Source organism: Lytechinus pictus, chromosome 7 (genome assembly GCF_037042905.1).
Source record: "Lytechinus pictus isolate F3 Inbred chromosome 7, Lp3.0, whole genome shotgun sequence".
Taxonomy (NCBI): Eukaryota; Metazoa; Echinodermata; class Echinoidea; order Temnopleuroida; family Toxopneustidae; genus Lytechinus; species Lytechinus pictus.
The window spans coordinates 11660337-11782232 of NC_087251.1; the positions used below are offsets into that span (position 1 = coordinate 11660337).

At 35.5% G+C, this 121896-nt stretch overlaps 4 protein-coding genes across 5 annotated transcripts; 1 reads left to right on the forward strand and 3 right to left on the reverse strand.

Moving 5' to 3' along the window:
* The first annotated feature begins 34471 nt into the window (after positions 1-34471).
* On the forward strand, positions 34472-81383 carry LOC129264960 (RAC-alpha serine/threonine-protein kinase-like). The gene is made up of 11 exons (XM_054902932.2): positions 34472-36123; positions 39205-39316; positions 48772-48910; positions 51650-51781; positions 59418-59483; positions 61187-61378; positions 70176-70304; positions 71190-71404; positions 73143-73230; positions 73752-73854; positions 74201-81383. Exons 1-11 carry the CDS (start codon positions 35949-35951, stop codon positions 74281-74283), a joined length of 1434 nt encoding a protein of 477 aa, XP_054758907.2. The 5' UTR covers positions 34472-35948; the 3' UTR covers positions 74284-81383.
* Positions 81384-87177: 5794 nt separating this feature from the next.
* Positions 87178-94953, reverse strand: LOC129266013 (placenta-specific gene 8 protein-like). The gene is made up of 5 exons (XM_054903901.2): positions 94803-94953; positions 91675-91788; positions 90704-90770; positions 89412-89554; positions 87178-88236 (listed from the first exon to the last, which is right to left on the reverse strand). The coding sequence occupies exons 2-5, from the start codon at positions 91723-91725 to the stop codon at positions 88129-88131; spliced, it is 369 nt and encodes a 122-aa protein (XP_054759876.2). The 5' UTR covers positions 91726-91788; positions 94803-94953; the 3' UTR covers positions 87178-88128.
* Positions 94954-96478: 1525 nt separating this feature from the next.
* Positions 96479-106064, reverse strand: LOC129266012 (uncharacterized). Its single transcript, XM_054903899.2, has 5 exons — positions 105760-106064; positions 100407-100687; positions 99956-100004; positions 99232-99368; positions 96479-98512 (listed from the first exon to the last, which is right to left on the reverse strand). Exons 1-5 carry the CDS (start codon positions 105770-105772, stop codon positions 98321-98323), a joined length of 672 nt encoding a protein of 223 aa, XP_054759874.2. The 5' UTR covers positions 105773-106064; the 3' UTR covers positions 96479-98320.
* A 2309-nt stretch (positions 106065-108373) lies between these two features.
* Positions 108374-121377, reverse strand: LOC129264959 (uncharacterized). 2 transcript variants are annotated; one of them, XM_054902930.2, is made up of 21 exons: positions 120961-121243; positions 118520-118570; positions 118243-118254; positions 117601-117708; positions 117180-117218; positions 116688-116762; positions 116283-116398; positions 115820-116004; positions 115324-115453; positions 114888-115013; positions 114363-114514; positions 113883-114067; positions 113571-113678; positions 113258-113356; positions 112663-112771; positions 111878-112268; positions 111583-111669; positions 111188-111349; positions 110483-110623; positions 110053-110147; positions 108374-109678 (listed from the first exon to the last, which is right to left on the reverse strand). In XM_054902930.2, the coding sequence occupies exons 1-21, from the start codon at positions 121153-121155 to the stop codon at positions 109617-109619; spliced, it is 2628 nt and encodes an 875-aa protein (XP_054758905.2). In that variant the 5' UTR covers positions 121156-121243; the 3' UTR covers positions 108374-109616. The 2 variants fall into 2 exon arrangements, with proteins under 2 accessions (XP_054758905.2, XP_054758906.2); XM_054902931.2 differs by lacking the exon at positions 118243-118254 and having other exon boundaries at positions 120961-121377.
* Positions 121378-121896: the final 519 nt, after the last annotated feature.

The following is a 121896-nucleotide window of genomic DNA, read 5'->3' on the forward strand; positions in this document are numbered from 1 at the left end:
TTGGAAGTCACATGGTAAGGTCAAAGGTCATTTTCAGGTCAACGTTAAAGTTTATGTGCAAGACTCTCTTGTGACACACATTACTCAGCAGCTGTAAGTCACTTTTCAACCGGACATGGATGGTAGATGAACTTAGGGGACCTGCATGTCATGCTGCAGTCGAAGGTAACATGGTAAGGTCAAAGGTCATTTTCAGGTCAAAGTTTAAGTTTATGTGCATGACTGTCTTAAGACACATAACTGAAACTCCTCAACCGTAAGTCACTTTTCAACCAAAGTTGGATGGTAGATGTTGTTAGGGGACCTGCATGTTATGCTGCAGTCAGAGGTCATATGGTAAGGTCAAAGGTCATTTTCAGGTCAAGGTTAAAGTTTACGTGCAAGACTCTCTCAGACCTGCCAACCAGTACGTTTTAGCCGTATTTACTAAATCGTAATTTATTGAGAAAAATAATATCTATATGTCTCTATTTCATAAAACGTACACAAATATGGTTATTAGATAAATGTAATTTCAGGTAACTTTTTTTTTTTTCAATCATTTTGTTATAACCAGGGTGAAGATATACACATGTTTTAAAGGAGAAATATATTGAAAATCGTAAAAATGGAGAATCATATATCAAATCAAAGGAGAAAATAAGGAGAACACGATGGTGTACATCATTTATCATGGAGACCGATGGAACTCAGTTAATTGATAGTTTAAAGTTCTCTCTCTGAATGCTTCAAACACGCAGAATTACGTCCGCGAAATTGGGGATTTTTTATGACGTCACTTTCTGTACGAGAGGCGTGATTGGCCCTCCCACGTGAAGCTCCACTTGCATGCAAAACCTGATGCGAGGGTACGTTTTCTCCACATTGTCACTGAATACTTCGATCACGAAATGAAAGAAAACCCAGAATTTTATCTAGATTTGGATTTTCAAATTGATGATTTTGAAGATGAAGAGAATGATGATGAAATGAACAACAAATCGAAATAGAGCTGCAAAACAACAACAGGATTACATTCACTTGTTTGTAAGTACAGTTTTATCATTATTTTCCTTCTTCATAGTCACAGAGGTAAGAGACTCTGTCTGGACAGTGTGGTAGTTCATTTTCATGAATTCAATTTGGCCCGCGCGGTGTAGCTAGCACTTAGCAGCTGCATGAGTTAGGTAGCGAATCGGCATGTGATCGTGTTGCAAGTTGAATTGTCCGACTCATCATCATCGGCGTAATTCCCCCAATTTACTTCCAACTACGTCACTTTGTTGTTCATTTCATCATCATTCTCTTCATCTTCAAAATCATCAATTTGAAAATCCAAATCTAGATAAAATTCTGGGTTTTTTTTTCATTTCGTGATCGAAGTATTCAGTGACAGTGTGGAGAAAACGTACCCTGGCAACAGGTTTTGCATGCAAGTGGAGCTTCACATGGGAGAGCCAATCACGCATCTCGTACAGAAAGTGACGTCATCAAATTCAAGTCAATTCAGAGACCGATGCGAGGCATATTTCGGAGAGGCATTTTGAGCGTTTTTTAATCGGCGATTTTCACCTTATGTATTATTTTCGTTATTTTTGAATGACCCACTGATAATCCCCACATCATTACCTTTCCATTGACATATAATAAGACCACATTCATAATCAATATAGTTCTCCTTTAATGTTTTTTTTTTCATCTGCAAGAGCAGTGCGCATTTTAGCTTGCATGCAGCTTGAGCGCCGCAATGAGCGAGTGCGCCAAGCATTTTATTATGAAATACACTTTTTTGGGGAAAAATACAGTTTTTTTAATCACAAAATACAGTTTTTCATTCCCAGAGGTTGGCAGGTCTGCATATTTATCTCACACGGTAAAAATGCTGATTTTTTTGTCAAAATACTGATTTTGGGGGATAAGAATACTGAAAATGCAAAATACAACTTGGCAGCTCTGCTCTCTGATGACACACAACTCTGCAACCGCAAGTCTCTTTTCACCCAAACTTGGGTTGTAAATGTACTTAGGAGACCTGATATCATGGCACAGTCAGAGGTCATGTGGTAAAGGTCAAAGGTCATTTTTAGGTCATTGTTATGACACATCTCCGTAACCAAAAGTCACTTTTTGACCAAACTTGGGTTGTAGGCGTACATACGAGACCTGCATGTTATTGTTTTCAGAGGTCACATAGTAAGGTCAAAAGTCATTTTGACGTCAACAATAAAGTTTACGTGCAAAACTCAAATGACAAATGTTATTCCATCCCAGTTCTTTTACAGTGAACTTTTGATACAATTCTTTTGCTTGCCCTCACTAATCATGATATTTCTGGTTACTTTCACAAGTGGGCGAGACACCACATCGCTTTATATGCTTTGTTTTACAATCATATCCTTGCAAAACATTTGCAATCCCCATGAAAACCAGGATAAGCCAATGAAAGTGAAAGGGATGCTAGAGATGGACAACGCTCATTTAATAATTGATATCTTCTAGATTCCATTGCCCAGTAAATACTCAGGCTGCCTTCATTAAATATGACCCTCTAGCTGATTAATGTCCCTGTCACCGTCTACTCATTTCTATCCTTTATATATCTTTACATTATTTTTGTAATGAGGAGGGATTTCCTCTTATGATGCGTATGTACCAGTAACAGTGCCAGCGATGCATGGCCAAGCAATTTATTTCTTACTTTTATTGCCGTTGTAGCCTTATTAATACATACCCCAGTTATTTATTCCTGTGTAGAGGCATGCCAATGGTGATACCATGATTTTCCTGCATCCTGACCCAGGTTCCAACGTCTTGAAATTCTTGATCATATGATCTTGTATCTGATTATACCTGTATTCTATTAGAATAGAAAATAAATAAATCATTACCTGCAATCGCAAAACACATCAACTAATACACCACATATTTTCATTTCATATCACCCACACTAAAACAGTTTTGGAACTGTTTGCGGCATGATGGGGAGCATCCAATACAATATTTTGAGAAAGGCCTTCCCGCTTGTCTCAAAGGTTGCGGTGAGAACGGAGTGGCATGTCAATTTTTGGAGGGGAGACTTTCTATGAGTTGTATGTTAGTCTTCCACATTAGTCGTGTAAAATGAAGTAGATTTATGAAAATTTTCATAAACTGGTATTACAGATCAATATTTTAAAAGAATCCAAATTGAAAGTATATATTGGAAATTAAAAAAAATTATTTTTGTCTCCCTAAAATAGCGGTATTTCGTTATTTTAATTTTATTATACTGACTATTTGAGACAAGCAGTGGTGGGTAGGGAAAGTGATTCTTCGCGATCACGGAAAACTAACGGAATTCACAGAATCGGCCTTTTGAGACGGAAAGTGGCTTCAACCGGAAAATCACGTAAAACATATTTTTTCTCAAAATGCACAGTATAGAAACTGAAATTTCTCCCAAATCCTCAACGAAATACGAATATCAACTAAGATAAAACGATCTCGCTTCGCTACAACAATCATGACAATTCATACATTGTAACTGCACTCAAGCTCCTCCATCACTCGATCGTATCGAAACTAGTTTACACTCACGTCCGCATAAAGGCAGAAACATGGCCGTGTGTTGCTGCCCTCTGCGTTCAGTCATAATATCAACAAATCCAAATGGCAGATAAGTGATAGTCATCGACTGCTCAAAACGATGTCCAAAAAGTCCCCAAATCAGCAATAAAATCTCATTTAACCATAAAATAGTGCTAACAATATGAAAGGTGAGGATGTATTCATGTTAATTATGTTTCTTAAAAAAAGTTTTTGTACTAAAATCTCTTCGATTAAAATCGATTTTAAAGCATTGTTAGTACAGTGGCAGATACAAAGTTTGACCAGCGCAAGCATTTTGACATCGCTACTCATTGCGTATTGATTTTCTATGTAAACTGAATTATCACTTTTTCATGTACACAAAGTCTATGGGGAAACGGAATTTCCATTTTCAGACATGCTGAAACGGAATTTAAGATTTTCTGAAACAGAAAAGGCAATTTTAAGAAACGGGAAATCACTGTCCTTAGGTGGGGGAGGGGCTTTTCTCAAAAGGTTGCATAATGAACACTCTTCTCCGCACCGTACTGCATCCATTTGGGATAAGCCAGCCATATACTGACCACTTTTGAAGGCAAGGGGGAATGTACAAACTTACACCCCTTTCGTAAACCCAATAAAACATATCCTCCATTAGCCGCCGAAGAGTAATGCGGATAATTCAATAAAAATTGCGTTCACAAACTCCGAAAATTATCCGCATTATTTTTACGAGCGCCCGTCCTGAAAAAGGCGGATAATCGTCGTGACAACTGGACACGCCCCCTCCGATGCGGTTGTGTTGGAAAAGGGTGACCTTGTGACCGCACCATGGCAATTATCCGCATTATTTGGAAATACGTTCATAAACTCAAAATCTTGTCCCGATGCCGCTATTATGCGGATAATAGCAGCATCAGAATAATGCGGATAACTCTTGTCCTCCTCTGATTTTACGACCAAATTATGCTGCTATTAGCCGCATAATTGGGTTTTATTGGGTTTATGAAAGGGGTATTACATGAGAATCTTTGAGTGTAGGTTAAGGACAAGAACACAATTTTTACTTTATCTCTCCTTCTTTTTACACTCGCAGGTCTCTGGTTCATCATGACAACAACGTCGGTCTCGGATGTACCGATCACAATCGTCAAAGAGGGCTGGATCCAAAAACGAGGTGAGATAGCGATTGAAAGTGACTTTGACTGGAAAGCACTCGTGCAAATTGTGAATTAAGAAACAAAAACATAAGAATTATAATACATTTACACCAGCTGACATATATAACATGTAGGCCTACATACATAGGCACCATGTTTTTCTCTGCATCCATCATTCATGTGGGAGCTAGAGAAAAACAAGTTGGGAGGGGGGGAGGAGGTTCACCAACTTCACCTACATGTATGATAGACAAAAATGTCTGGGAATGGGGAGCATTCAAGCAAATTTTGAAGAATGACAAATCTTAAATCATGTGTGCATTTTGCAGTACCTATATCCATTCTGCCATATAGGTACTGTGTTGTACCATACCATACCATAATAATGAATTATACGGCATAATATTTGTGGTACTGCATCACAATTTTATTTTAGCACTGTAGGTTCTAGACCTCCAAAAAAATTCTTTGGTAAAGCAAATTTTTATGTAGTAATGGGTAGAAGTTTGTTCTAATCTATTCCCCAGTGATCAAAACTGCTATAGATTTGAAAGACATTTAATCAAAATGACATGCTGGATTTGAGTTTTCAAACAGTACTCGCCTGTTTGCTTGGTCTCAGAGACTTGGAAGTATGCATTTCAGAGATCACTTTTCATGATGTACTGAGCCCATTATGCAAATACCTATATGCAGGCCTATTGTGTGCACTGCACTGCTCACTATACATTTATTTTAAACCTTAAAAGGACAAGTCCACCCCAAAAATTGATTTGAATAAAAAGAGAAAAGTCCAACATGCATAACACTGTAAATTTCATCAAAATCGGATGTAAAATAAGAAAGTTATGACCTTTTAAAGTTTCGCTTAATTTCACAAAACAGTTATATGCACATCCTTGTTGGTATGCAAATGAGGAGACTGATGACGTCATCCACCCTCTATTTTGTATTTTATTACACGAAATATGAAATATTCTTATTTTCTCCTCATTGTCCAGTGAAACAATGATTAATTCCTCCATGAACATGTGGAATTAGCATTGTTTAAAACTATATGATTCAGTCAAGTCGGTCCCTATGGTCAAATCTGTAAAAAATGAAATATTGTATAATTCAAACAATAAAAAACAAAAGAAATAGTGATGGGCATCATCGACTGACTCATTCGCATATCACTGAGTTGTGCATATCACTGTTTTGTTAAAAATAAGCAAAACGTTAAAATGCCATAACTTTCTTATTTTACTTGCCATAGCTTTCTTATTTTACATCCGATTTTGATAAAATTTTCAGTGTTATGCTAGTTTGATTTTTCTATTTCTTTTCAAATCAACATTTTGGGGTGGACTTGACCTTTAATCAAACTATCAAAGTGCAAGTCATCATTGTACCTTGCATGCATTTAGATGATGAATATGTCAAATTTTAGAATGGAATCACTCATATGATTTATGGCAATTGATCCTGGACTACGTTCTTTCTTTTCTTTCCTTATCTGTGATTGTGAACCTTGAAATGACAGTGTCAATATTTTGAACTGTACATGTAGGTAGACACTAGATATAGAACAAACATACTTGTGAATGGGAGAGAGGGCATATATCAATTGATTTGGATATTCACCACCATATTTTATAGATTATGGGCCTGTATCATAGTTGTATTGTCCTTTTTTTTATTATTATATTTTTTTTAAAGATTTTTACATGGTAAATTTTTTTTTCTGGCCTATATGGAATAATTTGAAAGTCTTGCTCTCTGTCTTTAGAAAACAACATAAAAATTGAAATGATTTGAAATGAATTGATTATCATTTATTAGATACCTGTTGCTGTGATTGTTCAAAGCTTGTTAATTCTTGAATGAGCTATATCATGCATTTACAACCAACCTTGCAGCTCTTTGTGCCACATTACTCTCTTTAATTTTCATTGTGGTAATGGTATTGCATAGCAGCCTATTGTTATGATAACACCACCTCCAAAGTCCTACTTTACGTACACACAACTGCCTTTCCGAATACACACAAACACGCTCTACAGAGCAATGCATCAATGTTCGTATGCACATAAACAACATCTTTTCCTGTGTCCCAGAAATAGCACGCCATGTAAATAGATGCCCCTGGATTTTCTCCTCCACCCCTTTCTCCTGCTCTTCCATCTTTGTTTTCTTTCTTTCTCTCTCTCTCTCTCTCTCTCTCTTAAGTCTCTTTATATATCTACATGTACATGTATCTCTCTCTCTGTCTGTCTGTCTCTTATCTCTTTTTCTCTCTCTGTCCATCTCTCTTCTCTAACCTTCTTTCTGACTTTCTCTTTTTCTATCTCTCTCTCCCTTGCCCACTCCCTCTCTTTCTATTGCAATCCCAGTAAAGCAGCTCCATCATAATAAGTATTTATGCCAGCAGACATTACATGGCTATACCTCTGGCGACTCCTTGCTTCTCTCCACTTCCATCAGTCATGTGAGAGCAAGAGGAAAAACAAACTGGGGGAGTGGTTTTCCACCTTGGATCGTTTAGAGTGACTGACTGGAAAGCACTCATGCAAATTTTGAATTAAGAAACAAAAACATAAGAATTATAATACATTTACACCAGCTGACATATATAACATGTAGGCCTACAGTCAGTCGGCAAGCCCTGAAAAAGTAGCTTCTTTTATCCAAGTGATATTCATGACTAGAGGGTTTTTGCATAGTTAATGAGCTTGGTGCGAACCAAAACACCTCTTTTTATTCGGCCATTGCTGCTCTAAATATTGACCAAATTTCATGTTTTTGGTATCTTTGTAAAGAAGAAGAATCATTCTTTTAGGTCATGTGTTTGGATTTTTAAAAGGATGTTATAATATAGGGAAAACTTTTGATCTAAAACATCAAACAAAATAATTTTTTCATGCAAAAAAAGTTGTAGTTTCACACTTAATTTCTGGTTGAGCACAAATGATGTTTAGATCATGATAAAGCTGAATATCTAAGCTTTGATATGATATAATTTTTATAAGAAGATGTATTTTAGATGGGTCAGGAGCCAGCTTTTCATAGGCCAAGTACATTTAGCAGCTCAAAAACAAGAATACTGCGCTCTGATTGGTCATAGAGACCACACACCCACGCAAATTCCAATGTTCCCCTCACTGGGCCTCTCCAAGGTCACACTCACCATTTGGTAATCTCTTCAAATTACCCGCGCCTGTTGTGTTGAAAACATTATTCAGCCAATCAGAACTCTGGATTTTATGTTACTCAGAAATTTCAGAAATCTTGTCTTGCATCTTGATGGAAAAAGCTGGCTGCTGACCCATCTAAAAGATGCCACATATCAAGAGTGACATTGTAAGAAAGTATAGAGTTTGAGCTTTCTGATGACATAAATAATGTTGGTGCCTAAAACACAAAATGTTGCACAATTTGCAAGTGAAAACAGAGGAAGAAAATTCTGTTTAATGCATCTTTTCAGGTAAAAAATTCACTTATTTATCAAAATATTTCATTCAAAAGAAATGACCAATATGAAAGAGTAACATTTACTCTTGCCCATGGTACAAAAATAATCAATAAGGAGAAAGTGGTTAAATTCTTTGAGAAAGAAAGTCTCACAATTCACGAGATTTTGCAGGGACATGAATTCAGCCATGAGAGGACTTGGATAAATCTTGCTCATTTGCTCATTAACACAGGGGCTTGCCGACTGCCTACATACATAGGCACCATGTTTTTATCTGCATCGATCATTCATGTGGGAGCTAGAGAAAAACAAGTTGGGGAGGGGGGGAGGAGGTTCACCAACTTCACCTACATGTATGATAGACAAAAATGTCTGGGAATGGGGAACATTCAAGCAAATTTTGAAGAATGACAAATCTTAAATCATGTGTGCATTTTGCAGTGGTAGTTTCTGAAAAATTATATTTTAAATCAACATGTTCCTTGCAAAGTCTTGAATCTAGCTTTGGTATGACACCACTGGTCAACTAGCATTTGAAAGCCTGTTAATAATAGTGTCTTCATTATAAATGTGTTTGAGAATTTATTCTGATAGTCATGTTCCAAAAATATCCTTTCCAGCATTTGATGTCTACTGTCCAAAAATAAGGTATTTATTTTCAATTCAATCAATTCCATTCAATTTGTGTAACAATCTCTTCAACAAAATATAAGGGGGGGGGGGTAGCAGCTTGAATGCATCCCCCCCGACCTGGCCAGCTTGCAATCATTTGTATATAGTGTTGTCATATCAAAATTACCTGTACTGCATGCAGTAATCAGTAAAAAAAAAATGTATTTGTTTTTATTCTATTTCATGCTTTCCTAGGATAAGGGTGTTGTTTGTAGCATTTTGAAGTGGCTGTAAGCTGGAAAAACAACTCGAGTATATTGCATGGATGAGATGTCAAGAGACCTGGATATTTCTTGCTATTGAAATAAAATGATAATGAACTTCGTTTTGTGTGTGTGCTCTCTCTCTCTCTCTTTCTCTTCTCTCTTGCTATTGCAGTACACATGAGACCAGAGGCTTTCAAAACCCTCCTGGATATAATTAGTGTTTATTTATCAAAATGATACCCTTTTCACATATTTTCAATTTCTAGCTATTTGTATCTTAATACACCCTTAATAGCTCGTGTAAACCCTATCAAACTAGAAAAAGTTAAGAATTACAGAATATTTATAAATTTGTCAAAATGTGGATGTTGCTTTGTTGAAATTCTAAACACTCTTGACAGGCATCCTTATTATCTGAGTAGATAACAGACAACAAACTCCACTATTAGTCCATGTACATAGTATCACATGCACATCCATGCTCACAACCACGGCATGCTACAGATAAGTGGTATCATGAATACATCAGACATGTTTTTCAAGTCTATGACCTACATGTCTGTCTAACCCCAAAGAATGTAAACATCGAGTCTGTTTTCTTCTCGGTTGGGACAGCTGCCATCGACCTGTACAAGGCAGAAGGCGAGTGGCATACTGGGCTCTACCTGATGGCGAATGGGGAGGGGTTACCCCTTCCATTGCTACTGCTGACTTGTTTCCTTACTTGCCAATAGACCCTTTGCAAATGGTTGAATATGGAGGATGAGGCCCGTTGCAGAAAGAGTTGCGATCAAACGCAACTCAAAATATCTTACGCAACTCAAAAAATCTTGTGCAACTTGTTTTTTTGCCCACTGAAGCACCCATATTCGTGACTTGCGCTTGATATTTTGACTTGCGTTTAAACGCAACTCTTTCTGCAATAGGCCCCTTGTCAGCATGTCAGGTACACATTTCTAGTCGTCAAATGAAAAGTGCTTCAAATAGACACTTAACATATATTTTTATCATGCACAATTTGCTTTGATCAGTGTTAATTTTTTTTATGAGAATAAATCAGAATTTTTTTCTTTTCAATACTATTTTAAGTCTGAATGAAATTGTGTTAAAGCAATAGGCTATATAAGATCATCTGTGGAAACAATATATCCCTGTTGTTGGTATTTCCTGCAAATATCTTCAGTTTCATATTTCTATTTCTTGTTTTAATCACATAAGATAGGTGTCTGATGTTGATTGTTCTGTTTTCTTGGAATATTCAATGTTGACAATATTTTCTGTGTACTATTCTTTCATTGTTTACTGAACATCCTTCCTGAGTTTCAGGTCACATGACCAAGGTCAAAGGTCATTTAGGGTCAATGAACTTAGACCATGTTGGGGAAATCAACATCAAAATCTTAACCTAAGGTTAAGTTTTTGAAATGTCATCATAACTTAGAAAATATATGGACCTAGTTCATGAAACTTAGACATAAGGTTTAATCAAGTATCACTGAATATCCTATGCGCATTTCAGGTCACATGACCAAGGTCAAAGGTCAATGAACTTTGGCCATAATGGGGGTATCTGTTGAATTACCATCATAACTTCGAAATTTTATGGATCTGATTCATAAAACTTAGACATAAGAGTAATCAAGTATCACTGAACATCCTGTGCGAGTTTCAGGTCACATGATCAAGGTCATGTAAGGTCAATGAACTTTGGCCAAGTTGGGGGTATTTGTTGAATTACCATCATAACTTTGAAAGTTTCTTGGTCTAGTTCATAAAACTTGGACATAAGAGTAATCAAGTATCACTGAACATCCTGTGCGAGTTTCAGGTCACATGACGAAAGTCAAAGGTCATTTAAGGTCATTGAGCGTTGGCCATTTTAGATGTAATTATTAGATTGCTGTCATAACTTTCAAAGTTTATAGATATAGTGTATAAAATGTGGATATAGGGGTAATCAAGTATCACTGACAAGTTTTAGGTCACATTTTCAAGGTCAAATATCAATGAACGTAGTATTGTATCATTATATGAATGGTGTTTTTTGTGAATAATTATTTTATTTTAGTTTTCAAAGTCAGCACTGCTGCTATATTGAATCGCGTGATGCAGGTGAGACCGCCAGAGGTATTCCACTTGTTTATTAATGAATATAGTAGGACTATACTGATTATTGTACATGTAATAACAAACAATAAAATGACTTACAATATAATTCATAAAGTATAGGCCTACATGTGCTTGTAATGTCTGAAGTTATAGAGATTTTTTTTTTTTTTTTGGGGGGGGGGGTTACATGTAGGTTGAATTATGAGCTTTAGCAGAGATGATCAGATTTAATACATGATGAAGATTTCAAGCCTGATGGTGTGTTGATTCAACCAATATCTCTCTCCATCTTCCTGGGGCAAGTCTTCTTCACGATCATCACAATCTCTGGTGCCAGTGAACTCCTTTAGTCAGAAAACACATCAAAACAAATTGTTGGGACTATTGCACATTGAATTAGAATTCCCTGTATGCATATGCCATTATGTTGTTGAGGGGGATAGAGGAAAATATGAGGGGACAGCGATATGCTCGCCCGTGGAAGCCACGAAGTGCGTTGATCAATTAAGCAGCCCCGTGTTATGCCTTGTATAAAATGAGCTGAAAACCCACAACAAATTAGAGCGATAATCTGGTTAGTTAATTGTTAGAATGGTATTACCAGAGAAGATGTTTGTTTGCTATCCCAGTTAATGATGTCTGATGTTGCATTGATGAGGCATGACCAAAGCCTCACATGATTGAAGTCTGTGCAGGGTAGGAAATAATTTTCTTTTGAGGGGCTATCTCTTTTTCCACATTGGGTTGATTGCAGAATTTTGGGGGCTATTTCTCTCACTTTAATGGCTACTTTTTAGGAGGTAACAAACAAAAACCCATGTAACAGTACCTGTTTTTTTTTTTTTTTTTTTTTTTTTTTTTTCATGCTCAGTGTCCGTCTGTCCGTTAACTTTTCCTTGTAAACGCGATAACTTCAGTTTGACTTAACCTAGGCTCATATAATTTGGTGTGTATGACACTAGCATGGATCCCAGGAAGCCTATTGATTTTGAGGTCCAAAGGTCAAGGTCACACTGACATGTTTTCATGTTACCCTTCTGCAGTCCTTGTAAACTCGATAACTTCAGTTTAACTTAACGTAGGCTCATATAATGTAGTATGTATGATACTAGCATGGATCCCAGGAAGCCTATTGATTCTGAGGTCAAAAGGTCAAAGGTCAAGGTCACAGTGACATATTTTCATCTTACCCTTCTGCAGTCCTTGTAAACTCGATAACTTCAGTTTAACTTAAAGGAGAATGAAACTCTTGGAGCAAGTTAGCTTTTGTGAAAGCAGAAAAATCAAAGAATAAGATCAACAAAAGTTTGAGTAAAATAGGACTAGCAATAGAAGAGTTATGAGCATTTGAATGTCGAGATCACTAATGCTATGGAGATCCTCCTATTGGCAATGCGACCAAGATCTATGATGTCACAGATGAACAACTCTCCCCTTTTTGACACTGAAAATATACCCCAAAACATCTCTTTTTGCTTATTCTAATCATATGACAAACGATTCATCAATGATATAATGTTGTGAAACCTCTGTACTTGTCCTCTCATAAAGAGAACACCTCACCTTGTGATAGATTCTATAAAAGTGAGAATATAAGTGAAATAAGTACTAAAGTAATGAGGGAGTTGTACGTGTGTGACATCACAGATCTTGGTCGCATTGCCAATGGGAGGATCTACATGGCATTAGTGATCTCAATATTCAAATGCTCATAACTTTCTTATTACTCATTCAATCTTCCTCAAACTTTCAACAATATGTTTCTTTGATTTTTCTCTTTAATATGGATTCAGCTGGTTTCAAGGGTTTCATTCTCCTTTAACGTAGGCTCATATAATGTAGTATGTATGATACTAGCATGGATCCCAGGAAGCCTATTGATTTTGAGGTCAAAAGGTCAAAAGTCAAGGTTACAGTTACATATTTTCATCTTACCCTTCTGCAGACCTTGTAAACGCGATAACTTCAGTTTAACCTAACCTAGGCTCATATAATTTGATATGTATGATACTAGCATGGATCCCAGGAAGCAAATTGATTTTTGAGGTCAAATGGTCAAAGGTCAAGGCCACAGTGACATATTTTCATCTTACCCTTCTGCAGTCCTTGTTAACGCAATAACTTCAGTTTAACCTAACCTAGGCTCATATAATTTGGTGTGTATGATACTAGCATGGATCCCAGGAACTAAGCCTATTGATTTTGAGGTCAAAGGTCAAGGTCACACTGACATGTTTTCATCTTACCCTTTTGAAGTCCTTGTAAACGCGTTAACTTTAGTTTAACTTAACCTTGGCTCATATAATTTGGTGTGTATGATACTAGCAATTCTATTAATTTTGAGGTCAGAAGGTCAAAGGTGAAGTCGCCACCTTCCACTTTTCTTGCTTGACCAATAACTCAATTTTCCGTGTTACGGACGGGCGTATTATGTTCTAGCCTCAGCCACACTCTTGTTCAATAATTGAGTTCAACTTTCAAGTTAATTTGAATCTAATTTTGACCCAAAGTAGTCCTTGCAGAGACTGAATTATTTTCTTTAGCTTGGTATGTAATAGGATACTGCTCAAAATGCATGGAAATATGATGCTTGAAATATCAATGATAATGATGATAATGATGATCATACATGTATATTAAATGATTTTTAGCTCATCTGGCCCGAAGGGCCAGATGAGCTTATGCCGTGGCATGTCATCTGTCGTCCATCCACAATTTCAAAATGCTTCTTCTTCATCATTTCAAGTCCGATTTCAATTCCATTTGCTTTATATGATAGCAATATGTGGGGGATTCAAAATTTGTACACAGAATTTTGAAACTCATTAAATATGCTAATTTATGCATATTTTTCAAAACTCACAAAAAATGCGTATTTATTTGTTCACTTATTTTGATTTTGATTTTTTTTTGTTCCATTGGAGAGCATCATGAGTTTCACAAATTCTAATTCTGTTTCCTCAATTTATGTCACCAAAATGATTCACTACAGTGTCAACTGGGCTGAAATTAAAACTTGTGTTATATTTTGTTGCAAGATGCCCGCTGAGCTCCACATCATTGATGTGCCAGTCTAGAAAATGCAAGAAAAATGTAAGACTTTCAAATATATGTAAAAAGTGAACATCTTTTCTTTGATAAGAAGATAAAATAATTTCATCACTTGCTCTGTTATAAAAAAACAAGGCAAACTCATATGCAACAGTAAGTCACTTTTTAACCAAACTTAGGTTGTTGATGTACTGAGGGGACCTGCATGTAATGCTGCAGTCGGAGGCCACATGGTAAGGTCAAAGGTCATTTTCAGGTCAATGTTAAAGTTTACATGCAAGACTCTTATGACTAATAAGTCTGCAACCGTAAGTCACTTTTCAACCAAACTTAGATGGTAGATGCACTTAGGGAAAGGTCATTTTCAGGTAAACGTTAAAGTTTACATGCAAGATTCTTATGACACATAACTCTGCAACCGTAAGTCAATTTTAAATCAAACTTGGTTTGTAGCTGTACTTAAGAGATCTGCATTGTGTTCGGAGGTCACATGGTAAGGTCAAATGTCATTTTGAGGTCAATATTAAAGTTTACATGCAAGACTCTTACGACAAATGTTATTCCATCCCAGTTATTTCACAATGAACTTTTGATATAATTCTGTTGCGTGCCCTTGCAAATTGCGATATTTCTGGTCATTTTCACAAGTGGGTGAGACACATCGCTTATGCCTTGTTTGTTTGTTTTTGTTTTCTATGTCAATGGATGTTGACTTAACATGTCTATAATTCAATTTAATGACTTTGATAATTATTTGTCTCATTCACCTTTGTAACAGAAACAAAAAAGGGAAACTGCCTGTCATGAAATGAGCTAATGTCCATATTTTTTCCTTCTTACTCTATAAATTCAAATTATATTTTGAAAATGACATTAATCTAGACATGTTAATTACAATATACATGATCATCCTATTAGAGGTATAGAGCATTTTGCATTGCATGCAATCTCTGAGGAGCAGGGCACACAAATAGACGCAAACAAGCACCTCAGCGTAATATGCATGCATGCATGTATCCATGCGTGCATACATAGATGTACTACCCCTGTCAATCCAGGCATCCAGTTGGGCATGATTCAGCCCCTCCATACCAGGCAAAGGATCTTCCTGTTTACAACAGTCTGCCAAAGTAGAGGCTATTTTAAGAACCCAGATGCTGAGTAATTGTACTATTTGAACAGTTAAGCACATCCTACCCTGGTTTGTCCTCCACATGCTTTAAACCTCTTTCTCCTTGTGAGCGTGATTTTGTCTTTCCTTCTGTTCAACTCTATTATATTTTCCACAATATTGTATTTGCCTTATGATAATCTTTCCTACAATGAGTACATAAATGGGCATGACTTTTTCTTTTACTTCTCCACAAATATTTTACCCCTAATTCCGTCTCTTGCCTTTCTGACATGATTTTGGTCGTACTACCCAGCAGCTCAAGTATTGTGAGCAATATTTTGGCTTTGCTTCTGGGTAGCTTAATTTTATTTACTTTAATATTGTCTCATCTTTACTGTTGAAATAGAAAAAAAATAATCACATTCTCCTCTGTCTCTTCCTCCACTGCGTTGTCCTTTGTTCTTTCATCCTCCTTACAGACATAATTTTAGCCTTTCTTTCAGCTATTAAACTCGAGTATGAATTGGAACGAAATTTCGGATTTGCTGGGAGGTCTATTGTTTTCTCTTCCATATTGTTTTTTCTTTACTTTATTATGAAAACAGAAATGATAATATTCTCCTTTGTCTTCTGCTCCACTCCATTATCCCTTGTTTTCTCATTCTCCTTGCAGATATTCTTGCAAATATAATTTTGACCTTGCTTCCAGGCAAATCAAGTATTCTCTTCATTTGTTTCAATTGTATTTATCTAATCAATTCATAGATCTATATGTCCTCATCACACTTTATCCCTTACATGTATGTCTCCTTTTTGTCCTGCCCACCAGAGGTGAAGGCGAGACTTAGGGATCCAAATGTCGTCCGTCCGTCACAAATCTAATGACACATAACTCCACAACCGTAAGTCGCTTTTTGACCAAACGTGGATGGGAGATGGACTTGGGGGACCTGTATGTGATGCTGCAGTCGTAGGTCACATGGTAAGGTCAAAGGTCATTTTCAGGTCAACGTTAAAGTTTACATGCAAGACTCTCTTATGACACCTAACTCCGCAACCGTAAGTCACTTTTCAACCAAACTTGGATGGTAGATGGACTTGGGGGACCTGCATGTTAGGCTGCAGTCGGAGGTCACATGGTAAGGTCATTTTCAGGTCAACGTTAAAGTTTACATGCAAGACTCTCTTATGACACCTAACTCCGCAACCGTAAGTCACTTTTCAACCAAACTTGGATGGTAGATGGACTTGGGGGACCTGCATGTTAGGCTGCAGTCGGAGGTCACATGGTAAGGTCATTTTCAGGTCAACGTTAAAGTTTACATGCAAGACTCTCTTATGACACCTAACTCCGCAACCGTATGTCACTTTTCAACCAAACTTGGATGGTAGATAGACTTGGGGGAACTGCATGTAATGCTGCAGTCGGAGGTGACATGGTAAGGTCAAAGGTCATTTTCAGGTCAACGTTAAAGTTTGCATGCAAGACTCTCTTATGACACCTAACTCCGCAACCGTAAGTCACTTTTCAACCAAACTTGGATTGTAGATGGACTTGGGGGTCCTGCATGTTATGCTGCAGTCGGAGGTCACATGGTAAGGTCAAAGGTCATTTTCAGGTCAATGTTAAAGTTTACATGCAAGACTCTTATGACACCTAACTCTGCAACCGTAAGTCACTTTTCAACAAAACTTGGATGGTAGATGTACTTAAGGCGACCTGCATGTTATGCTGCAGTCAGAGGTCACATGGTAAGGTCAAAGGTCATTTTCAGGTCAACATTAAAGATTACGTGCAAGGCTCTTATGACAAGTGTTATTCCATCCCAGTCATTTCACAATGAAGTTTGCGATACAATTATGTTGCGTGCCCTCGCAAATCACAATATTTCTGGTTATTTTCATTAGTTGGCGAGACACAAAATCGCTTTTGCCTTGTTATTAATAATGAGCATGTGTCACCTAAATCGAGCCTGACAATTGTAAGGACCTCCCTCATCACTGATGTAAAAAAACCTGGCCAAGAAACTATATTCTTTCTTTTTTTAATAGTAAAATAGCAAATAGTAAGGACCTCCCTCATCACTGCTCTAAAAAAAACCGGACGATCAACTACTTTCTTTTTTTACTTGGTCTAATTATGATTGAATCAGCTGCTGAAGCAGTGAGTTTGATTTTCAATTTTTAACAAATTAAGATGCTAGATTGATGCCATACTAAAGGACACTTTGGTATTCAAGCAATACAAAAAAAATGCTTGATGTCTTTTTAAAAAACTGGATTTGGAGACTGCTTTGGAGAGATAAAAGAAACCTAATCTAAAGAAAGCCCTTATAGCTCAACCCATTTTATACTGGCACAGGCTGCAAATCCCAGATGATGGCATTCCCTGTACATGTATATCTTATGATGATGTGAATGTACTGCATAATGTAAGGGACTAGACTGCATGGATTGGCCTCAAAATGGATTTCTTTGTGCTAATGCACATACAAATACTGGAACTGATTGCCTTGCCAACAATGGTTTTCATGTAAAACTTTCACTTTCACATCAAGTTAAACATTATCCTCTAATACTAACCCTCTTCCATATCATCCTACATGTAGTAGGACTCACCAAACCCTGAAACAAACTTAAAATGATTCATACACTTTGTTCTGATTTAAAAATTCTCACATTGGTTCTTGAAAATGGGCTAATAACATAAGGGTTATATGTAAAAATACCAGTCCATAAGTTTCAAAGTATCACATCTAGGCCTACATGAAATATTATTAAAACTTTGGAGCTGTAGACCCAAATGAATGAGGGTTGGTTTCAATGACCTCTGGATGAACCCAGCATGACCTAAGTAGGAGTTACACACAACAGAAGGCAGTCACCACAGCCAACAGACTTTTTGAATTTGAGAAAACTGGGCACAGCTATGCGTCTCAGAGACGCTTATCAAATTCAGGCTGATAAATTGCTATTTGTGTCTAAATTATAGTTTTTCATCCAATATTGTGGTGTGTTTTAGAAGTTTTGAGGACAAATGCAAGCACTCATAAACATGTTCCATCTTAGTTTGATAAATTTTTTTAATCAGCTGCTCACAAAATTAAACGATCCCTTTAACCTGAAAAGTGAAAAATTATCATAAATATACCCATGATGTGGACTATGTAATATTTGGTCCTTCAGACAGAGCAACCATTGGGCCAGATTGTCAACCTTTTGTCCCTTCTTTTCATTCATTCTTTTATTATGAACAGAGAATCCCATGCATATGCTCCCAGTGATGCCCAACTCTTTTGACACCAGTTAATTAGCTAATCTTTATAATCTGAACAGGGTATTATTGCTCATCTTTGGAGGAGAGGGAGGGGGACTAACCAGTGAATCAGCTCCTAGAGATGAGGGACAAGACCTTCCTGTTTACTACATTCTGTCTGCCTGCAGTCTGACATTTCCCCCTCCTCAATCTCTGTCCCCATTTCTATCCAAAGTTCCCTTGACCTGGCCTTCTTGGTACCAAGTTACATGCTGGTAAAGGCAATTGCTGATGAATGTAAAGATGTTCCTTGGATTTGAATAGACTCTTTAGAGAGTGTTGTAATGTAATACACTAGGTGCTAGTATTGATCAAAGCAACAGACTAATACTAAGTATACTTCACTTTCCAAATGGTTTCATGATGAGAAGTGGCATTATAGTATAGCTCCTCCATACAGTGAGTGTCTTACCCTCAGGAAAATTGTTCACAGTAATAGACAATAGAATAATTTCTTTCAAGAATCTAAGATTTAAAATACCCAGTCTTGGGTTCGGTGGTTTAAAATTACAATTTTTCTTTCTTTTTTTAAAATCTAAAGACTTTCTTGTCCATCACTTTTAATGATATCAAGGCATTGTTTCTTGAGAGATTTCAAAAGCAAGTCAAAAATGTCAATCATCATCAGAGTACATGTCTAGTCAAAGCATTGCAATTAACCTTTTATCATGACATCTTCTATTAAAGTCATTCCCTTGCATTAAAACCTTATGTAATTATTCTACCTGTCAGAGTTTCTCAAATTGCCACTGGGACATGAAGTCCATTAGATCCATTCTTTGAACTTCACATGACGGCACTCAACTCTTCAAAAATGGCTGATTTTCATCTGAACTGTTGTATCAGTCAGTCTGCGTACAAAGTATACCTTTAGTCTCTTCCTGAAAATGCTAAGAGTAATTCTGATTTTTAATCTGGGGGAAAGTCTTGTTTATTTCTTTTCAATATCAGAAATGTAATATTTTCATTACAAGGATGCAGTAAAATAAGCTTTGTATTTCTACACATTGACTTTGCCAAAAAAGAAAAATAATATGTTTCAGATGTCCATGAACTTCTAATATGCAGTAAACATGTAGGTCTATATTTAAAGTTTTATCAGCAGTATTGTATCATTAATCGTGGCATTTTGTACAGAATAAACAGGGAAAATGATGTTGCAATTTCTCCCTTTATTTATATTTTCAAGTGAAGAATAAAGACACAGCTTTTAAGAAATGAATCGTAAACTTCCTTGACAGGAATGAATATCTTGGTGAGTTTGGCAAATAGTGGCAAGATTTAGGCTCATTTTTATTGATATTACAATACATTTTGCACTGATGTATGATACTATGTATCACAATATGAAGGTTCAGATGACCCACACTGATATAAATTTGGGCATTGTCTTACTCTTGAGTCTCTTACAGTCTTACAATGTATGTACATGATTTTTCATTGTATCTTCATTGTTTTAAAATATGAACATATTACTTTAAGAGCTTTGGTTTTCAGAAAACAACAGAAATACCTTTTTCAGATATATACAGTATGGGGTATGAAAATTATGTGATACATCCAAAGTCTTGATTGTTGCTGATAGATTTGCAATTTTTTTCTTTGAGGGGGGGGAGACATGTGGCTGTAAGAAAAATTATTATGCTTTCGCTGTTACCACTTTGATATTGATGAAGGAGATAGAGCTCGAGGGAAGTTATCTGTGAAGAGCATTGCTCCCACCTGTCAGACATTTTCTACATTACTCATCCCCACTGTGGATCTCTGCCAATGTGACAAGTCATGAATATATCATCTTCTTTTAATCTCTATTTATGCGCATGATGCAGCATATTTTCTTGGTACGGTCTTGAACTTGTTTTTCCCCATCTCATGTGTGTATTGAAATATGTTTGTAAATGTTTTAGTGGAGGTGATGGATGAAGGGATGCAGGGAATCTTCCTAAGGTGGATTGGAATATGAATATAAATCGGTTGAAGAAAAACAAATTATGCATCTGCTACATGTAGCATACATGTAGTCACACATGGCATAATTCTGTTTTTGTTTTTGAAGGAAAGCGTATGTTTCACAAGATATAGCAACAACACAAAGCAAAGACATTGATTTTTCTCCCTTTTTTAACATGTGCAATGTGCTATATGATGGGACTTCTTAAAAAATATTTTTCACATGAAATGAAAATGCATTGGCCTTTATAAAAAAAAAATTATTTATCCTTAAGAAGGATTGTGCAGGAAATTCATTGAATATTACTCATTTCTGTTATCAATTTTAACAATTACTCTCATCATAATTTTTTTTTTAGTTATATGCACTTTGGTCCAGGTATTTTTTCTATTTGGCTTATTTATTTTTAAATCCAATATCCAACATTAATTACAATTCTGTTTGATCATGTTAAATTTACTGAACTTTTTCATTATCTATGCTTATCAGTAATGTTATTTCCTTATATGATCAGTTCCAACCTATTGATGCAATCGATGTTGATTACTTCCAATGTATTGATTATATTGGTTGTACGTGTGTAAATTTTTATATACATGCAAGCCCTGTTGAATTTATATTTCAACGATTTATTAATTTCATTTATTTATTTCATTTTTTCATTGTGTTAAATTTTGATTTGCTCATGCAGAAGCAATCAAGAAACTATTTTGTCTACAAGAAGAAAAAAACAAAGAAAAGGAGGAAGGGAAATTAATTAATGATACTATAATATACAATATACAGCTACATATTCTCTGCAGAGTCACTCTGAGAAGCTCTGTACATGCACATGCTTGTGCATAACAGATATTTCACTATTAATATACTATTGACACTTGGATAACAAAAAAAAATTGGATGGCAGAAAGCTTGTTTTCAAATACCGGAATATTGAAACAAAAAATTATAATTGTCATTAAATAGATTTCTCTCATGCATTGCTGACCTCAATATATAGCAAACAAGAACCCCTCTTGTTATCCCCACAGGGCATTGACCGAAGTAATCTGTGCTACATGTATGAATTATCATCGGTTACAAAACAGCAGAGTTGTTTACAAAGATGAAACCTAAAGTATTGCATATCAATTCATTATGTCAACTGCACGACGACGCAGCGAGCTGTGTGTCTGGTTTTACCCTAGAGGGTTGCCCCTGTTTTAGCACGCACTTTATTTGTCTTGTCATACGGGGTGTTTTCATTGATGTTTAAACATAGGTAGTTGCGAGCTTGCATAAGCGCTTATTTTTTTTACAATGTGTTACGATACAGTGTTATTTTTGTTTGGTAGGAGGTGCATTTCTTTTCAACCATCACAGAAAATTCAGGATTGTACTTAAAGCAAATCTTATGTCAGTTTTGTATTGCTGCCCAATTTTAGTGATCAACATTATTTGATTTACTTCATTTATTATTATTACTTCTTATTATATTATTTGAATTACAAATTTGACCTAATATCCTTCCAGGTTATGAATATCATATTATTTCTTTTCAAAAGCTGTCATTTAATTTTGGGAGGCTGTTATTTTTTGCTGTAGGGGTTTCTTTTAATTTTTGTTTCTTGAGGCATTATTCATTTCATCTGAGAAAGAATTTAGAATTTGCCAAGTCCCTAAGCTGTGGTTCCAAATGTCGTGTGGAACATGTGACTCCACTGAAAGCATTCCCATAGCAACAAGACCACTATACAGTTCAGGAGATGGTGTTGAGGATGCCAGCGAATCGATCTTCTAAACTGGTTTCTAAAACTGGTTTAAGGGTAACCAGTTCAAGGAAGTATACTGAGAGAATGGGTTCATTTATTAGATAGACTCTAATTGGACTATATGCAGTGCGTATAAAAAAAAACGGAACAGATTTGAAAAGTCTATAAAATTTTTGTTTCAAATTATGATCTCTATATTTTGGTGTCAATAGGTGCTCTGGAGTCTTATCCTTCAAATGCCATTAAAATAATTTAGTTTCGTTCATGCTTGAGCGAACACGGAATGTTTTTGTCTGGGGTTAAAAGGGAGGCTTGCGCCAAAATGGCATAAAATGATAAATATGATGGTCGGACTTCTTGCTAATCAGCAGACTTCCTCTTAACCTTTTCATTATCTTTGCCATAACTTTCGAATTATGCGGTCAAAATTCATTTCCAAATCTACTTATTTGCTTGAATAGTTCTGTTGTTGTTCCTTTTTAATATGTTGTCTTTTAGCTGTGAATATTCCTGCTTTAGGAACAATGAATTTTTAAACCAAAGTATGGGAGAGCATGTTTTTTTTCAAATCCTTTCATTGTGTGCTACAAAGGTTATGGTGCCTTTGAACAGTGGCATACTAATGGGTGAGGGTTCGGGGTACTCCTCCCCCCCCCCCCCCAATAAAAAATCATGACCAAGGACAAAAAAAGTGGAAAGGAAAATAACAAAAAACATAGAAAGTGAAACATGATATAATTTTTGTCTCGCCCACCAGAGGTGAAGGCGAGACTTAGGGATCCAAATGTCGTCCGTCCGTCACAAACCTAATGACACATAACTCCACAACCGTAAGTCGCTTTTCAACCTAACTTGGATGGTAGATGGACTTGGGGGACCTGCATGTTATGCTGCAGTCGGAGGTCACATGGTAAGGTCAAAGGTCATTTTCAGGTCAACGTTAAAGTTTACATGCAGGTAAACGTTAAAGTTTACATGCAAGACTCTTATGACACATAACTCCGCAACCGTAAGTCACTTTTCAACCAAACTTGGATGGTAGATCGACTTGAGGGACCTGCATGTTATGCTGCAGTCGGAGGTCACATGGTAAGGTCAAAGGTCATTTTCAGGTCAACGTTAAAGTTTACATGCAAGACTCTCTTATGACACCTAACTCCGCAACCGTAAGTCACTTTTCAACCAAACTTGGATGGGAGATGGACTTGGGGGACCTGCATGTTATGTTGCAGTCGGAGGTCACATGATAAGGTCAAAGGTCATTTTCAGGTCAACATTAAAGTTTACATGCAAGACTCATATGACACGTAAGTCACTTTTCAACCAAACTTGGGTGGTAGATGGACTTGGGGGACCTGCATGTTATACTGCAGTCGGAGGTCACATGATAAGGTCAAAGGTCATTTTTAGGTCAACATTAAAGTTTACATGCAAGACTCTTATGACACCTAACTCCGCAACTGTAAGTCACTTTCCAAAAAAACTTGGATGGTAGATGGACTTGGGGGACCTGCATGTGATGCTGCAGTCTGAGGTCACATGGTTAGGTCAAAGGTCATTTTCAGGTCAATGTTAAAGTTTACATGCATGACTCTCTTATGACACCTAACTCCGCAACCGTAAGTCACTTTTCAACAAAACTTGGATGGTAGATGTACTTAGGCGACCTGCATGTTACGCTGCAGTCGGAGGTCACATGGTAAGGTCAAAGGTCATTTTCAGCTCAACATTAAAGTTTACGTGCAAGGCTCTTATGACAAGTGTTATTCCATCCCAGTCATTTCACAATGAAGTTTCGATACAATTCTGTTGCGTGCCCTCGCAAATCACGATATTTCTGGTTATTTTCATAAGTGGGCGAGACACAAAATCGCTTTTGCCTTGTCTGAATATTATGTCAAAATCTCAAAATTTGATATTTCAATAAAAAAGAGAGGAAATTTTTGCTTGCTCACTTCACAACTTTTTAATACATTTTACCAGATCTGCCATATCTTGCTCCATTAACTCAATACACCATTGCCATTGTAAAACATGAATCCTTTCCTGTTTGTCCTGTCAAGCACATAATTAAACTTGGTGAAGGATTCAATATCCCCTTGAAAATAGGATTCATGTCTTTTATAGGTACCATAACATAATTTGTTTCACATAATAAAACGATTTGAATAATTACAAATTCTCCCAATTAATAATGCAAATCTTCTCACTTGGGTTGACAAAAAGTCTTCTTTTCTTACTTATGAAGGAAAATTTAAAGGTAAAAGAATTTTAAATGAAAAGCAATACAATTCAGGTAAATAAATAAATTTGTAAAAGAAATTTGACAGCATTATTCGAAAATTATGGCAAAGATAATGAAAAGATTAAGAGGAATTCTGTTGATTAGCCAAAAATCTAATCATCAAATTTTTCATTTCTGCCGTTTTGGCGCAAGCCTCTTTTTGAACCCCCGACAAAAAAAGTCCCGCGTTCGCTCAAGCATGAACAAAATTTATTTTTTTAAATGGCATTTCAAAGATAAGATCTCAGAGCATCTATTTACATCAAAATATAGATATAATAATTTCAAACAAATTTTTTATAAACTTTTCAAAACTGTCCCAGTTTTTTTTATACGCACTGTATAGACTATAATTAATTAAAATTGATAATTGGTATCAGTGCTACTTGTGAAAAGTTACTTCATTATTTTAATGAAACACATTTACAATAAAAATTACCATCATTATTTACAACAAAAAAAGCTTTTGCAATAAAGTAATGTAGATCATCATGTGCATTCGTAGGTTTAGGCTGCATTTAAAAGACTTTTACCTGTGTAAAATCAGTTTCAGGAAAATGTTAATTTCAAACCACGGTTGTGTTTAAAGGGGGTACTCTAGGCTGAAAATAATATGATTTGAACAGATAAAGAAAAATCAGACAAACACAACACTGGAAATTTCATCAAAATCGGACAAGGAATAACAAAGTTATGACATTTTAAAGATTTGCATTATTTGGGTGAAAAAGTTCTATGCATTTCTTCATGAATATTTAATGAGCAAACTGATAATGTCATATCCCCACTTGATCTTTTGTATTTTATCATATGAAATCATATTTATTCAAATTTTAATCCCCAAAAACTAAAAAATGGATTAACAACTGATTTTGAGCATTAAATATAAACTGTTTAACACTTATAAGGGAGACATATCATAAACAAAGGAACAGGGATGTGACATCATTCCCTCACCTAATGAATGTTCATGGCAGTGTGCATACAATTGTTTTCACAAAATGTTGCTAAACTTTGGGATTCAATAACTTTGTTATTTGTTGTCGGATTTTGATGAAATTTGTCAGCATTTTTTCAAGGGAAATTTTACTCCATATTATTAGATAAAATTATTTTCAGCTTGGAGTACCCCTTTAATAACTTTTCATTCGTTGAAATAATGTACACAAATGCTAAAAAAGATGCAGTTTGAAAGATGATTCAGCAGAACGAAAGACAAAACGCTTTCTCTATCATGATTTAACAATTGGCCTTCTGGTTTGGACCCATACTTCCTAGTTCAAACCTACTGATCTATACTCTTTCACAGTTATAATATTTTGTCTCACCTGAATAGGCGCCGCTTTTCCGATGGCAGCGTCGTCGTCAACATCAAATCATAACCGAAGGTTAAGTTTATTGTCTCACCTGCATAGCAGAGAGACTATGGGCGCCGATTTTCCGACGGCGGCGGCATCAACATCAAATCTTAACAGAAGGTTAAGTTTTGAAATGACAGCATAACTTAAAAAGTATATGGACCTAGTTCATGAAACTTGGAACTAAGATTAATCAAGTATTACTAAACATCATACCTGAGTTTCAAGTCACATGACCAAGGTCAAAGGTCATTTAGGGTCAATGAACTTAGACAATGTTGTGGGAGTCAATATTATAGTCTTGACCTAAGGTCAAGGTTTTGAAATGTCATCATAACTTAGAAAGTATATGGACCTAGTTCATGAAACTTGGCCATAAGGGTAATCAAATATTACTGAACATCCTGCCTGAGTTTCAAGTCACATGACCAAGGTCAAAGGTCATTTAAAGTCAATGAACTTTGACCATTTGGGGGTATTTGTTGAATTAACATCATAACTCTGAAATTGTATTGGTCTTGTTCATAAAACTTGGACATAAGAGTAATCAAGTATCACTGAACATCCTGTGCGAGTTTCGGATTACATGACCAAGGTCAAAGGTCAATGAACTTTGGCCATGTTGGAGGTAATTATTAAATTGCTGTCATAACTTTCAAAGTTTATGGATATACTTGTGGACATATATCACTGAGAAGTCTTAAATCACATGATCAAGGTCAAATGTCATTTAGGGTCAATGAACGGAGTATTGTGTCATTATATGAATGGTGTTTTTTTTGTGAATAATTATTTTATAGTAGTTTTCAAAGTCAGCACTGCTGCTATATTGAATTTCGTAATGCAGGTGAGACTGCCAGAGGCGCTATACTTGTTGTGCATAAGCGCAGCTTCCGACGGCGGCGGCATCGTCAACATGAAATCTTAACCCAAGGTTAAGTTTTTGAAATGTCGTCATAACTTTAGTAGAAAGTATATGGACCTAGTTCATGAAACTTGGACATTAGTGTAATAAAGTATTACTGAACATCCTGTTTGAGTTTCAGGTCACATGACTAAGGTCAAAGGTCATTTAGGATCAATGGATTTAGACCATGTTGGGGAAATCAACATCAAAATCTTAAGTTGAGTGCAGCACAATGTTGGTATACTTATTGTTGAAGGAAAACATGCCATGGCTAGGATTCGAACCCGTGTCCCTCTGATCGAGAGACAAGAGTCGTAACCACTAGACCACAACTTCCGCATCATCCTTCCAGGTTTCAGTACCAGCCCATATCCACGGTCACATGTCTATGCTTGTGCAGTTGTGTTGGGTGTATTGACCAGCCTAAATCTTTTTGACAAGAAGCTAACAGCCACCTCAATCTTGGTATTCAGAAAAAAAACTTGCTTTCTACTTTTATGGACCTGAATGCATAGGTCCATGCTTTCCATCATGTTCTAGTAGGATCCATGATCCTATCAATATAAAGATTTTTTGCTGTCATGTCATGTCTGTAGGTCTTGTCATGGAGCCATGTGCTTGCTAAAAAGTGTTGGAATCAAATGGAACATGATTTTTATCCAATCTGAAAGGCACATTTGGATTTTCATTTAAAAACAACTCTTTATAAACAAGAGGCCAAAGATTAAGATTTCAATTGGCTAACATGTTGATCTTGATGGGGTATAGTGAAAGCATTTATTAACCTTTTCGGTGTTTCCCAATACAAAGCTGTGGCTCTCTGTCAATGTACAGGTCAGTTTCAGAAGGCAAAGTAGTGTCATTGCTACCTGTGAAGCCCCAGATGTTTACGGAACCCTAGTTTTTTGTGGGTTTTTTTTTATAAAGGGGAAGTGAACTTGTCCTCACAATGACCTATGCACCTGACATTGCAGAGTTCAACAGGGAGACAGTGTGTAAGCAATGACATCATTGGCATGCAGGTCCCGCAAGAAAGAGAGAGAAGGGAGTGATATAGTAGAAGAGAGTGAAAGGAGAACGAGAGTGGGGGAGAAAGAAAGACAATGAGAAAGAGCAAGATAGAGGGAGAGAAAGGGAGAGAGTAGGAGGGATGAAGGAAGAAGGATTGAAATTTGGGCACAACTGAGTGCAAAATAAATAAAAAATAACCCGGAGGAATGTTGAAGAAGGTGAACTATACTGATGTACACAGATGTGATATGAGAAAATATGTTTTTGAACTATTTGTGCTGTATTGCAATACTGCTCAAGATCATGATAGAATCGATGCACAAATCTCTTCAAAGGTTTACGTCCATTTTAGGGCCAGGAGCTATAAAGAGTTATTATTTTTTAAAGCATTTTCCCAATTTGTTTTGATATAGTTCTCTTCTTATGACAGCATGCGTATATAGGCTAGCTCATTTGATTTGGACTTAGCTGCTATTTAGGTTATTTGTTAGGATAAAATTAAGCTATCGCTTCTAATGGAAATTAAGTTTCTTTTTTCCTTGTGCACACAAACTGTTCATATTAAAATGAAGGCTGGCTGTTTTTAGTTATTGATTAAACCAATTTACTCTTTATGCTTTGGAATATCAAACTCATTTAGAAAATTATATTAATTCTTTAAAGTAAGCTGGCAAAATAAATTCCCTTTCCAATCATGCCATTCATAAAATGTAGTGATTTGTTGATAAAAGTATAAAGCAACAGCTATCTGCACACAATCTGCATGTTTATTGGATTTTAGAAATATCGTAAGATTGCCAGTCAATACGAAACCATAAATTTAGTATTGGCGGGCAGGGGGGTGGCAAACAATGAAATTATGTTATTCTTTCAGGGTTTTTAGAGCATGTTATGCAACCATTTCCATTATTTAACTTGCTTTTTTCATATGATATCTTTGTTAGAAAAGTGTTTGTAAACATGTACGTCATAATGACATGTTTGCTGGATAATCAGATATCAGATCTGTAAGAACAGCATGATGAGACAGATGTTATCATTGATTGTTGTGTTGTTTTATTCAACATCCGATGAAAGCAAATTATCTTGACCATGTGAAGTCAAACAATTTAAATTGATTGAAAGATCATTATTTGCAGTTGTACAAACCAAGTGTTTAATCAATTTTTAATATAGTTCTATGTGAAATTCATGTTAAGGCTGGGTAATTTTGCTCTATGATTGACTTAAGACACTGTTTAACCACATTAATTTCTTCTATTTTTATTATTGATTTTTCCAGTACCATACTTGCTATTCCAGGCTGCTAAATGTCTGTGAATTTTCATTTGATTTGAATAATGTGCACTGTGTCATGTGACCAATGTTTTCTCTCTTTCTATATAATTGGTTTGTTTGTGGTTATGATACTCGTCAATCAAAGTAATTAACTTTCCTGTTATCATACCATCAGCAAAGCTTGTTTTTACACTTCTGAAATGACGTGCACAAATATTTTCGCTACCGTACCTAGAACTAGTTCAAGGCTTGGAGGAAATAGGGTGGGGTCTTTTTTTCCAAATGCATGAAAGTTATGAATTAAAGAAGAGGTTATAGTTTTAATCCCAAACTCAAGTTTAGCTTTTGATTTTCAATTTTTTTATTGGATATTTTTCAGGAACTTGTAAAATAATTGGTGCTCTTCATGATATTAAGCACCAGGGGCTCATTTGGATGGGTATGATATGCGAAACTAATTAAAAGCTATTTTAAAACCTGAACAACCACTCATTAATTCATAGGTATTCTGAAAACATCCTCTGTAATGATGATAATAATAATACTTGCTTATATAGCAATTATTACTTTATGTGAGATCTCTTAGTGCCCTACAATAATGTAGCATAATTACCCGGCTTTAGCAGTTCATTGTTGAAGAATATTATAATGATAAATTAATGATGTGAACAAAGCAGGGACTCAGATATCTTTCCAAATAAACTCATTGAAATAACTGATCTCATTGTGAAACCTTGCCTGGATTAATAATCAATCTCAATGTTACAAGGAAATAACATGCATACATGTAGAATAAATTCCTATGATGGGAAGTTCGGAACCCAGAACGATAGATTACTCTTCCTTGTTTATTTGGGATTTTTTCCACATTATTTATCAGGATGAGTCTATTAACCTGCACTATATAGGCTTTTATTTCCGGGAATGAGGTTGTTTGCATTTTTGAAAAATGCAGTAGGATTTATCTTGAAACTAAAAGTCATTAGACATCTGTTGCATGTTCCCATGGTATAAGTAATTAAAAGAAAGGGGGAAATTTATATTGATCTTGTAAATTTGTTTAAAATAAAAATGAACAAGTATCCTGACAGCTCATGTTCATTTATTTAATTCACATACCGGGGTAAGCACTAACATCTACAGTTTTTGGAACACGTATTCTGACACAACCATTTTTGAAAATCACATTGCTAGCATACCCATCTGGGGCCCGTTTCATAAAGAGTTGCAACTGTTGTAACTTTGCCATTATGGCAACTACCATGGCAACAGGGCTTGGCAGCCAATCAAAATCAAGGTTACCATGGTAATTGCCATAATGGCAAAATTACAACAGTTTCAACTCTTTATAAAATGGGGCCCCTGATCACCCTATCTGATCACTTCATGTAAAGCAGTCTTGTTGCTACGGTGACGCTCTCAGTGGGGTGACATGTTTCGCGCGAAAAAAATTCTACGCACAGTGTGTTGAGTAGCATGCTCAAAATGTGTGAAGATCGCTTTCAGAAGAAAGGATGTGTCCTCACTTACATGAAAACCAGTTTAACAAGGCTAAGCCATCATGAAAACTACATCGAGGTTGCTTTCAGGTCGGTTGGAAAATTGCTTCCAAGACCGCTTTGACCTTTCTCATTTAACTCGTTAAACTAGTTTCCAGTAAACTAGTTTTAGGACGGTAATATGAACAGGGTCTAACACAGGTTTCAGTATTGGGGGGGGGGGGGGCACTGCCGTTACAGGGTGGATGCCAAGCTCATCCATGGACTTTAAAAAAGGATGATTAACAGGTACTTTGTCCTTTTTTCTCCACCTTAGATTATGTCTCAAGTTTTACATTTTCATGATAGGGTGAAGTATGTACCCTTTCCACACACGATGCACACTAGTTTGTTGAAAAATTAACCCCTTTTTCTTGATTTTGGCCATTTGTTACCCTTTTTACTGTATGTGCATACATCAACTAATCGTGAAAAGCAGCATTTTTTAATTGCTTTTGTGGTCATTTTCAGGTCAACGTTAAAGCTAAATGATAGTAGTTGCAGTAAAACACTAATTTCGTGAGAAAGTCTGTAAAACCAAGGTTAAGAAAGACTATATCATCGTGGATCTAGATCTGGTACAGTTACATAAACTGAACTTTGTGAAATCATAAAATCTAAGCTGAAATACGATCACACTGAAAATCGCCAACACAGATAGGCACACGTGGGACAGTGTATTATTATTGCTGGAATAAAGACCCGACGGAAGTGACCAAATCCGTGCTTATTTTGCTTATTTCTCAGCAATTACACAATTTCTTCTAGAATCCTTTGGCACATATTTTTTATGCATACAAACAGACACTTGGGTGGTCATTATATTAGATTCTGTAAAAAGTCATTTTGAGATCGTTACCAGAACTGGAATTTATCTTTAAAGTTTACATGCAAGACTCTCTTATGACACTAACTCCGCAACAGCGAGTCACTTTTCTGCCAAATAAATTGTAGATGTAGTTAGGAGACCTGCATGTCATGCTGCAATCGCCGGTCACATGGTAAGGTCAAAGGTCATTTTCAGGTCAACATTAAAGTTTACGTGCAAGGCTCTCTTATGACACATAGCTCTGCAACCGCAAGTCACTTTTCACCCAAATTTGGATTGTAGATGTAGTTAGGAGACCTGCATGTCATGCTTCAGTTGGAGGTCACATGGTAAGGTCAAAGGCTATTTTCAGTTCAACGTTAAAATTTACGTCCAAGACTCTCTTATGATACATAACTCTGCAACCGTAAGTCACTTTTCAACCAAACTTGGATGGTAGATGTACTTAGGGGACCTGCATGTTATGCTACAGTTGGAGGTCACATGGTAAGGTCATAGGTCATTTTCAGGTCAACGTTTAAGTTTACGTGCGAGACTATCTTATGACACATAAATCCGCAACCATGTGTAGGGACAGTGATTTTCCGTTTAAAAAAATTGCCTTTTCCGTTTCAGAAAATCTCAAATTCCGTTTCAGCATGTCAGAAAACGGAAATTCCGTTTCCCCATAGACTTTGTACACACGGAAAAGTGACAATTCCGTTTACACATTTACATGCACACTCGCACTGGTCAAAATTTGTATCTGCTACTGTACCAACAACACAATAAAATCCGTTCTAATCGGATCTATGCGGGTGAATAAAATATTTTAACACACCCATTTTGCATGCATACATCCTCACCTTTCATATTATTAGCATTATTTCACGGTGAAATGATATTTCATCGATAATTTTGGGGGTTTTTGGACATCGTTATCATCAGTCATCGTCTTTTCCCAATCCGCCATCTTGGATTTTAAGACCACGATATCGTGCTGTTACATCTTCAAACGTAGAGGGCAGCAACACACAACTGTGTACATGTAGTTGAACGATACATGTGTGCATGTGAAGCCCAACCCGGCCGGCCGGGTACGGGTACGGTGCGGGGTACAATCGAGTGTGCTGATGTCGAGTGCAGTCACGATGTGTGAATTGTCATGATAGTAGCGAAGTGAGATCGTGTTTTCTGGGGTTTTTTGGCCATTTAATATTCTCATTTTGCTGTGATTTTGGAGTAATTTCTGTTGCTATTCTGTGTATTTTGAGGGAAAATACGTTTTCCGTGATTTTCCGTTTGAAATGCCATTTTCCGTTTCAAAAGGCCCTTTCCGTGAATTCCGTCCGTTTTCCGCGATCGCGGAAAATCACTGTCCCTACATGTGTCACCAAACTTTAATGGTAGATGTACTAAAGGGACATGCATGTTATTCTGCAGTCGGAGGTCACATGGTAAGGTCAAAGGTCATTTTGAGGTCAATGATGTGACACAGCTCTGCAACTGTAAATCACTTTTATATCAAACTTGGGTAGTAGGTGTACTTATGAGACATGCATGTTATTGTAGAGTCACAAAATCGCTTATGGGCATTTTCAACACAGATGGACACAGAGGCAAAAAAAATCCAATTGATATTCATGTCAAATGCTTTATGTTTTTTAATCATACAAAACCTGAAGTTTCTGGGACAATTTTTTTTTCCAACTTTGGCAGCCATTTTTTATTTCAAAATGGCCGCCAAAGTATGGATACAAATTAGTGTTGAAAATGGTATATTGATTCATATTTTGTTTTGACAGATTTTTAAAGACCAGCTTTAATCATGATGTTTCCCCTGTGATTTAGCTTGCTATTATAACACTTTATCAATTCCCATAGAAAGAAACACCAGTAATTCATTTATCTGATAAAAAAATATTGATGAAGTATGTGATACGGTATGTAATGTCAGTTACCAAAAACAAACTTTTTGTTCTCATTTCCCAGAAAAGAGGATATATTATATGAAACTTGGTAGATTTCCTCAGGTAACACCCCTCCCTTCTACACCAAAATTAAAGATAATTAATTAACAATCAAGCCATAGGGTACCATTGAATATGTGTAACGTCAGTTACCAAGTGGAAAAATGTAATGTCAGTTACCATGATAAAACGTTGGTTACCAATAGTGAAATGTGAATGTGGTCAATTTTATGGTGAAGAAATATTGTATACTTGTTATTTAAGTCTTTCACTTAGTTAAATCACACCAGAAGGAGCTTGCTATTGAGTTTTAAAAGGTATAGTTCACAAGGAATACATATAAAATTATGAAGGAAGTTGCATTCCCATCGTGCAAAAAAAAATTAATGTGAAATTGTTTTGCATATAAGTACATGTACTTACCAAGTACCTAATTGTTTGTATCAGACAAATTTTTTTTTCCGCTTTTTGGGGGGAGGGGGTACTTTTCCCAACCTATTGCCTAAATCTGCAACATTTGATAAGCTTAACCTTGCAATGAATGGGGGTTTCCAGGGCCCCTTTTTTAGTTTCTAGGATTCTTTTGAGCATTGCCGGGCTAAAAGTAAATTCCAGGTTTTATACCTGTTAGTAGTGTAGATGTGTGATACAATTTTTGTTTTTGGTTTACAAGTATAGATGAAATTTGACAGTTCTGATCAAAATTGCATGGATCTACTAAAACTGTCTTTCTAATTTACAAATAGTTCAGTTTCAGTTCAGAAGCTGGAGTTTATTTTTGTTGACAGCTTAAAAAAGAAATTAGCAAAAAGAATGATTAAAACAATTATGAAGAAAATTGAAATCCGACAGATACGAACAAGCATTGCTTGCACTGACCAGAATATAAATCAATAAAACTGCATGGGTGCATGAGATTCGGGGGAGGGGTAGCCTAGGGGAGGAGACCCTTATTCATTTTGCTTTTTTTGAGGGGAGGTTGGAAAAGCAAAATATTAAAAAAGCCAATATAAAACTGATGAATATAATTATGTAAATGGTGAAAAGTCAGAAAAATCCATGTGTACAGTCAATGCAATATTAAATTACTATAGGAATACATGTAGCTGGTATGACACCCCCCTTGTAAGTAAAACATACATTTCTTATCTTTTGATAATTTAAAATGTAAAGTATTATGAAACTTTTATGATTTTAAAAAGCCTGACATATAAGTACCAAGAAAATTATGCCTTTGAAAGTCATATAGCACTGGTATATGTTAATATGTAAGGTCAGTTACCGACAAGTAATAATAAAATGTTCAAATCAAAAGAAAAGGAATTAAGAAAAAGAAAAATTTTTTTCATTGAAATGTTCCTAGAAACTCAGGTATACTTCCACATCAAGCTCAGTTTCATGTGAAGCCCTGCACAGAAGATACAATGCAATGATTCCACACATTTGACTTACATGTGTTATCTCTATGGCAAATTAAGTGTAACGTCAGTTACCAGCATGGTCGTGGATAAATTATCATAGCCCCCAAAAGACAAAAACAAATTATTTAATATTTTAACACATCTTAACCTAGTAACGAAGGTATATTTACATATTCGAATTATTACTCTATCTACTCAGGGACATAAGATATTTCAATTTTACTGAACACCCTGAAATTGCATGTCATTTTACGTACATCAGTTACAAACACATTTTTGCTTGCTGACGTGTAACCAAATGTGGTTACATTGAAAAACTTAGTATCAGACTATACAGCAAGGTGCACTTTATTAACTCTATCAAAAGCAAACTCCCAACATTTGTTGTTTTAGATATATACACAATGAAAGGTTTGTAAAATTGTGCCGTGTAACGTCAGTTACCGTGAAAATGCCCTTATGCGCTGTATTCGGAATCGATTAGCAGCAATTGAAGAAAACAGTCACCCCCATAAATTAGTTGTGAGGGATTTTCAAGGGCAATTTGAACAAATTTCACATCTTACATAGACCCCATTCTCATTACCATCGTAAAACTAATTTAGTGGAAACTAGTTTAATGCGTAATGAGAATGGTCGAAGCGGTCTTGGAAGTGATCTACCAAACCAGTTCGGAAACCACCTCGCGATGTAGTTTTCAAGATCGCTTTGGCTCGTTAAACTGGTTTTGGGTAAGTGAGGCTACAACTGTTCTTCGGGAAGAGTGATGTTAGCACATTTTGAGCGCGGTACTCCACACACTGTGTGTAGAATGTCTTCCCAGGTTTCGATTTTCACGCAATACATGTCACCCCCACTGAGATTGTTCCCATAGAAACAATGCCACTTTATTTTCTGGTGATCAAATGGGAACGCTAGCAAAGCAACCTTCCTCACTGGTTTCCTGAACCGGTTTCCAGAAAACTAGTTTTTAGGATTGCAATGAGAACAGTGTCTTCGTTTATTTCTGATGACGCTGACTGTACTACAAATGTATCTATCATATGTGGTCTTTTAGTCACATGTTTCACGATATGTTTTTGTTGTTTTCAGGTGAGTACATCAAGAATTGGAGGCCGAGGTACTTCCAGCTGAAATCCAATGGAGAATTTGTTGGGTACAAGGAAAAACCAAAAGGGAAAGGAGAGCAAGAGGCCCTCAATAACTTCACTGTAATAAGTAAGTCAGTTTCATGTAATGTGTGATTTTGCAGTTGAGCAAGTCCTAGACAATATAAGATTACAGTGCATTGGTCAGAATCAATCTATTAATTTGGTAGATTCTTAGCAGTATTGTGTGAACTTGCACTTGTGGGACTTAAATTGACTTTGGACAGTTTTTTAATTAATTTTGGGCACTTTTCTGTGATATTGTGGGATATAAGTGAAACAAATAAGATGGTTCATGTATACACAACAAAAAAAGTAAGTCCCCCCTTGAACAAACATCAATAATTTCCGAACCAATACGAGTTTTGGTATATTTTTACATGAGCGTGTAGGTAATTTTATAAGCTACCCTCTGAGTAAATGTTATGGATGTATTTTACGTCATGCTTCAGTGAGCACCGTCAGAAAATCATGACTTTGATTCCATTTTATTGGAACTGATTCCACATTCTCATCATGAAAAATAGTCAGAAGGCTTGTAAAAGGTACTTTCTAAAAGACGATACATTTTTTGGGCTAAATTTCACGGTTGAATAAACACAAGTCCAAATTTGCTATAATTGGATTTTTTACACATTTTCATCAATAAAAATGATAGAATATGATGACAGTTATTTTGGGGAAGAGTATCTTCAACAATATTCATCGTTTCACGGTTCAATGAACATTTATTGAAAACAAAAAATACGGTTTTCAAATATCAGAGGCAAGTATTGTTTCATTTTAGTAACTGAAACTGATCTTTTATCAATTTTTTGGATATGTTCATGACTAGTTAACACGCTTCAATGATTCAAAGGCGTTCAATTAAGCATTCATGCTTGAATGAACATGTGGAATGTGATTAGCTCTTTTTTTACGTTATTGGAAAAAATGCAATTTGTAACTATGGATATCTGTCACAAACCTCCTTGCATGGTTCATTTGATTTGATTTTTATGAAAATCCCGATGTTTAATGCATCAGTGAGCACACAATATTCGAAAATTATGCAAATGAGAAGAAAGTTCAAGGCGTTGGCACCACTCTGTGCCGTATCAAATTGTTATTTTGGTGTGCGCACCTTTTGGATAGTGTTACTCTGAAGCCATGTGCGAAGTTTCATGAAATAACTGTTGGCAGAAGTAACAAAAACCGTTAGAAACAAACCCCTTATTTCATATTTGTTAAAAGTTTGACTTCCTCTCTCATAGACTTGTGTACATTATGGGTGCATATGTTTAAGAATAAGTAACCCCTTATTCAATATGGTGGAACTTTTTTTTTCAAGGCTGTCTTTAGCAATGTCACTTGGCAGTAATGTTTATCAACCTATGGGCAGAATTCTGTGCAAAAATGAAATCGATTTGTTTATTTACGGATGAGTGAGCACGCATCAAATTCGGAAAATGGGTATTTTCAATGTCACAGACTCATTTTAAAGGGTAATAAGGTGAATATTGGGGGCAAATTCGGTTTCAAATTTGACTTTAATTGCTGTTGTTTTTATCATCCATCATTTCTATCACCACACACTTTCCGAACTTTTCACATTTTCATGGTTGAGCGAGCACATTCGAAAATTTAGGAATTAATACTCTTTATAGTGCATGAATATATTCTTTTTCTAACAATTTCTCATGATTAGTTTAATTTATGGACAAATCAGTGGTGGATCCAGAATTTAAAATGGGGGAGGGGCTTATAATCGGGGGAGCCACCAATATTTTCAAATTTTAATATGACCTAACAAGTTGTAGAGGATACTACCTAAAACCCCTATGATGATACGTCACAATACAGGGGCCGCCGAACGGTTTTCAAAGTGTGGGGGAGGGGCTGAGCCAAAAGTGGGGGGGGGGGGACTGACCATGCAAAAAATTACAATCGTATGGTAATTTTTACACTTTTGTACATGCTTTTGGAAAAAAGTGGGCCCCCACCCCGTTTCCGCGGCCCCTGCGATATTGTGCTCACTCAACCATGAACATACGATATCAAAATTGTGTGTGGAGTGGCTAAATGATGGATAGTAAAACAGCATAACACCATAAAATTCACCTAAAAACAACTTTTGCCCAACTTTGTATTTGCACAATCTAAAAAAAAACGACTCTTGTGACTTTCAAAAATGGTCATTTTTAATTCAATCTTCAATTACTCATGCATGACTCAACTGATCAATCTCATTTTTCCTCGGGAGTTGCTTAATGAGTGTAGAAAACCACCTACGAAATATCATATCTCAAAATAACTCGGTTCAAAAGTTACAGCAATTTGATTAAGGGGGGACTTACTTTTTTTGTTGTGTATATAAGCAACAATATCCCATGTTAATCTAAGTTTGCTCAAGAGATCAACTTAGGTTGTTCTTATAGAATCATATACTCCATTGTGTAATAAGTTTTTAATCAAATATGTAAATTTGTGTTTATATACTATGTCTGAAAAAAAAGCAAGTTTAAGGTCATCCTTTCCCCTTAGAACCTCTCGAGTCAGCCGAGGCTTAATACAATGGGGTGTCCTGGGGAACGTTTCATGAGAGGATTTGTCCGACGATTTATCCGGCAAGTCTTGTTTTATCCGACATTTACCATAGTAACAGTGCTTTTCAGTTTTCAGCAAATCAAAATCAGAGAAAGTTGTCAGATGAAAATGTTGATGAAATGCTTACCAGGAATCTACAAATATAATTTCTGGTTGATTTATATTTTACCTTTTTCCAGAAACAGGGGGGGAGACACTCGGCTACATGTATATCATTTTACACACATGCAGCCCCAGATTTTTCAACCATCCACAGTGCAAATTTTTTATTTGTAAAAATAATATTCACATATTTTCATGTTCTTACCATACATTTACTCTCTTAACCCTATGAAACATGCCCATACTGAAGGAATATTCAATTTGCAGGTAAATACAGACTGACTTAGCATAAAAATAAGGAGCATAACCCTTTTCTCTTATTTATGAGAAAATTGCCCCTTTCCCCGATTTTTTGCATGGTGCCCTGACATATCACTGACACACATATTTATAAATTTAGGGGAACAGATGATTATTATGTTATTTAACATTTATTTTAAATTCTCTTGCTTATTTCATGCAGAGTGTCAAATCTTGAAGACAGAGAAGCCTGCCCCAAACACATTCAAAGTTCGCTGTTTCCAGTGGACTACCCTCATTGAGAGAACATTTTCTGTATCTTCAAGTGAAGAAAGGTATTGATGAAAATATTTCAATTAATACCCCTTTCATGAAATGGTGGATGCGGACTGGGTGAAATCATGAAGTGGGTAGAAATAACAATTTTACCTGTTACTGAATTCTGTGCTTTCCATAGGCTTTGTACATGAAATACCGAACTGCAGAAGGCAACAAGTTATATATTTTTTTTGTTAGTGTATTCATTTGTAAATATATCGTGACCAGTTTCTCATCTTTCTTGAGGCTTGAGCAATAGTGATATCTTGTGGTGCATTGCAATGTCTGACATTTCATTGACATAAAAACCTCTTGACAAATCAATGTCAAATCTGCTATTTGCTTTGCATACTGGAGGAAATGATCTAAGGCACAAGAGATTAAATCCCTCTTACGTGCGAACGGGCTCTGAACGGGGATTAAAAGAGTAGACAATAGACCCCGTTTGTTCAAGTTCATTCACGTTCAGAATCCTACTGAAGGAGTGAGCCGAGAAGAGTACTGATTTTCATTGTCTTCTTGCACAAATGGGGGTGTCACTGAACAGCAAAGAAATAAAGGATGACCACGGGAAGAAAAATGTCAAGGATAAACTAGCGGACAACTTCCGCGCCAGGCCCTGATCTGATGTCGGAGAGATAGCGTTTCCAACGTTAAGTTTTTTGACGTCAGAACCTATTCAACGATCATGTAAACGATGTCAGGGTATGAAATAAAGGATGACCACGGGAAGAAAAATGTTAAGGATAAACTAGCAGACAACCTCCGAGCCTGATCTGATGTCGGAGAGATAGCGTTGACATCGTTAAGTTGTCTGACGTCAGAACCTATTTTATGATCATGTAAATGATGTTAGGGTATGAAATAAAGGATGACCACGGGAAGAAAAATGTCAATGATAAACTAGCGGACGACCTCCGCGCCTGATGCGATGTTTGAGAGAAAGCGCCGACATCGTTAAGTTGTCTGACGTCAGAACTTATTTATGATCATGTAAACGATGTCAGGGTATGAAATAAAGGATGAACAAGGTAAGAAAAATGTTAAGGACAAACAAGCGTACGACTTCCGCGCCTAATCTGATGTCGTAGAGAAATAGCGGACATTGTTAAGTTTTCTGATGATTAATTTTTAATTAAATGAAATACGTTCGTCAAAATTAAAAAGTGCAAAGTTTGAACATCCCTTCTGACTCGAGAATGTCTTAAAATTATTGCTAGACGCTTTGTAATGAATATCTAATTTATTGACTTTCAATATAAATGAAAAAAAAAATATCGTCCGTCAAAATTAAAAAGCGCAAAGTCCATTCATACACTGGAAATTTCTTATCATGAGCGCAAAACATCTGTAATAAGTAATTGATCACCTTTTAATAAAAATGAAGAAATACGTCCGTCAAAATTAAAATGCGGGAATAAAATGCGGGAAGTTTTGACTCGAGATATTTCTTTAAATGATCGCCAAACGATCTGCAATGAATCTCAAATCCATACATCGGCAAACTGCTTTTTTTCCGTCACATTAGGTGGTTTCAAACCGCCTCGATCACAAGAATCCCTGTGAAATTACGAGAACATTTTTAGGCTAAAAAATACCCATTAATTATTCCTGCATTCGCACCGCCCCGAAACATACTCTTCGGGATAAATTCCTGAAGTTAGGAGCATGCGCAGTATGGTCTAATAAGCAGGAAAGGCGCGAGATTCAAAACCACTAGCCCAGCAGCCACCCACGGCGCCCTTGCCCAACGACACGCTGTGCTAAAAGTTCCCGTAAATTGCTTTCACATTGCCAAAATACCTGCAACCTTGGAAAAATCCCCGCGAAAGGTTCTCGTAATTTCGCCTAGTACCTACTATTTAGCGGGTATTTTCTTTCGGAAAAATTATGCGTAGTTTGCTTTCACATTACCAAAATACCTGGTATTTTCTGATCAGAGAATACCTGGAACTGACGAACTTCGAGGCGGTCTGAAACCACCTATTGATCACTTGGGGAAAAATCCCCCTGGACCCGGCTGTTGCTGTTTCTAGCTGAGCAGAACCATTCTCCGTTCTGAACGGAGTACTTAAAGGTATTGTTTAACTTTGTTAGCAGCCGATTTAAAAAATTCTCAAACCAAGATGAAACATGTGTAAAAGTGCATGTATTAGAACTAATAAACCATGAAAACACCATTATTGAGAATGAAAAGCTAAAACTACAAGGCAAACCCCGATTTTGTAAATAGGCGTCTTATAGACGCCTAAATATTACACATAAGTGTATGGGATGAAATTAAGATGGTGTTTTCGGTCACTTTATATTTCAATTTTTGAAGCACTAAATAATTATTTTCGAATTAGTTTCGGTTACACTTCGTAATTCCGAAGGTTCATAATTCCGAAGGTTCTTTATTCCGACGGTTCGTAATTCCGAAACACGTAAATTGCCTATACCTCGGTGTTCGTTAATCCGAAAACGTAAAAGGGTTCGTTAATCTGAACATTTGTGGCGTTATTCCGAAGGTTCGATAATCCGAAAACGAAATAAGGTTTGATGTTCCGAAGGTTCGTCAATCCGAAAACGACATAAGGTTCGTTAGTCCGAAAACGAAATAAGGTTCGTTAATCATTAGTTTTCGGACTAACGAACCTTCGGAATTACGAACCTCATTTCGTTTTCGGATTAACGAACCTTCGGAATTATGAACCTCATTTCGTTTTCGGACTAACGAACCTTCGGAATTACAAACCTCATTTCGTTTTCGGACTAACGAACCTTCGGAATTATGAACTTTCGGAAATACGAACCTTCGGAATAACGAACCTTCGGAATAACGAAGCTTCGGAATTACGGATGTATGCGATTTTTTCTGGGCTTCATTTTTGTAACATATCACAGACACAGGTGACAAGTGTGACCTTCTAGCTCAGATTTTTAAAAAGTCAAACCAATGTTAACCAATCACTTTAAGCGCTTTCTATTGACTCCTTTGTTAATAGTAATCCTTGCGTTCGGATGTATGCAGGGGGCACTACGAATGCATTCGTTATATTGATTAAAAAGGTTTTAAGACATGAAAGGGGTCAAAAATGAAGAAAAAGAGAAGAAAATTAAAACATTTTATTTCAATGATAAGAATATAAATATTGTTTGTAGCAACTAAATGATTTGGAAACCTGTAAAAACCAAGGCTTGTGTCAGAAAAAGGGAACATGTATGTTCAGAATCAAGCGGTCGTGAATCAAGAAAAAAATGTCATATATTTCTGAAGTTCATTTTTTTCATGATTTTTGTCATTTCCACCCATTTTGGTATGGGTTTTCTTGCAACCTACAAGACCTTGATTCATGTTAGTACAGGTGTGAACTTTTATTACTTTAGATAATAATTGCAGATTATTAGCTATTTTATGATATTGTGATGGATACTTTCATTCAATTTTACAATCAAATTTTTATGAAAATATAACATTGATCTGCAAGGGCTAAGCCGTTTATTTCAACTCCAGTCAAAAAATCCATCTAGATTTATATTTGTATCATGTGCTTCTATTTCTAGGTATTGTTTTTCATTTGAAATTATTCTAATTACATTTGGTGCATCAGTGACATTAATTTGTTTTTCACTAATGTGGTGCGATCACCAGATTGACTTTGATCCAACGATTCTGGCGCCAGAGATAATTATAACATTTTCGTCTTGCCTGAAAAAGACACAAATATGAGAAATAAAAGATATCACTGAAGCAATAACATCCAGTATGATGCATTTTGAAGAAACTCTCTATTGATATTCTGTAAACATGGCGTGCGCATAATTTGTTAATTCGGCTCCACCTTGTCTATGTACAACACAGGTATTATTGTGACAGACCAGACAGAGGGAAACTGCATAATTTATGTCCAGCGTGTGTAGAAGCGAATGAGCTGTATTTGAAAACATGTTTATGGAAGTGTTGCCCGAGTATTGCATGGATTCATCATAATTTTTCCAGGCAAATATTTGTTTGGTTGAAGGTGATCAAAGCAACCCGTCTTCCATGCTCACTAATTATGTTCACTTGCTTGCTGCTTGCAAAGTGGCAGGCCTTTTAAGTAATGCGATACATGGAAGGTCATGCCTTATATGGACCTGAAGATGGATGTTGTTCGTTTTTTGTGCATGATCAAAACAAGATTGGTGGCTTATTGCTGGGTTGGATGTTAGATCACTCAGATCAGGTTATTGTTTTTACGTCGTCAAACACTGCTGTTTGTCACCTGACCTTTGCTGTACTGTAAACGTGTTTACATCAAAACAATGAAATCAAAGTCTATTCACCGATTATGATTTAGTATTGTTTTTTCCTCTCTTCTGCTCCAGTTTCCTTGTTTGTATCTGTGTTTTTCAAGTCATTTTCACCATATGCCTTTTTTTTGGTGTGTCAGAACTATCAAGGGAATGTGAATATATGCCTGTAGACCAAATTCTCTGGATATTTGTCGTTATGGTCCAGAAAAGCCATCTATTTTCATGACAGAGTTCAAAGGAAAACAAATCTAATCAAAGATATTTGGATATAACCTGTATAGCTTCAAGTCTGACAAATTTATTTTGCCTTCAGTTGTGAGTCATGCCTAGCTGATTTGTTGAAAACACTGTGGAACAAATACTGTACGTCACTGGAAAATACATTGGAATACATTGCTATTGTTTGGAGTGGGCATCATCATCAAAGTGTGGTTTTGTATGTTTTAGAATTTGGAAAGAAGGTCCAAGATCTTGTTTGGAGCACATAGAAGTAAGGAAGGAGCAATGTTTGACAGCATATTCTGGAGGGCTCCCTCGTGCAAGCGCAAGCGTTGCTGGTCAGCGAAACTTGTTGCTGCTATCAACCGCTGGAATAACAAGTAAGCCAATGAGTGATGCAGTGAAAGGCAATCAAGAGGAGTAGCAAGAACTAAAAGTTTACTGGCGAAGATGATTGATGAATAATTCACCTTACCAATAGTCAGAGCCTATCTTTCTTTCGCAGGAATTGCGCAAACATCTTTCATCACTTATCCTCACATCTATCATAAATAAAACTACAGGAAAGGCAGAAAATTTGCTGCAAAAGACGCATAGCTCCCTTACAGCGGGATTCATAAGTGTTGCATCTTTCACAGCAGATTTTCCACTTTGTATTATTGTTTTGTTTGAAATGAATGTAAGTATTGGCATTGAAGAGATGCTTACAAAACTCCTGTCAAAGGCATACATGTATCTCTGACTTTTGGTAAGGTCCCTCTTAAAAATGAATTTCAGTGTGAAAATAATGATTTTGGATGTTTTTAATACCTTCAGTATCGCTTTAGGTTGAGGGGGACAAATTTTCACACAATGGAAAAGCATAATCAAATAGGATAATTGACCATTTGAGATGGCATTGATTATTTTTCTGTAAGGGTTAGGACTTGACGTAGTATCACTCGATAACAAATTGATAGATGTTACTCCAGCTCTGCTTTTTGCGTCCTACTGGTATTTTGTTAATCAACCATTTAAATATTTTGTTTCACCTTTTAATGTGCATATCAAAATTCATTCTACACCTGGGTGGAGAGTGGCTTATGTATGTGTAGATAATGTATTTGTCAATGTGCATGGGGTTTGAAGTCTTCAGTGAAATAATAATTTATTTATTAGTGGTGATCAGATGTGCTTCACACAAAAATGGGTATATGAGACTGCACAATGTACACATTATTTTACCCCAATTTTCAGGTATTGTCATGTACAAAAATCTTAGTTTGATATAAAAGGAGCATGTTCTTTTAATAGAGGGGTCATTCTGTAATTGTTAAGATTAGATTCCTCAAAACACATTGTTCATAATGTTATGCTTACAGTGATTACAAAGTCACTGCATTTAAATAAGAAACACAGTTAATTTATGAGTGAAGGGTATTTTAGTTCATGTCGGAATTGAAATACTGTGTTTCTTCTACATTGTATATTACCTTCTCAGTAGGCTACTGCAGATAGTTATGAAACATTCAAATGGCAATTGCCAAATGATAATGACTATCTCATTGTGGAATTTATTGTTATGCTATTTTTACACACTGTTGTAAGCCATTCAATTTTGGTTTCTTCACTGACATTTGAATGTCGAATGTAGGTGTGCATGAAGAAGACAACTTAGGTATTATTACTATCATGGGGTTTGGTTCCGCATCCATCCTTTCTCAAATTTTGCATTGATACATATTACATATTGCCTTTGCAATAACATAAATATTTTTAAAAGATGTATTTTAGTGCTCTTCAAACTTGGGCAAACACATGAAATGGATGGTAAACAACATTGTTTTTCTCAATAAATACATTTTTTATACCTGTGTATCTGAGCAATTCGATTCTAATTTTAAATTATCAGTATTTATGTAAACATGAGATGATGAAACCTAATTTTTAGACAAATCAAATCTTTGATGGCATTCTACCTGGCAGCTATTTTGGCTTTCCCCTGCATACCCGGAATAAGCTTGTGAATTTAAGTTGGGTCTGGTGGCCTTCAGTGAGTGACAAAAACAAGTACACCTGTGCTGTGTATTATTGATTTGTTTAGCCAATACACCAATCTAGGCTCCCGGGTTTCCTGTAAATAAAGGTACCGTTCAGACTATCAAGATTGCTTGTTTGTATACCTTTATCTTGTATTCTAACTAGGGGAAATAATAATATCTCATGTAAGGGAGCTATTTTTCCTGCTTCTATTTACATGTATTTCAATAATGTTTTTATGGAACCCAGGGGTAATTTCTGCTGGCTATTTTTCATCCTATTTGTTTTGTTGTTTTTTTTTTCCGTTTTTTTTTGGGGGGGGGGGTTGGGGGCTCAACTACCCTAATCTGTATTTCTTAATTGATTCTAACAACTATTTATACTGCATGTCTATATCTATCTGTTGTTTTGAAAGATGTTTTATTTAAAAATATTTCCATTCACTCTATTGCCACAGGCAACTCTGAAGTACGCAGAGGTGAAATGCCCCCTTGTTTTTTCAAGCACTGTCTCCATCAGTATGATTATTCAGTTTAATAATGTGATATTTTGATTAATTATGTAAGCAGAGAAATAACACAAAACAACTAGGTTTTCAATGAGATCGTTTCTTTTCTTTCAATCACTGAACAAGATGATGAACATAATACACTTTTTAAGTTTTCACGTTACTCTGCTTCTTCTGATCTAACACTCTATCTTTTTATTTTTTTATTTTTTACCTCTGAACCTTATTGTAAGATAAAAATTACCCAAAACATTTTGATGTTTGATAAGGAAGTACTAGGTATCACAAATGTTTTTTTTTTCATTTCTGTGAGAGATAGAAACATATTCGCAGAATCACAATGGTCTGTAAGACTACATTTCTTTGTTTATCTTCCAGGTGGGGAAATCCCTTTGATTCTCCCATGTGTAAAGTTTTAATATCTTTGTGAAACAAGCTTTATTGAGTTTGTTAGAACATCTGTCCTTGGTGAATAATTGACTTTCAGAAATGACCAGGAAATGACTGTAATGTTGTTTTTATAGGAATCTTAATGTGTGTAGTGGCTGGTAGAAAGCCCGTCTCTGAAAATAGTCAATCATAATAATCCATCAAGTTGAAGTGTTTTCCTCATATGTACATGTAAACATCAGTTTACAAGGCTAATGTATATTACACATGGAAATTGCAGAGATCATTCAAACAAAGGTTTAAACCTTAACTAATAAATCCTGATATTAAGAAAATATGATGATCATATCTTTCTATGCCAATAGTCAAATGACTCTAAAGATTGAAAAAAAAACTAACACAGACCCCTCCCCCTTCAAAAAATTGGAACTATGGTGTAAACATTTATTCTTTTGAAAGGTAAATTTTACAAATGGTTGCATTTCATAAGTTGGGTATGCAAAAAGGGTGGCGTATGAACAATTTTCCACACGGTGCCATGGATAAATTGTTGCTACATCACAGCATCTTGACCAAATTTATTGAGTAATATCTCATTTTGAAGCTAGAACTATAGGCTAAATATATTACTATGAATTAGATCAATACAATATCAGGAACAAAAACTATAGCACATTAAGTTTGAAGTAACAGGGGTGGCGGAGCCGGTGGATGCGGTAAATGATAAAATATTAATCAAACCTAATTAACAACTTACTATAATATGTAATATGACTATTATCCTCATATTTCTGGGCGTTTTAAAGCAGGGAACAACTAAATGTCATAAAAATTTGACAATTTTAAAAATATGCAGCAATGGAATACATGTGTATGTCAGCTCTGATCTGCAACCTAATCAATTATTAAACCGGAGAGATTTGGTTAATTATCTAATTTGTAATCTTGATTTTTAGTACAAATGTTGTGTATCATTGCAACAAACATTTCTACCCATGATGTTGTCATTTTGCCAAGCATATAAATACAGTGACGGGTATTTTGGGGGCAAAAATGTGAAATTAAATACTGTTAATTAATTAGTATAATTAATATGCATACAATAATAGATAATTATTCGATTTTTGGTACAGATTTAATTATTGATGTTTCAAGATTATAACTGCAATTTACTAGGGTGATCCAATGTTGCATTAACTTTTGACACCATTTTATGTGCAGCAGGTCCAATTTGAGAAAAACACATTCCAAAATTCACATTTACATTGACGTCTATGTAATAATTAGCTGTTAATTAGTCATTTTAAGGAAAAATAAAGGTATTCGAGACTTAAAACTTTTCCATTATATAGAGAATGGTAATAGCTATAACATATCAAAAAATAAAAATTTTGACCATTTTTACCCTGTTCGCGAAATTGGACCACCTTATGACATGCGACCAATTAAGAACAAACTGGTACTATATCCTTACGGTACTTGTTTATATGTATTAACTTTATTAGCCTTGGTTATTGACATGCCTGTACCCTTTTTCATAAATATACAATGAACAGTGTATAAAAATATAAATGAGATCATTTGACATGCCATAAATCATGGTCTGAAATAAAGAAGGCATTTTTTTCAGGATTTTAATTTATGCTCTGTCTTTATTGCAAATATAATTTCCTTTTGGTGTTTTTTCTTTAATACTGAGTGTGCACAATTTTGTGATGAATATGCTAAAGTTTGAATTTCAAATTGAATCTTTAAAAAAAAACCAATATTCTGTATCTTTTTATCACAAATCACCCAACGTCTCTATGTGCTTTTAAAGGACTTTTGATATTATTGCCATGGCTTTAGCCCAGCAAAGCCTTATGCAGCACACAAGCATTTCAAGGAATTGAATTCTTCCAGGTATCCATTCATCTTTACCCTGGGTTGAGTGCAGCACAATGTTGATCAATTTCTTGCCAAAGGAAATACCATGGCTGGTATTCAAACCCATGACCCTCTCTGAATGAATAATGATTGTCTTTTTCACTTCATCCCCACCTATTTCTTTTCATGTAGGGAGTCTTGGGTAAAAGCATTACAAGGTGTAGCAGATGCATTGAACAAACAGGAACAGAATCAACTGGCCAAGAATGCAGCAAATGGAGGTAAAAATGACAGCAACTCAACAGCGGATGATGCCTCAAAACTTAAAGTGGTAAGTTTGATCCTGTATTGAAGTATACATCTCCCTTTTCAGGGGTGTGTGTTTATAGAGGGATGTAAAGGATTATAACTGCAAGGTGAACAATATAAGTTAATGTGCCCATTGTCTGAACACTCATTTACTTCAATCATAATCTAAGTCTTGACTAAAATCATTGGAAGCTAAAAGCATTAAAGCAATATTTCACTGCATGCTTCTAGTGTTTACAGAGGTCTTTTTGTGCTTTAATGGTGAAGAAAAAAAAAATTGGGTGAAAGGTCAATCATCTACTTTCTTGTGCCAAATTTGGCCACCCATACCTACACTGAAACTATAAAACATAGTGTAATTCAAACCTGAGTTTCGTAATATAGTAAAATGGGATTACATCCAGATCAATTGAAGAAAATCAACACAAAAAGTTCAATCATCGACCTATGATGGATAGACATTCAACATGATTTCTTTGATCAAGCAAGAGGAGCTGCCTACTAATTGCATGCATCTTTATGAAATTTTTTTAGATTTTAAAAAAAAATCGACTGCATAGCTATTTTAGGGGATTGGCAAAGAAGCAGTTTTGCTTGTTATTTTTGTTTTTTTTAATGGTATGTTTCTTGATAGCACATGCATTTCTTCAACAAACAAAAATAGGTCAATGAATACCAGCAATGTTGACAAGCAAATGATTCCAATGATATGTTTACAAGCAGTGAAGCATGCTTCAGACATTACATTTCATCAAAAACAACCTTGCCCTAGACTTTGTATTTTTTACTTAAAAACAATAGCAATTTGTTGACTTGTGGCACACGTAAAGGCAGTTATGGACAAAAGCGTTTAATAGAGGATTACAATAGGTATAGTTTGCTGCATTGAGCATAGAGGTGTTAAAGGTCAGTGGATAATGCCTTGGACTTAACCCTAATTCTCCCGGGGGGGGGGGCATTATGGCCCCCCCCTCGACAATTTTTGCGATATATCTGCCGCGCAAATTTTTTTGACCTCGCCGCTCACTGACTTTTTACTTTCAAGTCTCGCGCAAATTTGTGACGCCCGGGTACGCGGTTACGACATTACGCAACATTATGTAAGTGCATGTCAGACCCAAAATTGCTCATAAACGTGATTTCATGTACAAATCCAATGCAAATTGTGTATTTGGCCAAAATTCATAAATGTATCATTATTTCTACTTTTAATGATCAAACTTAATTAATTTTGCCTTGTTTATGATTATGATTAGTCTGGAACGATTTCCATTGAAAAAACAATAAAAAACAAAAAGTAAAAAAACAAAGAAATACATAAGAAATTTAAAAAACAATAAAATACATAAGAAATCGGTCTTGGTACCAGAATTTTTTTCATTCACAATTGTTAGGAATGCTATAAAGAATATTTTCACCAAAAAATAGCATTCTAGGAGCTTTATTTAGTGAATCAGAGCAAAAAGTATGATTTCATGAATAAATTAGCATAATTAATTCATATAAAATAAAAATATATGAATTCAGTGAAATTTACCAATGCAACTGCGTAGATTACGTCATTCTCTACCATCATGCAAATTTTTGTTGTGATCGCGCAATCCACGGCTGAGATCTTAAGGGGGGGCCATAATGCCCCCCCCCCCCCCCCCCCCCCGGGAATGACAAGAATCAGAATACCCCGGGAGATTGAGGGTTAAACCATCTGTTAAGAGTTAAAATTGTATTCATATTTTATTGGGTAAAAGTATTTTTGTCTCACCTGCATAGCAGAGTGAGACTATAGGCTCTGTTTTTCCAACGGCAATGGCAGCAGCGAGGGCGGGTGCAGTGGCGGCGTTGTCAACATTGAAATCTTAACCAAAGTTAAGTTTTTGAAATGTCTTCATAACTTAGAAAGTATGTGGATCTCATTCATGAAAACTTAACATAAGAGTAATCAAATATCACTGATCTTGTATGAGTGTTCAGGTCACATGACCACGGTCAAAGGTCATTCAGGGTCAATGAACTTTAACCATGTTTTGGTCTTTACTGAAATGTCATCATAACTTATTAATAATTTTGCATTGAGTACTTTTGCTTGAGTGTCAGGTCACATGGTCAAGGTCAAAGGTTATTTAGGATCAGTGAACTTAGTATAAATAACAAATGTTTTTGTGCATAATTATTAATCTTTTTTAGTTGTTTTCAAAGTCAGCACCGGTGCTATATTGAATCGTGTAATGCAGGCGAGACTGCCAGAGGCATTCCACTTGTTTCCTTAGGCAAGCCATTGCATTGTATTTGCTACTCTTTACTCTGGTGTAAAAATGCCAACCAGTAGGATGCGAGTCTTTGTCATTGATTGAGCAATACAAGTGCTGTATGTTTTCCTGGTATAAATCCCTAGGGAACAGAGCATATGCGAGCATTGTGTGTTGGAAAGCATGAATCTGATAATTGGGATATTTAAATATCAAGTTTTTTTTTTAAATTCACATCAGGACATCATTGATCTTCATTTAGCACAAAATGAACATTTTTTTATCATTGATATTAATTACTGGTATAGTAAATTTGATTCTTGTACAATTGCAATTATGACAATCAATTCACTTGATGTAACAATTTATGGTGATATATGCAATTTAGAGCTATTTATATATTCAAAATCTGTAATGATTATTAAGTTACTGAATGTAGTGATGTTTAGGGCATATCTCACAGAATTACCAATTAGGTGATAAGCCATTTTACCTCTTATTCTTTTATTTTGAAGACAATGGATGACTTTGAGCTGCTGAAATGCCTAGGAAAGGGAACGTTTGGCAAGGTAATCCAAGTCAGGGAGAAGAAGACGGGTGAACTCTTTGCCATCAAAGTTCTCAAGAAAGAAGTTATTGTACAAAAGGTCAGTATCTTGTATTTTCCTGAATAATCTTTTTTATTTTCCCCATGGAGGGTTTGCAGCCATTGAATGGGAGTAGTTTTACTGGAGTGTAGGAAGATATTGGTCCCAAATGGTCTTACATCCATGTTTGTTTTGTCATTAATACCTCTTTCCCCATCTCAAGCCTTTTGGCCAGCCATTATTTTTATTTAAAATCATTTGTGCTGGTCAAAAGGGTGGTTCAGATCAGAGGGACATTTTATAAAGCTGTTTGTGAGTTACACATGACGAAACACTTGATCGCTGACCCTTTTGGGGGGCTATAAATTGAGATACCCAAAATTTTAATGGGAGGGCATGTCCTACAAACCCTAATCAAACTTTGAAAATATTGACATTTCTCTTCAGATGCATGTTAGAAGTATTTATTTTAATCTACAGATTAGATTTCAACTTTCAGGCTGCTGAGAATAGAAATGGTTAATGATCGTATCTCTCACCTCAAAAAGGGTCACCAGTCATACGTAACTTACAAACAGCTGTACTGAACAGCTCCCAGAGCTAATTCTACTGGAAAGCATGGAAAGCTTTAGCCCAGTCTGAATGAAAAAAAAATGGCACTCTGGCTGGCCAAAAATTTCAGGCAAATTTTTATACAAAAAATGGTGAGAAACTTTCAGCTTACTCGAGTATTAGCAATGTGAAATACATGTGTTGGACAGATATTAGCTGGCCAAAGTCTTGAACTAGGTAGGAAAGCAGTACATTCACACCATTCTTCATTTAGGTACCTGTTGGTTGTCTTTTAAAAGTTATAACCTCAATTTTAATGAACTATGAAGAAATGCACCTCCTAATGTGACCTTTCCAGAGATGTATATGTACAAAATATTGTAAGCAAATATGGATTATACAAAGATGGATGTAGTACCTTTTGAAACTGAACTCTCCATAATTGAAGAAGCTACTTTGCTTAAATTGTAATGGCCGACTTGATAATGTGCAAAACAAACTATACAGGTCATTAATTCTATTGAATAGCCTTCACTTACATGGTATACATTTCTTTCGTTTTTTTTTTTTTTTTTCTGTCATGCGGGAAAATCCATATGGAGGATAAGGAAAAAAATGGTATGAAATTTCAATTTATATAATTGGTTAGTCCAAAAACAGAAATTATTTTTGAAAGGGAAACTTGATTTACCCAAAAGACATAGTATTGTCATAGCCGAGAGAGCATTCAAGGTTCGGGGGGGGGGGGGGTCATTACTTTATAATTGGAATTTACACAGTTCTAAAATGATTACTGATGGATTTCTTCTCTCTCTCTCTCTCTCTCTCTCTCTTAGCAAGAAGCTTTTGTAAATTGTGTTATGATGTTATATATATTTTAAATTTGTTTGTTCCCTGTATAATTTCTTAGACCTTCAATATGAAAATTTGTTTTTCCCCAAATTATTAATCAAAGAATAATAAAAGTATTAATAGGTGAATTGTCATATGTATGACGGACCACCTTATGATGATGATAACAATGACGATAATGATGATGATGATGATGATGGATTTGATGATGAAGATGATGATAATGATGATGATGATGATGATGATGATGATAATGGATGAGGATGATGATGGTGGTGGTGGTGGTGGTGTTGATGATGATGATGATGAAATGATGATGGCAAATTCATGATAGTTGGGAACATCTTAAGAGTATGTCGTCTGCGGTTCATATTAAGTGGAAATCCCTAAGCTGCTTGAATAATGCTCTCTGGGTTATAACCAAAGACTTAGAAACCCATTAGTATAATGTACAGTTCTTATTCTTTATCTTCTCTTGAATTTATTGCTATTTATTATGCAGTACCAAGTAATGCAGTTTTATACATTGACATGTTGTTAAAATGTTCCATGACATATTGTTGTGAACAAGGTGGCCATATCCCCCCCCCCCCATCTCATCTTGCAAAGAGGCAAAGAAACAAGAAAGAACTATATAAATGTGAGAGGTCTGAGTTGTGTAACTCAATAATACCCTTGTAATTATGAGAAGAAAAAAAACCTTAATGTAACCCCCCATTGGAATTCCCCGGTGCTCCCCCTGGTTGTGAAACCAGAATGTATATAATATGAAAACAACAACTGAGAATCAGAAGGATAATCCTCAGTTGTGTATTTGATCTGGATGATAGCTATATCCTTTTGAAAATTTACATTAATATTCATCAGGGATTCTAAGAAGTTGAATAAAATCTAATCCATCTTAAAAATTATTTGCTATTAGGAGATGGCTATTGGTTTTCACAATGAGAGAGGAAGGGGCAATCAACTATATTGGTGTGTACACACATGTGACCAAAGGGGCTTCTTTTTCTCTCTTTTATATCGGAAGAAATATCTATGTCACAATCTTGTATCCATTTTGAAAATTAAAAGAAGATGGAAATAATTCATTATTTTATGTTGTAGCAAATGTGATCTTGTTTTACATCTATTTCAGTTTAAACTATGAAGAAAACATATTTTAAAATGCTCATCCCATTCATATATCAGTGTACTTGGGTGTGTTTTTAATGATCATATCATTTATCTTAGAGAAAAGAAGTGTTACAAGACATTAGTATGCCATCAAGATTCTTCTAAATTTAGTGAATTTTGCAGAAAGGAATTGTCACATTCAAACCCCATGTGTGGCGTTAGGTAAAAGTGCGAAGTCATTTAGACATATCCCAGGTGCTTTTCTTATCAGCCATTTTCCATAGGTTGAATGACAGTTTGTAGGTATTTATGTACCAATAATTCCTTGATCAGCTTTATGTTGATTATACCAGTGCACCTGTCATAGATTTGAAACAAGAGAGAAATTGTATAAGATAGAATTATATATTCATGTGTATGTGTATATATATATATATATATATATTCATGCCTACATCCTACGAAAGGGCGAAGTCTATGAATGGGTTTATTCCGTCATAATACACATATAGACGTAAAGACGAAGGTAGAGGGCGTTAAGGCGCATTACGAACAACAAAAGAAGACGAAAAAATTTGCCTTAAAAACAGATGTAGAGAAATATATATACCTATATATATTTTTTTTTTTTTTTTTTTTTTTTTTTTTGCTTTGAATATCAGGGTGAATTTTAGGACAAACTCTGAGATTTCCTTCAAAATTTCATAATTTGATTTTGGTCAAGAGTTTTTTTCTGCCCCTAAGAGGTGTGACCCTGTGCAAGAAAGGAGGACATGATGAATCACTCACGCCTTGAGCATAGTTTTCTCTAACCATCTCTGGATGCTGTTTTCTAAGGATTTTGAATAAAGAGTATAAGAGGATACACTGTTCTTGTACAGCCTGTGATATCTTACATGATTATAATGCTCTTCCAAAGGCCTTAGACATTCTTGATTTCTTTTGCACTGACAGTCATGACAGTAATAATATTGCATATTTTGTTAAACCATTGCACATATCTAGTAGAGTGTAGTAGACTCGGTACTGAAAGTGCTCCAATATCACCACTTTCTAGCTGGGTGACAGTGAATAGTATTCACATTATTCAAGGAATTCTGTAGTGATGGTATCAAGTTTCAACTTGGTGGAGAAAGCTAAATATAGTTTAACATCAAGCCCATTTCCATTGTAGGCACTGTGGTGGGATTGGAACCCATGACCTTAAGGGGCTTTCACATCGAAGGTTGCATGGAGTTGCATAGAGACTACGCAACACTACACCGCCACTTGTTTTGCATACGCTAGTCTACGCAAGTCTACGCAAGTGGGTACGCGGGAGGAACGCAGAAAAGAAAATTAAACATGTTTAATTTTTTGGCGTACTGTTGGCGTAGAGCCAGAGAACGCAGGACATACGCAACTGTACGCCACTCCTACGCAACACTACGCCAAAATGCCCCGGTTTCTCAAAACGCCTTTTTTGGAATGGCGTAGTGTTGCATATAGACCGACGTAGACTTGCGTAGACCTGGCGTACTCATGCTGGATCCTACTGTTTCTCATCAGGTTTTTGCTAATTGTGCCGTCAGTCACGATAAAAGCTCTGTCACAACCAAATCAGCACTGCACTTGATTTGAATGCTTGATTGTTCTGTCCATATTGATGCAAGATGCCAAAAAAAATAAGACCAGGAGGGTCAAGAAATATCCTGTCCTTTCTGTTTCAAGTGACCAAGGTGGAGATTCACCTGCACCACAATCTGAAAATAGTGATGCAGCTAGCGACGAAACTCCAAAACAACAAGAAAAAGAGACAGGCAAAACAATCAAGGTACTTTGTAGATCAAAACAGAAAATTGAAATCAGAAATACTTAGTGGGCTTTTTCTGATTTCTCATTCTAAATTTGTGTTTTTATAATATCAAAAACAAAATCAGAACACGGTTTCAGCTCTGTGGTTCTGATTGCAAAAAAGCAAATCGCAACACGCTTTCCGCTCCGTAATTCTGTTTTCGGACAACCTCACCGCAAACATCAAAATTGACGTCGGCTCTCTGATTTTTGATTTGCTTTTTGTTCATTAATATTAAAGAACACCATCTACGTCAACAAAATGTTTGAAGCGCCAAATTTCATAATTATCTTGATATAATTCAAAGTAAACCACCGTTCTAGCATATATACTGGCAAGCATATGGGTGTCGATCTGTATTCATGGTTGGGGGCTGCTTTGTTCACTTGTGAGGGATCTATTTTTTTTTATAGCTTTTATTTTTTTAGTTTGGGCGGAGGTCAGTGGCGTAATGAGACTAAAGTTTTCGAAGCAAGACACGACAAAAGGGCAAAATAATTTCAAATTAAGTGAGTGATCGAGGGAAGCGAGCGAGCCAAAAATAGCTTTTTAATACATAAATCAATTTGTTATGACGGATTTTGTCATGATGTTTAAAACATATATCATATCATAATCAGTTGCAAAAATTTGGTTTATCTATTTAAAAGGCTATTTTTGGCTCGGTCGCTTCCCTCGCTCGCAGCATTGTGAAATTAATTTAGCCCTTTATGTCGTGTCTTGCCCCGAAAACTTCAGAATGGACTTAACAGACGACTCATTATATTCTTATCCTACTTCACAGCAGTACAGTGTTCCGGACAGCAGCAAAGAGTTTTTTTATTTATGTATTTATTAAAAGTCAATGCGTAACATATAATACTAGTACACAATATATAACTAAATCTCCAATGTTTAGAAATAAAACAGATCAAAGAAAGTTAAAATATGTACACGTAATTGAAATTATTTGAAAAAAGGAAAAAAATGATTATAACAATAATAAAAAGGCAGAGTAAACGACATAAAATAGACAACAGTATATTTAAAATGAATAAATCTATGAAGCAAGAATCTCGAGAATGAATTACTTCAAAATCTTAAAAGCTTGTTGGGCTCCTGGGGACAGGAGAAAAAGCAAAGAGCAGCAAAGAGTCGCTAGAGAAAATTTATAAAGCAGGGGATGATATAGGCCTACTGTATTTTGTTTCCGCAAAGATGCCATACGCAACCGTACGCAACGCTACGTAGACAAGTTACGCGACACTATGCTCTCCTACGCAGGGACTAAGCCGATGAGAACGCAGCGAATTTTCGCGTACTCCCTATGCAACTCTACGCAACCTTTGGTGTGAAAGCCCCATTATGGTTCAGTGGCCTTAAAGTCATCATCCTTAGTGTTTTCAAGGAATGTCATAGTATACATGTATCTAGCCCACGGACACTGTAAGCACTGTGGTGGCATTGGAACCCATGACCTCATGGTTCAGTGGCCTTAAAGATAAATTCCAGTAGTTGCAGTAAACACTGATTTCATGAGAAAGTCTGTAAAACCAGGTTTAATTGTCAGTATATCATCGAGGATCTAGATCTGGTACAGTTACATAAACTGAACTTTGTGAAATCTTGAAATCTACGCTGAAAAATGTTCACACTGAAGATCACAAACACAGATAGGCACACGTGGGACAGTGTATTATTATTGCTGGAACAAAGACCCGACGGAAGTGACCGAATCCGCGCTTATTTTGCTTATTTCTCAGCAATTACACAATTTCTTCCAGAATCCTTTGGCACATATTTTTTATTCATACAAACAGACACTTGGGTGGTCATTATATTAGATTCTGTAAAAAGTCATTTTGAGATCGTTACCAAAACTGGAATTTATCTTTAAAGTCATCATCCTTAGTGTTTTCAAGGAATGTCATAGTATACATGTATCTAGCCCATGGACACTGTAAGCACTGTGGTGGGATTGGAACCCATGACCTCATGGTTCAGTGGCCTTAAAGTCATCATCCTTGGTGTTTTCAAGGAATGTCATAGTATACATGTATCTAGCCCATGGACACTGTAAGCACTGTGGTGGGATTGGAACCCATGACCTCATGGTTCAGTGGCCTTAAAGTCATCATCCTTGGTGTTTTCAAGGAATGTCATAGTATACATGTATCTAGCCCACGGACACTGTAAGCACTGTGGTGGGATTGGAACCCATGACCTCATGGTTCAGTGGCCTTAAAGTCATCATCCTTAGTGTTTTCAAGGAATGTCATAGTATACATGTATCTAGCCCACGGACACTGTAAGCACTGTGGTGGGATTGGAACCCATGACCTCATGGTTCAGTGGCCTTAAAGTCATCATCCTTGGTGTTTTCAAGGAATGTCATAGTATACATGTATCTAGCCCACGGACACTGTAAGCACTGTGGTGGGATTGGAACCCATGACCTCATGGTTCAGTGGCATTAAAGTCATCATCCTTGGTATTTTCAAGGAATGCCATAGTTTTCACTATGCTGACTTTAACATGCCTTACATGAAAAAGAATCCTACCATGTCAGTCATTGGTGGTAATCATAGATCGAATGTTCTTGCCAAAGGATATTGATATTTGGTTCTATGCTAGGAGTTGACCCATGTGACAGTGCTGATACACTATTGGCAAATTACAGTGATCAGAAAAATTTCTCATTCAAAATATCATGCCACCTTATTTAATTATTCCTTAATACATATAAGACATTAAAAGAAAAATCGCATTATTTTAAGCATTTGTTTTTAAGCATTTGTAATGATTAGACCTGTTTGGGGTTACAAAAAGAAATATTGTAGCTAAACTCATTTGACTGTAAACATGGACTGTTTTCTTAGCCAATGTACTCTTTAAAATCCAACAGTGGTGTGTTTATGTACTGCATTCAAACTTTTTTTGTGAGTTAGACCAAAGTGGTCATCTCTGCAATGCAAGGTCTCTTTCGTCTTTCATACAGATTTCATTCTATTAAAAGGTCATGGAAACTGTCAATGACAGAGTTTGCACCTCCAGCATGTTAAGCTATAAGACACAGACAAGGGATACAGGTTCTATAATTATCTTATCTGCCAACCCTACCCCACCCTGGCTGTTTTTTCTGGCTTGGGGTCTTACAGACATGGGATTCCCTGGCCCGTATGACGAGTGTCTTATGAAGCAGAGAAACACCCTGCTAAATGAGACCCTTCCGTTCTCAAATTGGACGCACTTGCTCTAGGTTTCCTGTTTATCAGTCAGCCCAGCTTCCCTCATTCCCAAACCTTTCTTCCTGTAGTATCATAATCTCCTTAGTTTCTTTTCTTTTCTTTTTTTTAATCATAGGATGAGGTAGCACACACATTGACAGAGAATAGAGTGTTACAGAAGACAAGCCACCCCTTTTTAACGGTAGGTTACTCAGCAGGTTACTCAGCAGGTTTTCCGCCTTTCCTAATTGTTGCAAGGCAGCTATCAGAATTTGGAGGGCATTTAAAAAAATGTGATATTATGTAAATCAGTTTGAGACCCCAAAATCAGTTATAAAAATCTTGCAAATAATTGCAAATAATTGAAAATTTGCGATTGTATTTTGCTTTTTGTATACTAGTAATAGTAAGTATGGATATAATTGCTTTAGATTTTGAATTTCAGTACTCTTGTAATTTGCAATCAATAGCATATGAGAAAAAAAAATACCACCAGCAAATTTGAAAGAAATTTATATAATTGGTATTACATGAGAAAGAAAATAGCTTTTAAGAAAGAATTGAAGTTTTAGCAACCTGATGATTGCATTAGCACATTGTGTAATGATAAACGTTTCCCTTTAATGCACGTTTCCTTCTACCACTAAGAATGCACGTGGGAGTGTAGTGTACATGACTCATGGTATGTATGTCATGTCATTGAAAAACAACAAGATTGAAATGTACTCGCCCAATCTGAGCCACTACACAAACAAAAGTCTTTTAGTCTGGCTGATGAAAATCTATTTTCAATATTTCAGTTGAGAAATTAATTTCCCCTAAATATTTATATATTATTATTAGTAGTAGTATTATGTGTAATTACATGTAACTCGGCCGCTGATGCGCGATCGCCGTGAAAATTTGCACGCGCGTAGAGCCGGATGTAAACTACAAGACTGTATGGTAAAATTTTCAAAAAATTAATTGTATATATTTTTTATTGATTAATTATGAAAATAAGCGTATGAAATTTGCCCTAAATTTGTTTTTTGTGTATGTTTTTGCGTATGTTTTTTTTTTACTCAATTTATATAGCTAGTAGAATGCTAATTTTTGGTGGTAGTATCAGTTATTACATTTCTAACAAATATCTACAAAAAAATTGCAAAAATATAATTAATTTCTCACGTATTTCATTGTTTTTTAAATTCTTATGTATTTCTTTTTATTTTTTCAAACCTTTGTTTTCTATTGTTTCTTGCGATGAACTTTGTCGGGGACCCTTTTGCGATCATAAATAGCATAAAATAAATCCGTTTAAACCAACAAAAGTATAAAAAAATCATACATTTATGATTTTTGGTTGAAAAACACAATTTACATTGACTTTGTACACGGAATCATGTTTTTGACCAATTTCAGGTCTGACATGCACTTACAAAATGTTTCGTAATTTTGGAATAGCATACCCAGGCGTCGCAAATTCTGTCTCAAAAGATGCGCAAGACTCGAAAGTAAAAAGTTCGCAAAAGGCGCGGTCAAAAAATTTCGCGTGGCGGCGTAGTGACAAAATTTGTCAAAGGGGGGGGAAATTGACCCCCCCCCAGTTTATTACGGGTTAATCTGAGCTGCCATACAAATAAGGAACTTTGAGTGATGATATTTCCATTTTCAATATTAGTTGAGAAAAAAACAATAATTGATAATGTTCTGTACATTGAATTTCATATTGTTATTGTGATCAGTTGACTACTTTTTTTAATGTTTTTTTTTTAAGATGACATTTTTAAAAATTTGATATTTAAATTAAGACCAAAAACAGTTTCTAACTCATTTTACCATCCTGATTAGATATGGTGGGATAAATTAATTGAAAGAATACTAATTTTGTCATTATACCATTCTTTCTTTTCTCTTTTGCAGTCCCTTAAGTATTCGTTTCAAACGCCTGATAGACTCTGCTTTGTGATGGAGTATGTAAATGGAGGTGAACTCTTCTTTCATTTATCACGGGAAAGGGTGTTTTCAGAGAACAGGACACGTTTCTACGGTGCAGAGATTGTCTCGGCCCTCAGCTACCTTCATGAACAGAATGTCATCTATAGAGATCTCAAGGTACAAAATCAGGGGAAACGGTTTGGGAGGAGAATATATATATTTAAGAGGGAAAAATGCAACTTGCTTAATGAAAAAAGCATTTCTGGCTTGCATCTAGTAAGTAAGATTGCATGTTCAATCAGCAAAATATATAAGTTGGAAGACAATCTTAGAGCCAGCAGGATTTGAACCTCTGTTTACTGGACAGCGACTCTACCACCAGGCCAATCATTATTGGTCCATTGCACAGTCACAATGAACTACGAAGACATACCACACGACTCCTCTGATTTTAGTCTGACTTTTTAATTCATAGTCCACCTTAGATGTGATACAAAACAAGAAAGATAACTATTCACAAGATTTGGAACCCATGGGTGGAATAACACTTTATCAAATTGGATAGTTTTTCTTTGTCAAAGCATAACAGCTTCATGATGTTTTAGATAGGATTTGGACACGAGATCACTTGATAGATTTTAGATATATTAAAATACAAACAAGTTATTTTCTCAAACAATGAGAGACTGGGTCATAGTACCTGAATATCAATATGTTACTTATTATTCTTAAGTTCCAAACACCGTTAAATGTTTATAAGTTAGAAAAATATTTTATAACAGGTAGAGGTGGATTATTTATTATCATAAGCTTCTTAGGGTATGCTGCTAACATAATAAAGAAATGCATTTTGCCTTGTATAAATTAATGTAGTTTTAAGGTCTGTGGGTGGTTTAGAGGATATTTCAGATTCTTTAGGAGTATAATTAAATAATGTTTGCAAACAACTATGTAGTTGCAGTAGCCAATGTTTGTTTTGCAATACTACAGACTACTAGGACATCATAACAGAAATATTTGTAAGAATCTCAGAATATAAAATTTTGATTTTATGTTCTTGGTGAAATAAGCTTTATAGCGATTAGGGGAGAAAACTTTTCTGAAGTTTATTTCGTTCATTGTTTGTCATGGACCGTAACATTAACTTTTAAGCCCAGACTTTTTCTGGTACTGCCATATAATTCTATTAAAAAATAACACTTCTCTTTGAAAAATATATTATTTATATTAATAGTGGTTAAGTGAACTGTTAAGGAGTATGGAAATTAATTATGATTACTTTGGACAGGCTCCTTGTGAAACTGAAAATACATTTTTAATTTAGATTGCTATTCAGTAGTGTTTGTATTATGTTTTTCAGACCCTTATCAATACAAAAAGTTGTTTGGGAAGAAGACTTTCAAAACAGGTATAGAGGATTTAGTTAGTTTGCAGATTATAGTGGAAGTTCATTTACACTTTATAGGGTTGGTTAAAGTAAAAAAGAAAGGTTTGACAGAAAAAATCTAAATGAAGGTTTTTTTTTTTTAATACATGTATATCATGTGATATAAGTTAAAGTGCATAGATCCCATATTTTTTATGGTTTGTGGTGACTGAACATATTATTTTTTACAAAAAGCCTTTATCAAATAATATATCAAGTTATATATTGAGTGTTCAGGTAAACAAATATTCAATATTTTGACTAAAATGTGTTAAACTATAAAGTTTATATCGCATAACATATTGGGATGCTGCTCTCATTTTCGCGGGTTGTTAAATTCGCGATCAGAAGATGTACGAAACCCTTCCACAGCATTCAAAGAAGCAAAACTAGTGCAAATCATGTGCAAATCTATGCTCCTCAAAGTCTCCATGCTGATGTGTTTTTTGTACATAAATATGTCCCTGTAAAAACAGTTACAAAATGTGGAAAAAAGTGGCTTAAATTTCACTTTTTTGTACCTTTAGATCTGAAAATTCATCATGTCACAGTTTGATCTGTAAGAGTAATCTTTTGGAGTTGTGTTTTGTTAGATTCACTTTTTAAAAAGTTGGTTTCAGTGCAAAAATGTTGAATTTTGTGAACAGAATCTTACACCTGTAAAAGCTCTGGTCTTGTGGCTTATGAATATTAATGAGTATGCAAATAGCTGCCAATTTGTGTGTATATAGTGAATCGATGACAATTAAATCAAATTATTTCATGGAAAATACATTTTAATATTACAGTGAGTGAATAAATATCGATAGAATTATGTGAGAAAATAGTTTAGGCTATGATTTTGTTTGAGAAATTAAAAAAAAAGTGAAATTCCAGCTAACTTTTTGAATCACTAACTGTACTTTCTAAACCTTATTTTTTGTACATATAGAGGTGCATATCTCAATTTTTTCACTACACAGGATGTTTTCAAAGCTTTGCTGTTGAGGATATTGGCACTGACTAATATATGTGTCAATATTTTTGCGTGTTATTAAATTCGCGGCCGATCAGCAATCTGCGAAAATAACAGCTTATACAGTATTACTGAACATCCTACTTGAGTTTCAGGTCACATTACCAAGGTCAAAGGTCATTTTAGGTTAATGAACTTTGGCCATGTGGGGGTATTTGTTGAATTGCCATCATAACTTTGAATGTTCATGGATCTAGTTTAAGCCTGAGTCATATCGATTATTTTGAAAAACCGGTGTTCGACAGCTTTAATTCGATCGAACATCGACGCATCGAAATTTGAAGGCGGGGAAAATCAAGTCTTTTTTTTTTTGCTCCGGCCGGCCGTCGATGCATGCGCTATTCATGCACTACATACACTGACGGTCTGCGCTGGCCGCGCCGGGTGAGCGTTGCAAAAGCAAATGACAGAGCAAAGTTCGTTTGTATTTTCCATGATTACAAAACACAAAAAAGGCCGGGGAGCAATGCAGAATTCTTCCCAAAATATCTTCAACAATGATATTAGCAGACGATAACATATAAGTTTAAAATGAAAAGACAAAGACATGAATCACGCAGAGTCGATCCGAATGATTTTCGGTCAACTAGCATTCGCAGTCCAAACTCGCACACTCCAGCCCTGTCCGCAGCCCCGTACACTCACTCTCCCGAAACGACAGGCGTGCTTGCCAGCGCCATCTAACAAGTGCAAACAGCGGGGAGAGCGCTGTAACTTGCCTGAGATTATGTAGTTGGCGGGGTAGTTGGATCCAAAATTAGCTCCAAATAAATTGATGGGAATAAATAAGTAATTTTCTCTGGATGGTCATTTGAATTGGTATTCAATGCTGATATAATGATTGTGAGGAAAGATTGTGGAATATGAGTTCTGACGATGTTCGAGACTTAATCCTGATAATGATTATCAATTTTTTTTTTTAGACACAAGAGCTTGTGATCGAAATAAATACGAATGTCTCAGATCGAGCTCTAAATTCATATAAATTATTATTGGATGTTAAATAATTACGATTTAATAAGATTTTATGGCCATACTAAAAATATTGACGATGTCAGCAAAGTATGTTATGTTCATATGGAAGAATTAATAGTATTATACTGGCATTATTTTTATTTTTTATTCCATCTCTGGACGTCTCCGAGCTCCGAGAAAAGTAGCACAATGCGCATGCGCGTTCGATGTCGTCTGACATATTTTTTCCATTCATGAAATCAGAGCCCAAAGTTGGGCACAAACAAGCTTCAAATTGATGGAAAAAAAATCAAACGTAATTTTTCTCTGTTTTGTCATGTAAAATATTATATGGTGATATTACGATCTTCAAAAGAGTTTCTACATGTGGACAATGTTCGATAATCAATCCTGACATGATAATTATTTTCTAGACAAGTGCACTCACTCAAGTCGATCGTCATGTGATGTCCGCCATTGAAAATTGAAACGAAATACAAACGTTTCACATCAAGCTCTAAATTCATATTAATGATTGTCATATGCAAATTATTGTTAAATATTACGATTAAATCATGTTCTATGGTCATGATATTAATATTGTTCATGAAAAGCAAGATTTACTTTACGTTGATAAATTTCCAATCAATTTTCCGGCCATTTTCTGATTTGATTAAAGCACAGTACTGCGCATGCACGATGAATGGCGACTTCCATTCATAAATTCATTGTGCATAAATTATCTCAGCACGAACAGACGAGTAAGACTCGAACTATGATCGAAATAAACTTCAAATTGATGGTGAATAGGCATCATAGTTACACAATCGGTTTCATTTTTGGGGAAATATAAATGAAGTAAGTAGTCGTCAAGTTGGATATTACTGTTTATTTTGATGTTTGATTGTGTGAACCAAATGAATCGGCCGGCCGACATATTTTCAATTCGACTCAGGCTTAATCTAGTTCATGAAACCTGGACATAAAGGGCAATCAAGTATCATGGAACATCCTGTGCAAGTTTCAGGCCACATGACCAAGGTCAGATAGGGTCAATGAAATTTGTCCATGTTTGGGGAATTAGCTGAATTGCCACCATAACTTCAAATGTTTATGGATCTGGTTAAATGAAACTGGGATATAAGAGCAATCAAGTAATACCAAACATCCTGTGCAAGTTTCAGGTCACATGAACAAGGTCAAAGGTCATTTAGGGTCAACAAAATTTGGCCATGTTGGGGTATTTGCTGAATTGCCATCATAACTGAATTCAGGGTGAGCTTTACTGTTAATGAATGTTGCCCTGTTTGTGGTAATGTATAATTATCCAAAGTTTTCATGATAATCTTATGGCATCACAATGATATTTTATGACATCATGAATGATGTCGAATGATGTTATGAGCTGTCCTCGGGAGAAATAATTTTGTGCTAACTTCTGAAAAGAATTTGATCACTGAATCATGCATTGTCAACCCTTAAAACATTTCTTGTCTCTGCTCAATTTCTTACTATTCTACATATCCCATTAACTTTTTGCACAAAATTTTTGCTTTTTATAGCTTTATTGGTTAGCTTTCACCCTTGGTAATTCTATAAAGTATGTTTATCCTACCCCCTATCTATTAAAAAGGACTTTCCTGAAATGATTTGTGTACATTTTCTTCTACCTATGGAAAGTTGTTACATTCTCAAATAATCATTACTTGAACATTTCCTAGAGTGAAAGTTAGAATCCAGAAAAGTGAGGATTATACATATAGTAAAGCTGATTATTTTATGGGATTGCCTCACTAACATGTCCCAGTGGGCATTTTCATGGTAACTGACGTTACATGGCACAATTTTACACACCTTTAATTGTTTGTATCTCTAAAACAACAAATGATGGAAGTTTGCTTTTGATAGAGTTAATAAAGTGAACCTTGCTGTATACTCTGATACTAAGTTTTTCAATGTACATGTAACCACATTTGGTTATGCATCAGCAAGCAAAAACGTGTCGGTAACTGACGTTACGCAAAAAGGACATGCACTTTCAGGGTGTTCAGTAAAATTGAAATATCTCATGTCCCTGAGTAGATAGAGTAATAATTTGAATATGTAAATATACCTTCGTTACTAGGTTAAGATGTGTCAAAATATTAAATAATTTGTTTTTGTCTTTCGGGGGCTATGATAATTTTTCCACGACCATGCTGGTAACTGACATTACGGTAACTGATGTTACACTTAATTTGCCATAGAGATAACTCATGGAAGTTAAATGTGTGGAATCATTGCATTGTATTGAACTTGATGTGGAAGTATACCTGAGTTTCTATGAACATTTCAATGAAAAAACGTTTTCTTTTTCTTAATTCCTTTTCTGTGATTTGAACATTTTATTATTACTTGTTGGTAACTGACATTACACATTAACGTTTACCAGTGCTATATGATTTTCAAAGGCATAATTTTCTTGGTACTTATATGTAAGGCTTTTTAAAATCATAAAATTTTCATAATACTTCACATTTTGAATTATCAAAAGATAAGAAATGTATGTTTTACTTACTCAGGGGGGGGGGGGTCATAGCAGCTACATGTATTCCTATAGTAATTTAATATTGCATTGACTGTACACATGGATTTTCTGACTATACACCCATTTCCATATATTCATCAATTTTATTTTGACTTTTTAAACCTTTTCCTTCTCCGACCTTCACCTCCCCTCAAAAAAGGCAAAATGAATAAGGGTCTCCTCCCCAAGGCTACCCCTCCCCGAATCTTATGCAGCTATGCAGTTTTATTGATTTCTATTCCGGTCAGTGCAAGCAATGCTTGTTCATATCTGTCGGATTTCAATTTTCTTCATAATTTGTTTAATCATTCTCTTTGCTAATTTCTTTTTTAAGCTGTCAACAAAAATAAACTCCAGCTTCTGAACTGAAACTGAACTATTTGTAAATTAGAAAAAAAGACACAGTTTTAGTAGATCCATGCAACATTGATCAGAACTGTCAAATTTCACTTTTCATCTATACTTGTAAACCAAAAACAAAAATTTTATCACACATCTACACTACTAAGAGGTATAAAAACCTGGAATTTACTTTTAGCTCGGCAGTGCTAAAAAGAATCCTAGAAACTAAAAAAGGGGCCCTGGAAACCCCCATTCATCACAATGTTAAGCTTATCAAATGTTGCAGATTTAGGCAATAGGTTGAGAAAAGTACCCCCTCCCCCCGAAACCAAAAAAAAAAATTGTCTGATACAAACAAATAGGTACGTGGTAAGTACATGTACATATATGCAAAACAATTTCATAGTAATTTTTTTGCACGATGGAAATGCAACTTCCTTCATAATTTTGTATAGTATTCCTTGTGAGGCTTTTGATACTTTAGATCATTGCATATTGCTAAATAAACTGAATTTACATGGGATAAGGGGAATAACACTAAAACTTTTTAAAACTATCTTTCAAATCGGAAGCAAATGGTAACAATTAACAATGAACAGTCTTGTTTTCAACATATCAGATGTGGTGTACCGCAAGGTTCCATATTGGGCCCGCTTTTATTTCTATTATATATTAATGATTAGAAAGTAAAAAAGGGGCCTAAGCTTTCGATCCTAGCAGAATCTTCGTCGGAGGCAAAATGACAAACATATAAAGTGGAACAACCATAATATAGACCACAAACAAGCTACAGCAACACTAGAAACAAGGAGACAAAAGGGGCATTAGTGAGTAGAGAAGACCAATCAGGTTATGGGAAGGGGATGAAAGAATATATATAGATATATTAATAATAATATATATAGATATATTAATGATAATTCAAATGTTTCTAATTCTTTACAATGTATTCTTTATAAACCTTTGTAACTCTCAAGTCAACCAGGTGTCTTCTTTAAAATTTCTTGGTGTAATAATTGATAATAAATTGAAATGGACTGATCATGTTAATCTTATTTGTAATACTTTATCTAAAAATATCGGTGTCATGTATAAACTTAAAAACTTTCCTAAAACCATCTTAAAGATGATATATCATTCAATTATACTTCCATATTTATATTATAATATCATTGTATGGGGTAACTCATCTGCTGCCTTCATAGATAGGATTATTAAATTACAAAACGCGCAGTTAGAATTATTGACCATGCCACATTTCTTGCCCATACATCATCTATGTTTTCTTCACTCAAAATAATGCGATTCAATGATTTGTATGTGTATCAGATTGGAAATTTTATGTATCTATGTCATAATAAATTTCTCCCTGACTCATTACTTACATATTTTGATTTAAATTGTGATATTCATAAACATAGTACTAGAAGTGCTTCTGACTTTCATCCTCCTCTCATACGTACATCTTTTTCTAAAAAATCTGTCATTTATCAAGGACCAGTCCTTTGGAATTCTCTACCGTCTCCACTTAAGGAGGTTCAATCTTTTAATTTATTTAAGAAGAGATCAAAAGAAATCATTCTTGCCAATTATCATGTGCTGTGAGTTAATTTTCTTTAATTTGTTTCTTTTAGCTCTTGCCCCCCCCCCCCCCCATTTGTTTTGTTTTGTATTTCTATTGTATTATATTGTCTTAGGTACTTTTACAACATTTATGATATATTGTAAGGTCGGCTGTTATAAGGGTCTTTTCCTTTCTGGCTGCTTCCTGCCAAGCATCATTTTATTTATTGTACCAATGTAAATATTGTATTTTATGTATGTGTATTATGTTATTGTATTTTAATGCTTTGGTTAAATAAATTGAATTGAATTGAATTGAATAATGCATTTCACTATTGGTAACCAACGTTTTATCATGGTAACTGACATTACATCTCGGTAACTGACATTACATTTTTCACTTGGTAACTGACATTACACATATTTAATGGTACCCTATGGCTTGATTGTTAATAATAATACAAAACATTTATAGGGCGCTTAATACGGGCGTTTCTAAGCGCGCTGTGTTCTGAATTTAACTTTACATTGTTAATTGATTATCTTTAATTTTGGTGTAGAAAGGAGGGTTGTTACCTAAGGAGGAAATCTACCAAGTTTCATATAATATATCCTCTTTTCTGGGAAATGAGAAAAAAAGTTCATGTTTTTGGTAACTGACGTTACATACCATATCACATACTTCAACAATATTTTTTAATCAGATAAATGAATTACTGGTGTTTCTTTCTATTGGATTTTATAAAGTGTTATAATAACAAGCTAAATCACAGGGGAAAACATCATGATCAAACCTGTTCTTAAAAAATATGTCAAAACAAAATATGTATCAATATACCATTTTCAACACTAATTTGTATCCACACTTTGGCGGCCATTTTGAAGTGAAAAATGGCTGCCTGAGTCGGAAAAAAAATTGTCCCAGAAACTTCAGGTCTTGTATTATTAAAAAACATAAAGCATTTGACATATCAATTTGATTTTTTTGCCCCTGTGTCCATCTGTGGTGAAAATGCCCCAATGAACATTTAGTATCTTAACAAATAAAGTCCCCTTGTCCTTAACAGATTTTATTCATTTTTGTATTTGTTTTATGTTTTAATTGCAGTTGGAAAACCTTCTGTTAGATCAAGAAGGGCATATCAAGATAACTGACTTTGGTCTCTGTAAAGAGGGAATCTCCTATGGTGAGGTAACTAAGACATTCTGTGGAACGCCAGAGTATCTAGCTCCAGAAGTAAGTTTCCACCAGTTTCCACCTTGTAGCACAAATCTTGAAGATTGAACATAGATAGGACTGATATGTTTGTATAATCAATCACTAATTTTGTTGTGTTAATGAAAGCCCATTCTTTTCTTTTCTAGGTCAGAAATTTTTAGACTATGTTCTTGTGTGTTTTTATAGGTAAACTCCCAAGGTGGTCCTGGGGCCTGTTGCGGAGAGAGTTTGAACAAAGCTAATAGAATCAAGCGCAAGTTCCTAATACTGGCGTTTCATCGGTTGAAAGTCAAGTTGCATTTAATTTTGGAGATGTTTTGGAGGCTTCAGATGATAAAATAAATAGGATGAATTTTTATTGATTAAATTATACCCAGAAAAAAAAGTGCACATGAGGTAAAATGTTGAGTGGGATTGGCGGGACCAGGGTATGGGGGGGGGGGGGCAGTTGACTCCGAAGTTAGATTATTGCACTACACACCCCAGCTCCTGGGTTTTGACTTAGCGGTACATTATTTTTGTCTGACCCCCCCCCCAACATTCTTCTCTCACCTCTATTTACCCCCTACTTTAACCATCTTTTTTGGTGCTGCCAATGAAAATTTGGCAATGTCAATGTCAGTATTATTTATTTAGCTATAATGTCAATTGAAAATGTTGTCATTACGAGGCAAAGTATTCTATTGTAAACCAGTGGTGGTAGGGAGAATTGCAAGAAACAGGTTATCAATTGTACGTCAGTTCTGTGTCCTGAAATCTGTCATAAATTGTGCAATTAAATGCAAATTAGCATTAATTCCTTGTCTGCTTCTTGGTACATAAAACATGAATTAATATGCGTTGGTTATCCATCCATTGCAAATATTGTAGCAACCACCTTGAATTTCTTCGACCCATTTGCAGATCCTAGAAGATAATGACTACGGGAGAGCAGTAGACTGGTGGGGTACGGGTGTAGTCATGTACGAGATGATGTGCGGTAGGCTACCTTTCTATAACAGGGACCATGAGGTTCTCTTTGAGCTTATCCTGACAGAAAAAATCAAGTTCCCCAGCAGAATTTCTGAAGTTTCCAAGTCTCTTCTCGATGGATTGCTGGAGAAAAACCCCAAAAATAGGTATGTGCAACAGAGATTTAAAGTTGGGGTTGGTATTTGTGTTATTGTTTGTGCTGGTATTAGCATTGACGTTGGAATCAAATGTTGGTAGTGACAGCATGAATCAGGGCAGGCTGCCCAACCTATCTCCAAGACTCAGTGTGAGTGTACTTTGTTATATCATTGAAATAATAAAGATAAATGCAGAATGCAATAAAATCACTTGTTTGAATAAGTAAAGAAATGTGTGCCAAAGAATTCTGGAAGAAATTGGCAAAATAAGCATGGCACTCCAGCAGAATCTTTTTCCAAGCAGTAATAAAACACTGTCCCACATATGCTTTGTTGATAATCTACAGTACAATTATTTTCAGCTTAGATTTCATGATTTCACAAAGTCCAGGGGGTGTTTCACAAAGATTTAAGTATGACTTAGGTCGCACTTAAATGCTGACGCGTACATGATATGCAACGCACAATCTTATTGATCAATACGCAGTAGTGCACGTCCTCTTGGCATGATCTGACCAATACTGTCATGTCTTTTATACCACGCGCAACTAGACATTTAAGTTAGACTCTAAGTCATACTTAAATCTTTGTGAAACACCCCCCAGGTTATGTAATTCTACCAGAGCCCCCGGGGTGGGGGGGGGGGGGGGCACTCGACCAAAAAAGTAGTAGGTATATGCCGCGGGCGAGACAAAAAACGGGGGCCTTGGAGCGGGCATCGGAACTACAAATGTTTGTGAAAACGGGGGTCCTTGGAACGGGTCGCCTGCGTGCGAGTGCGTATATGCATCCCTATGGAACGTGCATGCAGCTAGCCCGGCGGCACGACTTCCGGGCGCGCTAGCGCAGAGGCGATGGTCAGACAGCGAGCTGCGGCCGCTTTTCACCAAAATTGCGACCGGAACGGCGTAACGGAAAATATGCGAAGCCCTGGAGCGGATTTTTTTCTTCTTTTTTCTCGAGAAGAAGAAAATGATATGCTTTGGAGCGGCTATCTTTGTTCTTTTTCTCTATAAGACAAAAATGCTATGCCTCGGAACGGAAATTTGAGTGTAAAAATGGGGGTCCCCTCCGCGGCACATACCCACTATGCATTATATACTGAGTGCCCCCCCCCCCCCCCCCCCCCCCCCCCGGGCCAGAGCCACTCTCTCTTTTTATTCTAATTTGAGAAAAAAGGGGGGGGGAATCCATGCTTTATTTAACATTAGTTCAGGTTCAAGGATGTAGTCAATGATGAGTGCCTATGCAAGTCACATGTACATGCTTTAATTCTATGCAATCTCCCAGCCATATATTTTGGGGTGTATCGTCTTTCCCTATAGCACTTAAAAACTGAGATGCCACTTGAAATATGCTTTCTTTCAAAGAAAAGGCAATGGCAAGGATTTTGATGCACCTGCTTAGCCACACATAGTAGAAAGGAAATGCTACCTCTTTTTTCATGTGATCCTATAGAATTTGGAGGGATTCAAACACACTTGCCACTACAAATTCATCTACTGACCGTTTTATGAAACAAATAATGCACATTACAATGCTAGCATCTAAGGTATTCACAATTGTATGCAAAAGCACTCTGTCCAAGGACCTTGTGCTTCTCACATATTTATTGTAGATACCCACAAGTGCACTGCATCATCATCATCACCACACACTCATGAATGTGCATTATTTATATATTGTTATATAATGAATCCAGGACTTTTACCCATAATTTTTTTGTTAATTCACTCTTAAATTGCAGGTTAGGATGTGGACCCAAAGATGCAAAGGAAATCATGGAACATAAATTCTTTGATTCAATCAACTGGGAAGATCTCTATGAAAGAAAGGTAGGAACTAGCATTCAACTCAGGAACATTCTGTCGGAAGACAGTGGGTCAATTCACATTAACATAGGTCAAAAGTGACCATTATTTTGTGCCCTTGTAAGAGAAAAATGAAATGCTCCATAGACCATCCTATGAATTTGTTCATGTCTTTATATTGAAAGGTGAACAATTTGCAACATTATGTAGTCACTTTCATCTCAATATTAATTTTGCTGTTGAAAGTAGAGATTAGTTTAGATTGGCCATCAAGAACACACAATCGCTTTGATAGGGAAAACCTTAATAGAAATGATTTTTTTTTTGGGCTCATTAGTACTCTTTGTTAACTTTTGAGCCATCCCATCATAAAGAATGATTACTTTCTCCACACAACATTGACTTTGGTTAAGGCAATTTGAGTCAGCTATGTTTTGATATTGTACCAGGTTATGTGCTTTGTCTTGCTTTATCTGGAAGGAACTATTTGTTAGTAGATGAGATCAGAGATTGGAATTATGAATCTTTTATTGTCTTGTTTGCAGATACGCCCTCCCTTCTTACCTCAAGTGGCACATGAGACAGATACAAGATATTTTGATCAGGAATTCACATTAGAACCTGCAAAGCTTACTCCACCAGGAGCAGGTGAGCTAACCAGTAATATTTATGTTACAATGAGGATGAGGATGATGACAATAATGGTAATGATGATGATGATGGGGATTGATGATGATGATGGTGATGATGAGGAGGAGTGTGATGGTGATGATGATGATGATAATGGTAATGGTAAGAAATAATGTTATTGTGAAGATGAGAAGGATGTTGGTGATGAAAATGATGGCAACTATGGTGATGATGGTGGTGGTGGTGGGATGGTGGTGTTGATAATGATCTTGGTGATGGGGATCATGATGATGATGATGATGATGATGGTTAGGATAAATGTACATGTGTATTTTAATATCCTCTTACCTCATTTTAATTTCAGATACACTTAATGCCACCCTAAATGAAGAGCAGGCACAATTTGAAAAATTCTCGTACACGGATGATCCCACCCTGCAAAAATGAGTCAAGCGAGCCCATCTTTCCAACTTCCTTCTACTTGTGATCCATCTCGAAGACCCAATCTCCACATTCATTCACTGTCATCAGGACATTTCCTATCTCATTTTGCTCAGAATATCCTATCACTAACATTTCTATGAAATGGTCAATTAGATTGTTGGAACATCAATGTGGCAGTGCATGGATGCTATTCTAGAAACAGGTCACCAGGGACACCCATACAAAAATGGCTGCAAGAGACTGTGTGGTGAAAGAAACACACAAGCCATATCATTTTCAGGTATCAGTTTGGGCCTTCCTATACATCCTTCATTATTCCTCATAGCTTGTAGGGTTGATACAAGTTCCCCATTGAATTATTGGACTGCTATGAATGGAGCAATGAACCATTATGAACATGTCTGCTGCACCGACTTGCGATAGCTTGCAAAATTGTTGACTGATCTTTGACCTCTGATATGCTGTAGATGAAGAGGAGGGTTATCCTACCAACTGAGCATGATGGGTCATCAGGCCTTATACTGTGTTGACATCCCAGGAGAAACAGTGGAGAAAGAAAGTATGAGCAAGGGTTGCAAGTTGCAACTATCTTCAAGGAATATTTGTGCTGCTTTATTTTGTGACTGCCAAAAGAAAACAAAGGAAGAATTGTAGATTTGTAATACAATTGCATCATTGGAAAGCACAAGTTAAATTGTTTTGTCACTATTTAGAAGATGGTCTCATTCTGATGAAAAATACTTTATGTTCATTTAAAAGGCTTTATTACAATCAAAGATTTGTTCATTGTATTGACTTATATGGGAGAAAGATATCAACTTAAACTGTGAAATTTTGGATGTAATTTTTGTTGTTTTTAGTAATTTGTACAAAGAAATATTCAAAGCAAATTACTGTAGTCTAAATTTGCTTACTAAATACTATGTTGAAAATATGTACATGAATAATGTTAAAAAGTTTAACATAAAAAAAAGTTTGACTACATAAAGTGATTTTCTTGATGAATTATATTGAGAGAGATACTACAAAGTGTATTCGTTCTTTTGTTTGTGGAATGTACAGTATTTGTCAAAAAATTTGAACGTATATATGCACAGGAAAAACTGATCATCACAAATCTAAGTCTGTAGCATTGAACAATGCTAATGTTCATTTATTTTCTTCAAAAATCAGGATTTAAGTAATAGTAGATGAGTAGACATCTATCTTTCTTTTTCAATTTATGTGAATTTGCATTAGTGGGTGTAGAGGAGTCAATATATTTTTCAATTACAATCGGTGCATAATGAGGGGCTGTTTCAATAAGAGTGAAGTGTGACTTATAGTCATTCTTAAAATGTTTAGCGCATATGGTGGTTAAGGCCATCGCACACCTTACGACTGGTTCACGATCCGATTTGGGAGTAAATTGCATTTTGCTCATTTTCTCAAAATGTGAATTATTTGAGGTTCAAATTAACTGAAAGAATACTAATGTACCACTTTTGGATGATTGCAAGCCTTTATTTTAGAGAAAAGGCCAAATTGGTTTTAAATCTTAGACAATTGTACGATTGCTATGACGTCATTGCGACTAGATGTTAAATTTGCTTTTATTCTAATAAGAATGATAGCATAGTCACAGATTTGAACATCGGTATTCGTACAATGATTCAGAACATTACACAGTAAGATATTCAATTTTTCAACAGTAGCATCAAATTCTACTACGTTTTACTCCAAAATCTGGTCAAAGAGCAATGTGTAAGGTGTGCAGTGGCCTTAACATATATCCTCAATATTGACTATGCATTGGTGCATGCTCAGAAGCATGATCTGACCAATGTATTGATGTATTATATATATACCACTCACAATGGGGGAAATTTGAGTGTGATTTTTAGCCATTCTTCAATCTTGGTAAAATTTCACCAGGGGGGTAGTTTACGGAAAGTCAAGTCTGACCAACAAATCATGCCAACATGCACATGATGTGTGTAGCACATAATATCGCTGATCAATACATGGTAAAACATGTCCTGTAAGCATGTTTGACCGATGCAGTGGTGTGTTATATGCTGCACGCAACTTGGAATTTAAGTGTGCTTTTTATCCATGCTTGAATCTTTGTGAAACATTCCTCAGAACTGTGTCAGATTTCATTCTGAAGGCTCTTAAACTTCCTTAGCTGATACCAGAGATGGAAAGGATTTATAGAATAACTTTCAAGGAAATAGAAAAAATGGTGGTTCCATAAAAATGATATTTAGCATGAAACACAATCAATATTAATGATCTTTATTAATCATTTATTGATTACTCCCCATCAGATTATGTGTAATAGGAGTAATAGAGAAAGATTGTCCCCGGTTTTATTGGCTGAATTCGGGCAAATAGCCAACGATGTTGATTATGAATGTTTTCGATAGATAGGAAGAAATTTCCCCAAGAACTTATTGATTTTTAAAGAGGAATGGATTTGATCATTGTTTTAATCATGTACTGTTATTCTTACATGCTTCATTCTTGTACTGTCCAATTGGAAGTGGTTGACATACATCCCCTTCATCATTTTTCTTCCTTAATTTGGGATTTAAGAAATTACTTGACCGACCCACAACAAGCCAAACTAACACATACATTTGTTTCCTGTCACACTGCAACTCAATATATTCCAACCTCCCTCATACATACCTTGTTCCACTTTAACAGGTTCAAAATCCTGCTGCTAGATTAGTCTCTCTCAGTAAGAAATTCGAGCATGTAACCCCAATCCTGTCTTCTCTGCATTGGCTCCCCATACATCACCGTATCTCTTTCAAACTTCTCCTTCTCACCTACAAAATTCTCAATGGCCAGTCTCCAAAATATCTTACAGATCTCATTTCTCTTCGCTCTAGTACCTCCTCAAGACCTCTCCGTTCATTGTCTACGATGCAGTTAACTCACGAACCTCTAAAAGGATGGTGGCCATGCTTTTTCTTCAATTGCACCGTCCCTTTGGAATAAGCTACCCTCTTATATTCATAACTTTAAGTCTGTTAGTCAGTTCAAGACCCTGCTCAAAACCTACCTGTTTGAAAAATGATTCACAATTGTGGGTCGGTCAATTGGGGGTGCACACCAGTTTTGATTATAAGTATTAGTTTTATTAGCTGTATATTTTCCCCTTCCACATTTTTTTTTTCTCCCAAGTATAAACCATAAACAGAACACAGTGCACTTAAAAACACCCGTAGTAAGTGCCGTATAAATGTTATGTAGTATTATTTAATTTGATCAGGTATCGCAATAGTAATTTTGCAGTAGTGAGTTAGGGCAAGTGATGGATGTTTTAATCTAAAGAGAATTATAAAACAAGCAAGCCATGCCCTCGCTCGACAACGTTTGCTTCTAATCCTGCCCTAACAGCAAACAAAGTAATGGGGAACGAGTACATGCTTGGTCCTGTTATAAAAATTATTATTTCGCTAACTTTGCCATCCAATGGTATAAATACCATGGCAACAATACAGCCAATCAAAATCAAGGATTCCATGAAAGTTACCATTGGATGGCAAAGTTACCATAATAGTAAGTTTTATGCAACAGGACCTTGATGTGAAAGATACTGAGTAGGATCCCTACTCAAAGACAAGGCACTAACTGCTTATGAGGTGCCCAAGTCATTTTATTGTTTCTTCTGGGGGGGCTCTTTTAAATACATATATCAATCATATCACTTCTCAAAGTAACTCTGTATTATTTATTCTCTAACATTCTTCTTGTGAATGTAAAAAGTAGCAACTGCCCTTATTATGTGTATTCTAAGATTCCCTTATTTCATATTTTTGTTTCTTAACAAAAATTACAAAACAAAGCCCAAAATCCTGATTATCAGGTTAGGTTTGATTATTTCATTAATGGTATTTTTCTTCATATGAATAACATACTTGTTTTACAGTAGGAAAAAGAATTAAGCTTAAGTTGTAAATAGCAAAAGACATCATGTATTTCACAATTTGGCTATGAGACAGCAAAGTCATTAGCCTTTTGACAAGGCCTCGCGACTTGGCTCTATTCCTCGTCAAGCGGTGGCTGAGACGAGACTAGCAGCTGACGAAGAGAACTGGCAATACCCAAGTGAGTGCGAGAGCGAAGTCGCAAGGCCTATTGGAATCAGGTGAAGATGTGAATATATGAATATTCACGAGCATGCTGATGCGCCAGTCCGCAACGTCAGTGTCTATGACGTCATGAGACTGGGTTCGTTTGCTTCTGTGGCACAGGGTCATACGGGGTTCATTGATGCAAGCAATATGCTCGCTTATTGGCCACTACCTCTCAGGTAGCGATTCGCAAACAATGGTTAACATAAGAAATCCAAATCAGGTTCCTAAAGGCCCTGTGACTGAGCTCAAAATCCTCGCACTCACTCGGCTTATTGCGAATAGTTTTTTTTCCAGTCGGTAGGTATGTGATGTAAATATCACAATAGATACAGGGCCTTATTTAAAGGCTACAAAGTCATAGGAGATTTATGATGGTATTACATTACTATCATCTACTTTGAATATCAGGTCATGAAGTTATTTGTGATGATTCAGTTGCAAAATTCATGAAAGTAAAACCTCTGTAAAATATTCTGCGAATACAGTGATTTGGTTACATAAGACAAAGTTACTGGATAATGGGTGAATATTATGAACATTTGGTAAATTCATACCTTGTATCTTGTTATTTCATTTACTCATGCGTTATAGTGGGTTGCTTGTAAAAAGAACAGATTGGTACTTCTATCTTGGTACTCTATCCACCTCAAATGTTACTAATGCAGCCATAGATTGAGCGATTATGTCATTCACTTTAGAATCAATGAATAATTGTATAAATGTAGTTAGTATTCGATTCATTTATCTGCCATCTTGGTCTCTCTTGCATTGACTGTCAATTTTAGGTTTAGAACCCTTATCCATTTTCTTCATTCCTTCATTTGTTTTTCTTTCGTTATTGCTTACAAAATAAGGAGGTTTACATTAATATATTAACAATCTGGGCCCTGTCTTACAAAGAATTACGATTGATCCAGTCAGTCTAACTCTATGGAAATCCAGTGTCATAATTTTTTTCTATAGGAAATTTGCACAATGTCCTTTGTAAACAAATAGAAGCACAGTGAATTTTCAAGAAAACAATGAATGCATGAATATACATCATAGTTCGAAAATATTTTGAACAAACATGAATAATACATGTTGACGTTGCTGGCCATCCATAGTTGCGATTGATTGGATCAATCATAACTCTTTGTAAGACGGGGCCCTGAAAGTCTTCAGATTTAGGATTCCAAGCAACAAATATGGCTCCCAGGGTCACATGTGAGAAGGCATGGTTGCATTCAATCACGATTGATTACTCCCCATGTAGTGGATATTGTGCCTGTACTTTATGCAGGCATGGCAGAATCTAATGACCAGAGTAAGAGAGTAGTCCAGAAAAATGCACTTAAGGTGACTGAATTTGTCAAGAGCATTTACTACTTCATTTTCAAAATTCTTCAGCACATGAGTGGTACTGAACTTTTCACAAATACCCTAACTGAACATCAGATAAAATATCATGCTTTGACAACAAATTTGCAGATCTAACATATACTATTCTTTCAAGGATTTTAGAATAAGTAGACAAACAAGAAATTATCAATTTTTAAAAATAAAGGAATTACCTTAGTTATTTTCATTTGGTCTGGAGCTGTACTAGTTTCTAAAGAAAGATTGAATATATACACCAACAGAGCAACAATAGAATTTGTCACAAATTTTTAAATATAATTATTAATTTCATCAAAGCCAGGGTTTTTCTTATTTCTCAATCCAGATACAATATTTATTACTTCTGGATTCCAAGTTGGAGCAAAAAAATTTGGGTTTGGGAGGCCGAAATAGTCTGAAATATTTTTTCTCAAGCTCTGCCAACAGAAGAGAAATAGTTATTAAAAATAATTGAAATGTTTCAGCATCATTAACAATAAAATTTTTAAGCCAAATTTTGGCCAAAATATCAAGCAATTCTTCACCCTCCTACTTAATTGTTCTCTACAGAAGTTTTGTAAATTTCCTGAAATCTGCTCCTGTCCTTCCTAGTCTCATGCAAATCTCAAATAGAATTTTTTTCTCTGATCTGCTTAACCTACAAATAACCCCTCAGTTTTTTTTTTTGGGGGGGGGGTTTAACACACAAAAAAATACTCTTGTATAAAATAAGAGCACTTTTCTCTTCTAATTTGTTTTTAATGGAATGGAGATGGCATCTTCATTCATGCTAGATCCATTTGGTGTATGTTTTATTTTGTCATACTGGCACTTTGTTCAACTACCGTTTAGTCTATGCTGAAGACTAAATAAGGTCAGCTTAATTGGGTGATATTAGACAAACTGGATATTAGACCACACTGATGATATGACAAATATGTTGCAGACAAGATGATATGGTTATAGTATATATGAGAGATAACATTCAGAATCTGACGATCATCTATTAATGGTGGCTTTCATAAACCTGATTGATTTCTCCTACAAGTGTGTTAACCCATTGATGACTGTATTCTGTAATTCATATTGGCTTTATTCAAGGACCACTCAGTTCCAGTAGGCAATGGGCTATTTCATACTCAAATCATCTTTAAATCAATGGAGCTCCTACGCGCTCTTTGCCTAAAGTATGTGCACTTCCTGTAGCAGGAATCCTGCTATAATAAAGGCACTATAAAGCATCTTTTACAGTAGCTTTCCCATTGTACCATCTATGATGAGTGTAAGCATTTGTAATGAAAAGGTGTTTGCTCTGACATTTAGTAACATGATTTAGTTCCTAGTGCATATTTATTTATCCTTTTCTTTCTTTTTTTTCTTCTCTTTTTTATGTTCTTCTTGAGTATATCGCAAGTTCACATACAAAGTTATATATGAAAATATCGAGAAAGCATTCATAGCTGAAAAAAATGTGTACAGGCATGGAAAAGATGTATAAATATAAATAAACAGAAAGACAAAGTTATGTAATATTGTGTTGTATGTGGCTCTTGTTATATCTCGGATGTGTATTTTGTGCATCTTATAATGTTCAATAAAAATTGAATGAACCAACGAATATAAGCGGCATGTGTGGTTATTAATTTAAGTCTTTGCTTCTTGATTGTCCTGTTCAAATTCTTATCTTTACATACCAAAGAAAGAGAGAAAGAAAGAGGGGGAGAGAAAAAGAAAACGTTGGCTTCGAACCTTGCACCTCGTGTATGATAGACCACTTACCACGGGGCATACCACTGAACCACAGGAGCCCAACGCATGAAATTTTGTCATTTTAAGGCACCGAGCCAAGTTGGGTTTGAAAGCTATCTGGGCCTGCCCACAGGAGCGCCCAGATAGCAACTGACTCTAGTGCAATGTTTATGACCGTGGAGGTCCAGGTTCGATTCCCAACATATTTCTTCATTTTTGGCTAACAACTTCCAAAAGGACAATAATTCATGTATCATAGGCGGATCCAGCTTTTGGCGAAAGGGGGGGCGCACTGCCGAGCGGCGCACATATTTTTGCACTTCACCGGCGCCATAAAAGAAAATGTTGAAAAAGGGGTAAAGTCTGACCCTGTCAAATGCTCTTTTGACATTGTAAGATTTCCAGTCATGCCATTTCGCATGACCACACGCAGATAATATTTCCGGGGGGGGGGGCAAGACTCGAAAATTTGGTGCACATCTCACATTTGAAAATTTTTCATAGTTTTCATGAAATGTTAAGGGAAAATTGTTTTTCACAACAGCAGATCGCGAATGTGCCCCCCCCCCCCTTCCCCTTGCTGCGTACGACCATTCCCTGAAGTCCACTTAAACATATCTCATTATAACAGAAAATATACATCAATTTAAACATATAATCTTTCTAAAACATATATAGAGAGAGATTGAGAAACTTATTAAAGAAAGAAACAAGCAAAAAGTAACACAAATTATGCATGTTATGTGCGATTTCAAAATCTCGTGTATTAACCCTTTTATTGCGATGAGGCCAATACTTTTGTATATTAATAGAGATACAAGTTTTTTTTACTATATGTATATATATATATATACACAGGGGCGTCGATCCTTTTTTTTTTAGATTTGGGGGGCAAAATCACGAATCAACTTTCCAAAGGCGCTCGATATTACACAAAACAAACAAACTCACACAAACACACACACACATGCATATATATATATATACATGTATATATATTTATATGACTCATGAGATAGAAACACATCTCACCAACAAATTAATGCGAGCGCGAGCTGAAATTTTTTAGTATACTGACCTGAAAACAGGAAAAAGGTGCCTGTTTAGGATTGTTTGTAGTAACTCATGAGGAGGATACATATCTCACTACACAGACGAGCTGAAATTTCTTTATATTCTAACCAGAAAGCTTGATATTCTATGCATTTTTGGTACCAATGATTAAGATGGGTATCTATAAAAAAAAACAATAGATGCGAGCGCGAAGCGCGAGCTTAAAATTTTGATATTTTGATCTGAAAAAAATGACAGTTTAATGGACGTTTGTAATAAAGAACAAGATTATATCCAGCAAAAGATTATTGCAAATCGAAGCGGGAGTTCTTTTGACGTTTAGTCCTGAAAAAGGGACATTCTATTTACCTATTTAATCATGAAAAGTATGGGGTTTTGCTACAGAAATGATGCGAGCGCGAAGCGCGAGCTGAAAATTTTATATTCCAATCTGAGAAGCGGATAATTTAAGCACGATTTTAAATAAAGAACGAGTTGTGTAGCACAATCTCAATATACGACTGGTTGCGTAATTATACACTCCCGGTACTAGCAACGGGTTTTAGCAAAGTTTAGGCTAAAATATCGAATCATCTTCATAAAACACTATAGTAGCTGTCTTAAACTAAAGGCCATAGAGGTGGCACAATGTGGAATGTGTAAAGAAGAAAAGTGACTGACCTTCTTTTTATTAAAGCATTGGAAAATAAGATCAAAATTAAAGGATTTGCTCTACGCTTTTGTATGATTCTGGGATTGTTTAAATAAATTAAAGATTTCATGACATCTGTCATTCTTTGGGCAACTGCCCCGCCCCAGTCCACTCTGTAAGGGCATGCGATAAGCTTTGTTATGACCATTCAACAATAAAATGTATAACCAGGTGCTGCTGATCATTCTTGACCGGCGCCGATCTAGATTTGGTTGGCAATAGGCCCATCTTCATTATTCTACCGGCGCCTATTTATTGGAACCAGGGGACGCTGATTATTCTTGACAGGCGCCGATTTAGAACAAGTGCTGATTATTTTTACCGACGTCACGTAAGATTCAGGCAGCGGCAATTCATAATTGACTGGCACCGATTTAGAACCAGGAGGCGCCGATTATTCTTGACTGGTGCCGATTTTTAACCAGTTGGTGCTGATTATTCTTGTCCGGCGCCGATTTAGATTAAGGTGGAGCTGATTATTCTTGATCGGCGCCGGTTAAGACTCAGGCAGCGCCGATTTATAACCAGATGGCGCTGATTATAATGACCAGCCCAGATTTAGATATAGGTGGCGCTGATTATCCTTGATCGGCGCCGGTTACGAACTCAGGCAGCGCCGATTTATAACCAGATGGTGCCGTTTATTCTTGCCCGGCGCCGATTTAGATTTAGGTGGAGCTGATTATTCTTGGTCGGCGCCGGTTAAGACTCTGGCAGCGCCGATTTATAACCAGATGGCGCTGATTATTCTTGTCCGGCCCCGATTTAGATTTAGGTGGCGCTGATTATCCTTGATCGGCGCCGGTTAAGAACTCAGGCAGCGTCAATTTTTCTGTACCGGCGCCGATTTATAACCAGATGGCGCCGATTATTTTTATCTGGTGCCGATTTAGATTTAGGTGGCGCAGATTATCCTTGATCGGTGCCGGTTAAGACTCTGGCAGTGCCGATTTTTCTCGACTGGCGCCGATTTATAACCAAATGGCGCTATTATTCTTGTCCGGCGCCGATTTAGATTAAGGTGGCGCTGATTATTCTTGATTGGCAGCAGTTATATGCAGGCAGCGCACTGCTGATTATTTTTAACCGGCGAAGTTGTTGGGAAAAGGGTAGTTAAAAGAAAAGATAAGGAATATGATATGATTGTGCTTTGCTGGTGGATAGTCTTTCCTTACTGTTGCTAATATTATATCAGTGTATAATTTTTTTAAGCGGCGCCTTTTCTTTTCTTTCCTTTTTTTCAATTTTTTCAAGCAGCGCGTTTTCTTTCTTTTATTTTTTTTGAGCGGCGCCTTCGACGCCGCTCAAATATTAGGGGGGGCGCGCGCCCTGCGCCACCCCCTGGATCCGCCACTGTGTATATCCACTGTCACAGGGGGAAGGTGATATTAATATCGATCAATGAAAATGTAAATACTCATCATGATTAATTCGTCACTGGCTATTCTCTCAAAAATTATTTAATGTCAAATGGGGACCTTTTGGGGGGGAAGGGGTCATGCATCTGACTTAGCGTCCGCTTACTTGGGGTAGAAAGTGATATGTTTAATCTCGTTTTAAATCGTAGTTTTGTATCACAATATAAATGGAAATAAGTGAACAATACATTAAAGTAGGATACCTGATCCTGACCCCCCCCCCTAAAAAAAAAAACAAGAACCAGCTCTTGACTTTCAATTAATTTTAGACAGATTAACCAGTGAACATCATATTCAATGAGTATTTATATTTCCCTTGATCGGTATTAATGTCACCTCACAATATTTGTTCTTGTTTCCCAAAAAAATGAAGAAAAGCATATTGGGAATCGAACTTGGACCTCCACGGTCAAAAACTGTACTAGTGTCAGTTACTATCTGGGCGATCCTGTGGACAGAAGGCCCAGATAGCTTTTAAAATTAACTTGGCTCGGTGCCTTAAAATGACGAAATTTCATGCGTTGGGCTCCTGTGGTTCAGTGGTATAGGAATATGTCTATTACATACGAGGTCCAGGGTTCGATACCGTGCAACTTTCTCTCTTTTGTCATTTCTTTATATATATATATTTTTTTCTGTTTCATTGCTTCTTTTTTGTTTTCGAGCAACATTAATGCTATTTATTAGTAGACGTTGATAACAAGTGTTTAATCATATAATGTGGCAGTTGCTAGGGAGGGAAGGGGGCTGTAAAGCTCCTAGAAATTTTACTAAGATGGTTTTGTTTGTTCTTTGTATCTGATGATAGCTTAATTTTCAATGCTTTTTTTTCTTTCTTTTTTTTTCTTTCTTATTTTTCTTCTATTTTTTCTCTCTCTCTATTCCCTTTTCCCTCTTTTGCGCCTCTATATTAAGAAAGGGGTGGCCAATACGGCCTCAACTTGGATAAGCCTGATATATATTTACATAATTATATTTATATTTACATATATATATATATATATATGTTATATATATTTATATATATATATATATATATATTGTGAAAGATATGAATGAAGAGAACAATGGTAGGCGTAGCTTCAAATCAAGGTTCCCCAGAGCTATCTGCCCTTTGGAAAAATTGGTGATGCCGAAAAAATGTCTCGGCCGGGAATCGAACAACAGCTTTGGCAATTCTTTGTATTTAGATATGTTGTGAAAGATATTAATGAAGAGAACAATATTATTCATATCTTTCACAACATATCTAAATACAAAGAGTTGCCAAAGCTGTTGTACATGTATAACGTCTCACATTTGTATAATTTGTCCCATACATGTACTTTATCTAAGCAATAGCTTTGATCCAGCTGAGACATGGCGGCTTGTCATTGTTCAATACTCACCTACACCCGACAAAGGAAAGTTAATTGCTGGTGTCGAAAATCTGTTTATCTGACGGCCAATCGGATCGGGATCGCCCTAGCCACTAACCCGTCTCTGTGATCTAGTGGTTGAGGCATTCAAAGCTGGGGGCCCGGGCTCGATTCCCGGCCGAGACATTTTTTCGGCATCACCAATTTTTCCAAAGGGCAGATAGCTCTGGGGAACCTTGATTTGAAGCTACGCTTACCATTGTTCTCTTCATTCATATCTTTCACAACATATCTAAATACAAAGAGTGGCCAAAGCTGTTGTACATGTATAATGTCTTACATATATATATATATATATACGGTAAACGACTTAACCATCCACGTATTTGTGGTAGAAAGCGTTATGTTAAAAAAATCGTACAAAAGACGTCGAATAAAAATAGCACTTTCTACCCCCCCCCAAACAAAAAAAATTAACACCGAACTATGATACCCGACCCCCCCCCAACACACACACACACACATTAATTTAAGATATAATATCAATTGATGGCATATTGTATTAAAGCAAATTATAGAATATGAAACGGAACAATAAGAAATTATTGCAATGAAAAAAAAAAGGAAATTATAGGCGGATGCAGCTAGGACTGAATCGGCAAACCCCTGTAGCACAAAGGAGTAAAGGGGGAAATAGATGGGGAAAAAAAGAAAAATAAACAAATAGTAATAAAAAGGGATGAGGAAAAGGAGAAGAAAAAGAAGGCAATTAGTATTTGTCATATTTTTGGCAATCTTGAGCTCATAATTTTCTCCTTGGCATTTTTAAATATATATATTCCAAAATATGCCCAAACGCCCTTTAAATGAACAAATGGGATCTTTATAAAGACCTGATTACAACATTGGGCATAGAATGTGAATTTGCACTCGACATGTTTATATTTTTTCTCAAAATCAATGAGCTGACCCCTTTTCACTTTTGCCAAAAATGAAACAATCTTTAATACTTGAATATATAGAAAACCGCCATGCTATGTTTTCAATTTTGAACTATATCAACGCTCGGAAATAATGACTGATAAATTAATAACATTAAGTTCATAAACACGATCAGGTCAGTATAATAATATTTTATTTCAATCATAAAGTGGATGGGTAAGCGAGGGCTATAAAATACGCCCTCTAACATCGCGTTGCGAATATTATCTAACAAGTAATGGAAACGCAAAACATTTTACATTTTAATAATTATTTCCTTCTTTCTTGAATTTACAATGCACACACCCATATACATTTATCAAGAAAACAGTTATAACGAAAAAATGTCTTTTTCATTATACTTTTCAATATACTTTTATGTATATCTCATTGATTAATGACTAACAATACTATTCATTTTTTTTATTACATTATTTGACATGATTTTATGTGGCATACTAACATCCGTTGTGGATTCCTGCTCGGCAAATATTTATTTTTGTACATTTATAATATAATTGGTGCTGGAATCACATTCCTATAATACGAACATGAAACGAGGGGCATGTTTTCCAGAATAGCTTACATATACATTACATCATGTAGATGATCATTGATTTACATACACACAAAAGCTTATAGTCACGCCCACATGGCTGTGTTCTTGTAGCATTTTATTTTATGTGTCAATGATATCCGACAGTTCATATTTTTTGCAGTCATTCACTATCTTAAAATCTTTAGCTATTTGGCAACCAACCAATTTGGTTTAAAGAATGTTGAAAAAAAAGTCATAACAGTACAGCATACCTGATAATTATGCAGCAAATAGATACTATTTGTGTAATATTAGCCTTATTAACTCTAAACGGGTCGTTCATTATGTCGTTCATATTCAAGGGAATATCCGCCGAAACTCTCCTATCAAAATAATTAGCAATGAACTTTATAAACAGTCAATCATTATTTGAATAACACTAATATTTTACAGAATGGGAATTTTCAATTTGAAACTACATAGCTTTTATAGTTTGTAACATAAGCCAATGCCCTTACACCAAATGAACACCTTATTAGGTGTTTTGTGTTTATGTGAGCACTCGACCCTTCTTTGCATAGATGTTTTCTCGATGTATCTGACAAATGGCGCACATGTGGCAAAAACAGCCAACCAGACAATCTTCGCAAATGGAACCCTGCATAAAAAGGAGAAATTGAATAAAATTGATAATAAGATTGAGAGGAGAACCAAAATTAGAAATAAAAAGAGGAGAAAGTTGTGGTTATGGAACGACCAGTGAATAAAGGAGAGAAAGAGAGAGATGGGTGACAGGGAAAGGCTACTGACAGGTTCAATGAAAGTACACTCTTAGAAAAAGGATTCGTTCAAATAACCAAAAGTTAGTGAACATGTCTGTTCGACCAACTTTGTGTCACCAAATGGTCAAAATGAACCATTCCATTAATTCAAATTGGTAACTTTGAGCAATATGCCGATATAACGAAATGAGACAAACTGAAAGAGTTAGAGTTAGAAAGAGAGAGTGAGGGGGGTAGTAAAGAAAGGAGATGATCTGTGTGTGTGTGTGTGTGTGTGTGTGTGTGTGTGTGTGTGTGTGTGTGTGTGTGTGTGTGTGTGTGTGTGTGTGTGAGGGTGTGTGTGTGTGTGTGTGAAAGAGAATTACAGGAGGGAAAGACCGACAAGAATGGATATTAGAAGAAAAAATAATATACAATCTTTAAACATAATGATTGGTCAAAATTACCAATCTGTTGGTGAATATGATTTTTTTTATATGAGACAGATAAATAATTGGTCAATATCAAGTTCTCAAACTAAATCTGGGTAGATTCTAATCAATTATAAGTAAAAAAAAATATATTGGTTAATTCTATCTATTTTTATCGGTTATTTTGGCCAATCATTTTTAAGAGTGAGAAGATTGAGTGGGATAAAGAGAATAAGGCAATCATGTTGAAATAAGAAAAATTATTATGATGGGGTTGATTACCGTGATAAATTCATGTTATTTCATTGAAATATATCAATCTGTTTAACATTTTCATGCATTCTGAACATACTTATAAAGATGCAACATTCAGCTTTCAATGTTTTGGATCGAGACTGGTTAGAAGTACTATCAAATGGTGAAAGTTTCCCATCTTCCTTATCTCATTATATTTTCCCCCTTTTCTTTCATATTTTCCGTCCATCATTTCTTTATTTTATATCACCATATCTCCCCCCTCTCTCTCTCCCTCTCTCTCCCTTTAACTCCCTCCCTATCTATCTGTGGGCATCTATCTCTGTCGTTCCCTCCACCCCTCCCCTCTCCTTCTCTCTGTGGTCTCTCAGTCTCATCATACATACCCTAATACGATTCTCAGTTCGAATCTTGGTTCGTAGTGGGATAATGTAACAGACTGGCAGACAGATGGGTAACAGGCAATTCTCTTCAAGACGTGTTGCAACATACATGCCATAGCAACAGGTACAAAAGTATCCGCTGAGACCTATGAAGAGATTAAACAGGGACAGAGAGAGACATAGAGAGGGAGAGGGAGAGAGATGGATAGATGGATAGAGGGATCAGGGAGGGAGAGAGGGGAGAAAGGGGGAAGGAGAGAGGGGAGAAAGGGGGAAGGAGAGAGGGGGAGGGAGAGAGGGGATGGTTAATAGGGAAGAGTTGGGTGAGAGGGTAATCATTTTTATACAACTAAAGCTTTGCAATCACAAACATACCCGACCACCAACCAACCGAAAACGTATCTATCTTTCTTCCATCCATGGACCTACTAACGGTACTCTTGCTCAGAGTAGTATAGGTCCATGTTCAATCCAAACAATTTTGATGCTGAACACTCTCCCAAATACCAAGCCAACTTTCCATCCAACCACCCAAACAACCATCCGTTCACCTAACCAATAATTATCCAAACCATCCAACCAAACCTCCATCCAACCACCCACCCAACCATCCAACCAACTATCCAACCACCCAACCAACTATCCAACCACCCAACCAACCACCCAACCACCCAACCAACCAACCAACCACCCAACCACCCAACCAACCACCCAACCACCCAACCACCCAACCAACCACCCAACCACCCAACCAACCACCCAACCACCCAACCACCCAACCAACCACCCAACCACCCAACCAACCACCCACCCAGCCACCAAACCAACCATCCAACCACCCAACCAACCATCCAACCACCCAACCAACCATCCGTCCACCCAACCAACCATCCAACCATGGACCTACTAATAGGTCCATGATCCAACCAACCATCCAACTACGCAACCAACCATCCAGCTACCCAACCAACCATCCAACTACGCAACCAACCATCCAGCTACCCAACCAACCATCCAGTTACCAAACCAACCATCCGTTCACCTAACCAAATATCCAACCATCCAAGCCCCTAACTTTCATCAAACAACCCAACCAACCAAATATTGAAATTTGATTATAATAGTACTGACAAGTGCCAACCAATACAAACTGGCACTTCTATTAACAACCAAATCGCAAAACCAACTTCGCCCTAAACTTTGCAATATGTTAATCATACGAATAAATTGGTTTAATAATTTAACTAACTTAACAATTATTAATAAACTATAACACAAACACAATTAAAACTTACATGAGACAATGTTGGAGCAACAGCCAAATATTCCGCTATGCCAGTCTCGTTCAACAGCATATCGAGTCTGTTTAATTTAGAAAGAAAAATAAAACACACGATCAAGTCTTGGTATATAGGAACAATTTAGTATCTGCTATTATTTAATTTCTAGCTCGTATTGTAAAAGGAACATCAAAATGAAAACAAAATACATTAAATCTTTAAAATTTCTGAAATGAAAACGAAGCGTTATACTATTGTTTACAGGGATAATAAAACGTGATTAATGTAAATAACATTGTTCAATCAAGGGTCTTGATTCTTTGATCACTTAGTGAGTTGGTAAGTTTGATCATTCCTATTTTTTTTTATTCAAGGGCGATGACGAAAATATAGAGGGCCATGTTTTTCTTCTCTAAATGCACACTACTGTCACTACATTATTTTTTTTTTCATTCTCTGCGCTCACTAGAGTATGACTTCAAAAAGAAAAGATATAGGCCTACTGAAATGACAAAATTTACAAACATGTTCTCCAATTGAGGTGATTCGACTGAAATTATGACAGGTCCATGTTGTACTTTGTTAACAAGTTACACTTCTCTTCGAGGGCGCTTATTTATTTTCACTCACTTCGCTGACTTGAATCCATTTAGGTACAGAAACCTGAGGGAAGCAAAGAGACTCTAAATATCTCACCGGGAAATATCTTATATTTTTATATTACGCAATTCCCTTCTATCACGACCTGACGCAGAGAGTAGATAATATTAAAAGATGTATTGTTTCAAAAGGCAAAAGAAAGCAGCCAAAAAAAAAGATAAATGTTTAACGATACAGAATGAAAAGAAAAACAAATGCAAGATGACTTACTGATGAGTAAACAATAGTTCTATTTTTGTCACAATATTTTCTCTTTTACTTCGCTCGCTCACAAAATTTTTGGAAGTAAATAATGCATTTATTGTATCCGATTTATCCGTACTTACTGAAGATATAGTCGGCAACATCGGTTGAGTTGTAACTATCGTGGTTGTCATGGTGACAGATGGTTGTGGTCAATGATATAATTCTAAAGATGCAGTCCCCGATCGTCTGGCAGACTTGGAAAAAAATATATACGTTATTTTTTTTTTCTAACAGCTACCCCACACAATACCAAACTCTTAATTTATGTTATTGTTGAATTTTAAAGATGACGCTAATCAAAATTACTTATTTTCATTGATTTACTCCTCATTTTCATGTTTTGTTTTAATTTATTTTATTCATTCAATAACCCTATTGTTTCGTTTATCCATTTATGATTTGAATAAACTCTTTTAAAGAACGGGGTTCAACAATAATTTAGATCTTTTAGAATTTACATTTAATTCCCAAATTTTCAAGTTTGAGAATGAACCTGAATTTTGATAACAGAATGTTAATTTAGTTTTGACGTTGTTTTTGTCCATAATTGCAATTGTTACATAAAATTTCGAAGGGTGCAATTTCAATGCAAGATAGTAGTGTAAAATTCGGTTTTCCCTAAAAGTTTTATTTTTATAGATTGAAATAATTGATTGTCACCTTAATCTACAATCAACTTATAAAAGTAAATGAACAGTATAAAGAAAACTAACAGAAGTTATAGAGAATTTATTCGTACTTTCTGTTATTTAATATATTCTAACAATCAGCTAATCTAATTCAATTCAATTCAATTTATTTTATTTCATTTTCAACAGAACAAAGTAATGTGGTCAAAATAGTTACAGTGAACTTATACAGACAAAATAAATTCAGGCATGTACAGTATATGATATTTATCTATAAGTAAAAGCAAAACAAACACGACTATTATATATAAGCAAAATATCATAACCATTTTAAAATAAAATTCTGAGAAAATTGAGGGATCCACTAAAAAGCAGTGCTTGTATTGTGTGGACCCCTCTAAATGATTATTTTAGAATTGCCTACGGTGACAGACACGAAGATGACAAAACAGGGAACAGCAAAACAAAAAAACAAAGAACAAGAAACAAGAAAACATGGAAGCACACACAAGGGAAATGAAAATAAAAAGGGAAAAGAGATAAAGAAAGATAATGGAGCAGGACTTCAACGCGCGGATAATAAAAAAAAAAAATAAGTTAAGGAGGTATGAAATGGTGAATTTAATGATATAATTATTTAAGATTGAGGAAATGACCTGTATGATTTCAGAAAATTAGTTTTAAGTTTCATTTTAAAAGAACAGAGGGATTGGCTTCTAATGATATCTTAACTAAGGGAGTTCCAGAATCTCGGGCCATCGTATATACATGTTTTTTTAGCTAACAGTGTTCTTCAAGTTAAAAGAGGTAAATGGAACTCATTAGACTGTCTCGTAGGGTAATGATGAAATGAACGATTTTGAGGGAACATTGAATCAAATACGTGAGGAAGTGAATTGTTATTATATTTATACATAAATTGGCCTAAGTGAAACAGATATAGATCATTTATTTTTAGCAGCTTGTTTTCAGCAAACAATGGGTCTGTGTGAGAAAGAAATGAAGAATGGTTAATTATACGGAGATATTTCTTTTGTAATAAAAGAAGTCTGTTTAATATAACTTGGTGGGTATTGCCCCAAACAAGAATACCGTAGTTCAAATGTGGTAAGATTAAAGAAGAATAAAGCATTAATAAGGTTCGTGGAGGAAAAATGAAATTTCAGTTTATTTATTATGCCGATGTTGCGTGAAATCACTTTACAAATATTTTTAATGTCATATTTCCACGAAAGTTTGTTATCGACAGTTATGCCTAGGAACTTTATAAACGAAACAACTTCTAAAGGGGTATTATCAAACACAATGTTTGCGGGCAGTGTGTCTATGGAGTTACTAAATAACATGTATTTGGTTTTATTTAGATTAAGGGATAGTTTGTTAGCTCTTATCCACTGAGTAACCTTTTCTAGCTCAGAATTTACTATATTTAGTACTGTGTTTTGATTTTTATGAAAATAGAAAAGGTTAGAATCGTCGGCAAAAAATATGAACGAAAGAATATCGGATGATTTACAAAAATCATTAATGAAAATGATAAATAATAAAGGACCTAACAGACTACCCTGTGGGACTCCGCAATTTATATTTCGCATGTTGGATGTAAAGTCGTTTAATGTTTCGTACTGACGTCTATTGGATAAGTAGCTCCTGAACCACTCCAAGGCCTTCCCACGCACCCCATAGTGAGCGAGTTTACGTAATAATATATTGTGATTGATTGTGTCGAAGGCCTTGGAGAAGTCCAGGAAGATACCATGTGTGAAGAGTTGTCGAAAGCATGTGCCACTTTGTCAATTATATTTAATAAGGCATGTTCAGTATTATGTTTTTTTCTAAAGCCAGACTGGTAATCGGAGAAAATATTGTGTGCTTTCAAAAAGTTAATAGTTCTACTGTAAACAACCTTTCCTAATCTAATTGATTAGATCCAAATCAGCAGAAGAAAGTTTTTATTAAAAATTGCTATCAGATTATATTTTTCTTAAATCATGCATGCATTTATTCTGCTCCCAAACTAAATGAAATGTTATGAAAACCTGATGTGAATTCAATTGAAAATTGAAATAAAAACCTTGAGGTTCTATAATTTATTTTGATGCTAATAAGAAATGATTGTGTGTTAAGAATGGAGGGTCTATCAATCAGTTATTACGAGTGGATTTCAATCGAACATGAATATTTCGACTGAAATATTGGACATATTTTTGAAATGTAAAGCTACTCTGTTATCCAAAGAGGAAGAACATTTTCTTTAAACTTTTTATCACCTATTAATAGGCCTATAGATCAAAATCAAATATACACCAAAATGGTGACACAACATTTGCTCCAGTCTTAATATTTCAGAGGGTACAGGGTTTGAGTTGGGATTGTAATAGAGTTTTCGGTTCAGAATAATGTAAAAATTATTACTAGGGTGTCTTTAGTTTTGGAGGTGAGGTTTTATGTTTGGCTTAACGTGCAGATTTTCTATTGGAGTTGTTGTCGCCGGAGAAAATGTCATGCATGGAACCATCAAAATACACAAGATTTGAATATATTATCATGGAACTGATATTTAAGTAATAATGACTTACCGGTATTTTTACTGTCAGTTGTCCTCAGATCTTCCTCATAATATATACATACAGAATAACAGCTCAATCAAGTTGAAGTAGCCTGAGCAGTTGCCAGAGCAAGTGGCAATCATTTAAGAACGGCCCAAATCTGTCTCGGAATTTGTAAGTTACCCAGGTGCGCGAACCACTTCTTTAGCTATTCAAAATCATTGAATGATATTGTTCCCCTTTTAAAAAGCATGACTTGACTACATGGCCCTACACAGCAGGGGGGGGGGGGGCAGGGGTTCGATTGCCCCTAGAAATTTTGAAGAAAAAAAAAATACTGAAAATTTTCACAGAACTCTCCTAAAGTGCGCACAAAATCATCAAATTTCCCTTAGATAGTGCAAAAGCGCCACGACATTCTCTGTCGCTTCACTCTTTCTTTGAAAATCTCGATGCATCTTATACCCCCACCCCCAACAAGAAAAAAAAATCTGCTTACGGCTATGCGACAGCACATTTTGATCATCTGTCCACCGATGACCCAATTTCCGATGGTCACGGTTGGTGTGATCTTTCTTTTCTTATTGAACCAGTGTATTCGTGATCACATTCAATGCATTCCTTTTAAACAAGAGATGCAATTTACTACAATCAAGCTGTTTCAGACACATTCGACATAGCAACACTTAAATGAGGTCGGGTCAACGGAAACGTTGATTCAAAACAGTATCGGAGATGGCGCCATGCTGGTGGTATATTGATATAGGGACAAAGGGATTAAGGGATTTAATTAAAAAGTAAAATATATATCGAGTAATATTCATTTTTCTTCTCCCCCATCAATCCAAGCCCTTAGTTTACAATGAAGTTCATCGTAAAGTCAACATAATTTTTGTAAGTAAGTGGGAAATTAAATTGCATTTATTAATAAAATTTCGGAGAAAATCTTATAATGAAAATATTCGATAAATTATTTTACAATTTTGCAACGCCACGCTCCTCCATTATACATTTGATAAAATGTCCATGGCGTAATTTCCTTCAGCAAGAAACTGATCCACAGTGTGCTACACTCAACCTAGGTGAGGTAAATGGGTACCGGTAGAAGTAATTCCTTAAAAAAAAGCTGTGTGCGCCATGAACGCCTAGCTTAGCCGGGTAATATAGGAGCGCCTTGAGCACCTAACAAGGTGGATATGTGCGCAATGTAAATACCCTATATTATATTGCCCATGAATTTACATTTTTTTAAATATATTTTATACACAAAAAATATCTTTCTATAAAAGGACAATTTAGAGAATTGATGGTTCGGGACATGCTTAAAACATGCTGCTCACAATGTAATCTGTTCATTTATACAGACCAATGGTATTGTTATATACCAATGTCAGACTAATTTTTTTTTCTAACAGTAGGCCTATCTTTCATGGATTTCGTACATTTGTATGTATTTTTACATCTTCTGCTAATATCACATCAAAATGAATTTGACATGAGAATGGACTTCCCATGTAAACCTTTTACATTTCGATAATGGACAATCCCGCTTTCCTTTTTATTCCCTCTCTGAAATCACAATCTGATAAAAAAAAGAAAACATTTCGAGATGTCGCAAGCTATATCCTTTAAAAATCAATTTCTAATCCAAAATCCTTACGACCAATGGTAGTAAAAAAAAAACAAAGCAATACAATATCATATTTATAAAAAGATTATTTTTATTACAATAAAAAACATGCACTTTTAAAATTTGCATTACATCTGATTTCGTACAAAGCATTAACATTCTAGAAAGAAAATATCAAACATTTCAAGAATTAAATGTATCGGGTGCCATTTTTGCCATTTATAGTTTGGCACATTATTATAATAAATATGACAAAAATGTCAGAAATAACGAAATTCTGTAAAAGATTGTTAGTTTTAGTGGTTGCAAAGCTTTCAAAAATGTTTAAGGCATCAGACCTAAAACTGAAAGTAAAATGGAGATTATGTATTCCTACCTAAATTATAGAGAGTGACGTCACAGACATTCATCTTTGTGGAAATTGATTACAAATATTTAAACAAGCAACAAAGAACGACATTAGCAGAAATGAATAAATAGGGTTTACAATACAAAACAAACACACAGAAGAGACTATTTCATCTCTACTATCTAACATAGTCCTTTAAAAAACATTATATTTTAATATAATCATGTTATTATTTAACATTTTTATAAAAGCAAAAAAAAAAAAACGTATGTACAAATCATCGGTATGGCTTAATATCTCTTTATTCTTTAAATCGTAATTATGATTACCTGGTCAATCCAAAATCATATATTTTTAAACCATCATTTATACAGACTGTTAAAATCTGGTTTCACTCCCCCCCCCCCCCCCCATAAAAAAATGAAGATTTTCTAAAGGAAGATATTGTACAAGACTTGCTTTTTACGAAAGAAACATAATCGAGCAAAAATTAACAGTCGAAGGTCTCAGTTGAATAATTAATTGACCACCAAGGTGTTTTGTAATATAGCAATGTAACTGAGAATTTATCGACAAAGAAGATAACAGATGAGGAAGCTCTGGCCCAAACCATCCCCATTATAGGCATCACCCCTGTTTGAGAGTCTTTCCCAATGGCATGCGCACAGTCACACCAATGAAACCGAACCGACCAGTGGGTTGTCATTTGAAATCATTTAATAGTTTTGATCGATCTGAAGTCGTTTGTTTGATGTGACTGCAACATTTATGTAACTAGATATGTCTAGACGGAGCTCATGATCATGACAAGCAAATCATGTGACTATGTTCTCACCATCTGAAACGTATGTGTTCCCTTAGACCATAATCATACTTCACTATACTCGATAGTCGCATGAACATTTTTTAAGCTTCGAACAATGACGTTAGAAATACAAATAGCTATAAAGTTCTCACTGTCACGATTTGCGCCATGCACGATTCAAACGGCGGTCTTAATCGTGGAGTTAATCGTAGTGATATTATCAGATCAGTCGTGGCAATCGTATTGATCATAGAAAATTTGAATGGTTCAGATATTTCCGCCATCGATTAAAGAGGCCACTCGTGGCTTTGGTAAAGGATTGCGCGACAATGTGAACGAGGTATGCTTTTAATAGTGGATGTCATGTATAATCATGGAGTTGATAGCTCCATATATAATGAAGCAAAGACAATAATGTGATCACTCTGGTGTTTTCTCAGATGTTAGACAAATACATCCTAATGACGTCTATAAATCATACAATATATTCATGATCCAAAACCTTGAGAAAAATCATATCATTTTCTTTTTTTTTCGGTGATGGGTCTATTTATTTGTGGATGAAAAGAAAACTGAAATTTGCATTCATTAACATCAATATTTACAATGTCGACTATGAATAAATGCCTTGAAACCTTCTTCTTCCGATATAAATCTCATATCTAAAAAATTATTACAGATAAGAGACAGTGATTAACACTTGACAAATTACGAAAATGTTCTCGATATAAAATCTACAAAATATTCAGCATTAGTTGACAATTTTAAAATGTAAGCATATCGAGGAAACTCCTACTTGACGTTGAGGGAGTATTATTCTGGTTTCCATGGCCACCGTTGGCAGACAACCCAGGGTTGTTCTTCTTTTCGATGTAATCCAGTTCCCGCCACATTTGGCAGAGTGACAGTGGACAACCACAACAACACGTGACTCCGTAATCAGAGCAAATGTCACCCTAATTTGAAAAGGGAAATTGAAATTTGTATCAGGTTACTGACAACACGAACGAAAATAAACATTTTGTTGAATTGCCAAATCTAAATAAATGACTTGCTCTTGGTGTTGATTTTTAGTCTAAAGGGATCAGTCAACCCTCATTCACTTCTATCGAAACATAACATTAGATAAAGGACTGGGACAATGAAATATTAAGCATATTGAATTCGGAGAGGGTTGCAATTACAATTAATGTTGATTTTTAATTTAATGATAGGGCTATACAGTTGTGAAACATAAATGTGAAAATCTGCATTATATGATTTGAATATTCAGATAATGATTCGTTTCCAAGACTCAATATTCTAAATCTTCTAAGGCGATTACCCCTATGAAAATATTGGGGGGCAAACCTATTGATTTGCCCCTCCCCCAATAATCTTGACAACTTGAAAATGATTATGATATGCAATGCAAATTTTATATTTTAATAAGCATTGTGTTTTTATGTGTTTTATATATATCCATTACATTTGACATGCTATTGAACATTCAAAGTTGTTCAATTTCCGGCGAGCTTTGCGCGCAAAATTCTTTATTATAATTAAGCGCCCAAAGCGCGCCAAAAATTCGAATTTTTCCCCTTTTGACCCCCCCCCCCCCCCATCATTCTGAAACATTGATCCACGCCCCTCGTGTTTGTATAGTTTAATGTTATTAAAACAACAACAATCTTACCCGTATATGATGTTGAGTACGTAGTTTGACACGTAATGCTACACAACCGAATGGTAGACAGCATGCCAGCGGATTCTCTCCCAGTCTCTCAGAAAGACGGCTGGCTAGGCAAGGGGAACAGGCTAGTCCTGTAATACCTGCAAAGGATGGGAAAATAGGCATCATTTAGGATTTTAAAAATTATTGTATTGAACAGCCAAAAAAAAATCAGAATAGAAAAATTCTATTAATATTTTTCCCTATGCATTTTGAACGATCATAAGAATGGCATTATAGGACTATGCTATTCAGAATGGTATTTAGAGATAGGCTACCAAGTTTTTTTTATTGTAAGCTGATTTTTTTTTCCACGTTGACTTGATATCCACATTATATACCAAAGAACACACACAAAAAAAAAACGTTTGCATTTCCATATCGCACCTAATAGCGTGTAGACCTTCAATTTGTTTTCACAAGAAAATATGATGAGGAAGAAAGTTTCAAGGCATGTGTTAAGATGTATCAGTTTTATTTGATAGTAATGTTTATAATAGTGTTTACTTCATTCAGCTTGAGACATTGAAAGAGAAAGGGAAGAAAAGGTGAGGGATTAACAGATAGATGGGAAGTGAGGAGATATGGGGGGAGAGAAGAGGATAAGAAAGTGAGGGAGGGTGAGCGGAGAAAATGGAATACAAAGATGAAAAGGGCAAAATAGATGTTTAGACATTGTTTTGCTTACATATTTCTGGATCATCGCAGCATGCTAATAAGTTGCTGTTCCACGGTCTCTGAAAAATGTCAAAGAAATATTTTGAATTCAGGCGCTGAGGAGAATTGTATCATTGTCTGACATTATATATTAAATTGCGTTAGGGAGCGTTTCCTTCTCAAATACAAATGTTTTGAGTTTGACTTTAAATCAGTACATTCATGATACAAACACTGAAACATAGTGATATAGCAACAACCATTTTTGGGGTTACAAATACTGTGTTTGTTAGAAGTTGGAAGGGACGCAATTTTAGTGTTTGCCCCCTTATAATGTTTTCCGGAAATGGCAACGAAACGATATTAATTTTTCTTCAGAATTTGATATTTTTGCAAGCTTGAAATCTAAAAATGAAATGATAAGTCATTGCGATTCATTTTATTTATTAAAAAAGCCCAAACAAACAAGAGAATGTAATTACGATTTCAGGTTGTTTGTTCTTGTGTATCCCACGCCTGGAACCAAGTCGACTTGAACCTCCTCGTCGACCACCACCTCCACGCCCTAGTCGACCATGATGGCCTCCACTAGACGTGAGCTGGTCTTCAATGAGCATTGCCTGATCGTTGGTGGTATAAGAGACGCTTGAGTTGGGGTTGATGTGAGAAGATGGGTAAGGTTGATGGGTAACGGTCAGCCCACTACGGGTGTCGTGGCGGGCGGCTGGGTTGTAGTTTTCGCATCGGTCAAACTGCCCGTTTGCTGGGTTGAAAAAATATATAATGAAGTTTAAAAATAGAGGGAAAATTTAATACTTTATTCAGTTAATAAACATTTATCAAAGTCTTCAGAACAATTGAATGACCAGTACCTGACAAAAGTTATATGGCGTTATCTTCCCACTAAATTGTCATCTCTTGATTCTGATTTTGGTTTGGTTTTATTTACCGTATAAAAATCACAATAAAATACATTGCACAGGATATGAGATTAAATATAAATATATAAACATGCACATAAAAATATATGGATGGATAACTCTATTCAGAGCCATTGATATAATGGCTCTGTTTTTCCTAGAGGTCCAGATAAAATCCTTTCCACTTTGGTGAAAATTGTATATGTTATTTTCATTTCAGTTTTATTTGCATTCTTTGCTATCATTTGTGCATTTTTTTAATAATAGATATTGATGTCGTTTTCCTAAATAACAACCTGATCATTTTAATGATCACAATATAGTTAAAATCTTATTCTTATTTATACAGTTAAGTGATTTAATAATTTTCTTTCTGTAAAAGAAGGCCTATATATGTTTTTCATTTTTATTTTGCTTCCAATATTTAAAAAAAAATGACACATTTTACTACGAATTGGACACCAATCGGTATTATCAAAGTGAAATGATATCATTTCTCATAGCTTTGAGGATTTTTTCTCCTTTGCCTTCTTGAAAGGTTTATTTATTATTGATCCTCAGAAATAATTTATAAATCGTGTAAGCCCCTTAAGATTTCCAGACGTCAACCTCTCTCATCATAACACATTAGTAATGATCGATGATAAATACAAGTATGAGTAAATGATGACGTCATCAAGCGAACTTACGTACATGTTTGTGATTGGATCATTTACGAGTTCATTGCACCCATAAAGTTTGGTCCATAAGGGGGGGGGGGTCACACTATATCAAAGTAGATTGGAACGACGTTCAGATTTCATATTCAATTCACTTTCGTTCTACGATTTCACACGCTCACTATCAAATAGAAATAGATTTTTTTTCTTTGTTGCCTTGGATACGATATATCCCTCACCCATTTGTTCCTTTTCACATTAAAATCAATTTCTTGTATCTTACAACAATTCGCAAGTCATATAGTAAAAAGGAAACCATCATAATCTGCAATTTTATCAACCTTACAAGTAAGTTGTTGATATAAATCAAATCAGTGTTCTCTATGAAGAAGTAATACGTCTATTTGAAAGAAAAAAGTAACATATGCAAACTTTGAAATACTATACCAGAACGATTTGAACTTCTCTTCGAGAAAAAATATTTTTACTATTTGCATTTTTGTATATTGCAGTATGAATTGAACTTCTGAATAAAACTCTTCTGAATTGAAATGAATTCAACTTCGTTTACAGATTACAGGGATTTCAAATAAATCTAAATGGACTGTGGGTTAGGGGTCAATCGAATTATCCTACAGATTCATTTCTAAATTTCAAAGGATTTAAATTTAAATCCCTCGAGATTTAAAACTAAATTTCAAGATTCAAACTAAATCCAGAAATCGATTGGTCCCTAACTTCAGTCCATCTGGATTTATTTTGAATCCCTGTAATCTAGAGTGCAGTGGATTAATATTCTGATCGAGTTAAATGTTACCACACTCTGGCAAAATCAAATAAAAACCGTAATAAATGGTGTGTTTTTTAAAATTGTCTTCTGTTTGTATCGCTTTTCAAGTAAAATCATACCCTATCAAAATTATAGGCCTTATTATTTTTGCATATAAAGTGGCAATGTTTGGCAGTGCAAGAATCAAGCGTTAACACTTCTAGTTCCATTTCACGTTATTTTTTCTTTATTATAATAATGATTGCCAAGAAATATTTTTAACAAAGATAATTGCATAAATAGAACTGGAAACTCACGATCAATTACTGATTTCAGGAAAGGAACATGATTCATGCCAACGCTCACACAGTTAAAATATGTTTACATACACTCTAAAAATAGGTTTACCCAATGTTGGGTAAAATGGGAACATGCATGTTGGTTGGGTAAAAAGATACCCAATATTTTGTAAATTTTACGCAACGTTGCGTTACTTTAGATAATCCAATATGGGGTAAAAAAATACCCAGCAAACATGCATGTTCCCCTTTTACCCAATATTGGGTAAGATTTTACTCAGTGTTTTTAGAGTGTATGTATGTGAAAATATGTCACTCTTAGTTTTCGTGTAATGCACAGCATTGAAATGAGAAGTAGGTACATGTATATAAGAAGCGATTGATTATGAAACGTATATCATGTATGGAATGTTAAAGGCTTGCTGTGGAAGTAATGTCAGTTGTTATGACAAATCAAATAATAAGTGACTGGTTAATTGTGTTTTTACACCTTCATCTTACATAATCATTTTGGAATGATTACTTCGTTAATAGTATCCAGCTTGATAAACATTTTGTATTTTTTATGTTTTATGATTGTTATTTAATTAGGCTAATATTTGAGGGAAAAACCCGACAAGTTTTATTCTTTTTAAAATACTTTTTCAGTGACCCTAATTTCATAATATTTTATGTTCGTATATGACTTGTATATATGCAAGAGTGTATTTTGCATCGAATTGAATGATGTTGAATCTCGACAAAAGTAAATTATAATAATTTGCCAAGGCGCTCAGAATTTCTGTATCCAGTATCCAACACTGAATAGTTTCAATATCTTCAAGTAAAATGGGGAAAGGTATATAAGAAATGTCCTAACTATCCTCAAGCACAGGGGTGGAGTGCATGGGGGGGGGGGGGGTGTTGCATTGGCAAAATTCTTCAAAAAGGATGAGATCGAAAGAAGTTCCATAGTATTCCCCCACTGCACTTTGAGCACGTTTTACAAATCTGTGACATCCGCCATGTGCATGTTGTGAGTCAACGACAATGTAAACAACAAACGTGAGATAGTATAGAGTGAGTTGAACTTCAATGATTAGGTACCATGGCTATCTATTTCTCAGGTCAAGCCGATATTATAGACAACAGGAAGGAAATTATAATCTGATGTTAATTAATAATCTTAATATGAAGAATTTAAAGCACTGCTTTGATCAAAAGGAAACAATCGCTGCTAAGCCTATACTATGTTTTTTAATCCGAATGATATATTTACATTTTTATTTTACAAAATAGTTGTAATGAAAATGTTCCGAATGAAAACAAAATCAAATGAAATAAATATAGCTTTGTTAACTGATACTAATTTTGTTTTGTTGTGTTTTAACGTCATTGTGCATCAAATAATTATGTACTCTGAACTATTTTCATTATGTTATATAACGCAATTCTGCCCGAACTTGTACTTTTAGGTCCATGGTTCAATGTAGAATAGGCGTACTGCAAACCAAGGGAGGGTTCACTATTAATAAATGGAAAATGCATATAATTTTACTATACACAAAACAATAAAAACATGCGTTAATAAAAACAGGAAGGCATCTTTTTAAATTGTCTGTACCTCACTTGGTCGTCAAGCCCTTGCATAAACCAGAACTATTAATAAATTTTCTTCCCTTTTTTTTTGTTGGGGGGGGGGGGTGGTTATGATTTTTTAGGAGAAACAGAGGGCTACTTTGTGGGCCCCAGGCAAATTGTCACTCCTTGAACAAGCAGGTCATATTATAACAACATCATGGGTAGAGGTAGAAATAATCTGTCTTATTTATGTATTACATTGTTTTGGTTTTTTATTTTCATTCTGTCTCGTCATCATTCAGAATAATTTTTTTGTGAAAGTGATATTTTGAATTGATATTATAATCAACATGAAAGAAAAGCTCATGAACAATTTAAACAATATGTACAACGACCAGAACAATCAAAGGAAAACTTTTTAATATCTGGTGTGTGTATTTTTGTGTGCGTCTGTTTATTTGATTATTTGTGTACTTTGTTTAGACAAGTATTGCTTAAAGTCAGAGTATTATCAAAGTAAACATATTTCCCAGCATGGCTCAATATATGCATTTTGACAGGGCAACGCCACAAGGAATGACGGGGGAGGGGCAAAGTACCGCGGGCGCTGCTTTCAGGGGGTGTACAGCAGGCAAAAGCGAGGGAGAGAAAGGGAAAGAAAACGCGGAGGAAACCCTTAAAAGTTCTCCCTTTTTTAACGAAAACCCCAAAACTGTGGTTTCAAGGCTTTCCCTTCCCTCTCCATCCGTTCAGATGATGCACGTGTTGTAAGGAAAGGGTGCAATATTCGTTATTTGTTTTTCCTAGCTCAGAACCCCACCCCGTGATCTTTCAAGAGCTAACAAATTAAAGACTAATAAAGGATAAAACAACATGGATTTGTAACCATACAGTACACCTATTTTATTGTGTAAAATTTTAAGTAAATTAATCTAATCTCTGCGTCATCTTACGAAATTCCAAGGGGTCGCCACTGCATGTTTAAAAGAAAGAGTAAGAAGTTGACCAGGGCAGGGTATAGGATAGGTGGTTGATGTGAGAGGAACTAATGTGGAAGTCAGGGGGGTAGTAAAAGAGTATAATTGGATGAAGACAAGAAGGGGTGGAGCTAAGCTTTTTACAGAGGAACAAGGGACATACGGGTGACATAATTGACCTCCAAGTGTCCACCCCTTTCCCTGCCAAACCCTGGATATGCCACCGCACACAGCATGTTGATAACCACTGGCGTATAGATGGGAACTTAGAACCATGCCCCCCCCCCCCAAAAAAAAAAAAAAAAAAAAAAAAAAAAAGTGTCACGACCAATAAAAACAAGGAGAAAAAGGAGAGAAAACAAAATGGAAAGAGTGAAATATTATATTATTGTCTGAATATAATGTCAAAATCTATCTATTTTGTATTAAACATGTTAGAAGGTCAAAACTTTTGCTCTCTCGCATCTTTTTTTAGAACTCTTGATCCATCTGCCATATCAGCTCATTTTTTCGGTGATTACGCCATTCATAAGCTCTATTTTGATTTTGTTTGCTTCTTGGGGAAAAACGTTTGCTTTATTCATGCAACAAATTTCTTAAGTTAATGTTCGTGTTTATGAATGAATGAAGATGTCATGTCAGTCTACTTACCTAAGTACATCATGTCTGCTTTGCTGAATATCCAATAAGTTGTTATCCTCAACTAAATTCCGTGTATATGCCTCTCCTCCTGTCGACCAACTGATGGGTTCTGAAGTTACCAATATCGTTAACTCGCTCTCCTTAACGGTTGATCAATAAATTCTGCTTGGGGTTCTGTTATCCACTTATTTTAACAATACAAGTAACGACAAAGTCAAAGAGGATTTATTGTACGCTACAGAAAATTCCGAATATCGTTCTTGCTTTTGTGCATCTCCAGAAACTGTTGCGACGAGGTATTTTTTCTTGCGAAGGACGCACGCATTTAACGCATTAATTTACCGCCCTTCCGTCCGCTCCGTGAAAACTTCCCAAAACTGAATAAAACTACCGGTGTTTTACTTAAACTTATTGAACTTCTTTATGACAATGACGCAACAGTGACGTCAGAATTGTTTTCCAAACGCAGGCTTTGACACCTCTTCTAAGACGTTTGGGAATCCAGCATTTTCAAGTGGGGAGGGATGTGCCTATAGTTTTAATGCATGTGGTGTAACACAAAGAAACATAATTACTTATAGCTTACAATATTGATTGTAAATTTTGGTAATGTTTTCCATAGATTGAGGCCTACATGTCATTTACGATCAAGGGCCCAAAACAGGTAAAAACAATGCCCAAATATATTCTGCAGAAAGGGATCGAAGATTTAATCATGTATATTTTTTCTGTAAAAGGGTAATTATTTAGTGGAGGCAGAAAGATAAAGGCCTATGTTTAATGATTTGACATGAAATTGCATTCCTTGCAGTTCTTCATTTTGTTGATGTATACGTAATAGTTTCTATTGATTATCCACCCACCCCACACCGACCCCCTCCCCCTTCTCCCTCCACAAGAAAGATTACGGTTAAAGCTGTTATTACATCGCGGATTCACTAGCTTTGCGGGTTTAAAGGAAATTTAAATTGCAGGTTTTTAGAAGAGCAATTAGTACATCCCGTCAGTAGGAAAATATTTCCCTACCTTTAGATTGACTTAGGAAGGAAGCGATAAATCTCCTCTTAAATCCTACTCTTTAAGATTCGCCATACTCACTATTTAGGCTAAGAGTCCTAGGATTGAGTCACAACACTGCAAGAAGTTGTGAAGTGTGAGGGGGTACGTGGTTTAGTGGAGTTTACTTTTAACTCTACATCTTTGACAATGTGTCACATTGGGAGCATCTCTAAAATACAACTGCTTATAGCATCTCTTTAAAAGGGAATATTGACACGTCACTCGTTCTTCAGAGAGGTGCACCAAAAGGCTGTCTTATAATGTGAATCGGTCTTGAAACTGGTCTGCAATTAAACTTAGTGGACCTAAATTTTGGAGAGAGTTTAATTCTGTAAATGAATATTATGATTTTTTACGTTGATGTGAGGATATTTTCAACGATGATGTCAATATACTTTCTATCTCAAATTTATATGTTTGTCAGATAATGTTTTACTATACTGGTCTATACTGACAATATATCCTGGGTTTGTCGTGTTGAAAAAAAAGGTCTCATTACACAAGTTCTAAAGGTTGATTTACATCGTGTTGTGTAAAAGGATTTTTAGCGATTGCAAGTATGTGTATGAGACATATATGACTCAGGAACTCTGTCTTCACAATGAGATGGTAATCAGTCATTTCTTTCAGCTAGGCATTATACTGAAATCTGGAGAAAAAAAAGGTAAAACGTGACTATTAAGATAGGGTAAGAAACTTGCGGTGCGTTTTATTCTTGCCATGGTCAAGGTCCTGTTTGTCGATTGCTTTCAAACAATAATTTAAAAGGCAATCAGGGGCGACAGTCACCTTATGGACATGAATATGATCACACCCTATGATTTTAATAGTAAAAGAAGGAGGAATAGGAAACTGACAGAGCGAGAGAGAGAGAGAGAGAGAGGGGGGGGGGGCTAAAAAAATGTAAAAATAAGAGGTATTGGTAGTGTATCGCTATTATCCCCTACTATTCAATTATTAAGAAAAATCATGACGTCAAATTTAGTCCGCCTTGTCCCTTATAAAATTGTTCTGAGTTATTGTTATATATCAAAGTGGAGTTATGATTATATGTATGCCTATTTTGTGGAAATTGTCGTGTATCGTGGCATGATATAAAATTCAGTAAGAGCTTAAATTGCAAAATCTCCAAACTAATATCTTTATATCTCTCCTCACATCACTTTCCTTCTATCCCTCTATTCCCTTCTCGCTGTCTCTTTTTTTACTCACTTCCCCATCATACCTCTTCACAAATTCTCTTTCTCCTCTTCATTTCGACATCACATCACATGCATGTTTTTGACCCTTCATTATCGTTTAATATACACAATTCAGAACTTTCTTTGCATTGGCTGTTTGATAGTGGTTTTCTTGACGTCACAATGTGCCTTCGTAAGCCAGTGACCAATCATTGGCCGGATTGCATTCCTTTGTTACATCAGTGTGTCAAAACATAACATTTTAATTAAGAATAGAAATAAAATGTATTAGTCCGTGGAGATAAATTGCTTTGTTTGTGTTTTAGCTTAATAATTCATTCATATGGGCTGAGAAACAAAGAAAAACACACGCAAATAATAAATAGAGTAGATTTCTGATTATTATTCCTTTACATTAAACTTTATAAAATATATTTACAGGCATTCAAAATATTGCATATTTATGAGACAACAAAGGAAACTTGAAATATCGCACATAAATGATATACTGCAAAAACATTGCAAATTAAAAATGCACATTTTAAGCAACAAAATCAATACTTTGCACACCATTTTTGTCCAATAATAAGCACACATAACTAGAAATATTGGCGTTATACTTTTTTCTCACAGTATTTTGCTTGTCAATGAATATTGCTCAATGAAAATATGCAGCTTTTACCAAATGTTTGTGAAGACATTTATAATGCACATTATATTGAGCATAATTTGTACATGCACATCCGTAAATAATAAAATTCAAGATACTTATAGTCATGATAAGTATAAGGAGGTATATGTTTTGTATAAAAATGATAGCTACTGACATTTCACTGTCGATATATATTCTGAGTTTAAGTCAGTGATTTATGACTTAATTTCATTACTGGTACACTGAAGTTAAATGGTATTCTCGCTCGTATTTTACACAACCCCTATATGACTTGCAACTATTAAAGTATGAATGTTGAAAGTGCATGTACATAAATCAAATGTAATTGGATAGGGATGGGCACACTTAATGATTTAATTTAGTATTGTGATAAAATTACACAAACTTAATATAATCTGCGCGTAAATACAACAAATTGTAATAAAATGGACGCACATCAATTCCAAGGAAAGTCGTTATTTTTTCTCAAATAGATATAGTAAATTCATGAATATGATTTTGAGGTTGAATACAAAGAATTCAACCAATAATTATGGCAACAGTTTTTTTTTGGAAGATGCGATTTGAAATTTGTAACCATTTAATTACAAGTGTTTCTCATGTAGAGATAAAAAACAAAACACATCAATAAATTATCTAGCAAATAGAATCTTCTTACAAGCTTAACCACATCAATTGGAAAATAAACTGACATACCAACATACCTCATTCATCGAATATGAAAAGAACTAAAAACATACGCATTAATATCATGTGACACGATTTATTATCAAAATTTACATATTGCAAAGACAAGGTACTTAATACACTACTAAAATTGCACCAAGTATTTTAAACGATATGACTTTAATCAATAACCCTAGTACGTATAGAGATACAATACTATCGGTTACAGCACACATAATTCGGACGGAGTTTTACTGATATCGGGAAGGCCACAAAGTTCATATAATTCATAAACTTTTTAGTTCTGGCTTGCAGAAATCAAGATTCGAGATGGATTCAAACGGTGTTGCTGAAAGACAAAAGAAGAGAAAGAAAATGATAAATTAGCACTGTATCATGAATAGTTTACTCGTCAATCATTGAATACATTCACACAGTTTATCGTAACATCATTAGTACAAAGAGCAACAAATTTCAAACCACGTATGGTGATCGGTAACTTTGGAAAATCATTTAACTTCACTTGGCCTTAGTTTCTTTGGATGTATAAAATTTGAATATCTTGTGATTAGAAAATATAAATCGCTATTGTCAATTTGATATTCGCTATGGTTTTCATCTCCGGTCGTTTAATTATACATGGTTTTGATTTATAAACATCATCTAGTTTGCTATATAGGGTTACGACAGTAACATTATAATTGACAGTAAAATAAAACTTACCGAAAAATGGATCGGCATGGAAGAAATGAGACTGGGCTGGTACGATGGGTTTCTTATTCATATGCTGAATGGTAAGAAGTTGGGCATCGGTATAGCTGAGAGGGGAAAAGGATAAACAGAAATTATATTAATTTAATAATTCATCCAACATCTATATTTCTTTGGATGTGATTAGGGAAGAATAAAACATAAAATGATTATTCTTGAGGTTATTTATTTATAAATTTGTCAATCTAATTAAAAACCTTTTTTGTCCTTTTTTGACCCTCTTTCATGGAAATATATACTTAATTTTTCATTTTTAAAGAGAATCCGTTTAGACTATAATTGAATCCTTTTTTGAAATATAATTTTTTTTTAAACATGATCCTTTTAGATTGAAATTCAATCTTTAGAGACTGAAATATTAGAAAGTTATAATAAAACTTACCTTCGTTGATGTAGAGGTTTATAATCATGGCTCATAGTAGATGAACTATGAGCTGCTGATAAATCCTTTGGAACCTGTTCTAATGTCAGATTCCTAATGAACTGATTGTAGTCAACCGACCCATCTCCAACTCGGTCACACCTGAAACGATTAAAGAAAATATCGTTTGATTTTAGTTACAGTTTTCCAGGAACCAGAAACTTTCGACTCGCTATCCAGTTATATGCAAAATCAGTATAAACTCATCTAAATCTACACTGAAAAAAAAAATCACAATTTTGTTTAAATAATCTAAAAATGCAGCCAGGTATATATGTTAAGTAAAAAAAAAAAAAGATAAATTATTTCAAGACATAAGGCCTTATCAAACGCTGTCATCTGACGAAACTGTCATAAAAAACGAGTTAATAAGTTTATTTGACCGATCTACTACGCCCTTTGGCTCGTTTATAGGCGTATCTAGATGTTGACAGAATCGTATCGAATTTGGACACGTTCAATCGAATTTGAGACCTTCTATATAGGCCTTTAAACGCCTGGCGAAATTCCTTAGACAGAGGTATAATGGGCATAATTATGGTATTATATAGACGGCATAATATGACAGAGCCTTTAGTAACACTGTCTTGCAAAGATTGTATTCCTTAAACTACAGATTTAAATTTGATTTTAGTAAAACACAAAATCTTAACATGCGTATCATACCTTTGCAATAATGAGTTCATGGCCTTTTGACTACCATTGATTTGGAATTTCCCGCAGACTTCTTTCATCTGTGCCTTTGACAAGCGACCCGTCCTCTCGGGGTCGGCAGCCATCAGGGACTGCCGTAGCTCTAGGTGCAGTGGGTCTCGGGGGTTCGGGGTGCTGAGAAATAGAAACAGAATCAATATTTGTAAACTAATTCGTAACAAAGAAATCCTTTCGCGATTTGGGTGTTTACCAAGACAAATCAGAGCTTATGAAAATATGAATATTACATCGTTTTACAATTTTCAGTGAATATAATGATAAATCATTGTAGATTGATGGGAGAATGTTAATTACAGATCGATGTCCACAATAGATTTCCTAACAAAACTGAATATAATTATACTTACTTGTTGTAGTATGATTTCTTCGCCATTCTGATCTGTTCGAATATACTTGGACGCATGGGATCTTCCTTCAAATCTTGTGTGTTTTCACTGTTTTGAAGAAAAAATTGACAGTTCAAAAAAATAATTAGCATAATTACATAAGGAATAAATGTCATCAGCATCATGGTCGTCGTCATCAACATCATCATCTTCATAATTTGTTATTTTCATCGATCATCATCTTTCATCGTCATCATCGTAATTCTCGCCACCATTATTACATATTCATTATCCTCATCCTCTACAACAATCTTACCTCGAATGAGTGTGCTTGTAGTTGGGGTCGCTCTTGTTCTTCTTCCCAGCAGCTGGAATCTGCAGACCATTGTAATTGTCATCGGTAAAGCTATCCTGTGCTTCGCTTACGTGACTCGGTCCATCGTTCCCGAGCTTGAAATGGACCCTCCTCGCATCCTCGACGCGTTCTTTCTTCTCGGTCCGCATCCCGCGGAGTCGTTCATGCGCATCTTCCGTATTCATTATGCTCTTGCGGAAATCGTATGCCTCACTGGTCTCTGAGGCGGACGGGATGTGAGCTTCGTAAGGAAGACATCCGATACTGTCCAGATAGCGGTACTTGGTTGTCGGCATCTCGTATCCCTTGCGATCTCCGTCCAGAGAGTGTTTGATGTAGTTCGTGTGAGACACTGCAAATAAGCACAGAAAACTCCAAAGTTATCGTTATGATCATTCTGTTACAAAGGTGAAGCTAAAACAGCCATCTCTTTCAGTCGAACAATGCACGTTTTCAATTTTACGTCTTCATAAGATGTAGAAGAAGTGAAGGTAGGTTTTGGCTTAGAAGTCAATCAGGATGCCTCAACATTTCCACAAGGTTTCATTATAGAATGCACTTTAATGCAGGCTATTTGGGATACATTTTCTAAGCATCGCCCCAGAATATCACGTTTGAAATAAATTGGTCGTCAAACTTTTCGTAAGACACCCATGCCTTTGACATCGTGGTGAAAAAGATGGTTTGAAACGAATTAAAACATCGATAAAATCCTGCGTTTTTTTTTAAAAGATGGTTATACTTACGCGAATCTTGTCTGTCGACAGTGTCTCTATCTCGGTCGCAGGTAAAGATGACATTGTTGACATTGTGACGACGCTTGTTTCTCAGACTCTCCATGTTACGAACATCCATCTAGAAATTAACAAAATCAATATAGCATAAATAGCAAGATGGTAATATAGAAAGTCAAAAGGGGCCTAAGCTTTCGATCCTCGCAGAATCTTCGTCGGAGGCAAAATGACAAACATATAAAGTGGAACAACCATAATGAGTTATATGGTAATATAACTCATCTAAGATAATGTGAGATAGAATGTAAGACCAATTATATTTGAAAATGATACTGTTAACTGAGTAAAGAGCTTAAACTTTTGTCCTTATTATCATTATTGTTATAGTATTGATCGGATGTGTGAATGTTTCAACCAATTATTCCTCGGGGACGGGGTTAGGTTTTTTTTTCAAATGAAGAACAGAAAATGTCGATTTATTTCTTATTTTCTGGCAAGGGAAAATTGCGTCTCTCGCAAAATGGATGCAACTGTCCTCAAGGCTCAAGGGAGTACATGATTTCATATATCGTCAGTTGAATGGATGGGTATCATTGAATATACTTACCATATGAAGATGGGTTTTAGATTTCGTTCCACTGAAGTCTGTGAAGTCGCTCTGTTTCGTGCTCTTCTCAAAACCAACGCCTAGAATCTTATGCATCACCTGTCGAGAAAAGAATGTTTGTAACGATGAATAATGGCACACTGAGAGCTACATAACCAAACTCGATGAGTAATCAGGGTATAATGTAGCATTAATGCAAATGGCTTCATCTCTACATTTTAAAAATATGGCAGAATCCGCAATTCACCCATTTTGCTGCTAAGGACATTGATCAAGAATTTATAGCTAATAAATGGCAGAAGATATGACGTACCTCGGATGGTTTTGGCGGTTCTTCCTTGGTTGGCATGACAACGCCAGGTCGTTCTTTGATGTAGTCCTTGTTGTAGATAGAACCAACTGGATTTTGATCTGTTCCAAACTGTAGATTGAGAAATTGGCGAAGATAGGTCGATAAATGATAGATATAAGGTCCAAATGGATGATGAGCAAGATGGTCGAAAATTCGGGTGATAAATCAATAGTGCTAGGTCAGAAGAAATCATTGCACTTCTCTAACATCAATAATTAAGATCCTTGTGAAACTTGGAATTTACAACAAAACAACGATTGTATTAAAACGTACCTTAAAATGGACGGAAGTCTGGTATTCCTTGCCCAGGTTTGCGCTGTCTAACATAGGACTACCCTCAGCTGTACCGGCACTCTTTCCCAATCCTCGGTTGAGGACACCCGGTGTTATCTGTAGTAGGTTCGGTTCGGCTGCTGCTACCTCTTGGGCCTTGTGTGCTTCGTCACCCATCTTCCATGCTGGAAATTATAATAGGAGAGTGTTCTTTAGTTGATATCAATATATCACGTATTATTTTATCTATGTATACGTGTGTCTAGGCTCAGAAATTAGCGGACAAATAAAAGAAGATGGAAAATGTTCCTTTTCTTATCGGACATGTTCGAAGAGTCTTTGACTTATTCAAAAGCTGCACCCTTTCGCAACTAACACAAAGGGACAGACTTAAGTTGTGACATTTCAATAAATTTGATAATTGCCCGAATGATAAAAAAAAGTTGTCATGAAGAGATAATGACAAGGAATGTTTCTTACCTGTAAAGTTTTGGACAAAGTCTTCATAGTCAATGGTACCATCTTTGCCATGTCTAGTCTTGGTGATGAGTTTATCAAGGTCTACCGCAGAGATCGGGTCAAGAAGACTATCCGTTACTCGCTTCAGAACTTCTTTGCTCACACAACCGATCCTAGATATAAATAAGGACAGTCTTGCGTTAAAATCAATGTTCTTTTTATAAAAATATAATTTTGTAGTGCAAACATGGCTATTCGTATAACTTCCGTTCCCTAAAAAAAACCCTGAAATGGTTTTAATCGATTAATGAAAGACGGGATATGGTTTAGACACACTTTCAAAATAATGTAAGTGCTACAACGTAGGCACATTTATGAAAATACTGTAGATAAGATGTACAGGCGAGAACCATCTTTTATATTATGACTAATTTCCCCTAATATGCCAATATGATGCTTTCATTATGTTCAATATATGCAATAAAAATGTCGGCCGTTGTATTTCATCGACTATTATTATTTCGTCGATTATTTCATTCTTCTTACCTTGCAGGGTCATACTGAAGGAAGATCTGCTTGAGTGTCGAGCTTGTGGCTTCTACCTTGGCAATGGCTTCTTCGTCCTGGGGAATGGGTGGCAAGAGAGTGGCACCTTCTTCAATCAGCTGAGATCTGAAATAAAACAAAACAAATAATCATTGAGCTACCTCGATTTTTCTTTAAGGGTTCAGTAATGTTTGGTAAAATTAATAAATAATAAAAAGTTTTGTTGTCGTTGAAATTCATCAACGACACGTTTCTTGCGACAGTCACTACCCCATCAAAATTAAAACCATAATATCGAGGGATGGGCCATGGGGGCATACGCCTGTGTCCCACTTTGAAGGGGTGTCATTATTTTTTCCCCCTTTTTATCTCCTTTGTTTTTCTTCAGTCTTCATGAAGGATATAATTATTGCAGTATGTGGAAATCTTAACTTACCTTAGTGTCGGGTCGTCCTGCAAGAAGCGGCCCTTAGCTATACGGGTTGGTTCAACGAATGCTGCTGATTTATCTGGCTTCATTGTAGCATTGTAATCATGTGAGAATGTTGTCTTACCCGGCCTGGGACCTGCAGACACAAAAGTAAACATATTTCTTCAAAGTTGAATCTTCACATCACCAGACATTCAAAATGTGAATTCGACCAAACATGTTTCAGTCAAAACTTAAAACTGCCTTTCAAATATTCATGGTTTGTTTATTTAAGTTTACACTCAAAATTTCTCCAAAACACTATCAAAAAAGTCATTGAATGTTTTAGCAGATAACTGTATTCTGTATGATGAATAATTTTCTGGATATATATAATTCGGTCAAAGACTATATAGTATAGACTCTATACACAGTTGATAATGCCTCTTTTCATTATGTACTCGGCGAAATTAGTTCCATTTTTATTTTTTACAATATATTTCTTCATGACCGTTTCACTTACGCGTGACGTTGTAATCTCCTTGTCTGAAGACAGCGGATTCTCTCTCATCCTCAATCATCTTCCTCGCAACGGATGAGGGGCTCTCCTCTGGTTGCTTAGGACCCGGTGGGGTCGGGATGGGTGCAAGGCGTGCACCCGTCATCGAAAGGTTCTTGTGGAAGGAGTCGACAGTTTCGGAGTCGTAACTGGGAAACGGAGAAGAGGATAGAGATCGGGATTAATGAAACGTTTCAAGAGAAGGTATAAGTGATATTAATTAAAATCATAAATTTTAAGCATGTTTACAGAGGAATATTTTTGGGAGGGTGACTGCTAAATTAGGCCTACATTTTGTTTAAGCTGACAATGCGCATTGACTATTCCACCTGTTTCAAGATTGACATTAATATTATACAGTGTATAATAAATCTGTTTAATCTTTATTTATTAAGGATTTCTACATGTATTATATACATATACTTACTGTTGTGGGTCGTTGCCGAATTTGAAATGAGTGGTCCTCAGATCTTTGACGTTTCTTCTCCTCATGTCATGACGAGATTTGGAGATGGAAGGGTCTTGGTCTAGGTTATGTATGGTCTGGAAGAAAGGAGATTTTGAAGAGATTTGAATTACCCTAACAGTGAACATTAAATTATAAAGATAATGGTATAAGTCTTTTTCATCGACAATACATTAAAGTTAAGTATCAAAATTTTGAAATGAAGGGTTGATAGCTAGGGTGGATATGGAGCGGTGCGGGATCGAGACCCAGCAATAGGAATTGAAACAGCAACGACGTTTCTATTTTATGCTATTTGCACGTACTATATAGAGCAATTTCTATGTGTCAAACTGTTACTAAGAACTAAAATAAGATTATACTTACATTTCCACCCACAAAGTCTGAGTCGTAGAGAGACTGTCCGAATTTACCATCTCTCCAGTATCTTGGATTCATATCCTGTTACCATGGAAAAAAGACATTATCGGTAAAGCTACTTGGCAGTTGAAGTTGGTTGTTGTTACTGAGGCCTATTGTAGAAATAAGTATATAATCTCCTTGAAAGGATTCAGGATTTCTTTTAGATGCATCATATAGCCAAAAGTAATTGTGATAAAGGAAACACTGGATTATATCCTTATCAATCTACTATTTATAAATAATGAATAACTTTGAGAAAATGAGATATTAATCGCATTTCAGATTCCATCACCGTTTGATCTGATAACATCCCGAAGTGTTTGCCAAAGTACTTAATCGACGTTTGAACAGCGTGATCTACGGTATATATAAACTTCAGTAATCTCTAACAGTTGTTTTAGTATAATAATTTACAAATCAAAAATGATTGTTATTATTTATCTATCTCATACTCACCGGTAGGTTGATCTTATCTTCTGGCTTGACTGGAGGAAGCTATATAGAAAACAAGAGAAAAAAAAGTTATGAATTATATCTTGCTGTCTTCAAAACAAAATCACAAAAGAGATAATTATATAGAGGATGATTATAGATGCCACGTGATGAAATATCAGGTGCAATGTGGGGGCATAAGTCATAAATATTTTCAGAGGCACTTTTCCGTTCAAATTTAGAAATTAATCACAAAGTCATCAAATTCTGTGAGGGGCACTTTGCCCCTTGTCGCCCCCCCCCCCATGTACGATAGAGCCTTGAGTTTATTGGATTGTATTGATGCTACCAGACGTAACTAGCGATCACTTAGCAGGACTGTTGCTCTGTACAAGTATCATTCCAATAATAAATCATTGTTGTATAATTAGTAAGAGAAGCTTACCCTTTCTGATTTCCTATGCTTGGCGTAGTCGGCTGCGGTGAGCGAAGCCTTGTATATCTTGTCATCTACGGGCGCGGCGTCTCCTCGAAACTCAAAATGAGATCGATTCTAATAAGATAAATGAAAACCAATATCTGACATTGAGAGTCTGAATTCAATTCCAAAAGGATGGAAATTATATTTTCTGCAAACAGGCATGTCATTAGACAAAAAGAGAATGATTGTTAGTGATCCAGAAAGCCATTCAAAATAGTTTCTTCAAAAGTTATCAAGACTGTATTAATAAAATTAACTCTAATGAGGTTAATAAGGCTTATAGAAAATTCAGATAATTAAAGATAATTAAGAAGCAACAATTATTATTATGGTATGAGAGTAAGTACACACGATAAACATGCAATAATACTAATACCTTTTTTAAGGCCTATATATAGAGAACACAAATTATAAGGATAAGTGACTTAAAATGCGAAATTAGTAATGAAATCGAAGTATTCATAATGAAATTAAGAAAGCATTATATTGACCGATATATAAATGGGATGTTAGAAATGAAGACACACCAAAAGGTAAAAAAATGTATAATGATCGAGAGATGAAATACCAAAATGCACATCTATAAAGTTTGAAAAATCAAATTACCTGTAGAATTTTCTGCAAGCGATGAAGATTATAAAGAGAACGAAAGGATAAAAAATTAATACGTTATTTATGTTATACGGAAATAGAATATCCATGTTGACGAATGTTGATATATGAATTGATCAATAATTAAGACATCTTTACACTTGAACTTAATGTTACTTTTAAATCAGGCAATTGTTCTATATTTGTTTACATAGTAATACTATTACTAACAATAATATATCGTAGAGTATACCCCACCCCGATCTGATCCTATCTATTATGTTATGCTTACCTGGAGACCAGAGTCCCATGAAAAGCCGACACTGCGATCTGGTTGAGTTCCCTGAAATTAACAATTAATGATTTATAAAACATTAGTATATTTCAATAGTTACGGTCATAATCAGTGCAATGAAAAAAATATGATTATTAATATGAATTCTGAGTCAGCAAAGGCTATATGGGCCTTCCCCCTCAACTCAAAAAAAAAATCAACAAAACAAACGGATAAAGCAGAATTATTTCTTTCTGTTTGCTCAGTTTGTTTCCTCAGTTTTGCCGTTTCTTTATTTTCATTCGAAATCGGAGACCATACATTTTCCACGCTGGTTCAGTAGCAAAATACTATTTCTAAAAATAAACAAAATTCATCAAACCTCTCAGGGAGGTCAAATCATTATTTTAGTCCTAAAACCCAAGCGCCCATTTTTTGGGGTTTTATTTCACTGTATTTTCTTGGGGGGGGGGGGCTTTTTTTTCTCGTTTTGCATCAGCAGCAAATCAAACATGATAATCTATGCGAAAAAAATCCACAAGCGGTGTCTGGTTAAAATGCGATATTGATTTTACGACCGGACATTTTGATCTATGATGGAATTTAATCGCTTCTCTAGAACTCAACCAACAGGAAACCCATCCAGGTGATAGCAACGCGGGAAAGATGTTACTTTCATCAATCAATAAATGGTTGTCTGCTAAATAATAGGCCAACGTCATGTATTGATTTTTCTTTTCTTTGAAGCAGTGTATACCTTGTCAATAAAGGAAGGTGTCGGGGACGTAAAATGACCATATAAGTAGACCTTGTCGGTGTCTGATTTTCTTCTTCAAGAAAAAATAGGACATCCAAATATCCACATTTACCATTTTCTTATTTTTGTGTGTCCATAGTTATGATAATCATCCTCTGTCTAATATGCTAGGTCTAATGTCAATGATATCACTCTACATTTTATCTTGCTTGTCAATAACATATACATTATTTGACTGTGAGATTAAACGCTGTAATATCTCCTTTGATAAAACATTAAATTGAATATTTTCTTTATCCTAAGGTTCTAAACTTATGTTGACGTAATGGAGATGAATATATCACAATATGAAAAACGGAAGTATTACACTTCTTACACGAACGGTGTGCGAAACATAAATCAAAGCATATGAAACTAAACATGTTTCCCATACTAGTACGTGATAAAATGTCTTGAAGTCAAGTTTAAAGAGGATTTATGACTGAACATTTTTCAATAACTTTCACTGCAGGTGTACCACGTGATACGACTTTGGGGATTTCATGTTTTGACGAATGTACTCGTGAGAAACCTCGTGCAGGTGGAAAAGTTCATTCGTTGCCATAGTAACATGGACCTACGCGATGTCGTCTACTATGATATTGTTTTCATCTGCACACTTAATATATAATATCTATCATAAAGTAATGTTTAGTCACATTGACTTTTCTTTTTGTGGGTAACAGTTATCTGTTATATTTTGTATAAAAATGAAGTGATGTACACAATCATGAAAGAAAAAGGTTGAATTTGGAGTCAGAAAATATAGTCACATTTGATATACTGTACATGTATTTGTACACTACATGTATTCCCTCAAAGTAGTGCTATGCTACTACAAAATATGTTCTATAAAGTTCGGTGATGTCATGATTTTGTTTATAACTTATATTTATCCTGTTCGCAATATTTATGTTGATTTTACAATTTCTAATGTTTTTTTGTCATTAATGTCCCATTATATCAGTATAAGATAATATATATAAAATCTCAGGAGCTATGGTGCAAGAGAGGGAGTGAATATATCCAACAAAAATTGTTATATTTTCGAAATATCATCAGAAATTTAACAACTTTTATTTTACACAATATATCCCGACTCCCGGTTGGAGGCAGGGGTTTTATATTCTTTATTCTTCACAGTGCGATAATATATTACGTATTTCTCCCATAACGATGGACGGTGCAACAGCGAACAAACAAAGTTATCTCTGGGAATGGTCTTCGTGATAAGAAACAGACTTTGAACATTTCAAAATAATGCAGGGCTATGTTACATTTATTTTATTCGTTATTTTTAAGACAGTTAAAAACCCATCCTTATTATATTTTATTTTAAAAAGAATTACATGAATATCACAATAAGAGCGCTTGATAAAATCATATGGCAATAAGATCTTGTGAACAATTTTTGTTTTGTTATACATAATCAGTTAATCGTTCAGTCGGTGAAAATTGGTAATGCCTACAAAATACTCGGTTTAAACAAAAGTTATATAACCCTCTAAAATTGAAAATGAAATATAGATCTCGGTCTATGTCATATCTTTTAAACGAAGAGAAAATTTATCATCTAACAAGATGAAATTATATTGCATTTAGAATGAGAAAGAAGAAACATATTGAAACACTTCACGATGCGGCATATAAAATGTTATCTTACCTTAAAAGTTCCTTTAGTTGTACTGTTGAGAATGGGTGATGTTGATCTCATTCCTTCCTTGGCAATCATTTTTATGTGATCCTGAGTGAGGGATTCCTTCATAGCTGTCAGGGCATTGGTTCGAGTCGCCCCATAGAGCTGGTCTCTTCTTTGGGCCACTAGCGGGTCCATCGCTGCTGCTGCACCGGCGCTCATGGCTGCTATATTCCACTGGCTCTCACTGGTCAAGATTTTTAATTTTCCTCCTTTTTTTATAGTAAAAGCCCAAAATAGTTATTGGGCTGCAGCGTTATTCCGTTTGGTTTCCTTACTTGTTGCTTGATTAATAACCTTTTCTTGAATATTTACAACTTTGGATGAAGTGGTGTTGGGTTGCTTGAAGAGCCGTTGAGTGTGGGGTTGTGTTTTGTGTGATATGGGCATTATTTTCTTTGGCCCACTTGTTGCACTATATGCATACACGTTGTTACCATCGTACGCAAATAATGCAGCGGTCAATCTGCGCAGGCGCGGTCTGGCGATACATGTACACAGTTCGCTGTCGCGTAGCAACAACTTTATAGGCGGGTTATAACGGATTGGGGATTGCTTCGCTTCAGCAATTTCTTATTCAACTTTTCTCCGGCCAATCTATTCAGCTCCAAACTTAAATAATAGAGACAATCCGAAGATTTTGTCAATAGATGTATTAGAGCAACAAACAAAAGCGATAGAGGCCCTACTGATTTCAAATTATCTTTTGCGAAGTCATCATGATTTCACGATATCGACGCCTTTAATCAGATTCAGTGGTTTATATCCTCTAAATTTCGTGCGGTAAATATATCCAGATGGTTTAAGTAACTATCTTTTTCACTCTTAAAAACTTCTTGTATAATTTCCCTTCTTTTGCTTTTTTATTTTTACAATCTAGTTTATCGTGTTTATATCTCTTCA

Bases quoted from the DNA above. Each gene is read 5' to 3' on its own strand.
- LOC129266013 (XM_054903901.2), bottom strand. From the start codon at position 91,725: ATGACAACCACGATAGTTACAACTCAACCGATGTTGCCGACTATATCT. The intron at 90,771-91,674 runs GTAAGTACGGAT...TAAATTAAACAG, and splicing joins TGTTGCCGACTATATCTTCA to ACTCGATATGCTGTTGAACG. The intron at 88,237-89,411 runs GTATGTATGATG...CTTTTTATGCAG, and splicing joins GAACTGAGAATCGTATTAGG to GGTTCCATTTGCGAAGATTG.
- LOC129264959 (XM_054902930.2), bottom strand. From the start codon at position 121,155: ATGAGCGCCGGTGCAGCAGCAGCGATGGACCCGCTAGTGGCCCAAAGA. The intron at 114,068-114,362 runs GTAAGAAACATT...TATAATTTCCAG, and splicing joins CTTTGTCCAAAACTTTACAG to CATGGAAGATGGGTGACGAA. The intron at 110,624-111,187 runs GTATGATACGCA...TAATCGTTTCAG, and splicing joins ATGAACTCATTATTGCAAAG to GTGTGACCGAGTTGGAGATG.
- LOC129266012 (XM_054903899.2), bottom strand. The intron at 100,005-100,406 runs GTAATTACATTC...GACATTTTTCAG, and splicing joins AGAACAAACAACCTGAAATC to AGACCGTGGAACAGCAACTT. The intron at 99,369-99,955 runs GTAAGCAAAACA...CATCCTTTGCAG, and splicing joins CTGCGATGATCCAGAAATAT to GTATTACAGGACTAGCCTGT.
- LOC129264960 (XM_054902932.2), top strand. From the start codon at position 35,949: ATGTGGTCTTTTAGTCACATGTTTCACGATATGTTTTTGTTGTTTTCA. The intron at 51,782-59,417 runs GTCAGTATCTTG...TTTTAATCATAG, and splicing joins AAGAAGTTATTGTACAAAAG to GATGAGGTAGCACACACATT. The intron at 71,405-73,142 runs GTATGTGCAACA...CTTAAATTGCAG, and splicing joins GAGAAAAACCCCAAAAATAG to GTTAGGATGTGGACCCAAAG.